Source organism: Tursiops truncatus, chromosome 7, assembly GCF_011762595.2.
Source record: "Tursiops truncatus isolate mTurTru1 chromosome 7, mTurTru1.mat.Y, whole genome shotgun sequence".
NCBI lineage: Eukaryota > Metazoa > Chordata > Mammalia > Artiodactyla > Delphinidae > Tursiops > Tursiops truncatus.
In genome coordinates this window covers 11603863-11735839 of record NC_047040.1, presented here as the reverse complement: position 1 = coordinate 11735839, position 131977 = coordinate 11603863, and the positions used below count along the sequence as shown (strand labels likewise).

The window sequence follows — 131977 nt, the reverse complement described above, 5'->3', positions numbered from 1 at the left end:
GTATTTCTAAAGATATTATACAGTGCCACCTTGCTGACTTAGACGAGGCAGTGACAAATTTAATGTTACTTCATCTCTGCGAGGGAGAATTTAAGACCCATCACCGTGTCCAGAACCCAAGTAGCATATTTGAATATTCTGAACTGCAAAACTGGTTGCATTAACTAGACTGGAATGGAAATGATGAAAAGAGACAAGCTGTGCAAGGAATTATCAGTTTATCTTCTGGAGAAGGTTATCTCAGAGGTCAAACATTTCTTTTGTCTAACAATGCTTGGAATAAAGAAACATCCCTACTTATAGTCAAGGCTAAGGGATGAATAATCTCTTAAACTGTGCCCCATATCCAAGATGCTGTTATTTACAGGGTGTGAGCACAAGATAGAAAACACAGGTCTAATGCCTTTTCCTGATCTCAATGTTTTTAAAAGGAAATTTGCATTTTGGTTCACTTTTCACTGAAGCAAAATGACAATTTACATTTCAATTGTGGTTTTCCCTAGGCACGGTGTAGTTCACTGAACATGTCAGTCTATCAGCATTTTCTACAGCTGATGTTTCGGTGTCTAAAATGGTGTGACAATACCACTTTTATGATACTATTTTTCTCCTGTGTAAGAGTGCATAATGAGTTATATACCCCTAATAATATGTTTGCCCCCTGAATGTAAAAGCAGGCAAGGTCAGAAGTTACATTAATCATTTGGCAATGGGCTCATTTGGTCAAATGTCATCAGATAATTTTCCTGAGAGCTAAAAATTAGTCAAATTATTGGCTTAACTAAAATGCCTAGTGGGTTAAAGTAAATGATTATTCAGTTCAGTCACAGACAGTTGATCTGGTAGGCCTAGTTGATGATGTTCTAATTAATGCATTATAATATCAATCAAAAATTACTTACTGGGCACCGATCAGGTACATTACACTGATATTCAGTAGGGAGCCACGAGGAAATAACCCACTAAGACATTAGCTAAATGAAGACATATACTGAGCAACCATAAACTGCAAGCTAATGGGGCAGACATGTGTCATTACGAAGTATCAACCTGTAACTATGGGATTGAACGACCTGAAAGCACAGATGTGCTCTGGATCACCCAACCAAGCAGGGATCCAAAGGATCCGAAACTTAACCCTCTTTAAATCACAGCTGTCTCTGCCTGGGAGAATAGAGAAGATACAGAAGTTAAGGCTGGCAGTAAAATGACCACATAGCCTGCAAATTCTCAAAGGGAGGAACTCCATTAACAACTATTAGAATCATCTGGGGATCGGGGTGTTTGTACAAAGTCGGACTGCTAGAAGCCACCTGAGACCTAATTAATGCAAATCCAGCATGCACATTTAAAATAAGTTCTTTAGTTAATTGTAAAGTAGGTGGTGTATAGTTCACATATTGAGAAATACACTTTACGGTTTCACATAGAACCCTAGGTCTATATCATCGTTCCCGTTTGTTTTGGGAAGGTACAACTTAAGTGTATTTTTAATGTATATAAAGTCTAGTATACGGGTATAAGAATTCAGACCCATGATAACATTTTCAGGTATTATTTCTATTACTATTTGTCTTATTTCCTTAAGTCCGAATTTGCGAACTGGTAGCCTACTGGCCAGATGTGGTCCATAGGTAGTTTTTTAAATTGACCCAAACAGCTTTTTTAAAATTAATTTTCAACATTATAGATTAGAAGATGATACATCAAAATTTGAAATTCTAATTTCTCTTTAAAAATCAGATGATCTGAGAGCATTGGCCCTCGATTCCCAAATGGCCTCAGTCAGCCAAAACTGAAGAGCAGCTGCCCCTTTTGATGGCCAGTCTGCCATAATCCCATGGCTCCAGATCACCTCCCTGACACCATGGCCAAGTGTCAGGTGCCATTTGTCACCACGATATTTCAGATGCTGTCTCCCACCCCGCCCACTTGACTCATTTATATCACCTGCCTACCTCCTCAAGGCACTGGAGTTTGTGACCCTGTCTTAAGGGTACTTCAAAACCAATTGCTTTTGAACAGTATTTGATGATGAAGACAGATATTCCATGTTCAGACTTGTTCGACTGTATCCCCCTGGGATGCCCGTACTATGCTCCTAGGCAGAATCTGGGCTAATTCGTTTAAAAAATGCCCATTAATCAAAAGAAGGTTCAATCTAACTCAGGCCTTTCTAAGAGGCTACACAATTTGCTATGTCTAATTGATGTGCATATTTTATTTTGTGAGTTTTCTTTCTTTCTTTTTTTTTTTTACAGCAAAAGGAAAGATACTGCTATAGAGACTGTCGTTTTACAGAAAACACAGTTGGTTACAGTATTTTACCAAAAATAAAAATAAATAATGTTTTTTAAAAAACACTCTAAAAACTCACCTTAAATCAATCACATGTGATCAATAGCCCAAGAATATTCATGTCCTATGTTTCCTTCATTCCATAAAAAAATATAGTTAAAATATTTTATATTATTTCTCAGCAGGACCTTGAAAATCAAACATGCTGCCTTTTCCCAAGACCAAATATAACCTGGCAATGGAAAAATAAGCATTTTCCTTCGTTATTTTTACACCCTTGATTATGTTCACTGAAAATAACTCTCAAGAAAATTCAAGGTAAGAATCTGTTAATGAAATATTGCCTGGGTTTAAGTTTGAAAACTACATGTCATGATATTATTTCTCTCCTGCAGTTCAGGTCTCCCTTTCACCTAGGGCAGCAGAAGCTCTGTGGATTAATTCATGGTGATTTAGGTTTGGGTTCCAAGTCTCTCATTTTTTGTCTCTGTGAACTTAATACTACTTATTTTGCTTCTGTAAAATGCGATAATAATCCTACTTCATAGACTCGTTAGGAGGATAAATGTACGTTGATTAATAAGGTACATGGCACAGGTTCAATAAGTGATAGCCTTAATCAGTGAGGGTGACTCTTTTTCTGAAACTGACTAAAGAATATTTTATAGGACCTAAGAAAAACTCCTGAAAAAGTAAGTAGTAAACCCTTGTTTCAATTTTCCTTTTAAAGAGATTTGTTCATCTAACAAAAGAAAAGGCAAATGAATGTTACTCATGACAAAGCACTGTTTAGGCTAATAGCTAGTCATCACTCCTACCTAAGACTCTTTCTCAGTCTCTAAAAATTAAAGTCTACAGAAAAGTAAATGTTTCTTTTAAAAATTAACTTTTATTTTTGAAAATAAGATCAGAAGAGCTATTAACACAGATCCAAAAGGGAGTTACCAGAAAGTCAGCTGGTCTTCCAAAGAATCGCGCTCAAGAAATGGGGCCTCTTAACTGGTCCAGGAAGGTGGGCAAGCAGCACCCCCAGAGCATCAGTCAGACCTTTTCTGCTCTTCCTCTAGACTTCTGGTACCCCCATCCTCTTTTATCCCTGCTACTCAAGCTCTTGTTTTTCCTCCTCAAAGCAGAAGATCGAATATGAATGATGGAAAGGTTGATATGACAGTTAACATCTTTTTGAACCCTTACTACGTGTCATTCACTAAGATATACATTTTATATGTATATATCAATCAATCCTGACAAGAAGCCACAGAGGAAGGAATTATTGCTCCATTTAAGACGTTGGCCAGATCACACAGTCTCTGGGTTGGCCTGGGACCCAAGCCTGGTTTGCCTGAATTCAAGCCAGTTATAAACGCAATAATGATTAGTAGTGTTTTCTATATGTTTTTTAAAGCAGTGAATTAATATTTATATTTTTTCTATTAAATTTAAAATAAGCGGCTTATTCTTTGCTTGAGTTTGTTCCAGAGTTGCTGACTTTGTTTAGTTATATTTTTTTCTTTGTTTTTTTCCTATGACTTACTGGCTCTCAGTAGATAGAAAGTTTTAAACTTAAGTTGTTTTTTGAGTCATGCATTATTTTATAATTTAGGAATTTTCTTTGTATAAAGCTGTAATTGTGTCTCATGGACATCACAGCACAAGACATATTTATTAAGTAACTGTCAGCTATATTTAGTTTATTGACTACTTCTTGATTCTATTTTCTTCATTCCAAAATATAACAAAACTGTATATTCTCTCCATTTTTCTATACCATCAAAGTTTTACTTCAACTTAAGTGAATTTTTAAATGTTAAAAATTATCGTGATTCTTTATATCTCAAAACTTTATCTTCCCTTTGGCTCAGCAACTCTTCTAGTCACATTTTAATATCTTATTGTCTTTGTTTTTTTTCTAATGTGCCATTTATTTTTTTCTTCTAGATCTTGGAATCTTAAAATGCTTAAGCTGAAGGAGACCTTGGAAATAATTTCATGTGATTCTCTCATCTTGCAGTTGAGAAAATTAAGTTTTGGAGGGTTTGAATGGCTTACTCAAGACCACATAGCTAGTGCTATAGCTGAAAATCACATTCTGTGCACTTTCCAAGTCTCCTATGCTTTCCTGCTCACTGTAAGTAAAAATCATTAGAAACTAAAACCTCTCTTAGCCTCCGCAAATAGCTTGAAAGTTCTGTGTAACAATAATTTCTACCATAGCCTGTTAGACCCATACTCCCATCCTGACCTTGCCTCCTTGATATCTTCTTCTTTTATAGCTTACATTATTTTATTCAATCAATTAATTTTAAGGTTCTGGGCTATTATTTAGTCAAATGAACTTAATTTCGTTGGGATGCTTGTTCTTTGGTGCACATGAAGAGAGAAATATTTAAGAGTGAGCAGTTCAGCTCAATGGGTCATTTGCATTTCATTTTTTTAAAACAAGTTTGTGCTCTACTTAATATTTGGATGTATGGTCTTGAATAGATGTCAACATTTTCTCACAGCTGAGCCCAATGGCACTTGGATGTCAGCAACTTAAAATGGGTAGAATAGTGTACTAGATTTACCCTGGAAATTGTGAAATAAAATTCATATTTTATGGCAAGACAAAAAAACTTAAACATAAACCATTTTCTCTGCCCTTTGGCCTCCTCTCTCCCCTCTACTGTGTATTATACATCTGCATTATGCGCCAACCAAACCTTCCCTATTGGGAGAAATACCTGCTCAGCCAAAAAGAGCAACGTTCTACTAGCACCAAGACAACTCTTTAAAAGATAACGTTCCTTCTCGACTTTGTAAGGGGTCACGATGGCCCATCACTTTGTACTTACAGATTTGGATTGTGCAAACTGTCTATGTCACTTAATGTACAGCTCTCTGTCTCAAAAACCTATGTAACTATGCTTTGATCTCTAACAGGCAGAATAGTTCTTGGAGCTTTCTGAGAGGCTATTCCTGGGTCATAATACGCAATTTGGCATGAATACAATTTTCCATTTCTTTCTTAGATTGACTGATTAATTTTTGGTGGACAAAATTTAAGGTTAATAACCTTTTTCTTAAAAAACATTTTTTTGTTCTTTTAGGAAATGCATACTGAAGCTCAACACCCACCAAGAGGCAACCCCAGTTTTTGGGTTACTAACACCATCCTCTTACCTCACCACTGACCAATCAGAGGAAGGTCACACACTCTACAGACCATCCCCCACTCCCCCTGAAATTTTGCCTATAAAAACGTTTCCCTGAAAATCATCAGGGAGTTGGAGTCTTTGGAGCATGAGCCACCTATTCTCTTTGCATGGCCCTTGCAATAAACTTTTCTCTGCTCCGAACTCTGATGTTTCGGTTTGTTTGGCCTCACTGTGCGTCAGGCACACAAACTTGGGTTTGACAACAATATGATTCAGAAAAATGGTGTGTGTATATATATAATATATATCAATTAATATATTAATATTAATATAACATACACATATAGAGAAAGGGAGAGAGAAACAAATGTTAACATTTAGGATATTTTGTGAATATGCAGAAATTCTCTGTACTATTTTTGCAACTTTTCAATAAGGTCTGCAATTATTTCAAAATTAATTAAAAACATAATTGGCAGCATGAAAACTTACATGATATGCCATTCACTTAAGACTGGCATTCTGATAACTTAAGAAAAATAAACAGTGAACTGTAAAAAACCTCTTTCACTTACATATACCTAACATTCTCAGATAAATGGCAGCCTTTACTTATATAGTTAGCTCTTGAATAACAAATCCCCTGGGAAAGGGATGCTGGTGTTAGAAGTCAGGTGTGTTAAATTAAATCAGAAAAAGAAACATCTAAATTATGTCAAGTGGAGCTATCTGTGATTATAGTTGATGTCAAAAATTCCCACCTCTTCTGCTCTGCCCATAGCTTCTATTTTTCCTAGTCCTATTGTAGTAAACTGGGCAAAACCTTAGCAACAATTCTGCAAATTTTTCTGCTGTGTCTTTTGTCCCAGTTTCTCTCCCTCCACTCAAGATCCCTCTGCCTCTGGTTCCCTCGAGTCAGGACTGTCACATGCTGGGAGACAGGTGGATTCATTGACCTTTAATAAATTCATTCTCTCCTAAGTGTTCCCTCAACAGCCCTACATTTTAAACAAGTTATGTCTAACTGTGGATGGAAGGGCATTTTTGAAGAGATTTTAACTATTAGCAAACAGCTGTGTGTATGTGTGTGTGGATATGCTCCCATGAGCCCCCAAAAAGTCTTAAAATCACCGTGGACCACTTGCAGACAGGAGAGATAGCCAGAATGCCTGCATCATCTACTGCTACTGTCATCACAGCCTCATTTCCCATATTTTGATGCAAGTTCCTTTTTGAATATTTTTTCCTAGCAAGAACATCCACAGATCTTCCTTTGCTAAGAATTCATGATCTGAATTGTTCTTTCATAAAAGACATATACAGTCTTCATGATGTATTCCGCCAGGTTTGAGGCGATATGGTTTAGGAAGGCTCCTATGAGGTCTCAAACGGCACATAGAAAATGTGACGTGGCAGTTTGGAGTGAAATTATTCATTGTAGTCATAGAAGCATCAGAATTTTAGCTGATATGAAAACAGAAATGGCAGTCACAGATGTAAAAGAAAAATGCTGTTAAAGGATGATTATTAAAATAAGCTGCTTATTTAGGATTTCTTATTTGAAAGAAAAAGCAACTCTCACATAATATTCTACTATTACCCTGTAAACATAAGAACAATGGGGTATCTGTAAACCCAATTTAATTTTTAGATAATAATCATGATGAGTCAAAATAAGATTAAGGAAGATATATCCAACACTCAACAGGAAAAAATACTTCCTAAAATAGAAAATTGAAAGACACGCAATCATTCAAAATAATTCTGAAATGGATAGTAAGTGGTCATTTTCACTTTTTACAGTTTAGATAATGAAACAATGAAAACTTTATGTAAACATGTACGTGAATAAAAACAAAATTACCTTTTATGTGGCCACTGATGCATCCAATGCCAAGCAGTGCTATAGACACTTAATATTCAGAATAGAAATGTGGGGACTTCCCTGGTGGTCCAGCTGTTGAGACTCTGTGCTTCTGATGCAGGGGGGCCGGGGTTTGATCCCTGGTCGGGGAACTAGGATCCCACATGCTGGGAGGCCAAAAACATAACAAAACAAAACCAAGAAGTAGAAATAGTGTATTAGAAAGTTTGAACCATTAATCCCTCTGTCCACTAGCTTTGTGAGCTTTGCTAAATTACTTAGACTCTCTGACCCCATTTCCTCATTTACAAAATGGAGGTGAAGTGCCTGGCACATAGTAGACACTCAACAAATGGTGGCTAATAGTAGTTATAGAAACAGATGATTTGTATTGAGTGTTTACTGTGTGCCAGGCACTTTGATAAGAGGTCTCAATGCGTTACCTTACTTATCAAGAAGAGGTCACAGTAGTGGTAATAGTGAGATCTTACAGGATGTTAGAGGACTGAGAAAACAATTTTAAAATTTACTAAAATGGGCTTCCCTGGTGGCGCAGTGGTTGACAGTCCGCCTGCCGATGCAGGGGACACGGGTTCGTGCCCCGGTCCAGGAAGATCCCACATGCTGCGGAGCGGCTGGGTCCGTGAGCCATGGCCGCTGAGCCTGTGCGTCCGGAGCCTGTGCTCCACAATGGGAGAGGCCACAAGAGTGAGAGGCCCGCATACCACAAAAAAAAAAAAAAAAAAAAAAAAACCAAAAACTAAAATGATAGTTGTAAGAAAATAAAATCTGTATCTGAAGGTCTTAGCGGTAGAGTCAAGGGTTGTGTTAAAGTTCAGGGAATCCTGAGATGGTCAAGCTAACACCCTTCCCTTCTATAAGAGCTTTGAGGGGTACTCAGCCTCCAGCTCTCCCACTGAAGCACCGTCATTTCTGATGCTGAGATGACTATGGTCTCACCTTCTCCACACCCTCCCAAGAATCCAAGTCCCAAGAGAGAGCCTGTGACTGACAGCTTCCTACTTATATTTCTGCTCCATTAGATTGACTGAGAGTTGATTAGTGACAATTGATATGCAATTATAGTAATGGCCATAATAATGTCAGGATAATTAACCATCACAGGTCTACTGCAAGTGCATTGCTCCTATTTGTAGTTTTAGTAATACCTTATTACTTCCAGGACTTCTATTGGCCGTAGAAGGAACTCAATCATGATAGATTCTTAATTCTATATTCTTCATTTAAACCAATGAAAAGCCACTGAAGTTCTAAACCACCCATTTCCATATAAAGACTCAAAGACAAGATCATTGTAAGAATTTCTAAAACATGTTCACTGATTGCATTTTTATTATTAATTTTTTTCAAGTGGTATTTAGTATTCTCTGTATTTTACATCCATAATCTACAGTTAAGCTTACCCACTATTCTTCCAAAACTTTTTCCCATTCCTTTTAGTCCAGTATGTATATTATAATGCTCATACACCAAGAATATTGGACATAATGGCATACCCTTTTCATTCCTTATTCTTTTTTTTTTGCGATACGTGGGCCTCTCACTGTTGAGACCTCTCCCATTGCGGAGCACAGGCTCCGGACGCGCAGGCTCAGCGGCCATGGCTCACAGGCCCAGCCGCTCCGCGGCATGTGGGATCTTCCCGGACCGGGGCACAAACCCGTGTCCCCTGCATCAGCAAGCGGACTCTCAACCACTGTGCCACCAGGGAAGCCCATTCACTCCTTATTCTTGATCAAAATAATAACTCTGTTCATATGCTACACAAAACATAAATCACCCCAATGATTGATTCCTCATAATACTGTTCTCACTTCACTATTTTTTTGGTTTTTGGTTTTTCTGGTCTGGAATTCTCTTCCATTCACCTCAGTAGGTCCAATCCCACTTATACCTCAAGGAAACTATTCAAATTTCAACTCCACAAAGCATTCACTCATGTCTCCAGTTCTGGTCAATATTATCTTCCTTTAAAGTCTCAAGTTAATTTAACTAAAACTCATTAGAGCAGTTAGCTCTTTCTATCCAGTTTCACTAAAATTTACGTAGATCCCTCCACTCCAAGACTAGAAGTTCCTAGAGTATGGCATCCATAAACAACTTTGAGGTAGAATCTACATACCATAAAGTTCACCCAATGTCTGTGTATAGTGTGTCTTTGTGATCTTTATAAATTTATAGAGCTGGGTAACCATCTTCACAAACCAGTTTTAAACATTTCTATCAGCCCCAAAAGTTTTCTCATGTCCATTTACAGTTAACTCGGCTTTCACCCCCAGTTCCAAGCAAACACTGATCTGTTTTCTGCCTCTACAGATGTGCGTTTCCTGGACGCTTCGTATGATTGGAATTATGCAACATGCAGTCTTTTGGGTCTGGTTTCTCTCAATTAGCATACTGGGTTTTTTTTGTTTTTTTTTTTTGCAGTACACGGGCCTCTCACTGCTGTGGCCTCTCCCGTTGCGGAGCACAGGCTCCGGACGCGCAGGCTCAGCGGCCATGGCTCACGGGCCCAGCCACTCCGCGGCATGTGGGATCCTCCCGGACCAGGGCACGAACCCGTGTCCCCCGCATTGGCAGGCGGACTCTCAACCACTGCGCCACCAGGGAAGCCCTAGCATACTGTTTTTGAGGTTCATCCATGTCGTAGGATTAATCAGTAGTTTGTGTCTTTCTTATTGATTTATCTATTCAACACTTGATAAGCATTTGGACTGTTTGCAGTTTGGGGCTATTATAAATAATACTGCTTTGAAATTGGCACACAAGTCTTTTATGGACATGTGTTTTATTTCTCTTGGGTAGATTCCTAAGAGTGGAATTGCTGGGTTGTATCATACGTTTAACTTTTTAAAAAAGCCACCTATTTTCCAAAGTGGCCACACCATTTTACATCTCCACCAGTAATTCCAGTTTCTCCACATTCTTGCCATTACTGTTTTTTATTATAGTCACTGGGTGGGGGGAAGGGTGTTGTGTATCTCATTTTGGTTTTAACTGGCACCTTCCTAGTGACTAATGATGTTGGTGATATTTTAAACATGTTTATTAGTTATTCATGTATCTTCTTTGGTGAAGTTTCTACTCAACTCTTTTGCCCACTTTTTAATTGAATAGTTTATCTTTTTCTTGAGTTGTAAGAGTACTTTAAATATCCAAGATACAAATCCTATATCAAACATAAAATTTGCAAATATTTTCTTCCAATCTGTGGCTTGATTTTCATTTCCTTAGTGATATTTCTAAAAAATCAAATGTTTTTTTAATTTTGAGAAGGTCCAATTTATCATTTTCCTTTTGTGCCAGAGCTAAGAAACCTTTGCCTAATCTAAGATGACAAAGATTTTCTCTTGTGTCTTCTCGAAGTTTTATAGCTTTAGCTGTTATATTTAGGCCTATGTTCCATTTGGAGTTAATTTTTGGGTATTGTGTGAAGTATGAGTCCAAATTAATAGTCTTTTTTCATACAGATGTCCAATTTTCCAAGCATTATTTGTTGAAAAGACTATCTTTTGCCTTGGCAATTTTGTTGAAAATCAACTGACCATATATAGGTTTATTTAAATTCCATTCCATTGATCTCTATGCCTACTCTCACACCAATAATAACCTGTCTTGATTTTTGTAACTTTATAGTACATTTTGAAATTGAGTAGTGTCATTCCTCCAATTTTATTCGTTTTCAAAATTGTTTTGGCTATTATAAACCTTTTATTCTAAGTTACAAAAATCAGCTTATCAATTTCTATCAAAAAAAAATCCTGCTAAGATTTTTAGATTGTGTTGAATCCATAGATCAATTTAGGAGAACTGCCATCTTAACAATATTGAGCCTTCCAGTCCATGAACATGGAGGGTCAATTTCTCTCAGCCATTTTAAGTAGTTTTCAGTGTATGAGTCTTGCACCTCTTTTATTACATTTATTTCCAAGCATTTTACTCTTTGTGATGCTATCTGGAATGAAATTATATTCTTAATGCTATGTTTGGAGTTTTCATTTGTAGTATATAGAGATACATTTTTAAAATTTTGATCTTGTACTCACAAGACTGTGCTACCTCATTTATTAATTCTAGTAGTGTTTGTGTGTGTGTGTGTTTTCTTCAAGATTTTTACACAGCATCAGGTGATCTGTGAATAAAAACCATCTTACTTCTTCATAGTCAATTTGATGCCTTTTACTTCTTTTGTTCCTTTACTGCACTGGCTAAAACTTTGAGTAACATTTTTATTGTTTTTTGTCTGAGTCGGGTCTTCATTGCTGTGCGTGGGCTTTCTCTGGTTGCGGCGAGCAGGGGCTACTCCTCATTCCAGTGCACAGGTTTCTCATTGCCGTGGCTTCTCTTGTTGCAGAGCATGGGCTCTGGGCGTGCGGGCTTCAGCAGTTGTGGCTCACGGGCTTAGTTGCTCCACGGCATGTCGGATCTTCCCACACCAGGTCTCGAATCCGTGTCCCCTGCATTGGCAGGCAGATACTTAACCATGGCGCCACCAAGGAGGTCCCATTTCTATAGTTTTTAATATATTCACAGAGTTATGCAACCATCACCACAATAAATTTTAGAATATAAGTGGTGAGAGCAGACATCCTTCTCTTGATCTTGATCTTAAGAGGCAAGCATTCACTGTTTTACCACTAAGTATGACGTCAGCTGTAGGTTTTTTACAGATGCCCTTTATTAGGAAGGAAGTTCTTTTTAAATCTTTTTTTGAGAGTTTTTAATCATAAATGTGTTTTATTTTATCAAATGCTTTTCTGTATCTACTGAGCTGCTATATGGTTTTTGTCCTTTAATCCAGAGGTCCCCAACCCCCGTGCTGGTACCAGTCCGCGGCCTGTCAGGAACCGGGCCGCACAGCAGGAGGTGAGCAGCAGGTGAGTGAAGCTTCATCTGCCTTTCCCCATCGCTTGCGTTACCGCCTGAACCATCCTCACCCCCTGCCCCCTGATGCCATCTGTGGAAAAATTTGTCTTCCACAAAACCGGTCCCTGGTGCCAAAAAGGCTGGGGATTGCTGCTCTAGTCTACTACTATGGTGTTTTACTTTTTTTCCCCCATGTTAAACCAACCTTGCATTCATGTTATATAGTCCCTCTTATGCACTGCTAGATTTGGTTTGCTAACCCTTTTTTAGAAATTTTTTTTACGTTCATGAAAGATACTAATCTTTAGCTTTCTTTTCTTGTAATGTCATCTGATTTAACATCTTCAGAGAATGAGTTGAGAAGTGTTCTCTATTTTATAAAGAGTTTGAGAATCATTTTATCATTTCTTCTTTAAATATTTGATTGAATTCACCAGTGAATCCATCTGGGCCTGGGCTTTTCTTTGTGGGAATATTTGAAAGTATTAACTTAATTTCTTTACTTGTTATAGGACTATTATGGGTTGAATAGTATCACCCAAAAAGATATGTTGAAGTCCTAACCCCCAGGACCTCAGACTGTGTTCTTTAGAAATAGGGTCATTGCAGATGTAATTAGTCAAGATGAGGTCATACTGGATTAGGCTGGGCTCTTAATCCTCTATGACTGGCATCCTAGTAAGAAGAGGCAGACACATGGGGGGAGAAGACCATATGATGACAAAGGCAGAGACTGAAGCTGATGCAGCTGCAAGCCAAAGGAGGATTAGCTGACAAACCACCAGAAGTTAGGAAAGGTTAAGGAAGGATCCTCCAGGTCCTGCCAACACCTTGATCTTGTACTTCTAGCCTGCAGAACTGTGAGATATAAATTTCTATTGTTTTAAGCCACTCAGTTTGTGGTACTTTGTTGTGGTTGCCCTAGGAAATGAATACAAACTCTTTTCAGATTTTCTGTTGTGTTGATTCAGTTTTGGCAATTTCTTTCTAGGAATTTGTCCAACTCATCTACATTGCCTAATCTGTTGGCATAAAGTTATTTGTAGCCCCTTTTAATTTTGGTAGGGTGGGTAGTGATATCCTGCTTTCCTGATTTTAGTAATTTGTGTCTTCCTTTTTGGTCAGCATAATAAAGGCTCGTCAACTTTACTGACCTTTTCAAAGAACCAACTTTTATTTTCATTGATTTTATTTTTCCTCTTATCTATTTCATTAGTTTCCAGTATGACTGCTATTTCCTCCCTTTTGCTTGCTTAGGTTTAAGTTGCTCTTATCTTTCTAGTTTTTAAAACTGGAAGCCTAGAATATTACAACCCTTTTTCTTTTCTAATGTAAGTGTTTAAAGCAGCAAATACCCTTCAGATCACTCTTTTAGTTGCAACCCATAAATTTCAGTGTTTTCACTTTCATGCAGTTCAAAATATCTTCTGATTTCCTTTGTTACTTCTCCTTCAGACCATGAGTAACTTAATTTGCAAATATTTGGGTGATTTCCCAAATTTCTTTCTATCATCTATTCCTAATGTAATTCCATTGTAACCAGAGGACATAATTTGCATGGTGCCAATACTCTTAAATTTACTGAGGCTTGTTTTATGGCCTAGCATATACACTATCCTGGAGAATGTACTTCTTAAAAAGAATATAAATTCTGCTGTCACTAAGGACAATGGTCTATACATATCTGTTAGGTTGATAGTGTTGTTCAAGCTTTCTATAGCCTTAGCAGTTTTCTGTCTAGTTGTTCTACCCATTATTGAGAATGTGAAATTAAAATATCAAATTATTGTCTATTTCTACATTCATATCTAACAATTTTTGCTTCATGTATTTAGGACTGTTTTGGGTGCATGTACATTTCTAATTATTATAGCTTCTTGACATACTGACCTTTTTATTACAAAATGTCTGTTTCTAGAAATATATGTCTTAAAGTCCGTTTTGTCTGACATCATTATTGCCACTGCAAATCCCTTATGTTTGCCATTTGCATGGTCTATCACTGTTAAGTACTATTAGTCTTTTCATCATCATAATACATAATGCAACTTTGTACTTACTTTTATAGTTATCCTTTTATTAATTTGCAAGCTTTTTCGTAACAATAAAGCATAAATTCTTTGATGAGTTTCATACATCTTTCTGTATAGTGTTGGGTATAATAAATACTTGCTCCATTACAAGGAATTAGATACTAAACAAACTCCTCTTTAAAATAATAATCCAGTTGTGTTATTTGCTCATGGTGTTGTTGACTCATGTTTTCCCACCTTCAGTCCAGGTTTTGAAAGCTGTGAATGATACTCACCTGCCTTTCTCCCAGTTCCAATCCTAGATTTATGAAATGTACAAAGATATTTTAACCACAACTCCTCTGTACTCAAGAATCACATTTTAGGAACACTCATTTAAATCAGATGGTTTAATCTCAGGTATCTTTGCTCTCCTGCAAAACTTTGATAAAAATAGAAAATTGTCCAGACAATTACACAGGTCTCAAATATCATATGTCATGTGCATAATCCTGTTTTTTCTCACAATAAAGAAACAAGAATACTTTTGAGCTTTTAGGAATCATTATCTTACAAGGTAATTTAATAATTGCATAACTTTTGTGTTAAAACGTCTTCAGGCATTGATCTTTTTGGTATTTTGAAGCCTTGCCTCAGTAAAAGGATCTTGCTGATTGCCACATATGTTAATGTTTAAGATATACAATTATTATCCAAGTGATCTGTTCGTCAGTTTAAATGGGGATTGAGTATGATACGTGTTGATTTCAACAGGCTTAAAAAAATTCTTGTCTGATCAACGAATCATGTAGGACAAAAAAGGTCATTTTTTAAAACCTAGACTTTTTCTTTCCTCTTAAATGGCTATGAAATTTTTCACTGATGTCTGAAATTGAATAAAATTGCCTAAGTATACTCTTTTTTTTTTTTTGCGGTACACGGGCCTCTCACTGTTGTGGCCTCTCCCATTGCGGAGCACAGGCTCCGGACGCGCAGGCTCAGTGGCCATGGCTCACGGGCCCAGCCGCTCTGTGGCATGTGGGATCTTCCTGGACTGGGGCACGAACCCATGTCCCCTGCATCGGCAGGCAGACTCTCAACCACTGCACCACCAGGGAAGCCCGAACCTAAGTATACTCTTAATCCCCATATATAAAGACATTTTTATGAGATTACTGTATTGAGACTTCTTGATTTGTGGCTCCCTTAAAATCACGTCTGTATTTGATATATTCATATAAGGACAGGAAGAATGATGCAATTATAGAAAGGTGTAAATGGTGTTAGAGAATGGAAGATAAGGATTAACATTAATTAAACTGATGCATAATATCATGGATCAGGATAAAAGGGAATCCCTTCTTTTTGAGAAATTACTTTTATTTTTTCTAGGGAAATACACAAAATACTTCTATTGGCAATTCACCTCCACCCTTCAGTTGAATTTCTATTTCCAGAAATGCAGTTTCTCATTGTCAGCCAAACTTTCTGATCAGCGTATTGTTTTCAGAAGAAACGGATAACTTGTAAGGCTCAAGGAACATAGTTGCAAATTGCTAAGATTCTTCTTTATCACTTGAACGTCTGTTATATACCCTGCACGTGAGCCAAATCTTCATTTAAATTCCAAACTCCATAATAAACATTTCCATGAAGAATTCTTGCAATACACAATAACAAAAGATAGTCAAAACTCTTCTGATTTAGGCAGTTTTTGTTTAAGTAGACTATCTAAACACAGCTGCCACAACTTCCAATAAATACAGAGCAGCATAAAACCACCTGCACTTGGTTTCGTCCTTGGAAAAGACGCATCTTCCCCCTAGTTGTTAGAAAATTCCGTACCAAATAAGATAGTTTTCTCATATCGCATGAAATACAGCATTTAACTTAACCTGACTCCTACAACCCAACATAAAACCTGTTTCAGAGCAGAAACAGACCCATAATTAAAATTGCATCAAATGATACGTTCACAGAAGTACTTAACACCTAAAGCCTTAAACAGACAGACAGACATAGAAATGCAGCCTCAGACTGAGACTTTGGGTTGTGAAATGTACACCCACGACCTTGTTTTGCTGGCCTGCTTTGTAACCGCGGGTTCCGCCCTGAGATGGGTGATGGGCCGCTCTAACTCATGAAGATTTCTGTCTCTTCCGCCATCCACTTCACAGGTAGTATGTGACTCCTCCACGCAACAGGTCCTGAGCCTGCGGCAGGGCTGGGGCCCGGTAGGGCAGTCTCTCAGTCGCCACGCGGCCCAGTCGCCGCATCTCCATCCCGCGTCCGGTCCCTCGAATGTAAGCCAGGCCGTTCGCTTGCTTTACCCGTGGTGGGCAGCCAATAGTTACTTATGGCAGAAGGAATATTATTATCTACGTGTCACTCGGAGCTTGGAGGACGAGTAGAAAGTACAAGCCCTCCACGCCGCGCTCGGCCGCGGTCCTTTCCCCGTCGAGCCTCCTCCAAGCCACCGCCACCGCACGCGGTCCTGGGTGCCAGCCCGCGGGGAAAAAAAGAGCGTGGTCGCGCGCAACTGAGCATGCGCCGCTGCCCGCCCGCCCCGCTTTACGGCCCTTCCCACCCTCCACGGGGGCCGTGGGAGCTGCGTCGCGAAATCAACCACGCTCTCTCCCCGCCCCTCAGGCCGCTGGGACCTGGAGCGTCCGGGAGCGGGCGTCCGTGCGTGATGACGCACGTGGTCGCGAAGACGTGGGGACGCAGGCGGCCGTATAGAGCGTGAGTTTTCGCGTCTGTTCGCCGCCGATGCAGTCGTCCGTTGCGCGCCGCGTCTCTCGACTGTTCCCAGGGCCGCGGGCGCTGGCGGCGGCGGCGGCGGCGCTGCGGGAGGCCGTAGGCTTCCCTGGGGCCAGGCGGGGGCGGGGTTGGAGGCGCAGCCTCCGCTCCGTGGGAGCTCTCAACAGGTCCGAGAACTGGGAGGGAGTTTCCCGGAGCGAGTCTAGCGGGGGTCTCTTCATTTTCACTCGCGTCTGTGCTTGAGGCCGATCGCACAGGGAACGACGTGCCCAGGCCCTGGGTGGATGGCGTTGGCTCTGGGAGGCGCGGGGCGTGGGGGGGGGGGTGTGGTTTAAAGGGACGTTGCATCAGCTACAGCTTGTAGTTTCAGTTTCTCTTGGAAGAGTAACTCTGTTTCTCAGAACAAGTGTGTGGCGAACAATCCTAATCCTAATCTAAGTAGTGGTATTTCTCCTAATACGGAACAGGAAATACACTAAGTGTATTTAATCCTTTTCTGTCCAGGCCTTAAAAACCTTTACAAAAACGGATCAATTGCTTATATGATTTTCCAAACCGAGCATAAACTCAGTGTTACTGTCAAAATAAATTATTGCATAGTCATGATTGAGTCATCGAGATGGGTTGGTCTCTTTGCAGTGACAGCTGGACTTGGCTCTTTTTTTTTCCCCCTTTGGAATTGCTCCTTAAAAATCTGTCTTATGTCTCACATTTATATGCCACTTTTTGCTGTCCTAATAACCTTTAAATCTAAAAACTTCTAATTTGCTGCTGGTGTGGCAGGGCTTGGGAAAGCAAATAATCTTAGAAGAAGGCAGTGCATTGGGTTCCCAAATTGTTCCAGGGCTACCAGCATCAACGTCAGCGGGGAACTTGTTGGAAATGCAAATTTAGGAGTCTTACCCCAGATTTAGTGAATCAAGACTTCGAATGGATCCCAAGGCACCTGTGTGCTAAAGCTTGCGAATTACTGGCCATAGTGATAAAGAACAGCCATTGTGAAGTCACAGAATGGAATTTGAATCCAGGTGAAACCTTTCTTAGGTGTAGGACCTGGGACAAATTAGTTAAAGGTTACTTCATAGGACTGAAAGTATTCAGTGTAAAAATGCAGGAAAAGAGTTTAACACAGGTGGAAAACAGAGATGAGATGTTATTAAGGAACTTGTTAGAACTGTCTAAAATAAGTACATAGACTGTGCTGAAAGGATTCTTCTTTGATTTAGATGTGGGTTGTAGTGCACAAATATTGTGCCTCTTCTGCTGCTTAGAGGGCAGTTTATTTTTATGGATTCTCATTATATTGTATACGATTGAGGCTGTCGAATGTAGGATATTCAGTTAATACCAATGCTGTAGTATTTTTAAGAACCGCATTAGTAATTGTGTTAAAGAGCAGTTTTTAATTCTTTGGCCTTTTGGTTTTTTCAGCTTCATTGTGCCTTCTTTTGACCCAGAATTTGGTAAAGAAAGTAGAGTGGATAACTGATCGGAGATCAGCCTTAGCCTTAGAGTTGAGAAGTATTATAGAGCAGTGACTTGGAAACGAGAGACAAAACTGAAGATGTTTCTGTCCTTTTTTCCCCATGTGTCGTACAGCTCCACGATAGCAAAGAAGTTCTCATCATATCTACTTACCTGTGTTTTCTGGAAGCATCACAGGAATTAAGTTAGATGTGCCCTCCATCTGCTGTTTTTACAGAATGTCAGCTGCAGTGTTACAGCTTTTTCCTTCCCCTTTTCAGGGGGTTGGTGTTGGGGGGTTAAAGAGAAATATTCGGGATTTGAAGCAGCTGACCTAAAGCCTAGACTCATTGTGATGTTGAGAAGAGTCTGTAGCACCATGGCCGAAACAACAGGTCACTTTGATTAGAGTCCACTGCTCCCGAGGCCACACCGTGGCTCCTGGGTATTGTGGGTGAGTTTTCAGATAACTGTGAGTCAGTTTAGATATTTATACCCAATAAATAATTTTGTTAATGCTAAATTAACACTGTCCCATCATGAAGTATTCACTTTTCAAAGGCCCCATTTTTCTTGTTCACTGTGTCAGAGAGGCTGATCTTTAGCGGTGGTTTGGGTCAGGCACACCCTGCTTTGAACCCCACCTCTGCTACATACTGATTGTGTCCAGTAGACAAGTTACATCCTCCCAGCCTGAATCTCCTTTCCTATAGAGTAGGACTCGTGGTGTGTGACCACCTCAGGACAGTGAATAAAATGAAATCAAGTGGAAAGCATGTCTGTTAACGCCGAGAGGCTCAGTAACTGGTGCATGTTGGACAGGGGAGAAAAGGTAGTTATTACCTGAAACCTAGCTTGATCTCATTCATTTCCTCGTAATGTTTTTATAAATGAGGTAATTTTATTAATTACTTGATTGCGCTGCTTTTCTTTTTAAGCAAAATGCTGAAGAGCTTTCACAGTATTGTGAATGAGAGAAAGCAAACACTTTGGAGAAAGTTAAAACTCTAAACCTGGTAGAAAGGCACCATTTTCAGTTCTGTCAGCATAACAGAGCAACTTTCATAAATTGTTTTGAGTGTTTACTGGAAGGTCAAGGTCAGCGGGTGATTACTGTTTAAGTATCTACAGTTAGTTAATGGGGACAGTCAGCCACAGAAGGGGGCACTTTGTTACAGGAGATGAGACTTCACTGAAGACATGCACCAAAGAATAAGAAAATGCTATTATAGCTCTGAAATCATTATTTTTCAATATGGATGCTTAATGATTGGAAAGTGAAGAGTTTTATGTTCCATTTTAAAAAATGATCAAAAAATCTCATATTTCTGTATATAGTGCATATGAATATGTGAGCATGGAAACGACTTGAAAGGTGTCATACTAGGTCATAATTTCGTTTACTTGGCAATGTATTATAATATGGAGGTAGGGACAAATAATCTATACATTTAAGTAAAATTAGGTAAATGCATGTGTATGTAAAAATTCTTTTTAAAAACCATTACAAAGATAGAAATGCCTTAGAAAGATAGATGGCCTTTTATGCTGTAGCTCTAGTCATCTAAGCAGGGGGCCTCAGATTTTTTAGCAGGGGACCCTCTTTAGCAGCATCTTACCTGTAAAGCTCAGGAACTGAGAGGTTTTAAGAGAAGAGGGGTTGAAGGGCATAGGACCTGCCTGCTGGGAGCCTCCTGCAGTGACACTTCAAGGAGTCCGTGTGACAGGGTGTGAAACCATCTGTGGGGTAGAAATCCTCAGGAGATGAGCTGTACCTAAAAAGTCAGGTGTTGAGAATTCCTGAGTGGGATCCACAAACTTGTTCTGAAGACAACTCCCAGGGTTATCAGCAATGTCAGACATATGTATAGTTTCTCATGTAGAGAGAAGTGAGATCATTTAAAAAAAAAAATCCAGCCTTCAATCCGACCCATATTATATAAAAATAGGGAGGAATCTATGCACATTTTTTGAGAAATCATCTAAGTTTTTGCGGTACGCGGGCCTCTCACTGTTGTGGCCTCTCCCGTTGCGGAGCACGGGCTCCAGGCCCGCAGGCTCAGCGGCCATGGCTCACAGGCCCGAACCCGTGTCCCCTGCACTGGCAGGCGGATTCTCAACCGCTGCACTACCAGGGAAGCCCAGTTTTGTTTGTTTTTAAATCCCTCTAAGCTGTGACAGCTGTTACCACGGTTAAAACTTTAATATTTTAACTGGCTGTTGTTTAGCATTACAAATGACTCAAGGAAAAAGAAACAAGGAGTCAGTGGAAATATATTACTTGTGTTTACTGTCCTTTATTTTGTTGTATGAAAGCAGCTGGTTTGCATTTATATGGTAAAGGGTTTTTCTTAAAGAGTTAATTTTTAGTTAATAGTGAGCTTTCATAAGGAAAACAATTTCAAATGCTAAGTATTTGCTAGATTGTTTTTAATAGCGATAATAGTAATATCACATTGTCCTTTTTCACACATTGAGGAGGGTTTCCTGGTGACAGCTGGAGCATGGGGGAGGGGGAGTCACTTTCAATCAACCAGCTGCTCTCTGCAACATCATGATGGTGATATTTCAAAGCCCGTGGATAATTCTGGCTGCATTCAGAAGAGATAATGTATCAAATTTCTGGGAAGCAATAGATAGTGTGCAAGAGCCCTTTGGGATCTAGCTGGTAGCCAACTAACAATGCGTACATTCAGGTTTGCATGTTGGTATTATTTACCATCTCGTTTCTTGGACATTGTTACATGAGCATCATAATTATAAAGCAATAAAGTCTAGTTCCATGGGGGCAAAAGGCTCATTAGTTTATGGAGAGGAAGGGAGAATGGAAAACAAACTTGGGGGATGTGCTGTGTGCTTTTACATAATATGCTGTTTCATTTCTTCTTCCTGATGACTCCAGGAAGTAAGTGGAGTTTTCATCATCCATGGATAAGGAAACCGAAGCTCAGCAGGACTGATTATGTGATTTGCCCAAGGCCACGTGCTAGTAAGTGATGGCATCCAGACTTGACCCCATATCTAGCTTCAGATCCAGGAATGTTGTCGTTACACCAACAGCTGTTTCTCCACAGTGTTCACTTGCTTATGCATTTTTAATCCAAAGTCACAATATCAGGATAGTATGAATGAAATTTAGATACATATTACAAGGACTTCAGTTTTATATAAATAATATATAAGGGTGTGTGTGTGTTGGCAGCCACTTCTAATTTTGGAATTGTTTCCCTTGAAAGTCCCTTGAGCAACACTGTTAAAGAAATTTTGCTGTGTTTTTTATATTACAGATACCAGAAATTTTCAAGGATGTGTATTTTAATGAGTCAGTTGTGATGCTGAGCTTGAACAGATGTAGGAATAAATATTGTGTGTGCTGCCCATGTAGTAGAAGTTCCTTCACATGGAAGTATTCAGGGCTTCCTCTTTCTCTTTCCAAGGAATGTGAATTTTGTATTAATAAGGGACCTTTTTGCTTTCTAGATGTTCAGCCTGTGGCAGACCTTTGAGATGCTGTTTGTATACCCTCCACGTTTTGGTTCTCCTGTTAGCTAGAGTGTTGTATGTACTCTGAAAAATGAGAGTTGATGATGCTTGAAATAAACTAGGATCTGCTGCCAGCCCTTGGCAAATTCCCTAGTATCTGTGTAGGGTTATTTGACTACAAACAACAGAAATTAAGTTAACTAAGTTATCCAGATAACTTATTCAAGAACAAGAGGTTTACTGGAAGTATATGGATGAGCTCAGAAAATCTACAGAAAAACCAAACCACAGGACTGCAGCCAGATGAGCTCTTGAGGCTTGGGTAGACTTTGATAGATCTGGAAAATTCTTTAAGTTAATGTTCTGAGTATCAGATCCAGAATTTGTTGGTCTTAGTGTCTCTGCAAAAGTGTTAGATTCCAGGAAGAGAGTTATTCTTCCATTCTTGGTCACTGTTACCCTTGAATCAGTGTAGGAAAGGCATCCTGGATTTCTGGTTCCCCCCCCCAGGACCACATCCAATGGGGGTGAGAGGCGTCTCTTACCTGTTACTGAAAGAATGAGGTGTTAATGCCGGGCAGAGAAAAAGAAAGGAAACAAAGCCCAAGCCGTCCCCACCACCTGGTAATTAGTGGACGTCCTGTGTGCTTGTGGAACGTGCACAGCTCTGTCGCCTGGCATGCTTCTCCCCTCTTGGCCAGTTCTTGTGTTGGGAGGATTTCAGTTACGTAAATAGTTCACTAACATTTCTTACATGAGTTAGTTTAAATGGGGTTATGGCTATCACTTTTTCATTGACTTTAGGTAGACAAACAAAGAAATCTGGTGTGGAGCGAACCTCAGAATAGAATTACTTAAATCTTCTTGAAGGGAGTGATGGTGGGATGCTGGCATTGCTGCTCCCTGTACGTCTCCTGGTTTAAGGACCTACGTCTGCAAGGCTGTCAGTTGGAGAACTTTAATGAGCCCTCGTTAAACTAAAACTTGTAGCCCGTGAGAGAGGGAACCAGCTTATGATTGATATTGGAAATCATAAGCGGTGATGGATCAGAATTGGAGTTGGCACTAATTCACCTCACTGTGGAGCAAAAGTCAAGATTATATACAAAATCCAGTATTCCATTTTTCACGTATAAAGATAATCTAATCATTTCTGTTAAGACTATAACCCTTTAAAAAGGAGGGAAAAATAAAAAATTTTGCCATCTGACATATAGAGGTTTTTTTAGTCCTAAAATGGAGGCTCATTAAATTCTCAAATGTAATGGTAATTTAAAGATAATGTTGACAAAAACTCTGATTTGAGATTTTATTACAAAATTTATCTTAGTTAAAAAAAATCGTTTCTATTTTCATGTGCCTTCCACACACCCCATCATACTGTTTTTTTAAAATGTATGTGTAATTGAATCACATGATGCAGTTTAAAAATGTAGGATCATAGCCCAGAAAAATGCTAATTGGTTACTAAGTTATAAAGACACTTTAAAGCTATTTAAAATTTTTAATCTTAAGCCTTATTTTATGTGTTGATATGCATTAAAAACAGTATCATTTCCCAATTTATGATTTTATATATATAATCTCATGTAATCCTCACAACACCGAATATGGCTGCATTATCTCCTTGTACAGGTGAGGAACCAGTAGTTAAATAACTTTCCTAAGGTCACATGGCTGGCGTATTGTGGAGCTCTTACCAAAGTCCATGACCTTAATTACTGACCTCTACTGCAAACGTTAATATTGCTAGCCCTGTGTATCATTTTGACAAAAAGCACTGTGATGTTTCTTTTTCCAGAATCTGTCTGTTTACCCCAAGTTCCCTGACAACTTCTTTATGTTTGGAAACTGTTCAGATGTGTTGTGTTATCCATCATCTTGTGCTTCTGTTTGCTGTGAGTATGGCAATAGCTCCTATATTGCACAGTGTGCCCTGGGAAGCCTTTTGTCATTTATGCCTTAAAGCAGTCTGACAGCTTCTCATGTTGAATTCAGCCAGGTTGCTTTTCATTTAACAAAGCTAAGTGTTGCTTTCTAGGTGAAAAATAATTAAATGCTTTTAAAGATGTATTTGATTAACAGGAGGCTGATCTGTGTAAATTAATTACAACTGTAATGATGTCATAGCCTTGTCTTTTGTTATTAACCAGGTAATTGACCAGAAGTTTGGAAGCTTATTGTAACTGACAGCGGTTTGACCTTGTATGCTGTCTAGAAGTGAAACATGCACAATGCATGTAAATGCAGTTGGTTTTTTGAGCTTCATGTGTTGTCAGAGCATCTGATCTTGGGTTCTTACTTCACTCTTCCCTTACTTCTCTGCTGAAATTGTTACACTCGAACTGAATATTGTACTGATATCTCTTACTAAAAGCATCTGACCAAACACAAATGTTGTCTGTGTCCTTGAATAACTATAATCAGACACGAAACCTTGGCACATTTAGGACATAAAGTCAAGTAAACAAATGCCAAAATTAAATGAACCTTGGTTTTAAATTCCATGTGAAGGAAGGTAAAACAACTTTTGGGAGAGAAGACATAAAGGGAAAAATAGTGGGCATATTTGCTAGGTTGAAGGAGAATTTTTCCCTTTTATTCTAATTTACCTAAGAAAGTTCAGAGAATGTGGTGTTTAAATATTTGAGTGATGAGAGCCTCTAACTTGGGTGATTTTGGTTAAAGAATGGGATGGTAGGAATAAAGCACAAAGTGGATGTGGGATAACAATGGCTAATGAGCAGCAGTCCCTGGGTGCAGGCTGTCCTCCCTCCCACATGCTTTAGACTAGAGGAAGAGTCAGCTCTGCCAGAAGGGACATAGGCATTCCTAAAACCACCATACTATGCGAAATCACGCAATAAAAACCATAGAGCTATGGTGCAAAGGGTGTTAGGAGCGAAACACTCAAAAAGGTTGTCAGTGGCACATTACAAAAGAAAAGATAGAAACCTAATAAAATGGCAGCACGGTTTTACACCTGTTAAATGATTAAGAAACGCAGAAGTACATAGAAAGATGGCACTCTACCTTCAAAAAGTCCTGACCTTTGCTTTCAGAAGCGATTGTCAGAAGGATTGCAGCTTGTGAATTATTGTCAAGTGGTGGAAGAAGGGTTATCCGGATTGGATGTCAAGTCATAATTGCAGATGTGGATGGGTGGAACTCATAAAATACTCAGCAAACTGAGGTAGCTTACTTCAGCCGGGTGCAGTTTCCTGCCTTCACCTGGGGCTTGTGCTGATGAAATTGTGCACAATCAGATGCAAAATTTGCATCGTGCTCCAGTTGTTCCTTGATATATATTGATTGCATTTGAACAAATTTGCTTGTTTCAAAACAAGCACTATAGCAGAACTGATCGGCCTAATGAACTTAAACTTCCCTAAGCATATTTCACATATTTCCTGTCTCTGTGCTAGCAGCACAGGCATGCTATTTCCTCTCCTTAAAAGACGTTTCCTCCTTTCAATTACTTTCTTTCAAAGTCTGGTGCAGGTGAGGAAGCTTCTCTGAGGTATTCTCTGAATTGAATTAACTTAACCTTTTTTATATTGGCACATATTTGTACATTATTTGCCCATTTCCAGGTAGTGTAGGTTCTAGAAATGACTTAAGACAGAAGTTAGTAGTAAAGGGGGAAAAATTAGCAACCAAATGGCTGAGTAGCTCTCAACAGAAGAAAGCATGCGTGTTTATTAGGTGAAATTAAGTTTTTCTAGCGCTGATGGGATTTTGCACAAGGAACAGTAAAGTCGGAACAGTGTTTTACAGCAATGTGAAAATGATTACTCTGTGGCTGTCCCTTGGGTGAGTGAGACCTATGTCAAGGCCTAATATGAAGGTGCATTTCTGCAAAAGTCATTCTTCAAAGGCAAAGTGACGTAGTCTGACCATGCAACATTTGGAGATTTGGCAAAACACAGGGCTAAAAGTTGGGAAAGTGTTCCTTTATACCCGTAATTCTTAAAAGGTAGAAAAGATGTTTTTGCCTCTCTGTGGCTTCCTTCTCAGATTAAACCTTACTTTGCAGGATAGGGCCTGGGGGTGAAAGCATGCCAAGCAGGGAACACTTCACATCCCCCCGCCACATCCCTTTCTTTCCAGAGTTCTTGCCAGGCAGATGCCTGGTCCTGGGGGGAAAAAGTCAGAGAAGGCACAGGGGCTTCTGTTCCTCAGCTTCTCTATTTGTGTAGAGTATAACCCCAGATGGGAAAAGTGACGTTTGGATTATTGTTACTTTTTTCGTTTTTAATTTGATTTTAAAAACAGATTTTTGTTGTTGTTTTTAAAGCTATGACCATGATAACAGTTACCAAAAGAAGCTGGGTATTTGAACATTGCTTTGTACTACTCTCTTAAATATAGATCTACAAGTTAAGTTGTATCAAGAAACAATTACATTTGGTAGAGTAAAAGTTTTATGTTCTGAGATTTTCTACATTTGAAATATTTCAAAATGCATATACATTTTGGTGTGTTTAATGGAAGTCACCAACTGCACTTTCTTAGGAAAGACAATTCTTTATGCTCAAATAATGTCTTTCCTAATTCTTCTGGTGGTTGAAGTGTCATATCTCTTATTAAAAGACCATAGGAGTGACTTCCTGTTTCACCTCTGACATGTAAAGAGCTTGGAGGTCATCACCCCTGTCCTCACAACAAGAAAAACCCTGAACAGACTGAAAATCAGTGACTTTTCTTAGATCCATCAGAGAATTGAGGTCACAGGGCAAACTATCACGCCCAAATCTGGAGATACAAGCTCATTTTGAGAATCACAGCCCAAGATCGTGCACACAGTGGCAGTGCCCAGTGATGAGTAACTCAAAGAGATGGTTAGAACTTGGGCTTATATAGCATCTTAACAAAAGAACAATACTTTTTTTTTGGGGGGGGCTGTGTTGGGTCTTCATTGCTGCACGCAGGCTTTCTCTAGTTGTGGTGAGCGGGGGCTGCTCTTCATTGCAGTGCGCAGGCTTCTCATTGCGGTGGCTTCTCGTTTCGGAGCACAGGCTCTAGGCGCACAGGCTTCAGCATTTGTGGCACACAGGCTCAGTAGTTGTGGCTTGTGGGCTCTAGAGCACGTGCTCTAGAGCGCAGACTCAGTAGTTGTGGTGCATGGGCTTAGCTGCTCCACGGCATGTGGGCTATTCCTGGACCAGGGCTCGAGCCCGTGTCCCCTGCATTGGCAGGCAGATTCTTAACCACTGCACCACCAGGGAAGCCCGAACAATACATTTTTAGAGAAGTGACAAGGCAAAGGAAAAGGACTTTGAGTTTCTAGGGCAGCAAATGGTAGGAAGGCAAATAGGTGGGGGAACTAATGGAAGATTAGGGCTAGTTAGTAAAGTTTGTTGTGTAGATTTTTTTGGAGCCAGTTGTAAGGTTGTCTCTGGTGATTAACTTTTGTCATACCTGGTGGGGGGGGGGACACCTTCACAAATTCATGTCCTGCTTTTAAGCAGATGGGGGGAAGCAGAGAGCTTTAGTTGTATCTGCTTTTTCTTAATTGCATTCAGCTCAAGATAATCCTTATGCCAAGTGGCATATTTGGTGTTGCACATTCTGCTGCCCTACAATCAGCTTAGCTGGAACTGAACCACTGATGGCAGTAACTCGTTGGAACACTTTAACAGTAGTTTTGACAAACTGCTGGAGTATGAGTGTAGGCTGTCTTGAGAGTTGAAAACTCGCAGCTTTTCTGCAGACAGACCTGACTCACAACTTCATTTTAAGAACAAGGACTCTGGAGCCAGATTATCTTGGTTAAAATCCCCACTCATCTGTAAAATGAGGAAATAATACCTGCCTCATAGAGTTCAGAGGGTTGAATGGGATATGCCAGATGACAAAACTAAAACGATTTAGTAATGAGTTTGATATCATTTATTCAAAGGAAAGCAGTCCATAGATTGGGGGAGTAGAGCGCCTCACAAACAGTGGAGCATTCTTCCCAGGGGATTTTGGGCCAGAGTGAGTTTTAAAGAATGTTAGAAAAGTCAACGAAAAAAACAGGATGTGGTTGGCTAGGGGGTGGGGGGTTTCCTTTTGAGGCCAGCAGGGCCTCCTTTCCAGGGTAAGCTGACCTGGAGGATGGTGATTGGCATTAGGTTTCCTGCACAGTGAGGCAGTTCCCATAAAGGCAGGCTGACTTAAGGTTAGACTTGTGACATGGGCTGGACCACTGGGACGGCCTTCATTTTGTGGGTCCCAATATATGAATTAACTTTGTCAGGTAATGGCACACGTGTAAAGTTTGAGAACAGTACTACCAAAGATGAATTAGTACTATATAAGTGTGTAACTTTAGCCAATGATTTGACTTTTTTATTTCACCAGTATTGAGGAAAACTTGAAATCAGTAGCAAATGGGTATTTCTGTTGCATTAAAACAATAGCTGAGATTTAATATGTTTACTGTGTGCTTGGCATTATTCTAAGCACTTGGTGTTTTCTGTTTGTTTGTTTGTTTTAAATTTATTTATTTATTTTTTGGCTGTGTTGGGTCTTCGTTGCTGTGTGTGGGCTTCCTCTAGTTGCAGCGAGTAGGGGCTACTCTTTGTTGTGGTGCACGGACTTCTCATTGCCGTGGCTTCTCTTGTTGCGGAGCACGGGCTCTAGGCACGCGGGCTTCAGTAGCTGTGGCTCGCAGGCTCTAGAGCACAGGCTCAGTAGTTGTGGCGCACAGGCCTAGTTGCTCCACGGCATGTGGGATCTTCCCGGACCAGGGCTCGAACCCGTGTCCCCTACATTGGCAGGTTGATTCCTAACCACTGCGCCACTAGGGAAGCCATTCACTTGGTGTTTTCAGTCATTTAATCCTTACAAGAATTCTAGGATCAGATTTAACTATTATTACTATTCCATTTTCATAGCAGGAAACTGAGGCTTAGGTTAAGTGACTTACACAAGTTAACACAGCTCTTAATGCTAAAGCCAGTCATTGGGACCAGTTTAGACTCCAGAGTATGTGCTCTCAAACCCCAAGGTACCCGGGAAACACAGTTTGGTAGAGATGATAAAAGGCCTCTGGTGACAGCCTGTTGGCACTGGTGGACAGTACATGTGGAAGGCATTGTGGAGGTCGGTGAGCAGTGACGTGGTCAGGGAGCCCGACATTAAGGATGCAAGTCTAGAGCTGGGCTTTGAAGGTTGGGGAGAAAGTAAATGGGTTGGGAGGACGAGGAGGGGGTATGTCGCTGGCGGTGCTGTCAGGACCCTGCCCGCATCCTCACGCCCTTAGTGTGCCCTGGTGGACTCCCAGCCTCCAGCCCCTGCGGTTCTTCACCTGAGTGTTTTCTCTGACCCCCTGATGCCCACTTTTCCTGCTGTAGCAAGTCACAGGTGACAGGGAGTTAGGGCAGACCCCTAGCCCTTTGGCAGTTAATACTGAGGCATATCTAGTCTGGCTCCTAGAGTTCCCAGTGAGATTAAGCCTGTCCCCCATAGAGATGGCTCACTTGATAACGCATGCATCTTAGTGGCTCTCATTATTGCCCAAAGCAATACCTGACTTAAAATGTGTGGCTCTACCTTCTCTCTTTGGTAAGATCTTATTTTTCATAGAAGGAAGCCTTTCTACATGAAAAGTGTTGAAATCATCACCCTTTTAATCACTTTTTTTCTCATGTTATTACTTAAAATAGTTCTAATTAAATTTTGCACCATATAAGTAGAAGTTGAACTAAAAATGAAACATTGTTTTAGTCTTTTCTTAGTACTTAAAAAAATTCTCTTAAACTTGAGTTTACCCACCAAGAAGCAGTTATGTGAAAGAAAACTAGGTGATACCTTGTTTAAGGGTTTCTACTGAGTTAAAAAGGATTGGCTGTGAAGCAGAAGTTTGAACTATTTCCTGGTCTGCCTCTAGATCACAGCCTAGAATTTCAAAAGATTTTTATTTAACCCCTTATAGACAATCAAGGAATTTGTTATGTGCTGTGGAAGTGTGGACGTTTGCTTCTTGAGTGATGGACAGGCAGGGCCATGGAGGCCTCTCAAAGGTATAGATAGGGGCTTCCCTGGTGGCACAGTGGTTGAGAGACCGCCTGCCGATGCAGGGGACACGGGTTCGCGCCCCGGTCCGGGAAGATCCCGCATGCCGCGGAGCGGCTGAGCCCGTGGGCCATGGCCGCTGGGCCTGCGCGTCCAGAGCCTGTGCTCCGTGGCGGGAGAGGCCACAACAGTGAGAGGCCCACGTACCGCAAAAAAAAAAAAAAAAAAAAAAAATGGTATAGACAGTAGCAGCAAGGCTTGCATTTGTGAGAGGCAGAAGACTGAAGGGCTTGCTAGAGAAGCAGCACCGTCTGGTGGGAAGAGCTGCATTTGAGTCCTGATAGTCCAGTTTAAGAGCATATTGTCACCTTGGGTTCTTTATATCAGAAAGAAATGGAATTTCTATCTGTCTTTGGCGGTTTCATGCCAAAATTGCTGAAAGGATTTCCATTAAATTGGGCACTTATGTTTGGAATGGTCAGGCTTAAAATAAAAGCTATGGGATGCATGTGAAATTCACTTTGGTGACCTCTGGTGGTGAGAGAGCCCCATGGGACTGCCCATCTGTGGAGATAGCCACACTTATTTAGCACCTTGGACAGAGAAATTTAACATCCCCAGAAAGTCTCAAGTCTTCACTGAGCTCCTTCTTACCTGGACAGTTCTACAGAGCAGGCTTCAGAGTGGCTAAAAGGACAGTAAAGTGATTTGTTTGGTAAGTGCTGGGTAGATCAGCTAGTAGGTGACATGGAACTAACTTTGTCTTCACCAGATTGTGAGAATTAAGTGAAATGAAGCAAGTATACTTAACTACTTTGTAAACTATAAATAATTGTATAAATATTAGTTATTATTGGGAAAGGTATATAAATATTACAAGACTAAAGTATAGGCTGAAATGCTTGAAGTTGATCAGATGATGACTTTATATCAGTTAATACCTATAAAGTCCTTATTATGTTTCAGGCATTTTTCTATGTGTTTTACATATACTAACTCATCAACAACTCTATGAGGCAGGTCTTAGTATTGTTAGTGTCTGTTTTATAAGTGGGGAAACTTAGGTAAGCTTACATTGATTAAGAAATTGCCCAAGGTCATACAATTCCAAGCAGTTGAGCCAGGATTTGAACCCAAGCCATTAGGCTTCGAAGTCTGTTCTGTTAACTGTGATACTGTTCAGTCTTACAACGATGAAGTACAGAAGGCTGATCTAGGTAAGAAAGCACGGTGGATTGAGGGTGGGGATAACATGATGAGATTGGATTTTAAGCAAACCAAGTCAGGTGTTATATAAGTAAGATTGGGGGAAATGTGTCAGGTGATAAGGGTCTGACCTTTGGTTAGGTCTGTCACCACATAACATGTGACCTTATTGATGGCTGCTTACTTGTCTGGAACATTCTTTAACTTCTTAGGTTGTTTTGGTGGTCTTAAATCCTAACTCCCTAGAGGTCAGGTCTTTTGCCTTCCACGTGGATGGCATTGATACTTAAGACAAGCCTTGTAAAAGACAGTTGGACATTGTTCCACAAAGGTATGGGAAATTTTGTATTTGTTTTCATTTTGAGAGATGGTATATGAGGGGAAAAAGGGAAGGAGGAGCTCCTGTGTGTTAAAAGCTAGGTCTTGTGTGTTTAAGCTAGGTCTGGTGGCTTAAAATCAGAAAGATTTAGCCCATTGGTCTTTGAGAGAGAATTTAGTGGTTGTCTCCAGCTGGGTAAGACAATTTCTTATATGGTTATGATGACGACGTCTGTGAGGTTGGAGAACCATCGTATAAATGGAGATCTCAGCAGCCTTCAAAAGGGGGAAGTGCTCTCAATTCCCAATTTCTTCTGGAACAGAGTCCAAGTTGTAGATATTTCCGTGAATAGATACTGGAATGTAATTACTGAGTGTCACAATATTCATGAGGACTAGATTCCCATTAGCTTCTTAATATAATTTGATTCCAGTTTTCATTTTTTATTCATGAAGTCAGTTTTCATTCGATTGACCTCATTTCTTTGTATCTCTCTGCCTTTAATGTGAAATAAGAAAACAGAATCCTACGCTGATTCTCTTTGATTTTTATCATTAATGTAACTCATGAAGCCATGTAACAGATTTCAATGGCCAGAAAAAATTTGTCATTTATGTGCAACTTGTCACTAAATGATGATGGTGCTCTGACACAGATTTCATACTGCGCCCCCAGAGCTCCCCATTTACTGATCAACTCAGGTAGATGATGCATTCCGGTGAATTGAACAGGGTGCAGTGGTGTGAAGCCAGACCATCTGCTATTACATTTAATATTTAAATACTAAGTTTTAAAAGTATAATTCACGTTATTGATATAACTGTGTATTGCATTTAACGACTGTGATCACATTGAAGCTATGTAGGCTCTTTGAAATGCATTCATATATTTGAAAAGAGGAACAGATTACTTCACTAGCATTCAGTTAATAAATTCTTGTTTTCCACTAAATGCAAATACATATTATACCGTACCATTTTCTTATTTTCAAAAATATCTTGAAAATCTGCATTTTGTAATTGGGTTTTCTTGAGGCCTAAGGAAGCTAATGCCTTTTAGGAAAAATAAAATTATGCTAAGATATGTTATTGGAAGAACAAAGGATTTTATTATTGTGCTAGACTCAAACGTTCTCATCTATTGGCCCTATAGTAACAGGTGGGGAAAACAGTCTCTTATGTTTGGATTAAAAAAGCCATGAATGAAAAGATTCCTGAGAGAGTTACGGGAGTGAGAAGAAATGATCCAGTTCATTTCATCCCTAAAGAAGGTAGACTGTACTAAAACAGTAAGAGAGAGAAAAAAATGCATCTAGTTGTTTTGTGAATATTTTGCCCAAGTCAATGTGGTATTTATGACGCTCTAATTTGTTGTTCAGCTCTTGTAATTTAAAAAGTTTTCATGTTTAGCATATCCAGTCTGCTTTTTCCATAGCTTTTTTGCTTTGTTTGAAGTGATAAGTCATACTAACCCTCTGCGTCTTTCAAAAAGATTTTACAGGGTTTAGAGTCAAATGTGTTGGCCTAAGCCCTGCCCCTGCTACTGAAGTGCATTCACATTCACTTTTAACCCATCACAGTGCGGGGGGATGGTAGTGCTAAAATCCTGGCAGTTTAACCAGGGTGATTTCTTCATGGTTTCATCTTTCTTTCTGAAGCGCTTGTTAAACTATTTCTTGGAGGGGGATGGCGTGGGGGGAGGTTGGGAGAAGGGACATGTTTTTCTGTATGGTTACGTGTACCTATGAACATGCATATTTATATTTTAAGCAATGAAAATTTAAGCATTTGCTCAACATCATTAGTCACTAGGGAAGTGCAAATCAGTACCGCTTCACACCCATTAAGATGTTTATAATAAGAAAGATGGATAAAAGCAAGTATTGTTGAGTATATATGAGTATGGAGAAATTGAAACCCTCATACACTGCTGGAGGGAATGAAAAATGGACAAAAATTTGGAAAACAGTTTAGTAGTTCCTTACAAAGTTAAGCATAGAGTTACCGTATGACCCAGCAATTCTATTCCTAGGTATATGTCCAAGAGAACTGAAAACATATGTTTCTACAAAGAAATTGTACATGAATGTTCATAGCAGCGTTATTCATTATAGCCAAAAAAGTGGGAACAACCCAAGTGTCTATCAACTGATAAATGGATAAAAACACAGTGTGGTATATCTATATAATAAAATATTATTGGACCATAAAAAGGAACTAAGTACGGATACTTCCTATGATGTGGATGAACCTTGAAAACAGTATTCAGTGAAAGAAGCCAGACACAAAAGGCCACATATTGTATGATTCCATTTAGATGAAATGTTCAGAATAGGCAAATTCGTTGACATGAAAGGTAGACTGGTGGTTGCCAGGCATTGGGCGGGATGGGGAGATAAGTGGGGAGAGTTTCATTTGGGGGTAATGAAGATGTTCTGGAATTAGATGGTGGTGCTGACTGTGCAGCCTTGTGAATATACAAAAACCACCGAATTGTATAGTTTAAGACAGTTTTATGGTGTGTGAATTATATCTCAATTTTAAAAAATCAATGCTTAAGCATCTGGAAAGTTAGGCATTAGCAAAATATTCAACCTGAGTGATAGCAGGCCTCTGATAAATACTTGCCACGTGACTTGAACAAACCTACATTCTCCTCTATGATTCTTATTTTTTAGAGAATATGCTTAAAATATATGGAACCTAAATGAAATTTTCCAAAGGCATGACAATAGTAATAATGACATATCATTAATCTACCTCATATAAGTATTGATAAACCTTTTCTTGATTCTTAACTAAAAATCTCACACAATTTTAAAAGATCTCAATGAATAATTTTAAGATTTGTTGCACTTTCAGTGACCTGGAAGGCTGTTTTCAGAAAAGCGTTCAATTACTCCTATTAAGACTGTAGTTTCTTTCTTTCGTGTGAAATTAATTTGGTTACTGTCAGATGCCAGACTGGGAATATAATTTATAACTGGTACATATTCTTGCAGTTTAATGGCCTGAGTTCTTCTTGAACATTTAAACTGAAAATTGATATATAATGTCATCCTGGTAAATGATAATGATGAAACATTTCCTGCTTTGTAAGTAGAGCTGAAAATCGTCATAGTAAGTTTCTTTTCCCTTTTGGTAAAATTCCTTTCTTTACCCCGTGAGACACGTTGGTTTCCCAAGTTATGAATTCAGTTTCTTTTGTTTGTTCTAGCCACTTAGTTTTTCTTATTACAACCTGTTTAATTTTTAATTTCTCATTAAAAGTAAATATGGCTTATTTTCCTATCCATATTTCAAGAGGTCTTCCATTTCTCTCTGTCACAACCTTGATATAGCACTGTCTGCTGTGTATTACTACATAATTAAAACGCCATGGTTTTTTTGTTTTTTGTTTTCCTCATAAGCAGAGCACTTCCAGGACAAGGTGACTGTTTAACAAACCACTACAGTATGAATTTAAAGAAGTTTGGTTTCTTTCTTCTTCTCCTCACCCTGCTCCTCCCTCTGTTTTATTTGCTCTCTCCACGTTTTCAGAAGAGCAGTCTTTGGTAAAGATTTTAACCGACAGCCAGATCTTCTAGGTAGTTCTAATCCTTGTGGCTCGCACTGCAGGTAGCACTGAAACTTGTAAATTGTCGTGAACCTTGTAGTGTTCATGGAACCTACTGACACCAGAGTGACAACCCTGTGGACGCTCTTATCAACAAAGCCCTTGTGGAAGTAGAAGTCAAACAGCCGTCTGGTCAGGGTTAAAATGCCATGTTTTTTTAATCAAATAGTTCTGGCAAAGCAACCTATTAATACGTTTTAAATGGATCAGAGGTTTATTCCTGTCTAGTTGAGATAAATGTTACAACACTCTTCTGGAAGTAAATGATAAGTGGAATAATATGTACAGTGCTCTGGGGAAGGTTGCTGCAATTGTAGGAAAAATACTTAGGGATGAATGTATCATAGACCTTTTCAGTCAGTCTTATTTATTTTATAATGTAGATATATTCAGCATGCTCATCTTGAGTCAATGGACAAACACCTATTAAGCACTGACTGTATACGAGTCACTATGCTAGGCTCTGGGTATTCAGTGGTGATCAAAATAGATAGTTCTGCCCTCAGCATTTATGCTATAATTGTGGAGCTCCCGGTGTGGGAGCACCTGGGTGGTTGGATCATAGTGACCAAGGCAGAGACTAGTGTGAGCTGAGACCAGAGGGGTAGGCAGGACAGTGGTAAGCACGAGCGTGTAGTTACGGTCAAGAGTTTGGACTTCATTCCAACTGTAACGATAAGCCATTAAAGGCTTACTGCAGGGGAATCCCACTTTAGTTTTATAAAAATTACCCTGAGCAGTAGTGAAAAATGGTTGTTGGGTAGAAGAGGAGAAGCAGAGTTTATGTTGTAATCCAGGCAAGTTATAATGGTGGCTTAGACTAGAGTAGTGGCTCTAGAGCTAGAAAGAGGTAGATGATACAAATAGTTTGGAAGAGTTAGCAAAGTGTGGTGGATGGGATTTGGGGGAAGCAGAGTGAAGAGGGAGAAGGATGTGTCGAGGATGTTGTCTGTATCTCCAACCTGAACACCTGGGTAGCTGGAGATTCTGTGTCCTGAGATCTGGCACATGGGAGGAGGGGTAGACTTGGAAGGGACTGTCCAGTGTTCAGTTTGGGGCGTGTTGAATGTGAGGGGGAGGATATGTTTACAAGGCGGGGGGTGGGGATGGAGTGCAAGGACCAGCCTACTCTTCCTCGCGCTGGTGTAACTGGTTATGGGCTGAGTACAGGTTAGAATAACAAGTCACTTTCAAAACCAAACACATTGCACTGGTTTCCAGCTTATGAATCATGCCTCTATGCTTTCTGCTACAGCTTAGCTCTCTAAAAATATCTATGTAATTATGGGCAGGATGAAACAATATTCATCTTACAGTAAGATGTGTGCCTGCCTGGCCCACAAAGTCAGGTTACAGATTTGATCTTCACAGGAACCAGTTAGATTTTCTGTTACCTTGTTACAAACAGGCTACATCCCTCACCTTGGATGGCTGACTTGATTACTTATTAGGAAGGAAACTGGGCCATAGAGCCGGTTTGAAATAGTGTCGATTTATCTTCGCTACTTAAAACTACGGTCTAGTGGCCTTTTGGAAAACAGAGCCCAACCTATATTATGCACTTCTCATGTTGGTTATGGTTCTATCTGCCTTTACGTTACGCATACCACATCATTTTATTCATCTTGTGATTTTCTGCAGCCAGTATTTTTATTTCCTTCAACAAATAGAAATGATAGAAATGGGCCATTTAGGGGCCGGGATTGCAAGTGTTTTGGTCTTTGCTGTACCTCTAATGCCTGGCACAGGGACTGGCATGCATTTGGCACTTGATATTTATTCTAAAAACTAAGTGACTGAGGAATGGCTGAATAGTCATTCTGTAAGAAGGAGGGCTAATTCAGTTTTGGGAAATCAAGAGATCAGGTGGACTGTATTCTTCCTACAAGGTTGTGTCCCTGAAATCTGCGAAGTCAAAGCTGTAAAATGTAAATTTGGGAGCCATCCTGATAAAAAGAATTACAGAACCCCTGAGAGTGGAATTCCATAAGTGTATGCAAAATAGCGTAGAATAAGAATAGAGCGAAACTGAGAAGCAGAGGAAGGGGAGTTGGGAGGAGGCAGGAACGTGCAGGAGAGCACAGCGTCCCAGGGAAGAAGGAGCAGCCAGCAGTGGGGAGATAGAGCTGAGGGTTAATGTGAGCCTGGGCGCACAGTGTGGGACAAGCTTGGGGAAATTCCACTGTCCTTTTGTTTATACTCTCCACCACTAACGATTCCAGTCGAGAGGGGACTTTTTCTTAAGCAAAGACATAATTATGTTTGATTTTCTGCTGTGCGTAGCCTGCCATCATAGGACACTGTACTGATATCGAAGGGCTTATTTTGTGATTTCTTATAAGCTGGTTACTTAATGATCAGGCCCATATCTTTCCATTGCTCCTGTTACAGGTAATGATGTTTGATATATATAATTATCTAGGGGAATTGGAAACATGTCACAGTAGTTGGAGATCTGAAAATCAACCTGAACGTCAAGGTGAAAAATATAGACTATTTCTCCAAAATTATCTGGGAGCGTTTCAGTTGAAATTTTATTAAATTCTCTAGTTCATGAGAATGCTACAAAGCTATAATAATAAGCCCTGGCAATAAAGAAACCTGGGGTTGTGCTAATAATGGGGGTACACCCATAACACATACGTATATATAATATTTTCTTGGGCGTTTCTTTTGGGTGTGAAGTTGGTAAGAATCCCTGTGTGGAGAGGGATGGGGAGTACATTTGAGTCTTATTATTCGAATGTTAACGTTGCAAAGACTTTTTCTCCTAAGTGAGATTACTTTATAGTAATGAAAAAAGTAGCTACCATTTATTCAGTACCTACTTTGTTCCAGACATGTTACAGTAATCCTGAGAAGGAGGTATTATTTCTAATTTAAAGTGAAGAAATTGAAGTTTAAGTAATTTACCATAGATCTCAGGGCTAGTAAGTAGGAATCTAGCTGTTTTTTACTCTAAAGCCCATGCACTTTCTAATGTGCTGTCTGAATGAGAACCTTTAGGGTATCAGAGTGCATTATATATTTGATTGGAGCCAAGATAGCTCCACAGGGAAATCAGAAAACCATTAGATGAGAACTTTTTCAGCATCCTGTCCCCTAATCTGCCTGTTTACCCATATCTGCACCTAAAATTCTTCTTCCTTCCTGTTATGATGGACAAGGCTATTCCCTCTAAGGACTTGATTCTTTTTCTCTTTTGCATCTTTAGTCTGTGTCTCTTTCTTTACTAGCTTTTCCCCATAAGCCTAACCTAGACCTTTTCCGAAGCAAATACCTTCTGTATTGGTTAGTAATTGCTGTATAACAAACCACTCCAAAATTTGGTGAAGTTAATTTAAAATATCATTTATTTAGCTCACTGTTCTGTGGGTCAACGAATTAGTCTGGGCTCAGCTGGATTTACTTATGCATTTGTGGTCAGCTGCTGGTCAGCTAGACCACTTTGCTTCTGAGGCATTAGCTGGTCAGTGGCCAGGGCCATCAGGGTGACTAGAGCATGTGTCTTCCATTGTCCAGTAGGCCAGCCCGGACTTGTCCACATGGTTGCCTAGGAGGGTTTCAAGAGAGAGCAGAAGTCTGCAAATCATCTTGAGGCCTAGATTCGGAACTAGTGTCGCTTGCTTTTCATTCTGTCAACCAAAGCAGGTCACAAGGCCAGCGCAGGGCATGGAGAAGTAGACCCGTGAATATGGCACTCTTCCTCGTGGGCAAATCCAATCTACCCTCCAAGACCACCTCAGCCTGAGTTGTGTGCCTTGGGTCTGGGCTTCCTCTGTCCCTGCACTGAGAACATTGTGTGGCAGTTGTTGGTTTACTTCTTAGTAGAAAGTGAGCTCCTTAAAGACAGCGACTGTGTTTTAATCCAGGATTTGGCTCATAGTAGGTAACTTTTAAAAGTGGAAATTTTTCTGAAAATAAAGCAGTCTAGCAGTTGACATCTGGTGATATGGCATAGAAGATAATATATGCTTGCATTTTAAGACTTGCTTGCTAATGTTGAAGAACTTTGGAGCAGACTCTATCTAATATATAAATATCGAATATTTCTTTAAAAAAGTGAAGGGGTGAAGAATTCTCTCCAGCATTCTGAGAAGAAGTAATTATTAAATATTTGTGCACTATCTTTGTATGTTTTTTTGTTAGGTTATAAGTTTGTTTATAAGGAAGACAAGTTACCTTTTCATGGCATATTTGTCAGCAAAAGCATACCCATCCATTAACTGGTCCACTGGGATCTGGGATGACATTTCTCCTTTAGGATGTAAAATGAGGAGGGACATCAGCCAGTGTCCTGGGCGTTACTCTGGAAGACACAGAAAATAATGCTTCTGTTAGATGGGAGATGAGATATACATAATGTAAGCCCATCTTTTAAGTGAGCACGTCTTGTCACTGTCCTAATTCTTAATTGACGGATTTTCATGTGCATTTTATTTTACATCTTAGGCTCAGCTGCCTCTGTATCTTCCCAGATTCTTCACGTCTGACCACATTTTCCCGTCACAGGCTTGATATCTAACCATGCAGCGGAGGTCAAGAGGAATTAGCACTGGGCTGCTCCTGCTCCTTTCTCAAATCTTCCGCGTTGGGATCAACAATATTCCACCTGTCACCCTAACAACTTTGGCTCTCAACATCTGGTTCTTCTTGAATCCTCTGAAGCCGCTGCTTAGCTCCTGCCTTAGCGTGGAGAAGTGTTACCAGCAAAAAGACTGGCAGCGCTTACTGCTTTCCCCGATTCACCACGTGGATGATTGGCACTTGTATTTCAATATGACATCCATGCTCTGGAAAGGAATTCATCTGGAAAGAAGACTAGGAAGTAAATGGTTTGCCTACGTCATCACCACATTCTCCCTACTCACTGGGGTGGTGTACCTGCTCCTGGAATTTGCTCTGGCAGAATTTATGGATGACCCTGACTTCAGAAGGGACTGTGCTGTAGGTTTCTCAGGTAAGGCAGATGCATTTCTAAGGTAGTCCGCATGAAAACAGTAAGGGAGGTGCAGCTGTTGTCATTTTTTGAAGCAGGGGTCCCAGTTGGTGAGGGAACTGAATTCTGAGTGGCTAAGCACTGCTGGGGCTTGGATTTTGGTGAATAGGCTGATTGGAGCACAGGAGAGACATAGATTTTGCTGTTTCCCATTATGCCGCATCATTCACTCTTGGACAGTTGAGACTAGGGTCTGCCCAAAGGTAGTTTTGTAGGAGACGTGGTCCTGGAGATATGCACTGGCTCCATTATGGTGGGATGAGGGAGAGAGGCACTGGTGTACTTGTGGGAGTTCTCTAAAAAGATGGGTATGCATCTCAATAACGCCATTAAAATAAATGCACCACACCCTACAATGGCATGCTCACTGTGTTTTCAGAGCCATGATAGTCTTTATACATAATTCATGCTGTTTAATTAATGTAACAGGTCCCTAGGGAGGTGGCCTTGTCTTGATTTTGTAGATGAGGAAGCTAAGGCCCAGAGAAGTTAGGTAACTTGCTCAAGGTTGCACACCTCATAAGTGACGGAGCTGGGATTTGAACCCAGTCTTCGTAGCTTTAAACACATATTACATTGCCTCTCACTGTTCCCCTCACTAGTTCTTTTTTTACATTTTTCTCGTAGGACTAAATTGCCATCAGGACTTAAAATAGGTATCGTGAAAATTAGCATGTGAAGGGTAGGAGGGAAATAGTCCCGAAACCAAAGGAGATCAAACCCTTCCCTCTGTTTTCCCTGCCGTCCTTACCCCTTCCTTCTAAGGTGCATCCTCATGCATCTGATTGTGTGAGAAGAAAGGAAATAAGCCCTGCCTTCAATATGTCTTTCCATAGGAGTTAGAAAACTACACGTTAATGATATTTTTTAAATTGAGTTAAAAATCACATAGAATGAACGATTTTGAAGTTTACAGTTCAGTGGCATTTAGTATTGCACCATTGCGGGTGTCTTATTCCCATTTTATGTGTTATATATTTAGTAGCATACTCAAAGTCAGTATGAACTTCCGTGTTAAGAAACCTCAAAGGAATGATTGCCTTGAAGACTGTTTTTCTACCAAATGCTGGGTTGACTTGTAAGGAATAGAGTATGTTTCGAAGCAAAAAGTTGGATGTAATGGAATAATCATTTTCACTTTCAGTTAGTTTTCTTTGTAAATGTTAATCATCTCCACATTTGGATTGTTGATATTTATATGCTCTTTATCCTCTTTTAGGAGTTTTGTTTGCTTTGAAAGTTCTTAACAACTGTTATTGCCCTGGAGGCTTTGTCAACGTTTTGGGCTTTCCAGTACCCAGCAAATTTGCTTGTTGGGCAGAACTTTTGGCTATTCATTTCGTCTCGACAGGGTAAGTGTTTACTCTTAGAGAATACAAATGAAGAACCTGATGTTCCATAGAGAAAGAATTATAGTCATAATGAGGTAATCAATTGTCTTTTACAGTGAAGTTTTTCTTTAACTATAAGGACAGAATCCAGCTTAATGGTTTTAATGTCAGATATTCCCGTGTTTGAATCTAGTCAGCTACTGACCTGAGTGATTTTGATGTATTTGTCTTATCTGAGTTTCCATTTCCTCACCTTTTAAGTTGAACCTGATACACAGATTTGGGGATTAATATTAACCAGCCTGTCAATTAATTAATTCTAATAACAATAATCTAAAGAGGCACATAGAAACCACGTAATTAGAAAGATACGAAATCAAAAGGTATGTTGGTCCAGTGCCTTTAAGCCATTTTAGTTGTGAATTTTCTTGGTGGTCGACTCTTTAAACAAAAGACTTTACTCACAATTTTGATATAGAAAATTGATCAACTCTGAACTGTTTTGGATGGAGAGGAAGCATAGGGCTCCACTCCCTTTGCCTTACCCCTGTGTCACTGACTGCCTTAAGAGGCACCTCCACAGAATCTTAGAGCTCCAGGGAACACATTTTGGGAATCACTGATGTCTGCGAATTTCCTTTACGGGTGAGGACAGGGAAATTCAGAAGGTTTAGGGACTCATCAAGCAGTGTCGTGGTAGACACTAGACTAGTTAGGATTCAGGCCTCTGGACTCCTGGTCTGGGTGTTCTCGGGGGGGAGACGGGGGTGAGGTGGGGCGTGCTTTTCCGCTTTGGTTCTTTTCTCTACTTTCTGTTCAGAAAAAAGAGAGTGAATTGTGTTATTTTCCCACCTCTTCCACCAGCTGCACTTCTCTTAATCTGTGTAATGCACCTGGAAGCCCATGGTTTGCTCATTTATTTTTACTTCGGGGACCTGGACGCTGTTTGGAGAAGGGGGAGATTCAGGAAGATTCAGAAAGAAGTAAGAAGGATATTTTTCTGCTGCTGTGCTTTTCAGACAGGAGCTTTTTTCCTCAGCTTTCCATTTGTGTGACTGCGTTGGGTGTCGTACTTTATTTGAGAGTATTCTCCTTGGGCTGTGTGTCAGCCCAGTAACCTTGAGTCCTTCTTTAATGCTAATTTCCCATCATGGGCAGCCATTGCCAGCTGGTCCGTAAAAGGCAGTGATGTGGCCACTGAACACCACTCATTTGCAACTGTATTGTTATCTTGTGACAGTTCCACGAAGAAAGCCTAACAAAATCTTCAAAGTTTTCTTTGAAAAAGGGTCCAGTAATGTCTGTCCCTTATCTGAACAGCCCTCTCTATACCTTGTCACTCACAGCTCCCTGACTTGCTTGATGTGACTCGGTTCTCTGTGGAGACCAGAGATTCTTGTGTGTGAGGGCAACACCCAACATTCATATGAAAATCACTCTCTCTGGTACTTGAACTTTTATTCTGTAATGAATCCATTGAACAGCAATGCCTTTAATAGTCTCATGCAACTATTTCTGAAGACTCCATCACGCATTTTATTTTTTTAGGGTTCCCCCCCCCTTTACATAGATAAGGGATGGTTGCATTTTTATGTAATATGCTTATTCTGCGTGGAGGGACCTGATATTCTGAGCTTGGGAATTAAATGGAATTTCCTTTGAAGTTTGAAAGACAAAATCTTTTGGTTTTTAAGATTTGACTGCTTTGAATGATAAACTTCTGATATCCAGGCATCTGCTTATGCATGTGTCCATTGAAGACGGAGCTGAACGCTGGTCCAGGAAACCTAAGAGGGGCATGCTTTTTGAGATGGATCTTGGAAGGATGGGGGAAACCAGAGCTCTCTGGGCTCTGCATTGTTATTCTCCTGGTGGTTGTCAATTAGAGTTTTCATTGGGAAAACACTGTAAATCTTTACAACAAAGCCTGCTTTATCGACGGACTTAATGAGCTGCCCTTTGGGAGAAAAAAAAACCTGCCAGGCAAACATTTGGTGGACCTCTGTGTTTTATGAAAGCCACAGAATTAGTAATTGCCCCAGTTAGGGAGTTTTATGGAGGGAAGCCACTCCAAACAGCCAGCCGTTGGTTCAGCACTGTGAGAGGTTATGGACTTGACCAGCAGAGTGACGTAATCGCACTCCTTTGCTGGAGCTTTTGCGTTTACAGTTCTCGTGTGTCCCTTGTTTCAGTGACATCTTTGCCTCACATGGTCTTTTACTTTCCCTGCATGTCCTGGGGCCCTGGTAGGTGGTTGTGTTTAAAGAAGTGACCCTCCTCCCAAGGTGGCACAGTGGGGAGGTGATTGCAAAATTCTAATTTTCACCTTAAAGCTCAAATTTTATCATTGACAATAAATATCACTAGTTGTTTTTTTTTTTTTTTTTTTTGGTGGTACGTGGGCCTCTCACCGTTGTGGCCTCTCCCGTTGCGGAGCACAGGCTCCGGACGCGCAGGCTCAGCGGCCATGGCTCACGGGCCCAGCCGCTCCAAGACATGTGGGATCTTCCCGGACCGGGGCACGAACCCGTGTCCTCTGCATCGGCAGACGGACTGTCAACCACTGCGCCACCAGGGAAGCCCTCTTTTTTCTTTTTAAATGTGCATGTGTGGCTGTGAAAAATACAGCGACTACTGGTACTGTTTGGAGTCACCGCCTTGATTCATTTGATTCAAGCGGCCAAGGCACAAGCAGTTGGACCCACCATTGCTTTTATACCACTAATGCAAACATCAACACGTGGAAAACGGCACATGATACCTCAGTATAATTATGAAAATAGTTCTGACTTCATGAACTGCTGGAAGGGCCTCTGGGACCTCCAGTGGCCCATGGAGCACACTTTGAGAATCGCTGCTCCCAGCTCTCATGCTGCCTCTCTAGCACTACTCTTGACCGTTTCTTAGCTTGTATGAAAGGAAAGATGGGGAGCTTCATGCAGTCAGGGATGGCAGAGAAAGGGAAGCAGTGAAGTATGTGAGAACGTATATTGTATACCACTGAAATTGCTAATTAACGGTTGCTAATTAGCATGAACTGTTAACACTGTCTGAAGGAGAATGGCCACTTGTCACTCTCATTACAGGGACTGACTATAAGATCTGCCTGTGTTCCACACAGGACAGAATTCCTTAGATGCAGGGAACTCCCGTCCTACTTTCAGTTCTCTCCTTGCGTCTGCTTACATTTTGTGCTAAGGTGCTTCTGGCATATTCATCTAAAATGCAACATGCAGTTCTTTCTTCCCCAGTAGTACTGAGATAGGGAATATAAAAGAAAAGTGCATTCGGCTGGCATATACTGTTTGAGTGTCAGTTGACACCCCTGTGGATCTAGCTACGTAGTAGTCTATTGGATTTTTGCCTTGGGAATTAGAACTGAGGTTGGGGAATAGCAATTTGGAAGATGACGGTAACACCATCTCCTGTCCCACATGTTCTTTTAGAACTGTGCCACTCTACCTAGAGGTGGGGTCCAGTGTACCTCCCCCTGAATTGGGTGGATTTGTGACGCAGTGTAATCAGTAGATGGCAGCAAAAGTGCCATGTTAATTCTGAGGCAAGAAGTTTCTTGCCTTGTGAGCTGAAACACTTGCCCATGGAGCCCATGTTCCCTGATTCCACCATGCTACGAGGAAGTGGCGCGTGACCTGTGAGTGAGTGGCCATTATATACAGCCATGAGTCCCCTCAGCCTCAACATTGTGGAGCAGAGACCTGTCACCCCCTGTGCTTTCTGAATTCCTGACCCACAGAATCTGTGAGTGGAAGAAAACAAGTGTTGTTTTATGTCACTACATTTGGGGAGATTTGTCCTACGTAATGTCAACGAGTTGAATGAAAAAAAAGGGAGGGAAACTAGAATGAAAAGCAAAGGAGTACAAAGGGCAGTGTTTGGGCAGTGGGGGAGAGAGTGGAGTGAAAGCAGAAGAGAGCCAAGGGTGGAGGCCTGGGGAGGAATCCATGCTGAGATGCTGTGGTACCACGAGTCATAACATCACCACTCATCAAATAGCAGGGCTTTAAAGCAGTGGTTGGCAACTGTGGGTTCTAATCATTTAAAACGTTCTGAAATCAATGTAGTGGGTCACAACCAGCATTTGAAAGAAAGAGAGAGAGAGGGAGGGAGGGAGGGAGGAGAGGAGAGAGGAAGGAAGGAAGGAAGGAAGGAAGGAAGGAAGAGAGGGGAGTGGGAGGGAGGGAAGGAAAGAGAAAGATGGGTTAGTGTTGAATGTGGTAAGGGTATTATTTCAAGGAACTTTTGTTTTAGCTATATGTATGTGTGTGCTATATTTCTAAAAATGTATTTTTATTGTGGGACACAGTACAAAGATTTTGGGAGGTGTTGCTTTAAAGCAGCTACTAGTTGCTTAAACTAGAGTTAAATACATTTATAGGATCAGAGACATTTATTGCCTTCAGCGAAAGAGGATTAGATTGCCAGGTCTTTGGTGGCGATGAGATGAACAGGCTGTGACTCCAGATTTCTACTAATTTATTGTCTTTCATTAGAATAAGTGCTAGTTTACAAGGCTTATCAATGACCGAGTGAGCTCTCAAGATAGCTGTCTGTATATGGAGATGTATGCTAACAGATTTAGACTTCACCTAAACCAGAAATGCTAGTAACGGTTGTTCAGTTATAAAGTTATTCGTAAAAATCCTTTGAGAATTCAAGAGAAAGGGGTTATCTAGAGCAAAGGAGACAATGAAGTGTAAAAGTTGCCACATTTTCCCAAAAAGTATAATATTCCTCTCCAAGCCTTTTAAATGTAGACGTATTCAATAACTTAGTAGAAAATAAAACAAAACCTGAATGGATATAGGGTTAAAATATACATTGGGAGTTTGTGTAAGCAAGCAAGTGGCAAATAGGTAAATCCAATGATACTTAATTGTGCTTTGGAGAGAATGCTCCTTTGACAAGAATGGCCTGATGGATGAGAGCTAAGCAGGAACTGTGGTCTTCTCAGGGCTGGGGCTGTGTTATGGCAGCCCATGGAGAGGAGAGAGGGCTGCTGTCTGAGATTCCTGTTCTTCAAGGGCGGATTAAGTTGTTTTTCAAGAAGTTATATTACACAATTGCATCTTTTGTTTTGTATCTACTGGGACGGTTGCATTTTTCTACTAAACTTGGATGACAAATGTTGCATATATAGAATTGATACTCACCCTCTGTTTTATTTCACTGAAACATGTTTTCACAGCCTGTTAAAGAGTTCAGTTTGAATCAACGTCCCAGGACTCTCCTGAGCAGATTTTTCTTCTGCATTCCTTGGATGTCCATTGATATATTTCCTCCCTTTTCCCTTTACAGACTCCTGTAAAGGAAGGTTATATAAGTTATATAAAGGAGTTAGTTAATTTGTCTGTCTCCAGGAGGGCTTCCAGTTGACCAGGACTCAAGGTGAGAGCAGTACTTAACCAAAGCAGTGATTCCCTTGAGTTAGGTTTTACGAGATGAGAATGAGAAATTTCGAGGCAGAGAACTTTCCCTCCCACTAGAATTGGAACTCTTCGAGGGAAAGGGAGTGTGTAAATCATCTCTCTAGCTCTGGAGTCCAAGTTTGTGGCAAGAGAGGAGACCCAGCCTTGTCCTGAGCCCATCCCTGACCACCATAGGAAGAGCTTCAAGCTAAATAGGAGGTGCATTAAGAACAGAAAAGAATTGTATCTGACTACTAAGTTTCTTCTTTCTTTTATAAGAGATTTAATGTAACAGTTTCTTTAAAAAACTGGTTATATTACGTAAAGAATTAAACTGAAAAGAAAGCAGTAGCTGAACGAGAGCGTAACCTAATTTCTCAGCTCCTAATTGAAAGAACAATATATTCATTGTAGAAAAGTTGACGATATATAAAGTATGATAAAGAAAACAAATTGCCCATAGTCTCCTTCCCAGAGAAAACTACTTTAAGCATTCTGCCATCACACACCTCTTCCCTTATACGCAATTATATTTCCTATTTTCTCATTTAACTTGTTATAAGCAACAGCTCTTCAAAAGCCTCAGTTTTAATGGTGTATAATGATTCCTGTTGTGGTTCCTTTATTTTCTCATTCACTAATTTTACATGCTAATTTTATTACCTAATCGTCCAAATTATAAGTGAGGATGTCTATCAAAGCATCATTTGCTAGTCTTGGCTCCCAGGTCTGAATATGTCCTCAGAGTAGATTTCCAGAATTAGAATAATGGATTTGAACTATTTTCATGGCACTTTTATACATTTTACCAACTTGCTTTCTATAAGTTTGTTCTAGTTTATAGCCTACCAACAGCATATGAGAGTGTCTGCTTCCCCACTTCTTGGCCAGCCTGAATATTTGCTGTAAGGTTTTTGGAAATCTGATATGTAACAAAAATTATTCTCTTGCTGTTATTTATACTTCTATTGTTAGTGAAATGGGACAACTTTTTATTTCCTTTTTAGTAAGTTATATTTCCTTGTCTGTGATTTGTCTTTGTGTCCTCTACATATTTTCAGGACGCTATAATTGTTCATTGTTAGAGTGATGATACTGAATTTCAAGGTGTTCTTATTAGATTATATATACTAAGAAATCTTAAGTACACAGTACAATTTTAAGTTCTATAAATAATAACTTAGCCAGTGTCTATGGGGATTTTTTTTTTGGCTGATATGAATGGATAAAGATTTATTCTAAACTATAGCTAAGAACAGAAAGTCTTTTACACTGAAAATCAAGAAATGATATGATAGGTTGTTTTGGGAGTAGATTGAAGACAGGATTTATTTATATGTTTTAAATAAATTTTATGTTTTAGAATGGCTTTATAGATTTACAGAAAAATTGTGAAGAGATACAGAAAGCTCCCACATAACCTGCACCCAGTTTCACCTAATTTTGACATCTTAACATTAGTATGGTATATTTGTTACAGTTGATAAGCCAATATGACACATTATTGTTAACTAAACTCCATGCTTTATTCAGATTTCCCCAGTTTTCATGTGATGTCCTTTTTCTGTTCTAAGTTCTTATCTGGAATACCACATGACATTTCATGTATCCTTAGGCTCCTGTGTTAGTCAGCTTGGGCTGTCATAACAAAATACTGTAGATTGGCTGGCTGAAACAACAGAATTTTATTTTCTCACAGTTCTAGAGGCTAGAAGTCCAAGATTAAGGTGCCAACATGGTTGGAGTCTGGCAAGGACTCTCTTCCTGGCTTGTATACGGATGCCTTCTTACTGTGTCTTCACATGACGGGGGAGGGACAGAGAGAGACAGAGAGAGAGAGAGAGAGAGTGCATGAGAGCATGCCATCATGAGAATCCCACCCTCATGACCTCATCTAAACCGAATTATCTCCCAAAGGCCCATCTCCAGATATCATCACATTGGGAGTTAGGGCTTCAACATATGAATTTGGGTAGAGACAAAATTCAGTCCATAGCAGCTCCTCTTGGCTGTGACAATTGGTTTTATTTTTAATGAAGAGTTGTGAGATATCACTCCTGAATGTCCGTGTATATAAGCATTAACTTCCTTTTATTTGCCCTCTTGTAACCCAGAAGTAGTGTTCAGTTAGCCATGTAGCATGGTTTCTAAGCAAGTTTTAATTTAGGTGTATGGACACCTCTTGTCTTCTGTTAAATGGAACTGCTGTGGCTCCACTGTCAAATGTGCATGTCATACACAGAGGTAGATATGAGAAATTTCCATCCCGACTAGAGCACACCAGCATGGAGGACTCCTGCTGTCTGTAAATTACTCAGACCTTGTTTCAGGCCTGCTTCACCCAATTGGCTGGCTCAGAACAGCAGAGAAGAACAGTAGGTAGAAATAAGGAAGCAGCTGTTTTTCCAGTTGAACACAGAGTTGTCTGGAATAAGGTTCACTACTCAGGTTGAAACTAATTGGCCATCATGCTGTGATGTAATTGTGGATGTGTGGATGATAGCACTTACCCAATCTGTACTTAACTAACTAGGCTTGTTAATGGTCAATTCTGGTGACTTAGTGACAGGTGCAAGACTTGGATTTACTGTATTGGATGTCTCAGGTAATGACAACTGGAGGCTATTTTTAAAAGATAGAATTTTTTAAAAATCAAAGAAAAGTCATATGCCCTAAGTTAAAAGGTGATATCAATAAGTACATCTTATTAAATTAAAGAGCTCTGTATAATGTGTGTTACAGGAAAAAGGGTGTTTTTTAATCTGAGAAGTTAATTACCAATTGTAGCAATTATTTTGAGTTGACTTTTTTTTTTACTAATATTTTTTTTAATGAAAAAAAAGAACCCTGTGAAGCACATTTATTTCCCTTTGGAGTATTTAGAATATGCACTTTGGTCTGTTTGGAATTTTTTTTTCAGGAGACACTATCGGAGATAAATGTTACAACTTTCACTCTCAATTAATAAGATGATAAATCACATCTCTGGAACTTCCTGATGTATTTTCTTAATTCTTCCCATTTCAGTATAAGGAGGAATGTTTTTAAATAGAAAGTTCTTTATATTTGTTAATTTCCCTCTTCCTCTTCTGCAGTATTAAGTGATTTTTTAGTTAAAAGTCTTGGGAGTTAAATAGTCAAGAGGACTGTTTTCCATTTACATTCAGGTTTGGTTCAAATTGTACAAAATGAAGACAGTCGGTGCTATGAATTGAAATCATTAGTACATCAATTATTCTGTGATAACCAGCTGAGAAGAGGCTGTAGACTACTTGAATGCTCCTTCCATTTAAACTTGGCTTCTCATTAGCTTATATGAGAGATGAAATAATTTGATTCTAATTTATCTCTCTTTAAATGAACATTGTTCCCCTCTGAATTCAAGAGTAGAACATTTTAATTTTGTAGTCATTTATAACACACAGGTCAAATAAATAACAAGTTTTATTTCTAGCAACATATCTCTTCTATTATTTATATTACTATATAGTTCCTTGATTCTAAGACACACTTTTTTTCCCCTACGTCTTTTTAGGGCAAAATAGGCCACAAACATAATAAAGATAACATCATAAATCAGTGGGGGAAAATAAGGGTTATTTAGCAAATGGTACTTGAAGAATAGTTTAACCATTTGGAAGAAATTAAACTTATAGCTTTAACTCACGGTACTCCAAAACAAATTTCATATAGATTATGTTTAGAAGATTTAAAAAACAACATCTGAAAAATGTCTAGGAGTGTGTGAGGGAAATTTTTCAGTTCTTGAATTGGGAGGAAATTTCTAAACCTAAAAACAATGAATATAACCTCAAATGAAGTCAAAAGCAAGACTTTTTTTTCCAGGTCCAAATACATTATACATTAAAACGAAAGGCAAAAAAGTTAGAAATATATGTGGAAAAAGAGGATCATATCTTTGCGATGAACAGTAATAACTGCAAGAAAGAAGTCCATCAATAGACAATGTACAGAAAAAAAATTAATCAGTGACTAATAAATGTAAAACATAAAAATCCATTGTTGACCAAATACAGAAAATTAACATAATAAGCTATTTTACTTATTAAACCAACAAGATTAGAAAATTATTACTGTTGTTAAGAGTTTGGTGAAATGGGAGTTTACATAAACTTCTGATGGGACTGTATCTTGCTACAGACTTTCTGAAAAGTAATTTGATGATCTGTATCAAGAGCTGTAAAAAGTTTATACCCTTTAGTTTGGTAATTACCTTTCTAGGAAATTGTCCAAATTATAACTGTAAATACAAAAAAAATTTTTTTGACGCGAGTATATTTATTGTCATGAAGTGTTGGAAAATTGGAAACCACTTAAATATCTAGTAGTAGGTAAGTGGTTTAATAAATCATGTTGTAATGGAATATTGTATAGCCATTAAAATGCTATTTTCAGAGATTATTTTAATGGAATTGGAAGATCATCAAGATAAGGATAGAGGGAGTTCCCTGGCGGTCCAGTGGTTAGGACTCCACGCTTTCACTGCCGTGGGCCTGAGTTCAATCCCTGGTCGAGGAACTAAGATCCTGCAAGCTGAGCACAGCAGGCCAAAAACACAAAACAAAAGATAAGGGTAGAAAGTAGAATACAAAATATTACATATGATGTGGTTTCAGTTTTTTTCCAAAGTAAAAATAGTCACCAAAAGGACTAAGAAAAGCACATAAACATATTATTACTTGTTAACGTTATGGAATTATTTATTGTTTTTATTCAACGTTTTTTGGCCAGATCCTCTATGGTGAGCATGCATTATTTACAGTGGAAAAATTGAGTTATTAAAATATTAACAGTAGCATATTTTCATGAGTCTTAACTTACCTGTGCCTCCTAAGTTCCAGGAGGGCAGAGCTATAGTCTGTTCTGTTCGCTGTGTATTCCCAGTGTCTAAAACAGTGCTTGGCCTATCACAGTTACTCAAAAGTGTATGTTTGTTGAATAAAGACAGTTTGGGGTGGCTGGCCCAACTAAAGATAATAGGCAAAGAGTAAATTGTTGAGTTACTGACCCGAGTTCAGAAGTCTAGAGAGGAAAGAAGTCAGATGCAAAACCTGAGTGCTGAGTTAGAAGGCAAAGTCAATTCAAATGGACAAAAAAGAAAACAACACTCAGGAGGCTTGAGAGGCAGCTCAGCAAGGGGGCTAGAATGCTTGAAGCGCCCCTCAGTGCCCAGCAGTGCCTGGGCCCGTCGGCCCAGCCTCATCTTACACAGAGACCACACATTCCTACATGAGATAATAAGATAAACAGGGACTGTGTACCAGGCTACAAAGGCAGCTTCAATCACCTCTAAAAATAGAGATTTTATAGGCCATATTCTCTGATCACAAAGTAATAATAAAGACTTTAAAAACTAAATATCAGTAAAAGGAAAAAAAAATTCCAATAATCATTCATAATCACTTGGAAATTTAAATAACTCCATGATTAAGAGGAAAGTTAAAAAAAAACCTTTAGAAATGAACAATGAGAGCACTCCATGTCAAACTCTTAAGTGCTTTTTATAATATAGCAAGGAAGTTTTAAAAGTAAATAAATGAAGTCCTCAACTTAAGCTAGAAAAGGAATAAATACAAGATTAGAGGATGAAGAAATTGATAATGATAAAAGCAAAATTTAATAAACTAAAAAGAAAAAATGATAGATAATTGGAGGGCCGTATCTTTAAAAAGACGAATCAAATGGACAAGTCTATGGCAGGTTTAATTAAGAAAATTAGAAGGAAAACTTGAAGCAGTAGATATGAAAAAGCAGATGTAAGTAGGTATGGAGGAAGCTAAATCAACTTTTAAAAGGGTGTATATTTTCATAAAAAATTTTTTTCTGGGGCTTCCCTGGTGGTGCAGTGGTTAAGAACCTGCCTGCCAATGCAAGGGACACGGGTTTGATCCCTGGTCCAGGAAGATCCCACATGCCGCGGAGCACCTAAGCCCGTGCACCACAACTACTGAGACTGCGCTCTAGAGCCCACGAGCCACAACTACTGAGCCCGCACGCCACAACTACTGAAGCCCACATGCCTAGAGCCTGTGCTCCGCAAGAAGAGAAGCCACTGCAATGAGAAGTTTGCGCCCCGCAGCAGAGTAGCCCCCGCTCGCCGCAACTAGAGAAAGCCCGCGCACAGCAACAAAGACCCAACGCAGCCAAAAGTAAATAAATAAATTTATTAAAAATTTTTTTTTTTCTGTTTTAAGAGATCACTTTTTTATTATTATTAAAGTTTTGGACTAATATTGTTAAACCCAAAAATTCTTTTTAAAAGAAAACATAGAGATTTTATGATCCAAACAATATTGATATATAATCCTTACAATGTCTTTGAGTTTCTAAGGTGTATTCCAACATCAGTATTGCATCCAAAGTTGTAGAATTTATTTGATGAGATCTTACTGAGTCAGTTTGTGAGGGCTTAGATCCTGTAACTTTTGAGGGAAGATGTCCCAGTGTAACTGACATTGTGCAGATTTTGGTGAAGCAGTTAATTTTACTTTGAGGGTGATATAAATTCATTGTATGATATAAACCAAGTAACTTGAACTCTGAACAAAGGCTCACATTACTTCCTATTCCTCTGAAGTGATTTTGTGAAGTGTGATGCACCAGTGGGTAAAAATACTTCAGGACTTGCTAATGAAAGACAGAGTATACAGAATCTGCTTTCCTAGCACATATTTTTATAGATGTTGAAAACGGTGTTGTCAAACGATATTTTAAAAGCTGTCAGGTGTGTGTGTTTTTCAAATGAGTTTTAAATAATTCAGTACCATGCAGGCGGCAGAAAAATGGCCTTATAAACTTGCAGTGCTCTTTTGTACTGAATATACTAGTGGAGTCTATGAATTAGAAATGAACACTATTCGATACATCTTTTTACTAATAACCAGTATGGTGTTGATGGAAATTCTCTGTTACTAATGTTTCTCTTTTTCTTTGTTTTTTTGTATTTTCCCATTAGAGAATTGCCTTAAAGTCGTTTCAGCACAGGTACCACATGTGTACTTATGGTAGGTTTCTAATAGGAGCCGTGATCACTGACTCATGGCAGCCTCCTCCCCTTTTCTTCCCTCTTGTGTGCTGCTGAGTGAGGGATGAGGGGAGAGTCCACGTGGAAGACAGTTCACTTTGAATAAGTGTGAGATTCCTAAGAGCTTGCCTACCCGGATAGGTGGTGGCCAAATAACCTTGTGGAATATTAAGTCTCCTCCTTAATTCAGGAGTCTAATTGGGAGTGAAAAAGTAAGGATCATAGGTTATGATGAGTCTTCGCCACATTTCTCATTGACTCATTGCTCCTCTCATATTTCTCCTGATCTTATCCAGGAAAACTTGTTTATGCGGAAAAGCTAAGTGGCATGTGTGGTCCTCTGTACAGTTCTTCCTCCTGCCAATAAAGAATTTTGGTTTTTCTGAAAGTGGAAGAATTTTCTCCTTCATCATGGTCATTATTATGGTTCGTATTTGGTTTTGTTTTCCTCAGGTATTTTACACTAATAATAGCGGTCTTAGTCATGTTCTGGAGTTATCAGATCTCTAATCTGAGAATCTCAGAGTTAGGCACTAAATGGCTTTCATGGCAAAAGATTTAAGGTGTGTTTGCAGGGACTGAGAAATGGCTCAAGTCACAACCACAGTGATTGGAGGGTTATAGCTAGACACAGGAAGGTTGAAAACACCTGTCTTTAAGCTTTTTGCATTGTAGCAGTAATTTTAAAGATCTGCCCTAAGAAACAGTAAAAGTTCATTTAAAATTCATAAATTCCACTCCCGTGTCTCTCTGAGTACACCACATATGGTTGCTATCAATGTCTTGAGCATACTGATCATATACTATTTAACGCACATTGTTTGCAACGATGTTTCAAATGATACAGGATTGGCTCATTCTGAGTACCGTAGGCCCCCCTTCTCCTCCGAGGATACGTTCCAAGACCCCCAACGGATGCCTGAAATCATGGATAGTGCTGAACCCTATATGTATGTTTTTCCTCTACATACATACCTATAATAAAGCTTAATTTATAAATTAGGTACAGAAAAAAATGAACAACAGCAATAATAAGATAGAACGATTATAACAATATACTGTAATAAAAGTTATGTGAATGTGGTCTCTCTCTTAAAATATCTTATTGTACAAATTTAATACCTTTTTCATCTTAACTAAGTGCTTGTCATACATTATGACAGCCAAACCTTTGCAGTTTGAGGTGTGACAGCAATACTAGCACAAATTTCTTTTTCCTTCTTCACAATTTCATGGACAGAAGATTCATTCTCATCGTAGATTTTAGCAACCTCATCGTACAGTTTTTCCTCTTTATTAAGTGGAGAACTGTCACCTTTTCACTTAAAGGAAGGACTTTATGGCTTCCCTTTGGCAGATCCAAATTGCCAGCATCCCTACCCTTGCGCTTTGGGGCCATTATTAAGTAAAATAAGGGTGATTTGAACACAAGCCCTGTGATAGCGTGACAGTCGATCTGACAACCCAGATGGCTACTCAGTGTCTAACAGGCATACATGCTGGACAAAGGGATGATTCACACCCCGGGCATGACAGAGCAGGACAGTGACAGGTTTCATCATGCTACTCAGAACAGCACACAATTTAAAACTTATGAATTGTTTATTTCTGGAATTTTCCATTTGACATTTTTGGACCACGGTTGACCTTGGGTAAATGAAACCTTGGAATGCAAAATCATGGACCAGGGAGCACTGCTGTATTCAGTCTGAAAAGACTCATGAGAGCTGTTGTTCCCTGTCAGGTAGAGGTGGACTGCCCAACTAATGAGAGAGGTGTTCTTCCTGTGGTCCATATTATTCTAAGATCCTCCTCAGAGGTCTTCGTTTTTAATGATGGCTTGATCTGGATTTCATAGATTTTTGCATGTCAGTTTCAGTTGAGTTTTCTTAAGGTTCAGCGCAGAACCGACAATAAAAAAAAAAAGATTGAATGGGGAACAGGCGGCAGAAGTTCTTAGAAAATAGTAAAGAAGATTAAAACCACCTGGTGAAACAAATTTTTCAGTAGATTTGAAAAAGGCACACATTGTTTCTTGAAAAAGTTTGTTGAGAGGTGCAAATTAGAAATCAGAGTAGATTAATTCATTTTTTGGAAGTGTTTTGTGGGTAAAACATGATCCATTATATTGTTAGACTTGTGTTACGTGAACAGTTATATGGCTCCTGGTTGTATATGTGGAGTCTTGTTCTCATGTTCCTCATGGCAGATTATACATCCTACTTATGCTCTCCTAGACACACAGAAGCTGAGCAAAGGCAGGCAGAGGTGTATCCATCAGTGAGTGGTACTGGGGATGGATCCATTACTCAGTTCTCCTTTCAACACACACTTATTGAGTGTCGCTTCTACTGTTCCTCATCAGTTAAATGGGGCCAGTAACAGTACCCGTCTCATGGATTTGTTGGGAGGACTAAAAATACAACACAGGAAGGTCCTGAAATCAGTGTCTGGCTCCTTGGAAGAGCTGCCACCACTTCACTGCCCCTGAGCTGTCTTCTGTGGGTACGAGAAGACGGGTGGATGAAGCTCACACAAGTCTGAGCACATCAGAGTCCCTGAGAATAACACCTTACTGGATAAAAGTATCTATGGATTTCAAAGAGCTCTTGAGTAGAGATAGTAAATGAGTAATTACAAATAGTGTTTTTCAGTTTAAAAAAGTGAGGTGGGTGGATTTTGACTCACAATTTTGTTTAATACCTACAATGTATTAGGCATTATATGAGACACTTTTATGTGTATCTTCTCTTTTAATCCTTGCAATTTTATTTTTATTTCTCCCACACGTGGCGAATGGAGCTGTATCTAGTTCAAGGGTGTAGGTTCTGGAAATTCATAGTGACTTGAACATCTGGGTTAATATTTCTTTAGTGTGGTAACATCCTTTCTGACAGTTTTAGTAGAATATTCAAGCCCTCCATTCCACCTGGAGTCTTGGCCAACACGGGAACTGAAATAGTGTAGAGCAGAATTCTCTCTGAGACTTAGAGATCTGTTGGTTCTACATTGCCTCTGTCATCTTTGGACACTTTAATTGAGGTTCTTTTAGTTACAGTTTAAAGAAACCCAGCTCAAACTAACTTGATCAAAGAAAAGGACCTCTGTTGGCTTACATAATTAAAATTTCCAGTGGTGCTTTTCAGGGTTTCAGAGACGTCAGATGTGCTGGGATTCAACTCAAGCAATGTTGTCAGGATTCTATCTCTATCTTCTGTCTCTGTTTTTTGTTTTTTCCTGTGTTGGCTTCTGTATTAGTTATCTATTGCCATGTAACAAGTTATAGTAAACATAGTGGCTTCAAACACACATTTATTATCTCATGGTGTGTGTGGGTCAGGAGGCTGGGCATGGCTTATCTGGGTCTTTTGCTCCAGGTTTTCTCGCGAGACTGCAACAGAGGTGTCAGCACTGAGGTCTCATCTGAAGGCTTGACTGAGGAAGGATCTGCTTCCAAGCTTATGTAGATTTTGAAAGAACTCAGTTCCTTGTGGGTTGTTGGACTGAGAGCCTTGCTGTCTGCTGTCAGCCAGAGTCTCAGTTCCTTGACACTTGAATCTCTCCATAGGGCAGCTTCCTTCATCAAAGCCAGCAAGGAAGAGTCTGCTAGCAAGGCAGAAATTACAGTCCTATGTAACATAATCATGGAAGTGGCATGCTCTGTTCTGTTGGTTAGAAGCAAGTTGTAGTCCCATCCATGCTCAGGGAGAAAGGATTTATGAAGGGCAAGAATACCAGGAATCAGGTATCACCAGGACCATCTTAGAATTTGTACACCACAGCTTCATTCTCAGGAAAGCTCTCTCCACATGCTGACGGAGTTGACCAACAGCTCCTGTCTTACATCAGCGTAAGGCCAGCAATTCTGGAGAAGATAGAGCCACATATCTCCTCAGCATCCATATATGTACCTGTTCCTTACCAGTCAGGATTCTTGACTGAAAACAGAAATTAACTCTGGCATATTTAACCACAAAAGACTTATTAGAAGGATACCAAGCAGCTTCTAGAATTGTTGAGAATTCTGAAGTTTTGGGCTGGAAAAAAACCTGTGAGAACTGGATGGACACTTGTGCCATTGCCACTGCTTCCTTGGACTCTCATCGCCATATTCTCAAGATTAGGAATGAGGTGTATCTCATTGGCCAAGTGTCAGTCCCACAGTTGTGCTCTAGCTGACAGGAAGGGAGATGAGGGAACACCTGCCCTGCTTGGGCCTCCATCAGAGGTGGAACTGTGTATCTTTAACTGTGACAGTGTTCCTCAGATGAGCCCACATGGGTCTCATGGCTTCACTGGGTTACTTTGTCTATAGATGTTCAGCCTAGCATGTTGTCTTGCATAAACAAATATGGGCTGTTTTCAGAACTTTGCAGGTGGTGGTTCTGTGCTCTTGTTCAACATTAACTGTGCCTTACAGGCATACCAGTAAAGCTGCTACAGGAGCAGTATGTGATATGCATGGCATGCCCAGGTCTCTTGAGTCATGTAATAGGTGGGGCATTCATAGTTAGAATTTTGATTCAGACCAGATTTAACCACAAGTAGTATTTACCTTTTCTGAAATTATAGGCTAGCTTTATGATCCAGTTTTGTTTCCCAGTCTTTCTGTTGGATTTAGGGATTGAGGGGTTACCTTAGCTCTTTACTGTCTTCATCTTTGACTGTGTGTATATGACTGTCTTGAATATGTGGGTACATTAGCTAAATTATCATATTTTTATAAGAACAAAGAACTTGTAAATCTTTTGAAGTAAGTTCATATGTTTCCTTGCATGTATTTTCAAAGCTATACCTACTTCTCTTGCAGCATTTCGGAATATATTAAGACCAACTTCCCAAGGAGGGAAACAGATGTCACTTCTGTGGGGTACTTTGTAGGGTGAAGAGTCTTGCCAATACTCAAAATGTTTTTCTTATTGGCCTACTATGCCAGCCGAAATCTCATTAGAATTTGAATTTTGGCTTAAGATCAATGGTCCTCAACCTCAACACATTAAAAACAACATAAATTGTTGTTATTAAAACAACATAATCAAAATTAAAATTAAATTAAAAACAACATAATCAAAAAGTAACCCAACAAACCCAACAGTGTCAGGGTCCCACTCGAGAGCAATTCTGCAGAATTTCTGGGAGTGGAGTCCAGGGGGCTGTAACTTTGAGAATCTCTTTAAGAGATTCTGTTTTGTAGCCAGGATTGAGAGCCAGTGGATTAAGATCACCACCTGGCAAGGGCTTCCTGTCCATTTGTGTCCTGGTGTACAAGCACAGTGTCGTAGTTACTGCCACAGTTCACAGTCGAGACTGTTCCTTGCCGTCCTCTCTTCCTTGTGTACCCCATGATGAACTCGCATTAATCAGGGTCACCTAAGCCAGTCTCTTCCTGCAACCTCAAAGAGCCCAGCTACCATAGGGCCATAGGATTTCCAGTTATGACACGGCTTCTGAAAATACCTCCAAAAGGCCAATTTGTGTCATAACAGTAGCATATGTTAAAATCAGGCTATAAACAATCCAACTTCTCTTTCATTTTACATTTACTTTCTGGAGGTGATGTGCACATAATCATTCATGTGGTATCCAGAAGTATTTTCGTCTGTAGTAATAGCAGATGGCAGAGTGGTTTCATGTGCCAAGCTGCATTTATTCTGCCACAGCGCAGCGTGGAAGTGATCACGGCCTCTTCCAAACAGTCTCGCTCCCCACGTGCGTGTCAGTTGTGGTGGGAAGTTTTCTTGCGTATCAGTTCAATATGTTGTAAATTTACTTGGAATCCTTGGAATTTGTGCATGATGTGGTCACATGAGATGTACTTCGAAAAGAAATATTTTTGAGGCCTAATGATTAAAGGTCATCAATTCCACAAACATTTAATAAGCATTTGCTGTGTGCTAAGCTAGTGGTTTTCCACTGGGATAGGTCACATGGTCCCCAGGAAGGATCTTGGACATTTACAGGACTGTGTGTAGGTGTCATGATGATTAGTGGAGGTGCTACTGGCATTTGGTGTGTGAGGACCAGAGGTACCGGCTGCCCTGCAGCACGCAGGACCGTCCCCTTCCACAACAATGTCCTGCACACCCCACACCCCAGTCTGTTGAAAGGACTTTTCTGTAGGTAAAAAACCTGTTCGTGATTATCCGAGCCTCAAACCTGATTGTGTTTTTCATATAAACACAAAGACTTTTTTTCTTTGGCATAGATTTAATATACAGTGACTTTTCCAGGAAAATTGTAAATTGAATTGTAAATGTAACTGAAGGGAAAATTGTATTATACTTTGCTTGATTTGGAGTCAAAAGTTAGTTACCCTCACGTAAGATCACGTGACCAGTGGAACCCTGCCTGTGGTGTTTGAGTCACAGAAAGCCCATCTGTACCTCCCTGCATTTTTTAACCTCACCTTCGTGCAGATTCCGTACATAGAGGGGCAAGCAAAGGATGACTTTATATGTCTTCTGGTGGTGTTCTGCCTCAACGTTTATAATTCATAGTATTTTACTATGTGAATTAAATTTTTCTTTCTTAATTTTTACAACTGGGGCATTGTGTTGAGTTGAGATTGCACGTGTTTGTTGTGTCTGTGTTTTTAAAAGTATGCGTGTAGGTAAGTTATTTATAAATTCCATTACAAGAAAATAGAAAGAGCATTAAAGAATATTTGGGTTTAAGGGGGCATTGGGTGTGATAGGGTTGGTAGCCAGTAGCTTAAGCAGCAGGGCAACGGCAGAAAAGTCAGCAGACAGGGAAGGTCCTTAAATGCTAGGGGAACTCAGACTATACTGCAGGAGCCCAGAAGCAGCCCCTGCCTTGTCCTGAGGGAAGGCAGACCAGGAAGGCTGTTTTGCTAGGGCTTAGCTGGGCAAAGGGAATGGTGCATACAAAGTTGAGAAGAGTGGAAGCATGGCTTTTGCAAATGGCTCAAGCTTGGGGTGGGGCAGGACTGGACGGGGGGCAGTGCAGAGCAGATGGAGAGATTTTGGGCAATTGGAATCTACTCAGCAGTGATATGGAAGATACAGGAAAGGGGACTCTAGGAGGTGTCTAGGAGGAGAAGAACACCGGCCTCACGTACGGAATTACACTGACTCTTTAACATCTGTCCTCCAATTAAGTGTACTGGGTTATTCCTTTATTTTGCATGTAATTTCACTTGTTTCTTTCATTTAATTGGGCACAACTTCTCATTTTGCTTTGAAGGAGATTAGAATAACAACACAGTTCCTAAAGAAACTTATTAATACCACAAAGCTAGTGATCATGATTTTCATCTGGAGTTCATTTTAAAAGCCCTAGCATGTGCCACATGGGGGAAAGCTTTCTTGACGATTTACCCCAACAGCAACGAAAATGTTTAGATTTATCCGCCACAACGATGAGAGAAATATTGTTTTTCAAATGGGAGCCTTGCTCAGTTACTGTTCCCTTTATATTTCAAAAAAAAAAAAATAATGAAATCACTAAAACACTATTATAAGAAATTTGGAACTAAAAAAGGGGGGATGACAGGCTTCCCTGGTGGCGCAGTGGTTGAGAGTCCGCCTGCCGATGCAGGAGACACGGGTTCATGCCCCGGTCCGGGAAGATCCCACATGCCGTGGAGCAGCTGGGCCCGTGAGCCACGGCCGCTGAGCACAAGTGAGAGGCCCGTGTACCGCAAAGAAAAAAAAAAGGGGGGGGGATGTATTTTCCCCATATTATCTGTTGCTGATTTTATGTATTTCTTTTAAATCTTGTTTTTAGATATTATACATATAATTGCATGTGTATAATGCATTATATGTCATATACTTAAAGATATAAGATCATGGTCCTATTGTATACAAATGGTCTAGGAGTCAAATAAAATGAAATATGTGAGCAATATTTTGAATCATTCTTCCTCTCAGTTTCCAACTTGGTATCTAGCTACCTACTGAACACTCCCCTAGATATTGCCATTTGATTGTCCTGCAGGCATCTCGGGGTAAACAACAAAACTGAGCACTTGGGCTCTCCCCGCACCCTCCCCCTTTTCTCCCATCTTCCCCATCTCAGCAAGTGGTTCCCTCGTGCATCTCCTTGCACAAGCCAAAAGCCTAGCTTTCTCCCTTTCCCTCACCCCCGACACTGAATCCATCAACAAGTCCTTTTATCTCCGCCACCAAAACAGACCCCAAGCCATTCACTGCTGCCCACTCTTACTGCTGCCAGCCTCTCCCAAGCTGCCACCGTTTCTCACCTGAGCTACATCGGCCTCCTTCCTGATCTGCTTACACTGGCCATTCTTGCCTCTCTAGAGTCTGTTCTCTCAGCAGACAGGATAGATCACTCTTAAGAATTCTCCTGTTTAAGCTTCTCCAGTGGCCTCCCAATGTACTTATCAAGCCACCCAAATTCCTCCGCATGGCACATAAGGCCTATAGGACCTGACTTTCACCTGTTTTTCTAAATTCTTCGCATGCTGTACCCCATGTCCTTACTGTGCTCACTGTCCTCACTGTGCTCAGCCACCTGATAGCCGCTCAGTGCTTTTAAAACACCAAGTTCTTCCCTGCCTCGCAGCTCTTCCATATGTGCTTTTCCCTGCCAGAAGCAGCCATCCTCACCTTGTGACCTGGCAGCTCCAAATCCTGTGGGTGTCACTTTAAATGCCACTTACAGAGCCATCCCAGACCACTCTAGGGAAAGGAGACTCACTTTCCTACACTTCCCACAATTTGCAGTTATTGTGTGTCTGTCTGTCTGTGTCTGTTACCCCCGCAAATTGTAAAATCTGTGAGGCAGTGACTGTGTTTGTCTTATTTAAGTAGTAGTCAGTCGGTGAATATTTGATGGATGGATGAATGAATGAATGAATGCTACTTCCTTGAACCAGCTCATGGAATTCTCTTCCTGCCCGGCTGAGAGACATGGGCTTGAGAGCCAAGGAATTGCTGGGCGTCGTCTATTATATTGGAAGCTCTTTTGTAAAAGAGGCTTCTCCCACCTTTGTAATGCTTGTTTTTGTCCAGGTCATGTTTGTCCGGGACTGAAGTAAATGTCAGCAGTCAGCTCCCAACCCTATGTCTGAGGTTGGAGCCATGTTTATTAAACCAGCAAGAGTAGTAGAGGTTGCATTGCCTTTGCGAGGATGTAATATTGGCAGGTGACTAGTTTTTACTTCTGAAGCCAAAGGTGGCTGGGTGGGGCGGGACGGGGGCGGAATGAGGGAGGTATGGTAAGAGAAACAAAGAGGACATACAGACCCAGTCTCTCCCAGATTGCCATTGCCAAAGACACAGGCTGGTGTGGCTGAAGACAGCATCACAGATAGAAACAGATGGCTTAAGAATAGTTTATCTTGGGAAGAAGCAATACGATCAAGATTTTTTGTAGTGGCATTCATTAAACCTGAAAAAATTCTTGCTTCATCTTGTTGCTCTAATGCCAGTCTGGGACCTTTTATTAAGATCCCCAAACCCCAGAGCTTCTGATCAGCTCAGTCCCTATCTGGTAATAGTAACTGCTTTTACAGGAGGAAATTCTGGAACGTACAGTACAAGAGGCCACTTCTAGCTGATTGCCTTTTACCTTGCCTTATTATCTTACCTTGTCCAACGCTGTGTCTCCATCAAGTTACGCCCTTAATGAGGTCATTTGCTCCGCATACACGGGAGATTATGTCATAGAGTAATTCATTTTCTGCTTTCTGACCTGTGCCTGAGAGGGCAGCCTCTTCATCTGTGGGAAGAAGTTGCCATTTAACAGAAGACCTGTATAGCTTATCCCAGATTTCAATCATAGCTTTAGTTTTTGAGTCTTCAGCAGTGCACATGACAGCAGGAACATTTGCATAAGCACGTAAGGTAGCTCAGCCTTACAAGTAGCCTGTTTAAGGAGTGAGGATCGGCCAATGCTGGCATCATAGGAAAGAACACTGTGTGCTGGTGTTAATAATATCCGCATATAGTTTGAGTAACTAAAGTCCACAGTAATATCTTTTTCTCAGCTTTATTGAGATATAACTGACATGTAATCCACAAGAGTATCTTAATCTTACTTTTGCTCCCAAATTATCTTTCCACCGTCACTGTCCCTTATAAGTAATATGTAGCAACACTGATTTGATATTTGCTTTTCATCTTTTTTTCTTTTTTCTTTATTTTTTTATAGTTTTTTCTATAAACATGAGCTCCCACTCTGAGTCAGGAAATACACAAGTGCTGTATATCTAGAGGTCCATAGGACAAAAAACAATGGCTGAAGATTTTTCAGAATTCCAGAAAGACATGAGACCTCTGATTGAAAAAACACAGCAAATCTCAAGGAGGGTAAATTAAACAAATCTACACCTGGAATGATTGTTCTATAATGATAGTAAATCCAACACAAAGGGAAAATCTCAAAGGCTGAGAGAAAAGACGTTACCTGCAGAAGAATGACTGTCCAATTGACAGTGCATTTCATAGCAGCAGTAGTAGGTCACTACACCTGTCAACAAAACAGGATGCAGAAATAAGGACCTTCTCGAACATACAAAGGCTAGCAGAAGTTTTTAGTCTCAGACTTTAACTGAAAGAATTACTGAAAGTTGGATTTTAGAAAGAAATAAATTGAACCCAGATGTAGGTTCCACCATTAGAGAGCAATGGGCCAATAAAGAAATTGGACATGTTCATAAACTTAAGTAATCTAAGTAAATGGCTGCCTCTGTGTTAGGATTTGAGTATAAACAAAATGTTTTTCCAATTGAGTATATAAGTGCTTAGACTTGGTGCTGATGTCCGAAATTCTTCTGTTTGTGATGAATTGCTTTCAGGCAAGGATTTTTAGTGAGAGGTCCATGGATAGGATGCAAGCCATCTATGAACTTCTTAAAATTATAAATGACATATTTTGTGTATGTGTAGTCTTTCTGCAGACAGGATTCATGGCTTTTATCAGATATTTAAAGGGGTTTAGAACCTGGACAAGTTTAAGAACTAATGGATTATGGTATTGTCCCCTATTAAGATGAAATTACATCAGTACTTAACTTGCTCTGACGTTGAGATAGAATGATATGAATTTGATTGCTGGATCTGTCAGTTACTTTGTGGAACTCTTGAGACCCTGGACAGATGATGTGCCTTCTCACAGTAGTGTGTGCAGTGTACGACCTGAGTAACCACACACAGCAACAGTGTATCTGGCTCTTGTGACCTCTTCGCACCATCACAGTCAGTGTTTGATTATAGCTGCTATGATTTTCTCAAGAGAGTCACTATTGAGCTATCAGAAGAAGTGAAGCTTCTCAGTGATGGATTTTAAGCTATAATAATAGGCTTAGTGCTGTTGTTATGTTAATTGAGCACATGTTTTGTGTAATACCTTGTCCAAGTGTGCACAGGGGAGGGAGGGGAGGAGGTGTTGTGTTCAATCATTAGCTCTCCCAGTGAAATTTGGTACAAAAACAGCTATTAACTGGTGGCCGGTGTGACTTGTGTTTTTAGAATACAGTTGTAATGTACATTAGATATGTGCATTTTATGTGTTATTTTAATTCCACTTCTCCTCTCATTCAGTAGTTGTTTACTGAGTGTTAGTGTCAGGCCATTTACTGTACCAGGTGTGATCATGGATGTAGCATTGAATATGGTGGTTCTGTTCCTGAGGAATTACCTTAACTTAACGATGTGAGGAGGCAGGTCATCACCAAATCCTCAGTCCCAGCCTAAGACCTGCTTAGGTCAAGAATAAGCTGTTCCTAAGAGCAGGGTTTTCCCAGCCTGCCCCTTGGGGTGTCAGCCTGAAGGTATAACTAAGAACAGAGGAGAGTGCACGCCTTCCAGGAGGGCTTCTGTGGAGCCACGGGCATACTCAGACACCACAAATGTTGAAACGTGTTTAGCATGTATAATTATGATCATAATAACACAGTCTGTTTCTAAAGCTGTTACATTTGAAGGTAGTTCCCAGCCACTGATCAGCACCCAGATGTGTCTTCTTCCCCCGAAGCCCAGGGCCTCCTTGTGGCCTCCCAGCACCCCCTGGGGGTGGGGATAAAGCACCCTAATCCTAGGACTGGGGTGCCCCATCCTGCTGGGGAGAAGGTGGTTCCCAGCTCCATTTCCTGTCTGCAAGTCTGTTTCCTCTCTCGGGACATGGGTATCTCTTAGAGGGCCAAGAGAGGTAGTTGGTCACATGGTTACCTACGGCATGGAGCAAGTTAACATACGTCTTGAAACAAGCATGTGATTCCTTTTTCATTGACGGTATCCTCCCCTTTCTGTGTGTAATGTTGAGAGGTTCTCAGTTTTGACTGAATAAGCTCATTACCTCTTCTTGTTTTTTATTTTAAAAGAAGCACACTAGTGTAGAACTTGAAGAAAATGATAAGGACAGCAGGAGTGTCGAGTTGGGACTTTTGTGGAAAATGCTGAATGTTGGCAGGTAATGCTGTGTGGTCTCTGGTCTGCCAGCCTCCCTTGCCTAGTTATTTGCAATTAGGTTATAACTCAGACTTCTACAAACCCATTTAGAGAGAGAAAAAATTCATTTAACTATATTAGACTCTAACTTGTAAATGAAATTCAAGGTTGATTGTTTAATAGGTTGGGATTTAAAATTGAAACTTTTCTTCCTTGTCATCTTATATCTATATGATTCACCATAAAGATTGGCTTAATAAGTTTCAAAAATATTGATGTATTTTATTCTTTTCAGTTAAATTGAGGTTACTGTTTTTAAAAAACTGATTCTGGCCTCTTCTTTGTTTCCCTCAAACTACCACTTTCTTTGCCATTCCTAGAACTAGTTGGAGAGTGTATTTAGCCTAAAAATAGAATAAAATAAGTACAATTTTGGGTTTTTTTGGAAAAGCTAAAGGAAAGCGCAGTTGATACTATTCTTCCCTGAAAATGGGAAAACTGAGTATCTGATCCCATGTTTTTATTATCAGGTTAAACATACTGTGAGGTAGATATATTTGATGAAAATAATAGCTGTCCTGAGGGATAATTGTGTGTGTGTGTGTGTGTGTGAGAGAGAGAGACTTTCGGTGTGTGTAGACGTACGCAGGACCTTGTTTGGGCAATAGTGTGATCGACTTGGCTGTTGGGAACAAGAGGCAGTGCCATCCTGTCTACAGAAAGCTTCCTTTAGTCTTTTTCTCTGAAGTGTTCCCTTGCCTGTTCCTTTCCTGAGAACCAGCAAGTCTTTCCCTGGCTCTGAGCTAATGACAGTCACTTGTGGCTGCCTTGCTTGTGGCATTTAGGGCCTCTTTACCCTGTCCTCTGTGGCCGTGGTCACAAGGTGTATTGGATTTGATTCTAGGTTTTGCGTGGGTGACAACGTCAGCGCCACGTTTCGGTCACTGCCGTGGCACAGCCAGCGCTCTGAGATTGAAGATGCAGCGGTTTTAACTTGCCTCCTGGTGCTCTTGGTTAAACCATCCTGGGTCACTGGAATCATGCATTCAACACATATTTGAGTGTCTGTCCTGTGCCAGGCACAGTCCTAGGTGTATGACATACATATATGAAAACCACAGAAGTCACTGTTCCCTTGGAGTTCACATCCAGCTCCTTGGTAACTTTCAGTTGCCAGGCAGCAGAAGGAAAGAGCAACTCTTCCACTGGGACGTGACTCTTTATGAGAGGCGCGCTGTTCCTCCTAGCCTTGTGGTCACCAGTGAGCACTTGGGGGGAGGGGGTCTGTGGGGATGGGTTTAGCAGGTGAGGGTGGAAGGAGGAGGTGGGCAGGGCCAGGCGTTGGGAGGCCTTGACTGCAGGCTAGAGCGTCCTGTCAACGGAGAAGACGGCGATCCCCACAGCATGGCAGTGACATACATGACCTCACCTCAGTTCTGGGAGAGTAACTGATGGCAGGGTATGGGCTGCATTGAGAGGAAGAGCTGGGGAGTGGCAGAGAGCCCCGTTGGGTGATCTTCTCTCATTTACTCTTTTACTCATTCAGCATATACTTAGCTGAGGCTTGCCTTGTATTTATATTTAGAAATGATTGCCAATCTTAGATGCTATTTTAAGAAGAGTGGAACCAATTTAATGCTCTATCTCATCTTTCAAGCTTGAAGTTTACATTTTTGGGTTTTCTTGGCTGAGCGACTGAAAGATGCATATTTGTAGCGGGGCTGGGGGGGCCCAGTGTGGACATCTCTTCTGCCGAGTTTCTCTTGCTCTCCGCCTCACTAGTCAGGGGTGCGTAAAAACGTAGCGGTCTGCTCTGTGGTGAACACAGATAGCTCCCATCCCTCACAGTGGCTAGCTAATTCAAGATTTAATTCAGAGAAAATGCGTTTCGTTTATGTTTTGTGATAAGAGCTACAGAGAAAACACTGGAAGAAGTGTAATGGGTTGTCTTAACAAAATGCCTCTGCTACTCCGAAGGAGCCAGCCCACTTTTCTCGGTCAAGGAGGGATATTGCCTTTTAAACATGTCATTGTTGTTATTCATTGTACTTTTTTTTGGTAAGATAGGAAATGTTGTTCTTGGGACTAAGTTAAATGCTGCTCAGTGTGAAACACGTGATGTGGAAGAGAGCCTGCAGACTGTGACTAATTGACGCGCCCTGGGCTGATGAGAAGGTGGTTGCTAGTCCGCAGCAGAGCAAACACTCACGAAGGCTTTCCTTCTCCCCTAGGACTTCCTTCGCCGGGCATCTGGCCGGGATCCTTGTTGGACTAATGTACACCTGCGGACCTCTGAAGAAGATCATGGAAATATGCTCAGGTACAGAACAGAACACTTCTGGCCTGACAGGTTGGAAGTTCATCTTCATTTTAACGGGAGCAGAAGCATCTTCATTTTAACGGGAATCTTCATTTAACGGGAACAGTTCCCTGTGGTTCAGCTTAGGAGCTTCCTAATAGGCTCTTTTTAAACCAAGAGGTAAACCAGCTGGTGCTGGTCCTCACACTGCTCCGAAGAAGAGGCTGCAAACCCCAATTTTAAACCTGAGGCTTTCTCAGGGGACAAATAGCGTTGCACACTTATACCCACAGCTTTATTGCTACTCACCAAAAACCATGATTTCCTTGAAATTTGGAGACTTAAAGCGGGTTTAAAATATGCTTTCTTCTGTAATATTCCATGAATTCAAAGTACAAGGAAAAGTTAAAAAAAGAAAGACAAATCTGTACTGAAGTGCAAGGCCAGTATTTTAAAGAATTCAGAATGACCACTAGGTCCTTGGCGGGTGAGACATATATTCATGCATGGCCAAACCAAGTCTGTTATTGCTTGAAGTGTGGCTTCTGCTTTTTAATTAAAATTTTTTTTTTCATCTAATTGATGCTCAATGAAAATACTTTATTTAGAAACCTATGAATTTTTTGGATCTCTTAATTGAAAATGCTATACTGGTCTTGACTTAGAAGGAAACTATTGATATTTTGCAAACACTTGTTCTATAGACCATATGAGTTCCAATATTTCATCTTTTTTTTTAATAAATAAATAAATTTATTTATTTATTTTTTGCTATGTTGGCTCTTCGTTGCTGCGCACAGGCTTACTCTAGTTGCAGAGAGCAGGGGCTACTCTTAGTTGTGGTGCGCGGGCTTCTCATTGCGGTGGCTTCTCTTGTTTTGGAGCACAGGCTCTAGGCGCGCGGGCTCGGCAGTTGTGGCTTGCGGGCTCAGTAGTTGTGGCACGTGGACCCTATAGAGTGCAGGCTCAGTAGTTGTGGCACGTGGGCTTCAGTAGTTGTGGCATGGAGGCTCAGTAGTTGTGACTCGCGGGCTCTCGAGTGCAGGCTCAGTAGTTGTGGTGAATAGGCTTAGTTGCTTCACAACATGTGGATCTTCCCGGACCAGGGCTCGAACCCATGTCCCCTGCATTGCAGGCGGATTCTTAACCACTGTGCCACCAGGGAAGTCCCCAGTATTTCATCTTTTATTCATGGGAAATCTTCTGAGACTATTTTACCTTTTCTTGAGCCATAAATAATTTATTTTCAGTTTGTGCCAGTGACTGGTATTCTTGAGAACCATATGATATTCATGATATTAGAAAGCTTTCCAAGCACTGTGCTGTTGCTTTTATTAGCTGGTTGTATTCACTTTCTGGTGATTTTTACAGATTGTGTTGCATCTACGCAGATTTTTATTTTCCTATGTTTGCCTATTACTGTGTTTCTAGTGTGTGTGCTTGGAAGAGGCAGCAGGAGCTTCCTTTATTGAAAATGTCCAGTTTTATTATATTTTTGATACAACTTAATTATGGAAATCTAGTAATGAGCTTTTTTGCCCAGATGCTCTCAGTGCTGACAAAGGAAAAGAAATGATTCTCGGGAGGCTAATGTTTTGTTTCCTTTTTCTTTGTGTGTCTGAGGATTAAGTGGTTAGTAAAGCTTTCTACAGACATATGAAATTTAGGCAAGTATTTTGGTTTTAAAGAGGATTTTCCCCCACAATTATAACATTTAAACTCTTAGTTTCCTTCTTAAAACCTTGTCTATTTTCTAAGGAGACTTACTTTTATATCATTCTATTTTCAGTGTAATACAGTAGAAAATTAAATGCTAAAAGTTGAAACATTCCGTGCTATTTACAAATGGTCTGCAATCTGTCCGCCGTTTTTTCTGGTGAAGCCGGAGAAAGATCTAGAGTGATCTAAGAATTGAGGTGACACGGGAGCCCTGTGGAAAATAATCAAGTACATGAAGGCGGCTGTCTGATAACTCCTGGGAGAGGAGCATCACACTGAAGGTGTCCCCTGTCACTCCTCCCTCTCTCCTTTCCTTCAGCAGTACTGAGTCGTCTGTCCTACTGCTTTCTTAGGGTTAAGAAACGGGAAAGTCCCTTAGGAAGGGTAAGAACGTGGCTCACCTAGCATCTTTGTTGTGGGGCAGCTTCTCTCAATAGCCAGAGCATCTCTACTTGTCAGAGGTCTCAAAGACCAAGCTTGGTCCCTTGGAAGGCAAAGTGCATCTTATGTCATTAGGAACCTTAAGGAACTTCAGAGAGTATGTTAGGGTTTCATTGTCCCCACCAAATTCTGTTCCCTGTAGGGCTAACCCCAAACAAAAGAGAGCTTATTTTAACAATTGTTTAGAAATCATTTATAATGGCTTTCAGCTTTGTTACAAAGAATCTCTTAATTGTTGGAAAGGTTAGTAGTTACAGCCTTATGGCTGTTGTGTTCTATCAGATGTGTCTGTTTTTATGCTACTACCATACTGTTTTGTTTACTATAGCTTTATAATATAGATGGCAATCAGGAAATGTTAAGATAGCTATTATCAAAAAGACAAGAGATAACAAGTATTGGTGAGGATGTTGGTGGGAATGTAAATTGGTGCAGCCACTATGGAAAACAGCATGGAAGTTCCTCAAGAAATAAAAAGAACTACCATATGGTCCAGCAATCCCACTTCTGTGTGTATATCCAAAGAAAATGAAATCAGTATCTCGAAGAGATATCTGCACCCCCATGTTCATTACAGCATTATTCACAATAGCCAAGATAGGGAAACAACCTAATGGATGAAGAAAATGTGGTATTGGGCTTCCCTGTTGGCGCAGTGATTGAGAATCTGCCTGCTAATGCAGGGGACACGGGTTCGAGCCCTGGTCTGGGAGGATCCCACATGCTGCGGAGCAGCTAGGCCCGTGCGCCACAACTACTGAGCCTGTGCGTCTGGAGCCTGTGCTCCACAACAAGAGAGCCCGCGATAGTGAGAGGCCCGCGCACCGCGATGGAGAGTGGCCCCCACTTGCCACAACTAGAGAAAGCCCTCGCACAGAAACAAAGACCCAACACAGCAAAAATAAATAAATTAATTAATAAACTCCTACCCCCAACATCTTCAAAAAAAAGGAAAAGAAAATGTGGTATTTATATGTATATAATGGAATATTATCAGCCATAAAAAAGAAAGAAATCCTGTTATTTTTGACAAAATGGGTGAACCGGAAGGACATTATGCTAAGTGAAATAAGCCAGAGAAAGATAAATACTGTATGATCTCACTTATTTGTGAAATCTAAAAAAGTTAAACTCATAGAACCAGAGAGTAGAACAGTGGTTTCCAGGGGTTGGCGTGGGGTGGTAAATGCAGAGATGTTGGTAAAAGGGTACAAACTTTTAAGTTGTAAGATGAGTAAGTTCTGGGGATGTAATATACAGCATGGTGACTATTGTTAATAATACTGTATTACATACTTGAAATTTACTAAGATAATAGATCTTACGTGTTCTCACGTATATACACCCACACAATGGTAAGTATATAAAGTGATGAACTTGAGTTAATGAACTTGATTCTGGAAATCATTTCATAACATATATGTATATTAAATCATCACATTGTACACCTTTAAAAAAATTGCGTTGCCCAACTTAAACATGTACAATTTTTATTTGTCAGTCACACCTCAGTAAAGCTGGCAGGGGTGGCGGGAGAAGCCTACCCCTGCAATTAAAATGTTTGTTTCCTTCATATTTAGGCGTTTTTCCCTCCAATATTGATTACCCAGGACAGCAGTACTACTTTAATAGTTTTGGTAAGTACTGTGTTTCATTTAATACATTTAAACTTATATTTTAAAATGATAGTGTTTGCTACTGTAGAGCTACTTTAAAATAATACTTTATGCCTTTGGAGAGTACTTCACACATTATATGCTTGTGCCTCTAACATGCATGGAAGCTAGATGGAGGGGTCACCCGGGGAGCACATGTGGGCGCGTTGTTAGGGAAGGCTAGGGAAGGAGGGAACTCTGGTGTGAAAATACTGTATGATTGGTTTGAGGTCTCTCAGACATGGTTAGAGTCATACTAGACCCAGGTCCCTTGATTCTCAGCCTAAGAGACCATTCTGCTGGCTAAGTGTTAGAAGTTAGTTTCAGATATACAGTTCTCCACGGTCCATGCCACCTACATATTCAGAAAGAATCATGCTTGCCCTAAGAGGCTAATATAGGCATTCCTCTAATAGTTAATACCATGTGACTTAAAGAGGAGAATGTATTTTTTCTAGATATCTTTGTAAATAGGTAGAAAGGACTTCCTGTTGAAGCATATGACCTGTTTTAGGCTAAAGTTCTTGCATTCCAGCCTGGGGAAGCTGCACTGCAATATCCTGGATCAATACCAGCAGATAGGTGTCAGAGAAGCCGTAGGCTCTGCAAGCAGTGGGTGGCTTTATTGTCCTGCGCATCGGGAATTGCTGCAGCTTAAATCTGGGGTCAGCAGCCTTTCCTGTAAAGGGCCAGATAGCTACTGTTTGAGGTTCTAAAGGCTTTGTTGACCATATGGTCTGTGTCTCAACTAGTCAACCTGTGTCGTAGCATGAAAGCAACCATAGACTATTCATAAGCAAATGTGCATATTTGTGTTCCAATAAGACCTGATTTACAAAAACAGGCAGTGGGTTGTATTTGGACTATAAGTTGTAGCTTTATATACACGGTGCTTTTGCTTTATTTTTCCGTACAGGTTCTTAGCCTCAGTCTGGTTTACTCAGTAGCACTTTGTAAGTGGTTCATTGTGCACGTGTCAGACTAACCACTGTGGGAGAGAAAGAAAGAGCTATAGTCCCTGTCTCAGTATTTAACCAGGAGTGAGAATGTAGGTGCCATACATTTAAAAAGGTGAAACAGTAGAAATGAAAAGGACTAACTAGGGTATAGAAAGTAGAATGGTGAACCGTGGAGTGGGGTGATACACAATAAGGCAATGATAGCTAATAATGACATTTGTTGAGTTTTTACTAAAATGTCTCCTTCCAGTAACTACCCCCTGCACTGTTCTGGTTTCATTTCTGTCACCATAGATTAATTTGCCTGAGCCTGAACGTCATATAAATCTACTCATTTACTAAGTACTCTTTTGTATCTGGCTTTTGTTATTCAACCTCATTTTTTATGATCCATATATGTTGTTGTATGTATCAGTAGTTATTCTTTTTTACTGCTGAATGGTATTTTATTGTTTCAATATGCCACAGATTTTCTGGATATCATTTTTTTAATAATTTCTAATTTATTTCTCTTGTTATTAGGGAACAGACTCAGTGTAGTTTAATCCTTTTACTTTAATGAGGCTTTCTTTTGGCCCAGTGTATGGTCTATCCTGGTGAATGTACCATATGCCCTTGAAAAGAATGTGTATTCTGCCATTGTTGAAAGTAGTACTCTACACATATCAATTAAGTTAAGGCGGTTTACAGTCTTGTTTATATTTTCTGGGTCTTTACTGGGTTTTGTATCTAATTTTTTATCATGTATTTTGTCTTTCACTAAATTTGGAAGGGTTTCAGATACAATTTCTATAAGTATTTTTTTCTCCACCAATCTGCTGCTCCTCTCAAGGCTTTAATGACATGAATTTTAGACATTTTAATAATGTCCCTCAAGCTCCTCAGGGTCTTATTTATTTCTTTCGATCTTTTTCCCTCTGTTCTTCATATTGGATAGCTTTTATTGATTTATCTTCAAGTTCACTGACTCCTTTCTCTGTCATCTCCATTCTGCTATTGAACCTAGCGAACCTATCCAGTGACTTTTTTTTTAATAATGTAATTTTAGTTCTAAAATTTCCATTTGGTTCTTTTTTTAGTTTCTGTGTCCCTGATGAAAACTCTGTCTGTGCATTTCAGGAGTGCACCTTTATCTTATAGAGCACAGTTATTGTCTGTCTTTAAAATCCGTCTGATAATCCCAACATCTGAGGCCTGTTTTGTGGCTGGCACCTGCTGATTGTCTTTTTCTCCTGAGAATTGGTCACATTCTTCTGTTTTGTTTTGGTTTTGTATGCCTGGTAAATTTCTCTTCTATCTGAACGGTTTGACCTTTATTGTGAGATTTTAGATTCTGTTAAAATCCTCTGCAGAATGTTGATTTTTGTTTGTTTGACCAAGCAGTCAACCTGGTTAGGTTCAGAGCACAAATTCTGTTTTTCTTTCTGTGGGTGGTTGGTTCCAATGTCAGTTCAGTTTTCAAATCCTTTATTGTACTATTTGGGCCTATCCCATTCAGGTACCACTCATGAGATGATCTGATACTTGTGTAGTTAAGTTATGTGGTAGTTCAGTTTTCCAAGTCTTTGCTTCTTTTATTCCCTTGTGTCTGTTCACTGCATGCATAGCTCAGGGATGGGCCCAGGGCTTATGTCAGTTGATCTGCAGAAATAGAAGGTTCTTCTGTGCAGATCCAAATTTCCAGGTAGTATCGTTTTTCTCCTGCCTCAAGAACTATCGTAACCATTTCCTCTAGTGCAGGTCTCTTGGTAATCAATTCTTCTAGCTTTTGTCTTACTAAAGAACTAAAGAATATCCTCTCCCATCTGATTTTCACCTACACCAATGTTAGACTGCTTCATGTTGTCCCACAAGTCTCTGAGGCTCTGTTTATGTTGTTTGGTGTGTGTGTGGGCTTCAGTTTGGATAGTGTTTGTGGCTGTGTGTTCAAGCTCTGTGATCTTTCTTCCATAATGTCGAATTTGCTGTCAATCCCATCTGGTGAATTTTTCCTCTCAGATACTCTCTTTTTTAGTTCTGGAAGTTCCATTTAGTTCCCTTTTATATCCTCCATTTCTCTTCTCATTAAATTCATGTTTTTATTTATTTAAATCATGGGCATAGTTATAATGGCTATCCTGAAGTCCTTGAGTGCTAATTCTGTCTTATCTATATATTTTTTGCATCTGCTTCATTAGACTGATTTTTTTCCTGGTCACAATCTTTTTTTTTTATCTTGTGATTTTGATTGGATGCTAGACATTGTGTATTTTGTGGTATTGAGTGCTAGAGTCTCTTTCCTTTTAAAGAAAACTGGACTTTGTTCTGGCACACAGTTAAGTTTCCTGATGATTAGTTTGATCCTTCTGGGGCTTATTCTTTAATTCTTGAGGGTGGGTCTAAAGTAACTTTTATTCTAGGGTTAATTCTGTGCTGTGGCTGAGATGTTATTTTTGTGGGATCTCTCCTGAATGCCCTTTGTTCAGCAGGGACTCTGCTCTGGCTGGTTGGAATGCAAAGGTCTCCCAGCCCTGCCTGAGCTCTGGGAATTGTTCAGTTTATAGCTCTCAGGCATCCTTTGCCTGGTCTCATGGAATTTCACACTCATGGCTTAATATTCAACAACATCTCCAGGCGACCCCATGAAGATTTCTGGAGGTTTTGCTATGCACGTAGTTTTCTCCTTTGCTGTACTCTGCCCTGCAAATTCCAGCTCAACTCAGGGAGCCTGCTGCATCTGATTGTGTTCACGCTCCCTGCACCACCTCTGGAAAGTGCCTCCAGGCTTCCTTTATTTCCTTTCTCTCAAGATTCAAAATCTTGTACTGCCAATTGTACAATGTCTAAAAACATTTGTTTCATATATTTTCTCCAGACTTCTACTTAAGATTAAGTAGAAGGGCTAGTCCAGTCCCAGTTACTCCTTCCTGGCAGAGGTAGAAGTTCAATTCAGCGATATTAATGTAGTGCAGTCGGGGTTCAGCCTGGAAGGAAGGAGCAGGGCTGTAGTCACTGGAGGTTTTACCCAGAAGAAGTGGGGTGCTGTGTCATGATGAGTAAGTAGAAGTTAAGGAAAGCCATGAAAGGAAAGGGCTCTTCAGTCCTTTATGAAAAAGCCTGTCTGGGATTATCCAGAATGGACTGGAGTGCCACTGAACAATGTATTCAGTAGAGTGACACTGTGGGAGTTATAGTGAAGATACGTTTTTGCTGTAGTTCTAAAGGCTCGGAGCATGGTCATCCATCCTGGCTGTTTGTATGAATCACCTGAGGCGCTTTTACAACATGTCCATGCCTTGAATTCAACCCACGCCAATTAGGTTAGAATAGGGATAGAGACAGGGACTTTGACTTTCTTTTTTAAAGCTTCCCAGGTGATTCTAATGGGTTCAGGAACGAAAACCATAGGCTTAGGTGATTGGCTTGGGGACTACCGAGATGAATGCTGTTGCTGCCCAGAGAGGCTTTACTCTGAGGCTTTTGCTGATGATGATCTGGATGCTTCGAATCCTAGAAGCGTGGTCTTGGTGTAGGAGAGGAACGGCTGCTGGACAATGCAGGCTCACCTGCTGCTATCTGTGGACTCACCCGAGGAGAGGAGGTGTGATGATCAGTTGTCAACAAAGCTGATGTAGTCATTTGGAAGAGCATTGGGTTCTTTTGGTTGTTTGTCATGGAGGCCAGTTTACACTGACTTAAGTATAAGAAGAGGTTTCTCGGCCTATGTGACTAGGAAGAGGTGAATTGTACAGGAAGACCATTTTGGTTCTGTCTCCCATTGTGATTTCTCTCTTCCTGTTGACCTTGTTCTCTCTAGTAGGCAGAGGACATGGCTCCTAATACCTCAGAGTTGCTAGAGGAAAAGGAGCTTGTCTCCTGGTTCATTTTTTAAATCTCCAAAAGAAACAAGAATGTTCCTCTAGATGAAAAGAGTAATAATAACATACTTGTGCACAGACATGACTTGAACTATCATAGATTACCTAGTCCTAATATCTTGTGTGACCGCTGGGAATTGAGGTTTAGAAATGTTAAGTAATTTGGCTAAAGTCATACCGGTAGTTAGTTATAGAACTAGGACTAAGAATGCAAGTCACTGATTCCTAGCTGCTGCTTTTTCTATTGTACAGGGATATGAGATGCACATTCTACTGATTTAACCTTACAAATTAGGGAAGTTTCCCGTATTGACTTTTCTTTCATCTTTTTTGAACTTATTTAAAAAAAAGGAAAAACGGAAACCTGCAAAAAGCCTCCTTCATATGAAAGAGGCATAAGCACAGCAGACACATAGGCCAGAGAATCAAAGGCAAAAATAAAAGCCCCTTTCACCTTTCTTTCTTATTCCCTGTAAGATTACCATATTTATATTTCTTCCACTGAAGTGATTGGATTTCTTCAAAGGCAGAGCTACATATGGCCCGGTGGCCATACTAATGGTCATCTAGGGAACTTTTATGAGAGCATATGTATCTCTTACAAGTAATGATTTATTCTTAATATGGCCATCCTTAGCTGGAAAAGTCTTTATAGGTCAGAGAACCTCATGAATGTTTAAAAAGCTGTTACCAATTTTTCTAATCTCGGTGGTGTTTCTTGATCTCTTTTGCTGTGAAATTCTGGTATGTGTATAAGGAACAGATGGAGTAGTTTATAGAATAATGATAACCAGAATTTCTTTTATTACGGAGCCAAAGTATATAACTACAAAAAAATATTAAACTAGTATTCATTGCAGGATATAATTTAAACTTTTTTATCTTAAGTGTTTGATTGTTAGGTTTTTCCAGCTATGTTTATTATGAAGATTTAAAAAAATCTGATTGGGCCAGTGGAACAGCTGTAGAAAATTTTTGGTCCTAGGAGACCTGTTCTCATTATAATAGATATTGATGGGATTTTCGGTCCTGTTGATGATTTATGACTGATGATATAGAACCTTTAACCACACTAGTCTTTTTGACTTAAGGCATTAAAACTTTCCCTTTCTCTCTCCCCATGTTTTGTCTCACAAGTACCAAATTAGATTTTATAATATTCAGATGTTTAGAGTTGTAGGCTTACATTTTGTTAAGGCACTGCTCGGTTGTATTTTAAAAGAAATACACGAGGAAAGATGTTTTTCTCTATCAAGAAAATGTTGCCTCAAATCGTAGCAAATTTACCTGTCAATTGAAACTCCATAGACGTATGTCTTATTTCCGGTATCTGCATAGATAGCTATTCAGAGCTTTGGGGTTACTTTGGATTTTGAACGAGCTGAATATTTTAGAGGGTAGAAATGCTGCTTAGACCTTCTGTAACAAAATGACTTTCCACAGGGATTTGAAAGTGGTAATGAGCCATATGGGAAAGTGCCCAATGTGCTTTTTGTGTTGCAATAAAATAATTGGCACTCTTAGGGAATTGGGCAGTCTCTCTATTCAGGCATTACTGAAGCATCCTGTGGTATTCAGCGACTTATCCATAAATATTCTATTATGTTTTGGAATGGTTGCCCCTTTCTTTTATTCTTTGTGAAGTAGATACATTTATTGTGTTTTGACCATTTGCCCTTATAGAAAAGTTTTTTTTTGGGGGGGTTATTTTTTATTTGTTGGCTTTTTTGGTGAGAAGCATAGAAAGCAAGATTTGTAGCAGTGCCACAGTCGTCTTTATCTCAGGATATGAACCTTGCTGGTGGGTGTTCCCCAACACAGTAGTGGGAGCTGAATTTTTCTGATTGTTCTATTGCGTAGAGACCAATTTGAGGAAGAGTGTCCTTATTAAAAATTGTGTCCAGATCCCATTTCAGTCCTAAATCATTCAGTATACTTATATCCTTATCCTGATTCAAATATCATAATGTTTATATTCTGACATGGGAAACATGTGAGAGAGAATATGGAAGTTGCGTTATAGGAGGTATTTAGTAAATGCCCATTAATTTTTACTACATTAGAAGAAAGGATTAGCCCCCGAAATCCTGAACAATTTTATTTAATGTTTGTTTAAATCATTCATGTCTGTGACTTTCAAGGACATTAAATAAAATAGTACCAACAGAGAAGATTTTGTAATAGATGATAAATAGAAGAGTATTGTAGTAATCAGTAAGAGTGAGCAAAGGCTCTGAATAGACTGTTCTCCAAAGCAGATATACAAATGGTTAATTAGCACATGAAGAGATGCTCAACATCATTAGTCATCAAAAACCACAGTGAGATACCACTTCACACCCATTAGGATGGCTATAATTAAAAAGACAGTTAATAACAAGTGTTGGTGAAGATGTGGAGAAATATGAACCCATACATGTTGCTTGTGTGAATATAAAATTGTGTAACTGCTTTGGAAAACATTCTGGTGGTTCCAAATGGTTAAATATAGAATTACCATATGACTCAGCAATTCCACTCTTAGGTATGTACCCAAGAGAAATGAAAACATATGTCCAAATAACAACTTGTATGCAGATGTTTATAGAAGCATTATTCACAATAGTCAAAAGGCAGAAATAACCCAAATGTCATCAGTTGATGAGTGAATAAACAAAATGTGATATATTTCTACAATGGAGTATTACTTGGCCATGAAAAAGAATGAAATACTGATTCATGCTGCAACATGGATGAACCATGAAAACATTATGCTGAATGAAACAAGCCATACACAGAACACCACATATTATATGATTCTGTTTATAAAATTGTCCAGAATGGGCATAGCTACAGAGATGGAAAGTAGATTAGTGGTTATTTAGGGCTAGGAAGGTCAGAGGGTGAGAGCTAAAAGGGTACAGATTTCTTTTGGGGGTGATAGGTATGTTCTAGAATTGATTATGGTATTGATGGCACAACTCTTATGAATATACTAAAAGCCGTTGAGTTACATGCTTTGAATTGATGGATTATATAGTATGTCAGTTATATCTCATGAAAGTTGTAAAAACATACCAATAGACACAAATACTTTATATGACAAATATTTATCTAAACACATATATTATCAGCTGAAACTAGTGTGTTTTATTGTCCTTTCACTTTTTATTTGAAAATAAAGACTTTTAGAGTGCCTGAAAGCTTTTTATGGGAAATTAACTGTTTTCATTTTAATCTCATATATTAGGAAAGCATTTTTTTCATAACCAACACAAAAGTAAATTTTAAAATAGCCTCAAGACCAATTATCAAAAATTCTGAATATGAAATTTCAATTAACCAGGTTCTGCCCTACAGTGTTCCCCTTGTTGGCTTGATATTTTTTTTTCTTTAGTCTTTTTAAAGCAATAAGAAGCTTAAACTCAGGCATGTGCTATGGTGGGTGATATGGAGACATATGACACAAGACTTATGAAGGGTAGGAATTTTCATCAATAATAAGCACATTAATTAAACATTTGAAACATCATCTTCAAAGGGTGTGATAATGGAAGGAGAGAAGGGAAAAAAAATCAAACATACTTCTCTCTCATTATACCAGAATTAGATTGGTAATCGTCTGTGGGGAAAAATAATATCTTCCAAACAAATTCCATAAAAGTGGTGATTAAAGAAAAATGTAAGGAATAAACTCAAACGGACTTGAAAAGGTCGATGGAAGTACCTTGCAAAAGTCAACTTTGCCCTTTATTAATGGTATGTCGAAGTTTGATTCTTAAAGCATTATTTAATGACCAGGTTGTCTCTTCTCTCATTTAATCTTGCAACCAGTTTCTCGGAAGTGCTAGTAATAGAAACTATGATCTCTGACTTAGGATTCTAATTAGAGACACACTGGCTTGTATTTCTCGATGTAGTTATCAGCCTCTGAAGTATCATACCTAGCACAGAAGCCTGGCAGAATGTGTTGTAAATATTGGTCTGCCTCTCATTGTTTGGAGCCACCAGACAGTAAGGCTTTATCAGCTATCAGTTCAACCATTCCCTTGGCTCCAGCCAGGACTTCACTGAAAATACTCCAAGTATTAAGTAGCTCTAAACTGAAAGAATCCACTCCATATGTCAATAGCCCATTTTCCAGTCCCCTCTCCAGTACTGCTCATGTCTTCTTATATATAAACTGCTCAATATCTTCTTATATAAAATAGGTAACTAATAAGAACCTACTGTACAGCACAGGGAACTCTACTCAATGCTCTGTAATAACCTAATGGAAAAAGAATCTAAAAAAGAGTGGATATGTGTATATGTACAACTGATTCACTTTGCTGTGCACCTGAAACTAACACAACATTGTAAATCAACTAGACTCCAGTAAAAATTGATTTAAAAAATAAACATCTTCTTCGTCTTCAGCACATAAGGACTCATTCATATCCAGTCCCGTGTTCGGCCTTGTGGCTACAACAGTGACGGGACAGTCATCGCCCACCTTCGTGGAGCCATTCTCCATCCATCGGTCATCTTTTCTAATTTTGAGGATTATCACTGTAGTCAAAAGAATGACATAAATTATTTTATTGTCTTTGCTAACAAAATAGGAAGTATGAAAAGAATAGTCCATGGCAGCATTCCATAACTTTTTCATTGTGCCTGTAGGCTACTCTGGATATCAGGATTATTACCCACGTGGCAGGCCAGGTTACCCTGAAGAAGTACCCAGGAACTTTGACGCGTATACAGCGGGACTGAGTGAAGAGGAACAGCTGGAGAGAGCGCTAAGAGCCAGCCTCCGGGACCAAGGTAGGAGTTTGGCGCCCTTCACTTTATTTTAAAGTACATACCTCACGTGGTGAGATGTCTGAAAAAGGACTATTTGTAGCAAATTAAACTTTAAATAGTTTATAAAAAGGATATGTAGATGAAAAAATGTGTGCAGATTGTGATTACAAAGAATGGGGTGGGATGCCGTATTCCTAGCAGCTTAAGCTAATAAGGTGCCAGACTATGTATGTATTGTTAAAGTGGTTCTTTTTATAGGTCTGCTGCACTCAGTGCTTTGTCATTAAAGTCAAGGAACCTAAAAAAAAATTCTTAGGTGCATGAAAGAAGGGGTTTACTTTGAAATTCATATCTGTAAAGTAGGCTATATATCGCTGTGTATCAAACTGTTGGCCACAAGCCTTCCTCAAAATCACATGAATAGCTTGTTAAGAATTCAAACTCAGGGTTCCACTGCAGGCCTGCTGAACCAGTCTTCCTGTGGGCAGAGACTAGGAATTTGTATTCTTAACCAACTTTCCAGAAGATCCTTTTACAAACTGATATATGAAAACCGCCGTATTTATTTTGCCATATTTGTTCCGGGGTTTGGGTATTACCGTTTTTAAAAAGCAGTAAAAATCGTCTATTCATTCAATAAACATTTATTAAGGTCTTACTGTGTTTCATGTACTGTGATAAAGAATACAGGAAGGTTAAAAAGTGGAATCTCCCCCCACCACCCAAAGTTCACAATCTCTGGTAGGGGAAATGCATGCTAGATGCCATAAGTAACCGTAATGTCAGGTACCTAGGAGAGGCTTAGGCCGATTGCTAGAGGCAGTGAGAAGGGGTGAGCTCTTCCTTAACTAGATCTACCAGAATTTCACAGAAGAGGCGGCATTCGAGTTGGACCTTCAAGAATGTGTAGGGTTTGCAGAGATGCGGAAGGTCCTTCCAGGCAGGAATCAGTATCTGCTCAGACACAGAAGCAAGCGGTGTGGTCATCCCACCTTCACTTTCGAATGGAGCATTAAGAGAAGAAGGGGAAGAAGAGTGAGCAGCGAGGCTAGGGCCTGATCACAGAGGTCCTAGAATTAAATAGGCCACGTGGAAAATGGATCTGGTCTATGATGTAAATGCCAGTAAGAGTTCTGCACAGGGGAGTGATGAGATCAGACCTGTGTATGTGAATCGGCAGCAGTCATTTCACGAACAAGGATTGAGCACCTCTGGCGGGGGGGTACCAGGCATCACACCAGATGATGGGAATACATAAATTGTGACTACTTGGTGTCTGAATTGAGGGAATACGGTCTTAGCAGCAGCAGTGTGCGTGGAGGGGGTGACCTAGGAAACGGGGAGGAAGAGATAAATTAGTACTTGTCGGGTGAAGAGTATCAGAACTGTGGTCTATCAGTTGTCTGTTACTGGTTAAAATCACCCTGCCACCCATGGCTTAAAACAATACACATTTCCTCTTGCTCCTGTGTGTACGGGTCCACTGGGCCAGGCTTCCGTGACCTCGGCTGGTGTGCTGAGGTGTCTGCAGTGGTCATCTGAGGCTGGCTGCTCTAGGGTGACGTCCTTCACATGCCTGACGGACTGTTGTCTGATGCGATGGTGGAGACTGGGCCGTACATGACTTATCATCCAGCAGGCCAGCCCAGGCTCATTCACAAGGCCTCAGCGCGAGGGTTCCAAGGGAGAGTGTGGAAACAAGTGAGACTTGGGCTGATGCATCGTCAGTTCCGCTGTATTTTGTTACTGAAGCAAAGTCATGAGACCAGACAAGATTCATGGGATAGGGAAATAGACTCCATCTCTTCATGGGAGGAGCTGCAGAGTCACATGGCAAAGGGGCTGCACAGAAGGAGAGGTGGATAATTGGGGCCATTCTTGTAATCACTAGGTTCAGTGGACTACTGGTATTACAATCACTGCAAGCATGCCTTAGCCTCGGAATCCTAACCTCTGGGGGCAGGGCCCCAGAGGCTGTATTTTAACAAATTCTCAAGGTTAGTCCTGTGCACACAGCTGCTTAATCACTCCCAGGTGAGACATGAAGTATTACTGGAGGTGAGGATATTATGTATTTAATTTAATCTGGAACAAGCCATAATCTTAACGGAACTGTGGTCCGATTTGTTATCTTGGATTGTCCATTGCACGTAAATACGATATGCTCTCTTGGATGTAAATCTTAGAAATACAGTAGGAATGTTATCATTGATAAAAATATTAATCCCAGTCTACCACACACACAAAAAAGTTAAGTAAGTCAGGGCAAGCCTACTAATCATGGACTTTGTACAAAACTTTATTTAGTACCACAAAGGGACAACAGGAGGGAATTTTTTGGAGTGATGGAATTATTCTGTATCTTGGTTGTTGTGATGGATACACAACTCTTTGCATTTGTCAAAACTCACCTAACTATATCCCACAAAGAGTACATTTTCCTAAAAAGGAATTTTAAAAGAAGTAAATAAAAATTAACAAGAGACCAATGAAATAACTGGTAGCCTTGCAAAGATCATCAAGCACCGTAAACCACTAGTTAAAAGGTTGTTTAGAAACCGGACGTTGTATAACTGGTTCACTTTGCTGTACACCTGAAGCTAACACAACATTGTACATCAGCTATACTCCAGTAAAAATTTAAAAAAGAAACGGGACATTCACATGGTGATAAAGTATCACCTCATAGAGGACATGCTAATAGGAGTGGCAAACAGAGATTTGACAGTCACCACCTGAATCCAGCGATCAAACGTAGCGGCATCGTTGGTGGGAGGGCGTGATATTGTGTGTCTCCTGATATGATGCCTTATGAGGAACACAGCACCGTCTATGACATATTCTTACTAAAAATGTTTAGCCTGACTCTAATGAAGTCTTCCAATGTAAGGGGTCCATATACAGGAAATACATGGAATAGAGGAATAAGTTGAGAAATCAGATAAAACGTGAGGTTTCTGCAATTCAGTGAGACTGGTCTCCTGCGGGGGATGTGGGAAGAGTATCATAAAAAAAAGCAGGATGTGATTTTATATTAAAAGGAAATAACAAGCAAATATAACATGAGAACCTTGAAAAACTGGTTCTTATAAAAGAAAAATTTTGAGGAAACAGGAGAATTTTGTATTTGGACTAGATATTAGATGTTATTTGGGAAATTAGCTTTCTTTGGTATTATGGACAAGTAGCAGAAGGTCCCTGATTCTTGGGAGATACCCACTGAAGTATTTAGAAGCAAAATAATATGTCTGCAACTTACTTTCAATTTTTAGCCGAAACAACTCTCTCTGCTCTCTCCTTTCCTGTCTCTCTCATTCTTTCACTCACTCACTTCCTCCCTGCATAAGTTCTACATTCAGATAAGTTTGGGAAACTGCAAACTATACCCCCTTGAAGATCCAGAATGGCACTATTATACTGACGATTCTAATTAGTTCTACAATTAAGAAACCAATTTATTAAATTAATGTTTTCCAAACTTATTTGACCACAGAATTTCATTTTCAGTGGATGTTTTAAGAGCATATGGAACTAGTTCCAATAAAACTGATCTGAAGAGACTCCTTGAAGTGCATTATACAGTAACAGGTGACAACAAAGGAAATAGCTTTGCAAATTGTTTATATTAATTTCAATTTTATTTTCCTTAAAACACTTCATGACTGTCTTATTAAGAGTGAGAAACCAAGGAGACATTTTTTTAAATGGCCTTTATTACTTTTTAGCCCTTTTTTCCCGGTGGAAAAATATTTGGTTTGAGTTTATTTTATAAAAGTTGGCCATATGATATGTACTATTTTGAACCTTACTTTTTTTCATTCAGTATTATGTTGTAATCATTTTTTCACACCACTAAAATTTTTTGAACATACAGTTCGTCCATATATTTATATATTTTCTTAAACTTATACCTAAGTCTGTCTTTCTTTCTTTCTTTCTTTCTTTCTTTTTTTCTTTCTTTCTGCAGGGAGAGGTATGCTATTAAAAATAGTATTTTTTATTCTATATTTGTAGAGATTATTATATACTTTTTCTTCTTTAGTCTATTGACATACTAAATCATTTTGATTTTCAAACTTGAAGCAGGTTTGTATTCTCAGGATAAATCTCACCTGGTTGTGATATTTTATGGCCCATCCTGGTGAAAATGCCATGTGCACCTAAAAAGAATGTGTGTTCTGCTCTAGTTGGGTGGAGTGTTTTACAAATGTTAGTTAGATTAATTGAGTTGATAGTGTTGCCCAGATCTCCTAATCCCTATGGATTATCTTGTCTACTGAGCACTGTGAGTATTGTGAATTATATAGAATTACTGTGAGTAATACTGAGTAGGTACTGTATGGTCCCCTCAGTGCATCAAAGACTTCGAATTCCTCTAATGTTACCTTGTTTTTAGGGTGGGGGCTGATTTGCCAGAGTGCCTCTCAATGTCTACTTGAACTTCAGTTGTAAGTCTTTGTGCTGCAGCTGGGATAGGTACTCCATCCCCTCCGTCGCCCCTCCCCCGGTGGCACACTGCTATTACTTGTTAGCCTGTGTTTTTTAGTTTGGTGGTGGAGACCAGTGCCGGGGGGTGCCCTGATTAAGCCTTAGTCCACGCAGTCACTGTGTCCCTCGGTTTGGAGGTGTGGCCTTCTCAGTATCCCTGCCCCTCTCCCCAGTTTAGAGGGTTTTTTTCTTTTTCTCCCCTTCCCTTCTCTAAGCTGCAGGAGGTTTTCACCATTTCCTTAAGGGAAACTTGGCTTTCGCCTTTCTCCCAGGCATTTAAGTCTTTTGTTCCTTAGGGACGATAGGGAAGAAGGATCTAGGCAGCCTTTCATGCAGACCTTTCCTGCAGTGGCTGCTGTTCTTTCCCTCAGGACTGTGCCAGGAATGACAGAGGACAAAGGACACTTTCTCTGGGCTCATATATGTCTTTTGCAAGGGCCACATGAGGTCCTGAGAAGAGCCTGAAAGTGGGTGTGAATTCCTTTGTACTGCATCTCCCAGTATGTTCCGTGTTATATATTCTATGAATAGAATCTTGCCAGCTCACACTCAGCCTTTAGCAGTTTAACAGTTTTGGCTGAATTCTTTTTGTTAGTGTCCAGCAGAGTCTGTCCTAGGTAAGCAAGTGTTCCTATGCTGTTTTAGACTTCTCTCTAGTTGGCTGCCCTACTGCCTCAGCTTTCTGTTGGGTTCAGGAAAAGGTATTGATTTGCAGATTGTCCAGCATTCATGTTTATTGTAAGGATAGTAGTGATGCTTTTTCCTGTTTTCTACATCCTTAGTTTGAATCTGTCATTTACTAGACATAATCTGTCTAGTAATTTATTTATTGGCTTTTTTTAAAAAGTGTGATCATTCCCTCATGAAGTAGGTAGAATCTATAGTCCTTTTTTTAAAAGGCTAGGTAAATGCTTAATTCTTTCTCTTTGATTCCCAGTTTTCAGAGTAAGAAGTTAGTGTAATAGTCATCAATAATACTGAGATTTGAAAGAGCCAACTAATAGAAATTCATTTGGTAGAATGCCAGTCCAGAAAGAGACATCCAGCACCAATTAGTTTCTTTAGTTCAATATATTGGAAGAGTAAATTAAAGAATCAAGGTAACAACTTTTTTAACCTCAGAATTTGCTGTTGTCATATTTCTTAATAGTACCTGGCCATAATTATAAGTCCTAAAGCTCATGCCAGGAATAATAATACCAAAGTAGCCTTTGTAGAAGAAATATCGAAATTCCTATTATTTCAAGAAGCTTGCACATTTACTACCATTAACAGAAATCTTGTCTTGTTCTGTTGGCAGTCTCAGTTCTTATAAACGAATCCAAGAGGCAGCTGATACCACAATAATAGAAAAATTTTGGACGAGAGCCATCTCCTTTCTTTGAGTCAAAAGGCAGATGCCAGCTAGGAACATTAGCTCATTGCATTTTCCTCTCCCCTCTCCCCCACGTCCTTCCATGTATAATTTGTGCCCTTTTTTTTTTTTTTTTTTTTAAATAGCCTGCCACCAAGTTCAGCGGGTGGCTGGGTACAAAGCTGTGTCCTTTTCAACTTCTATCTGCCAGTCTGGAGCATGTGTACTGGTTAAAACTGGAAATCCTCGTGACATGTGGAGTAACGTGTGCTTCTTTTCTTAGACTCTTCTGAAAGGCAAATGGCCACAATCACACTTTGGCTCTCTTGTGAAAATCAAGCAGAGTTGTCACCCACTCCCCACATTGTACAGTTGGGGTTGCTGGCTAGCCATATGTGAAGCTGTGGTGGGACATACAACAAAGGTCTTGGCTTCAGAATGAAACTGGTTGCTGCTTTGTCTCTAAGTCTTTACATGTAAAATTACCAGGAGAGCCATATTGGAAAAGAGTATCTGGGTTCCGAATTAATATCTAGGGCTTTTATTATTAAAAGATCACTTGACAATATCTTTGAATCCTGTTTATAGGCATATATGTTCATAGGGGCCAATTCAGATACATTTTAAATAAAAAGCAGAAAGAGAATTTATTTTAACTGTGTTGTATATTTTGCTTTTTATTGAGGCTACACCAAGGTAAATAAAAATGACATGTCTTGTTTATTGTTGTATGAAAAATTTTGAAAAAAATGGAATAAATTATGTACATGTTCTTTTAATCTTTCATCGTGTGGTACAAAGAGAAAAGGATGGGAATTCAGTGGTCTGAGCTTCAGTCCTGGAATATCAGTGAACTAACCTTACTTGAGGTGTGAGTCACTGGATCTGATCAGACCTTTGTTTTATTATTATTTTTTATAATAAGAGAGTTGAACTGGGTCCTCTTCAAAGCTTCTTCCTCTTCCATTCTGTGGTAATGGACTGAGCAGGACGGGCGTAGCTAGAAAGAGATGCGGGTATTGAAAAATGTCAGGAATATTGGCGAGTGTTTGTCATCTAGGTTTCAGGGCTGACGGATGAAAGATCTTTTCTGGAAGATAAATTCACACAGCTGTCTAAGGCAGATCTAAATTGATAAATACATGCATTTGATGGTGGTATCTGCGTCAGTTGCATGATTATTTGAGCCTTCACTGGCCCAGTGCAGGCATAATGCAGTTGGCGATTTTTAACATATGCAAATGATCACGGCCGGCCTGCCTGGCTTTGCAGGCGTGTTGCAGGCCAGGACAGAAGAGGTACAGCTCATTCCATGTGACCACTTCTTTTTTTTAAGTAATTTGGTGTGTTTTCCCCCAGGAAAACGTTCTCTGTAATGAAAAAGCGCCATCTGCCAGATTCCCTAAAAGCAGTTTCATTGCAGAACACTTCCTTTGGATTATAGGTTCTTACTCCCTTCTCTCTACGTTGGAGATATTCATTTCAGTGAGTAAAGTTTGATATTTGAGACTGTATCTAGATGTGAAATTGTGCATATAAAGAAATGTAAATACATGATGTTTCAAACCTGCGAAAGAACATGTGAATATATCCCAGTCAGGAAAAGAAATAATAAAATAAGTGGACCAGAGTTCTGTTTAGGTCCCTATTGGGAAGGAGCAGGCTTCTGTGGAGGTTTTATACCTAAAAAGATTAACTGTAGCTCAGCCGCTGCTAAAATAATAAAGATAATGATACATGAAATTGAAACATATTTGAGAAATTAACATTAATAGTTCTATGTGAATTTATAATTTTTCCTCCGGCTACCTAACCCCACAATCACCATTTATTGAAAGGGATCATTCAGATGCTAATGAGTAGATTTAGCAATAAAAGTATACACAAACCTCTAATGAATTAATTCCACCTACCCATGTCCCCTTCATCTTCCCCACACGTGGACCCTGTTTTGTGGACTACCAAGTCTTGATGGTTTCGGAAATATTACCTTGCACACTCATCATGTTGCCCTGGATCATTATTCATTCTGTTCCTCAGGAAATCCCAGTTGGAGCCTCTTGTTTGTGTATGGTACTGTTAAGCACTGCAGGGTACGGAAATGAGTAAATCTTGTTCTTTGCTATCAAACCAAAAACATTGTTCTTTCTGCTGAACGACAGGAGGTTTTAGTGACTGACTGACTTCACTTCAGCTACCCAATATATTAGATTTAGGAAAGAGATACAGTAACTTTTGAAATGAGCTGATCACTTTACTTACCCATCTATGAAATTCTCTGCTTCAGCAACTATGATTCCCTAAGTTATGTAAGAATTTTAGAGAATATCAAGTTTACTAATATGATGATTTGGATACTCAAGTCATCTATACAATTTTTAATCTCGAAGTTATTGAGGTGTATATTCAGTGTTTCATAAGATCAAACTTAATTGGAGAAAACTATTAATATAGGTGTGATTAAGAAACTCCATTTCATAAAATGTTTTAATTAGGAAGAGAGATGTCAAATAGTGCGTTAAAATTATAGTGGATTTTACATTCTTATTAATCAAACAATTGAGGGTGTGAAGAGGTTTCTAATTCTCTGTGTCTGTACTAAAATATGAAACCAAACAAAACAGTATCTATTTTTTTATTTTTGAGCTGAAGGCCCAGACTTTGAGACGTTATTTCATAGACTCAGTAGTTGATATTTTCAGTGAATAAAATTTTATTCTTTTTTATTTGAACCTTTCTAATTCCTTTCTAAGCATTGTAAGTACAGATAACGTATACCACCTAACTTTAGCATATAATTTTAAGCACATAACTGCAGTCTTGGGGAGGGACCTATTGTTTGGATCCTTTGCTTAATTTACTTAAATTACTTTTTAAAGTAGATAATGGAGAATGAGACAAGGCTGAACCATTTTCAAACATAACTGGCACTGAGAGTGACCTTAGAGGTCAGCATATCTGACACCTGATCTTACTCAATGAGGAAACAGACTCGGAGAAGTCAAGAGACTTAATATCCCATCATTTATATCTATGGCCCAATTACTGTGGATGGTGTCCTGCCCTGGGGATGCTGTTGTGATGTAGGTTGGGTTCCCCAGGCATGAAGAGCCTGGGGGTCAGGACCTTCCTGGAAGGTGCTAGATTGGATCCACATTTCCTTGGGCTCCTGTGTGTCCACCCTAGAGCAGAGTTGAACCCCTGAATTAGCTCCCACATCCGCCTTCCAGGCTGGCTGCAAATGGACTCTCAGCTTTCTCCTACCGCAGGGACAGAGTCCTCTGGTCTTCAGAAGGGAGAGAGGCAGGTGATGACGTGTGTGAGACTGCTCTGATGTGTGTGTGCTAACACCTGTTAGATGAGTGCTGTGGTTGCCGTGCGATTCTGCTTTTGTTTTGCCATGGGAATAAGCAGCACTCAGCTCCTTTTCAGGAAGTCCTCCCTGAATTCCAGATGTCCCGGGGTGGACAGTGCTGAGGGCCTGAGACAGGTGATGATGGGTCCCTGAACTCGGTTATTATGGTCTTTCAGAATTTGGACAAGCATTTGTCCTGCTGGTTATAAAAGCAGAACATATTCACGGTGGAAAATAATCAATACACATCACCAAAAAGAAGACAAAAAGTGATCCATAACCCCACCAGCCGGAGAAAAACCACATCACATTTGAGGTGTATCCTTGCAGCTACCCATAATACAGGCACCCAGAAGAAACCACTGTAACTAAATGTTCTGGTGAATTCTTTCCAGGTCAACAAGCAGTACCTCTTCCCTCGTGGTTACTGTGCTAGGAAGGTTCACATCCCCACACAGAACCCTACGAAATAAGCATTTGTAATTATAGCCATTGTTTTAGATTGGGAAATAGAAGCACAGAGAAATGAAATGGCTGGCCCGGGGTCACGTTCTGAGTGGTAAACACCAGGCAAGAAGGCCAGACTTCTCTATTCCTAGTCGGGGCCTCTTCAGAAAAAGTGCTTCTAGGCTGTCGTGAATTGTCAGTTATGGAAGAGACCAGCATGATCCTGTCTGTAGCCTTCCACATAGTCAGCCCGCATGGCCGAGCTGGAGTTATGTTTGTGTTTTGGGAGGTGGATTGGCCATTACGATCATCCTGAAATCAGAACACTGAAAACTCTTTGGTAGGTGTGGTCACTATAGAACAGTCTTAGCTACGTTTAAAAAGACAGTATTACTTGTAGAATGACAATGACATTTCTCTTACTGTTGTCCTCACATGATTGGCTAAGTTCTTTTGTTTGGTTGGATTGTCTTTTTTTTTAAGCAAAAATTCCTGACATTAATTAAAAATTGTGAAATAAATAGTTTGTTTAGGGAAAGAATGCCCTTCTTACACAAGAAACTGGCATCTCAGGTACCTAATAGAACACACACCAAAAAAATGCTTCCTATAGACAATCATAAATAATCTGCTGGGCAGTGATTTGTTTCTACCAAAAATCATAGCATATGAGTTTGAAAATACTGTTTTTACTCTGGACAAGTAGTGACATTTGAATTAGGGATATTTGCGTTGTTCATTTAAATAGGACTCAATTTTTCTTCAGTGGCTTCCTTTTTTTTTTTTTTTTTTTTTTTTGCGGTACACGGGCCTCTCACTGTTGTGGCCTCTCCCGTTGCGGAGCACAGGCTCCGGACGCGCAGGCTCAGCGGCCATGGCTCACGGGCCCAGCCGCTCCCCGGCATGCGGGATCTTCCCGGACCGGGGCACAAACCCATGTCCCCTGCATCGGCAGGCGGACTCTCAACCACTGCGCCACCAGGGAAGCCCAGTGGCTTTCTTTTTAGAAAAGAAAAGATTCATAACAAAAAAGAATAAATGTGCTTGCCCTAAGTGCGCTTTAAGACAGAATTTTATGTGGAGCCACCTATCAATACTACACGTGAATCATTCACGTGAGAATTTTTACTGTCGTTTACTCAGCCTCTTGAGTCTCACTCAGAGGTGCACGTGTTCATCCGTTTTGTTGTGTTGTTTTGCTAGTGAGAAAAATCAAGTCATATGTTGGTTTCCATTTATTATAGAATCACAAATAGCTTTCAAAGTGGTCTAGTTTCATCACATGGCAGTTCTCCAGGGATTCAAAACTATTTATAATTCTGTTGAACTTCTTATGGAGAGCCAGATGTGAGAGTCATGCATAATATATATTTATATATCTTCAAGCATCTCAATTAGGGACCAGCAATCTTCCTGTGTCACATCTGTGTTTTTTAAATCTACTTTTGTTGCAAGACAGGACCAAAATTGCACAGCGTTATTAAGATTACTATAAATATTAAGCTGATTAAAATTACATTGTAATCATCTGCTTTGGAAACTCGCAAATGGCCTAATCATGCCCCAATAGGAAATAGGTGAAATAAATCATGATCTAGAATAATACTTAGCCACTAAAAATAGAAGCAGGTTCACAGTGAGTCAAATGAGCAGGATATAGCAGTAGTCTTAGTAGAAACTCATTTATTTTTGTAAGACCTAGTAAATGTACTATAAAAAAGATTGGAATAATATTTAGCAAAATGCCACTCATCCTTATTTCTCAGAAATAAGATTATGGTGACTTACTTTCTTGTTTTGGCTTGACTCCATTTTCTAAAATGTCTGCAAAATCATGGAGAACCTTTATTAAGAAAAAATATGAAAACCTATGCATTGCTAAAAATATTTAATATTGACCTTCCTCTTCTTTGATATTCTCCACAGTGCCATCCCATCAAAGGCATCAGGTCATTTTTTGTAGAGAAATGCAGAGAAAACTACACCTCACACCTTCACCTCCAGCTTCTGTGGGCTACTTATGGTCTGTCAGTGTGTTGAGGGAGATTGCGCAGAGCCGAGCATCCAGACTAGGACCTCGACGTCCTGTCTCCACTTTTCCTGTTTGCTCGTTGCCTTCTTTCCCTTCTCATCTCTACTCCAACCTTCCAGGCTAAAGGTATCCATACACTTTGGGCAAGAAGACCAGTGGTTCCTGTTACTGGTAGCTAGCTCTCCCCTGGCTGCTACAATGATTTCTTTCTTAAGGGTTCCAGAACACACTGGATCCTGTCTTAGTTTGAGGCTGCTTTAGTGCCATGGCACTAGGCATTTCCATTTGACTTTACAGTTTACGAAAGTTAAAGCAGCATACATTTTGTCGAGTGCAGTCCTTTCAGATCGGTTCTGCTTCGTGTCACTGGAAGGTGTGAGGTGATTGGCACTCAGAGGTTTGGGTCGCCAAGGAAAGCGGGGGAGTCTGGCATACTTTCTGGGGAGTCTGGCATTGCTTTCATTGTCACCAGAAAACAATGGGAGTTGACTCTGGAATCATCGCGTTCAGGATTCCCTGCAAATCAACCAAAACAACCCAAAACCCAGTCGTTTTTAATTTTCAGCTCAGTGAGGCTAAAGGGAAACAGTTTGCTTTTGGCTCAGGTGATGCTGAAATAAAACGCAGCTGAGCCCACCGCGGTTAAGGGAGAATAAAGTGTTTCAAATAGGTGTCTTCTAAAAGGAGAGACATCTGTATGGAACACCTGCTGCCTTCATTATAACTTTAAATAAGCTGCGTCTCTGGGGGTTAGAAGGGCCCTTCTTTTGGCACACTGTGCTGTGACAAAGATAAACTTTAAGCCCCAAGTAGTTTACCATTGTGTAGAGGATGCTTTTTGGCGAGACACATGGGGGTGAGGAGGGAAATGAGCCCCTGGCTTAGATAACTCAGGGCCAGCAAGGCCCGTTTTGAGCACAGCTTTTGACACTATGACACTTGTCAGGTTATGACAGTGTTTCCTTACCCCTTGGCAGCCCTAATTATTTGCTAATTATTATCGTCTTAATGTTTTATATATCAGGGAAGCATGGAGACAGTGCTTCTTGCTAAGTGGGCATAGCTGTTTCCTGGACTTCTGGCTTTCTTTGTATGCTTTGAGGAAGGGATCTGAACAGTCACTGTGCAGGCCTGTGTTGATGGCTTGTGTCTCTTATGCTTTTGCTTATTATCACAGGACCAGATGGTCTTGCACGTAGGGACACGGGTGGGTAGAGGGAAAGAGCACCAAGGAATGCCTTTCTCGGAGAGCCTTTCAAACTAGTTGGCATTTGGGCAGTTTCCAGTCCAACCAAGAATGATTTCCATAAGCGGTAGCCGTGAAAACAACCTTGTGGCCCCAGAAGATAATATTTAATCAGCGATGTGGTTCATCTTATTAGCCTGAGGGGGAAATAACTCACCACCAAATTCTACCATGTAATAGATGGGATTGTTTGAAACCCATATCAGAACATCTGCTGTTTTTTAACTGTGCAAACCTAATGCTTTGTCCCCCTAAAGCAGCAGCAGTTGTACAGCTGCTGTGTACCCTGTATCTCTTAGACCTTGACACCAGACAAGGGGACATCTTCAGAGTTAATGAGCAATTAGGATGTTCTTTCCTGTCAATTAACTGGCAGAATAATGAGATCAAATGAGCACTGTCCTTAAAAACACCCAGACTTGTGTTTTCTAAAAAGGGTGTCTTTCTCTGCTGTTTTAGTTACATGAATAGACAAACAACTATTTAACATGGAAATAATTTAAATATTGCACCTACAGCAAACAGAAGAGAGAGGTATACAGACAGGATACTCTTTATTCGAAACTCAGAATTCACAGGTTTTCCTCGAGTGACTGTAATGACGTCATAACATCTGCTATCACCTTAATTATCTTAAAGATTGGCAGGCAAATATTTAGGGAGTGAGCATCCTTTCTCATATGAATGAATGTATCATATCTAAGTTTGGGGCAATCGAGGTATTGATCCTAAATTTGAATTAGTGGGCTCCAGACCATGCGCCATCTAAGGATTTTGGTCTTTCCCTGAATGTGATGAGAAGTTAGTGAAGGGTGTGAACAAAGGGGCAAGGGAAGCAGAGAAAATGGGCAAAGGCCCTGAGATGAGAGGGTGGCCCATTGTAGGTACTGCGATAGTTGTGGCTGCAATATATTTTTCATTGTCGGACCAGAGTGGCAAGATGGGTGGGAATCAGGTTGTGAAAGGCCCGGTATGTTGTTTTTAAGGGTTTTGTACTTGACCCTGGAAACAGGGGAAACCATTGAGACTTTTAAGTAGGGAGGGCAATAAGATGAAATCTGGCTTTTAAGCTCACTCTGCTGTGTGTGGGGATTGGGTTGCAGGGAGAGAGATGGAATTTGAGTGAGTTCCAGCACACCAGGCACCATTATAAGTGACATGTATGCATGTTTAGTGTGTGTGCATGTGTATGCACATGAGTGTGTATGTGCGTGTGTGTTCACTCAATCCAACAACCACCAATGCAGTGTTACTGTTTACCCATTTCAGAGAAGAGACTAAACCGAAGGAAGGCAAACTGTGGTCCCATAGCTAATAAGTGACAGAGCTGAGATTTGAGCACAAGGAGTCTTGGTTCCAGAGTCTATATACTTATTACCCATGACGTCATTTTGCCTTTCATATTGTATTGGTATGGTCATCATCATCATAATTTAATTAATAATTAATATAATTAATCTAAATGCTACTAGTATTTTACTAGCTTAGTGAACTTTTTTTTTGTATTCATACTCATTCCTATTGGAATGAAATTAGAAATTTTAGTGAGTTAGAGTTTTCTGTAAAATATTCATCAGAAAGTTTCAAATTAAGTTTTTCAAGTAGAGGTTATTAATGACTTCTTGGTCAACTTTAAACTTCCTATGGGAATTTCTACTGCAGATTTCATGGTTGAGTGTTTTCAGGGCCTTCAGTGGAGACCTGTGAAAGTCTAGGGAACATGAAATCCCCAGCTGTTTTCCAGCCCCCAGGTAACACTCAGCTAACTATAGATAGAATACTCCAATTCAATGGAAAGTTAGAAAAGACCATATTAAATGAAGGAGAATGGACATTTATGAAAGCTACAGCTCACTGACATCAAGGAGAATTAAATTTATTCGAGCAGTGACCTCACTTGATTTCTGAAAAAAGAATAACCATTGATGTGCAGTGTGTTTCAGTAAATGAATGGTGGGTGCATCCAAGGCCTGTAGGACAATGAAAGGCCAAGCATATAGTTAACCAGCATTTGTTAAGTAACTAGAGGAGGGGTTTCAGAGATTTTGGTAGTTCTCAGTCCTGGCTTCCTGTTACAGTCACCTGGGGAGCTTTTAAAAACGATCAGTGCCGGGGCTTCCCTGGTGGCGCAGTGGTTGAGAGTCCGCCTGCTGATGCAGGGGATGCGGGTTCGTGCCCCGGTCCGGGAGGATCTCACATTACGCGGAGCGGCTGGGCCCGTGAGCCATGGCCGCTGAGCCTGCGCGTCCGGAGCCAGTGCTCCGCAACGGGAGAGGCCACAACAGTGAGAGGCCCGCGTACCGCAAAAAAAAAAAAAAAAAAAAAAATTATCAGTGCCGCTTTTTCCCTCTGAGAAGGCAGCGGAGGCTGACTCTACAGTCATGGCCAAGATTAAGGCTCGAGACCTTCGCGGCAAGAAGAAGGAGCTGCTGAAACAGCTGGAGGACCTGAAAGTGGAGCTGTCCCAGCTACGCGTGGCTAAAGTACCAGGCGGCGCGGCTTCCAAACTCTCCAAGATCCAAGTTGTTTGCAAATCCATCGCCCGTGTACTCACCATCATTAACCAGACTCAGAATGAGAACCTCAGGAAATTCTGTAAGGGCAAGAAGTACAAGCCCCTGCATCTGTGGTCCAAGAAAACGCGTGTCACGTGCCACGTGCCGCCGGCTCAACAAACACGAAGAGAACCTGAAGACCAAGAAGCAGCAGTGGAATGAGCGGCTGTACCCGCTCCGGAAGTACGCGGTCAAGGCCCGAGCATCCAGGTGTCAATAAAACAAACAAACTGGCAAAAAAAAAAAAATTGTCAGTGCCTTGGCCCCCAGTAAATCAGAATATACAGCTGGTGGGGCAGGGGTGAGGGCAGGTGCACAAAGGCGGCAGCGTGGGCCCAGGTACTGGGACTGCTTCATAAGGTCCCCTGGTGATTCTCGCAGGGCTTCAGGTCTATAGGTGGGGAGTTCCTTGAGGGCCACGGAGGGAGGTTCCCATTTCTCTCTGCGCCGCTCTTAAGAAGCTCTAGCAGAAGACAATGGGTACTTTTTTTTTAATTGAAGGTACAGATAGTACCATCCATTTTAGTAGTTACCTAGATTTCTAAATTCTTTCTATGTAATTTTTAGAATATTTGGAAAACCCATATTGTGCCACGTATGAGCAAGGTAGCCATCTCTCTTCCCCCCAAATGAAGATAAACAAAAACCAAATTCTCTGCCTTCAGGGAACTTAGTCAAGTGGAAGAGAGAGTGAGGAAAGGTGGAGGGAGGGAACTAGGAAGGCATCAACAAAAATAGCTATTATCTGGGTGAAACTGTTGCTAATCAAAGAGAAGTGTGACTGATGGTTGGGAATATTTAGGAACGGGATGGATGGATGGAAAGAAGGAAGGAAAAGCTGTGGATGGTTTCCTAATATGTTTCGATGACAAGAAAAGAAACCATTAAGACCGACATATTTCACATACGAATTCTTATTGGAAATCATGCTATTAAGAAATCGTAAAATAGCATGTTTGTTTTTTGTCTATTCTGTTCTCTAGGCTTGTCTTTACTGATGAGGAATGTTAACATAAACATAAAGCAGTGAGTTTTTTGTTTTTTTGCGGTACGCGGGCCTCTCACTGTTGTGGCCTCTCCCGTTGCGGAGCACAGGCTCTGGATGCGCAGGCTCAGCGGCCATGTATCACGGGCCCAGCCGCTGCGTGGCACGTGGGATCCTCCCGGACCGGGGCACGAACCCGTGTCCCCTGCATTGGCAGGCGGACTCTCAACCACTGCGCCACCAGAGAAACCCAAGCAGTAAGTTTTAATGATTATTGCTCAGAGTGTGCTTTCTTTTTTAATTATTTTGCCTTTTAACATGTTTCTTATTACAGAGGAATGAGATTCTTTTTCAGGCCTTCTAGTGGTTAGGAAGTTTGCAATTCACGAAAGCACCAATTACAGACGATTATAACCTGACAGCACAACTGCCATTTGAGGAGAGCTCAGTTGACACTTTCAGCAACTGTGCAAACAACCTTAGCCTAAGAGCCCTGTGGCAGCGGTTTGGCCTTATAAGAATTACAGATTTCTTGTTAATATAGTTATTCTTAGATTATAACTCTGTAAGAGCCTTAGAAACGGCCTGGTCCTGACCACCTTGGCACACTGCACCCTAGAAAGAGAGGGTGTTGGCTAGAGCCACACGGCTTAAGCGTCCCTTAGCTAGTGCTGGAGTCTGCATCATTGTACTCCCCATTCGGAGCTGTTTTTACCATATCCCCCAAGTTCATTTTTAAGCATCATATGCAATCAAAAAAATAAACGGGGTTATTCGCAGAGTAACAGTGCACATTCTGACCATTACTACCACACATCCCCCACTACCTGTCAGTAAGATCCTTTGGTACCTGCATTTGCTTCGAGAACTGTCTAGTGAGCAACTAGAGTAGAGGGGGTAAGCTCTACCCTTTAAAGTAAGTTTTCAGGGACTCCAGGGAGCAGCTGGGAGCCGCTTGCTGTCTAACATGACATTGGGAACTCTAGCAGATTTACCAGCGTCTTGCATTTAACCGAGCTTTCTTGTGAATGGATCCAGAACATCCTACAACTAGGTCTTCTTTTTATGCACTGATTATTTTGATGCTGTGGAGTTTTGGCCAGATTGATCTTTAAGGTATCACATAATTTTTAAGACAAAAGTAGGAGTCATCAACTTACATTTTATTAGTCTAGTTTTATAACATTTGTACAGAAATGGGTTTTTAATTGAAATCAAGTTTAGCATCGACATCTTGCTGCATGCAGAAACATTAGCTTTTTGAATTGGGAGGGACCCTAGGAGATGCTTCTCATTCATTCCCCAAATGCTCCCTGCAGCCTCCATGAGTCGGGCCATCTTCACACTGTCAGAAATGTGTGTCTCTGGAAGACAAAGCATAAAACGAGAATAATTTTCTCTTTTGTGGACCGTTGCCAAGTTGGTACTTAACAGGATTAAAAAATTGATTAACCGGCTTTAATTTAAAATTGTCTTATGGTAGTTATTTTATGGTAGTTATCAGGTAAAGTTTACCTAGCCAGCCGGAACAAGCTTTGCCTATCAAGAATTTGATGACTGTGTTTTTAAATATATGTAAAGGTGGGGGGAAGGAAAAAAGGTAGGAAGAGCTTAGAGTCTGTTTCCCCCGCAGTCTGTGATGAAGCCCTTTGCAGCCTGGCGTTCACGCCTTGACACAGTGTGGGCTTCGCAGCCATTCAGGCCCCAGTTGGAATCCCAGCTGTCTTTCCTTCACCAGTGAACAAGGTAATTAGGGGATTTATGGGGATTCTGTGGCTGGGGAGTTAAACCCTCCTCTTGGGGCTGTGGTGACGGCCGCTTGAGACAGGGCATGAGGACACCCTTCCCAGAGAAGGCCCTCGATAGATCCTCTTCATTTCCCTTTCTCCTCTTTCACATGTGCTCTCTCCACTCATCTTAGGTCACTTACTAAAATTTTTCTTTTGGCATTTATTTCCATGTCTCAGAGATTCCTCCAAAAAGATAATAATGGTAATGAATGCTTAAGCACTAATATTTAGCAAGCCTCTTTTATGTACCAGGCACAGCAAGTGCCTTTCATGCATTTTTTAAAATTTACTTTTTACAAGGACTCATGAGGTAGGGCACAATTGAAGCTTAAAAATTAAATGTAATAGGCCTGGATTCATACCTCGACTCTATCTGACTCCAAAGCACTGCGTCCTGTTCCAAGGATCTCGTTCTTGGAGCTCGAAATTCTGTTTCTGCTGCCATCCCAGGTGATGATTATGAAAACAGTAACAGCCAGCACGTAGCTTGTGCTGGGCACCGCTCTAAGCCCTTTATATATGTTGACATTTAAGGCTCACCACAGCCCTCTACAAGTTCTATTGCTGTCCCCATTTTTCAGATGAGCAAACCAAGGCACAGAGAGGCTTAGTAACTTGTCCATTTACCCAAGGTCACACAGAGTTAAAACTGGGTCTCAAACTCTAGTTTTTAATCCCCCAGCTGTCCTTCCCGTTTCACTTAAGCAGTTCTCAAAACTTGTTTTACACTAGATCTCAGACTAATCAAAGACGAGACAGGAACTCTCTCTTGCTCAACTTAACCATCCCTGCTACTCTACTTTTCCAGTAACTTGCAGAATTTTTTCCTTATTCTTGCTACAGTCCTTCTAAAGTAGTGATATATTGAATATTTCGTCCAAACGCTAAACCAAGAATAATGCCTAAGCAAGGAAGAACAAATTCATTAACTAGGAATCCATTTACAGTCAATCCCCAGGGCTCATTGTGCAGTCAGTGCTTCTGCATCATTTAGAGTTGCTAATAAATGAAGGCCTTTGCATCTTTCCAAGTGTCTTCATATTTACCAGTCTCGTATTTTACCATAGGAAGCGGCTTCAACAAGCATATTAATGTGTTGACAGTTCTAATTAATACAAGTAATTAGTCCTGACAGTAGAACTGTGAAAAGAAGACCCATTCATAAATTTGCTAATTATGTCACTCTGCTCAGAATTTAATCGCAGTCTAGTCTTTAATCATTTCTGTATATGGGCAAAAGGCCAGCTCACTAAATTCTTCAGACTTTCACATTTACTTCTGATAAAGGAATTTTATCAAAGTTAATTTATCTTTGGAACTTAATATTCCAGTATGCAGGAATTGGTGAGGAACAGAGCTCCTTCTGGAGAGAAATAAACAGGAGAATGGGAAAAACCAGGCAAGGAAGGAAGGAGGTAGGAAGAAGTCATCGAGGGCGTCCATATGCTTTCTTACATATCTAAGTCTACAAGGTTTTGTGCACTAATATATTGATGTTTTTCTAAAAACTAAGGTAGTTTTATTTAGGCTGTTGGTATATTTGTGGTACAGAAAATTTGAAGACAGTTTGTTACTTGGATCCCAAGTTGAGCCCTCCTCTCTCTGATGTAAATAGTGTACATTTGCAGGCATGTTTGTTCTGGAGCAGGGTTTTTCAACCTGAGCAGTATTGACATTTGGGGCTGAATAATTCCTTGTTGGGGTGGAGCTGTCCTGTGCATTGTGGGATGTTGAATAGCATTCGGCCTCTACCCACCAGATGCTCGTGCACCCTTCCTCCCAGTTGTGACGGCCAAAAGTATCTACAGACATTGCCAGTTCTCCCTTAGGGGGCAAAATCTGTTGAGAACCACCACACCAGAGGGTAAGTTTAGATGATAAAGAATCAGGTAAACTTGTGTATAGGACACTTACATAGAATCAGTTATAGCAAAATCAATAAAATCAAGCACATTACTTGGAAGTGATTTAGTGGCAGGAAATCCAGATTTGGAATGATATTCCTTGAATTTCAGTACCTCCTTCTTACCTTTTCAATGTAAAGGTCCCTCTGGTTCTCTCTGATAGCAAGTAGGGTAGCACTTGGTACCCTGGTAGTAGAGTGGTTGTATCTAAAACTCCTTTGCTTCTTGTGTTAAATACACTGGGCTCTTAGCTTTCATGGACTTAGTATGTAGTGTTTCGACCACTTTTAGGTGACCTTAAAGTTCTGGGTACTCAGCTGCAGGTGTTCTTTGTTCCCCTTTCCAGTCCATTAATTCCTTCCCTTCTTGTCTTACTTGCCTCCATCCAGTGCTTAGATTTCCAGTCCTTTGTTTCAGTTACTCTCTTACAAATACCTTCCGTGCCCTTGTTGCTCAGTCCTTCGTCCACCTATATGGAAAAATTCCACAGACTTAGATGAGCCCAGCCCCTAGGCTTCTCGGACCCTGCACCTGGCAGCTGAGCCCAATTGGAGACTGTGCCCCAACAGAGTAAACTGAGTCTATTACAAATGATATCAACATCTCACCTGTCCTCGACTTCCCCCCAAAAATAGAATCCACCTGTAGGTAATGCCCTCAACGTCCCATGATGAAAACTACAAACTTACCTGTCTCCACCCCCATACTGAACTTGTCCCTCCTAATAGCTGGGCAGGGAAGTCTCTTTCCTCTTACCGAAAGCTAATCCTTTCCCTGTCCTAACTTCTCAGGAAAAGCTCTTGTTACTGATTATCCCCCTTTCCCTCTGTCTTCAGCTTCTGAATGTTTACCAGATCCTTCCTGTCAATATTGAAACCTACTCGAGTCTCTTTCCACACTCATCCCCAAAGAGAGAGAGACCAACAGCACAACTGCCTTTCATTCACCACCTTTCCTTTCCACTTACGGTCTGCAGAGTCTCCACTTCTTCAGTCGTGCTGCTGACCCCCGTTACTCTCATGAAACCGTTCTAGCCAAGTTCCCCAGCGGCCTCAATGTTGCTAAGGCCCGGAGACACTTCTCTTCCCCAGGTTTACTTAACATAACTATCCACTCCTTGAAACCCTCCTTTTTTCTACCCTCCTGGCTTTCCCACTACTGCTCTGACCTCTTTCCTTGGTCTCCTTTGCAGGCTCACCTGCCTCTACTCTACCTTGGAATATCAGTTTTCCTAATGACTTCATTCTTGGACCTCTTTTCTTAAGGCTTTAGTTACGATTTATACTTCAAATTTATCTTCCCAGCCCAGATCTCTTTCTGAAATTATATCAATATATAAATGAACTCAAGGACATCTCAAATGCAGCATGTACTTACCTTTTCCACCTCCCCAACTTGTTCCTCGTCAGGTGTTACCTCCTGGGTGTTGTCAGTAACCAGGTGATCTTGATGCTAAGTCAAAACATGTCTCAAATCCACATCCGCTAGTCTGGGCCACTGTTACGACTGGACGGTGGGAGGTGAGGACAGAGAGGTTTAAGAGCCAGCTCACACAGGGCCTTTCAGGCCGGCAGAAGGACTTTGGTTTTTCTCTAAGTGAGATGGGAGCCTTTAGAGGGTTTTGAGCACAGAGTATCATAATTTAACTTAATTTCTTAAAGGCTCACTGGGGCTACTGTGTTGAGAATAGTCTGTGGGGCAGCATAGTGGGGTGAATGCTGACCCCCAAAAGAGCTGTGCCCCCAGAGCCTTAGAATGCAACTGTATTTGGAGTAAGAGTCTTTGCAGATGTAATGAAAATGACACTGGCAAGGTGAGGTCATCCTGATGAGGGTAGGCCCTAAACCCAATGATAGGTGTGCTGATGAGAGAGGGCAAAGGAGAAGATAGACACAGAGGGATAGGCCATGTGAAGACAGAGGCAGAGGGCAGCAGCAGGAAGACCAGTTAGGAGCCTGTTGCAGTAACCCAGGCAAGGGAGGACCACAGCTCCCACCCGACGGCAGCCGTGGAGGAGGTGCGTGGCAGTTAGCTTCTGGGTACATTTCAGAGGTAGAGCAGAAGGATTCTTTGACAGAATGGTGGGGATTGTGAGAGAAAGAGAAGTGAAGGGGGAATAAAGTTTTGGGCTGAGGGCACTGGAAAGTTGGAGTTTCCATTAATCTGAACATGCAGATAGAGCAGGTTTGCAGGGAAAAAAATGGAGTTCAGTCTTGGACCTGGAGAGAGTGACAGGTTTATGAGAGTTCCATGTGGGGATGGAGTAGGTAGTTCTGTATGAGAGCAGATGACAGGTATGGTCTGGAAATAAAAATCTGGTAGTCATCGGCATGATATAAATGGTATTTAAATTCATGAAAGTGGGTGGAATCGCCAAGGGAGTGAGTAAAGATGGAGAAGAGGGTCAAAGCCTGAGCACTGGGGTCTCCAACATAAAGAGGTCAGAGAGAAAAAGAGGTACCAGCGAAGGAGAGGGAGAAGAAGGAACCAGTGAAGCAGGGTGGAAAACCGGAGAAAAAGAGAGCAGGTGGTCCTAGAAGACAAGAATCTTTTTCTAGGAGGAAAGAGTGTCCATCTGTGCCAAATGCCCCAGTGGTCCCAGGCAGATGAGGACTTGAGAAATGATCCGTGGATTTAGCAACACGGAGGTTAGCAATAGCCTTGCCAGGAGCTGTTTCAGGAAGTGAACAGTTGATGGTGCAATATAGACCCTACTTTTGTCCTTTGTTCCACCAGAGTTAAAACAGAGGCCCTGAGCTTCTAAAGGCTTTGAGCTTCTTAATCCCCACCCCCACCCCTGTGAAAGAATAAAAAGAAGGATTCTGGGCTTCCCTGGTGGCGCAGTGGTTAAGAGTCTGCCTGCCGATGCAGGGGACACATGTTCGTGCCCCGGTCCGGGAAGATCCCACGTGCCGCGGAGCGGCTGGGCCCGTGAGCCATGGCCGCTGAGCCTGCACGTCCGGAGCCTGTGCTCCGCAACGGGAGAGGCCCGCGTACCGCAAAAAAAAAAAAAGGATTCTGATGACTCCTGTAGCCTGCGCTACTGCTGCTGGGTTCCCCAGCCTTAGTTTAACTAGTGTTAAATAAATAAGTCCCTGATGCTGCTCATCCTAAGCTACAGAGAATCGCCCACGTGAGAAGCAACGTAATCACAAAGGAACATTTGCCTTTGATTTGGACCATCTGGCCTTGTGCTTTTTCAGTGTAAGGCTAATAATGGAAATTATTTTCCCTGCCTGTAGTACCTGACGTGTGTTGGAGGGGTTTCTCCTAGGGGTCCCTCTCAGCGGCTCCAGAGCATCACTGTCCTATAGAACTCTCTGCAGTGATGGGCATGGTCTTTATCTTCAGTGTCCGACATGGTAGCCACTAGCCACATGTGCTAAGCACTTGGAATGTAGTTAGTACAACTGAGGCACTGCTTTTTTAGTTTTTTTAATTCATTTACATGTAAATAGCCATGTGTCCTAGGTGAGACCCAACAGTCTAGTTCAACGAGCTCTGCAGGTAATTCTCTTACACACTAAACAGAATGGTTTCCTGTGTTTAGAGCTGGGCCCCACCCCCAGAGTTCCTGACTTAATGGGTTTGGGGATGGGGTGTGAGAACTTGACTGGTTAACAGGCTCCCAGGTGACGCTCTGATGCTGGTCTGGGAATCACTTTGAGAACCTGATGTAGAAAATGGACCACCTCTTTGTGAGGCGACCCCAGATCCCCAAGAGTGAATTCCATAAATGCCACAGAACAGATACTTTAAGTCAGGATATCCCAAATGTGCCCTATGAACTTCATGAAAATCTTGCTGTTTTCTCATGATCCAGTAACAAGCAGTGCCTGACTCACTGAGGAGCTCACAACTGGCAGCTGAACCAGCAAGTCTGAAGTCTGTGGGGCGGGCCTTCGGGAAGGGCTGGCTGGGACTCTGGGACGTGTGCTGAAGTTGCAGTTCATCAGTGGAATTTCTTCTTTGTTGAGGAAGCTTCAGCTTTGCTCTTAGGGGGTTTTCAGCTAATTAATTAATTTCAGCTAATTAATTAATTTCAGCTACCTAGATTAACTAGGATAATCTCCCTTGAAGTCAACTGATTAGATACTCAATCACATCTACCACATACTTTCAGAGCAACACCCCAATTAGTGTTTGACTGAATAATTGGTAACTGTAGCCTAGCCCAATTGATACATAAGAAAGATCATCCTGCTTGGAGAGTTAGTGTTCAGGGATCACATCTTGAAAGGTGTGGTATATGTTCTGGTCCTTGAAGAATGGGAGATTCTAGTCAGTGGGGATGAAGGGAATAGGTATTCTAGAGAACATGACTATTAAAAATTATCAAAATAAACAATAGAAGATGCCAAGACAGGAAAGTACAATTGGTATTTGAAGAATGGCTAGTTGTTGCTATATGACCTTTCTCTGAACCTCAGTTTCCTCATCTAAAAATGGGTTAAATACTTGTCATGACTATCCCCCAGAATGGAATGAGGTGATGTTTGAGGGTGCCTTTTGGAAACAGTAAACGCTGTGAATGCTAAGGTTATTTTATAGCCATGTTGGTGGTGGTAGTATTCGTGTGTGAACTTTGTGTGGTGAAAGAAACCAAAAAGTTTGGGCAGGTAAAACAGAGCCTGACTGTTGTGGGCTCTGTCTAAAATGTGTGTCTTTAATTTGGGGGGAAAAAGTATTTAGTTTCAAATGGATTAATAGGAAATAAAGGCATCCCTATATATGCAGTCATACCTGATGGCCGCAAAGATGCGGCAGCCATTTGCTCTCTGCCTAAGATGGCTCAACACTTTTTACAGAAGTGGGCCTTAGACCACGATTTTTGATGCTTGAGATAGTCGAGGTGAAGGAGAGTCATTTATTATAAAGTTATTGAATACTTTGCCTAAATAGGGAAAGAGAGTTAAACGATTTCCAAGAAAGTTGTTCCTAGGCAATGGCCACTGTAGCCAGTTGACTTGGTCATCAAAGAATGCACCAGAGAAGGGATGCCAAAGCGAGTGCCGTCTGACAAACTTCTTTTCTTTTTTTCCCCAGAGCTCTGCTCTGCAAACTAATTTTGCCAAGCAAGTTTCTGCTTGATTTTTAAAGCCCTGTGCGTTCTGAAGGAAATTTAAGCCATATGCTCCTGAGTCACTTATGCCCAAGTCATGAAAATGTTATTTGTAAATGTGATTTCATGTTTGAAGCCATTGTAAAGTATTTTTAGTAGATTTTCATTCTTCATCATGCATAATTTTTCTTGGTTTGTTTTCTTGTTTTATTTAAACCCGTTGTATATCAATCATCCTAACACACATCCCGTGGTGAGACACAAAGGAAATCTTGAAGCCAGGAGGGTCTAGTCGTACACATTTGAAGCGGCCAGGTTCTATCTGCAGAAGCTTATAACTGCTATCCCGCTTCCGTTTATGATGTTGTGTCCTGGGCTGCTTTTAACCTGGTCATACCCTGCCCCAGCCCCATCCCAGCCGGCTCCGTAAAAGGGAGCCCATGAAGAAGAATAGGAAAAAGGACAAATAATAGACCCAGACTGCCTCCTAGGATATATTTCTGTGTTATACCACATGATCCTTTCTTTCCAAAAGTGAGTTCATTTTCCTCTTTTACCTACTAATGTTGCCTGCTGGGAAGATTAAGATATTTCATGAAATGTCTACAAAAGAGAGAAGTAAAATTGACTTTAGGAGCAGTCCACAGCTTTTCATTCTTAGGGCAAAATAGATGATGGTGTCTGCTTAGGGCTGAGCTAATTGAAAAATGGTTTCATTTTTACCAGTGTAAGTGGGGGGGCGGTTTTTTGATTTTTTTGTTTTTCCTTTTTTTTTTAACCTCTGTCTCTTTGGAATCTCACGATACAGGCCAACTTTTATCTTTACATGAAGCGTCCTGGTTTACGTGTGTCTGTCCATCAGAGACATCTGTGGGCTGCAGAAGGGCACCAGAGCAGCCTTATGTTTAGGGTATGGTAGAGATTTGTCTCTGGTCTGAGCACCAGTTCCCAGGTAGGCGGCAGGTGTAGCATCCGACATGGTAAGAGGCATTTACTACCAGGAGGGGCAAAGACCAAAGGGGTTAAAAGTTTACTTCTCATCACTCTGAGCTTATGAAATACTTTCCCATCTTTTTTTTTTTTTAACTTGGACCTCAGAACTGCCCCAAAGGCCATGGTTTCTGGTTTTCAGTAGGTTATTTTTTCATGAAGAAAATGAGGCTCAGAGGGGTACTTTCTTAGATATTTCACAAGGTGATTGTGGCTACTGGCGTGTGCCTCTGTCTCCACTACACTATAAACTCCGGGAGAGCACAGATGTCCTGTCCATCCTGTGGGGACTTTTGAGGACTTATGTGGGCTTTTATTTTTAGAAACCCCACCTCGACCCTGTGTCATTTCACGTGTTGAAACATGTGACAGCCCATCCGTAGTATATAAATATATATTTAAGTAAACGACTATAAATATATATGTCATATTTATGAGTTGAGATATAAATGATTGATATGGTACGTTTCATAGGCATTTAATCAAATACTTATTACTTTTCAGTTTTATAGATTTTTTTTTTTCACTGAGGGAGCCACTTAATTGCTTTGAGATCTCAGACGTTTTCACAGGCTTAGTCCCTGAGCACTGTTTCTACAGTGGATAAAGCCATGCCCCTGCTCTTATTCACTTCTGTGCACCCCACACCTATCACAGACCCCCCGGGAAAGTGCTTAATAAATGTCTGTTGGATGAATGATCACCTAATAAGAGAAAGAGTGAAAGAATGAACAAGCGAATGAATAATAAGTGGTGAAGTCTGGCATTATATTAAAGCCCATGTCAGCCCTGGATGGCTATTTCTTTTACACGGCCGTCATGGTGGACGTCCCCCAAGCTGTGCATTCAAAACGTAGTCCTTGTCTTTCTCTCGTTGTTCTTTTCCAAGCCAGTTTCCTCCTCTGTTACAGCTAAGGCACAAGAAAGAACAGGCTACAAGTTATTTGCGTTTTGGTAGCTCTTAGGAAGGAGTAGCTACTTTAGGGTGATAATTCTTTTCTCTGTTTAATTGCTATAGTTTATTTGCTTTGCCTTACAAGTGTGGGATAAATGTGGTTATTATTAATATTCAAATACTCAAGTAAGTTTCTTGACAAAACCAAAGAAGTGTTTTTTTGCCTGTCTTTTTTGTTTTGTTTTGTTTCGAATTCTAAGTGTTTTCTCTCAGGTATTTCTCATTGTGATACCTGTGTTTTCACGAGACGTGACTTTTTTTTAATCCAAGGGTGAATCTTCGTGGTCTGTCTTCAGAGTTCTTGGATTTGGTAGCTATTGAACATGTTGGAAAGCTAGAGAGCCCCCTTCTTATGAAAGAAAGAAATACAAAGGGACTACATGAGAGGGGAGAGAGAGATGAAGATTGTGTAAGAGCCATCCTTTTCTGCCTCAGCCCTGATTTCACCCCTAGAAAAGTGGATCCTCATTTTTCTTATGTAAATGGACACCAGGAGCAATTTCTCCTGTCAGCTCATCTGGATCCCCAGGGTCTCTAGATGGATCTCGCTGGATGGCTCCAGGGCAGACTAGGGCTAAACCAAAAACCTGCAGCGCCCCAGGATGGCTGAGTCTGTGGGTCAAGGCAGGAGCTGGAAATGGTGGAACTTAACCCTCCATCCATGAAAACTCTTTGGGGTTCAGTCATTCAACAGATTCTGATTGGCCACCTGCCTTGGGAATACCGCCATGACCAGGCAGACTTGTCTCTGGAGTCCAGACGCTCGATCAAGCTCTTGCTTGAGGTATATTTGAAATGGCTTTGGTTTTTATTTCTCTTTTTTTGGTTGGATTTGGTTGTGTGCACAAGTGTCCTTGTGTATTCAAAAGACTGAAGCCTTCAGTTTATAAACTGAAGTTAGAGGGGGGAAGGAAGCCTATAACATAAAAATTGGAAATGTAAAACTTCAGTTTCTCCACTGCTATATTCTTTTTATGTATTTCTTTTAAGATCTCTTGATGGACCTGGGCTTCAAAATAGAGGGATACAGAACCCTTCTTGAGTTTGTGCTGCCTCCCTGGCACTACCCTTCCTCATGGGGTTCCTACCTGGACCTCCAACCTAGGCACTCTCGTTCACGTTTGTTATTTTCTTTTTCCAGTGTGTGTGTATGTGTGTGTGTGTATATGTGTGTGTGTGTGTGTGTGTGTGTGTATAATTTTTTTGATTGTCCTTAAATGATCTTTCTCTAAACTCATCTAGACCATTTAACTTGTGGCAGGAATCCCAAAGTATATTCTCCCCAGAGAAGGAACAAGATTTTCCTGGCATCAATTTAGGGAAATAATTACTCAAGAAAATTGTGTGAGATGTTTTCTTGCACTGGAGATGCTCGTGACTACGAAGTGGTTGCCTGACGGGGGGGACCTCAGGCCTAGTTTTGTCTAAAGAAGTTGGGAAAGTGGTGTTTTCTTTTTTTTTAAATTGAAGTATAGTTGATTTACAGTGTTGTGTTAATTACTGCTGTACAGCAAAGTGATTCAGTTATACATAGATATATATATATATACATTTTTAATATTCTTTCCCATTGTGGTTTATCACAGGATATTGGATATAGTTCTCTGTGCTACACAGTAGGACCTTGTTGTTTATCCATTCTACATATAATAGCTTACATCTGCTGACCCCAGCCTCCCACTCCATCCCTCCCCCAACCCCCTCCCCCTTGGCAACCACCAGTCTGTTCTCTGTGTCTGTGATTCTGTTTCAAAGATAGGTTCATTTGTGTCATATTTTAGATTCCACATCTAACTGATATCATATGGTATTTGTTGGGAAGGTAGTATTTTCATATTCCCTTTGCTACTCAGCTTCCTCATGATTTGCCATTTACCCAAAACTATCCCCCTTTGAAGATTGGTATTTCTTTATTTAGAGCAAAGTCCATTGCCTTGGGAGTGTTTCCAAAAACAATTCCTAGATATGGCCTCTCACTTTCCCTGCCCAGTCCCCCTTTTTTTTTTTTTTTTCTTCCCGGCCGCGCCGCCTGGCTTGTGGGATCTTAGTTCCTTGACCAGGGATCAAACCCAGGCCCTCAGCAGTGAGAGTGCAGAATCCTAACCACTGGACCGCCAGGGAATTCCCTATTGTCTCTTAAGGAGTGATAACCAGAGAAAAACCTTGATGTGCTTCATTCACTGACAAAATCACAGCTGATCATACCTCCCTGGGAACATGTCTGTGAGCCTTAGCACAACTCTAGGGCCAATAAGTAAGAGTATTCTGTCCTAAAACTGCAATCCTGACTGTTGCCCCCCTAGCTGCCCACTCCGGAGCATCCCCTTTTGTTCACATGAACTAGTTGGTAGCACAACGGCTACGTCGCCCACAGTAGACGTGAGGGTTTGGGGGAGGAGGCCCACACTGCCTCACAGGCTTTCCACAATCTTGACAGATGGACAGCCGGTGTGTTTCTCATCCAGGATGCCTTTTATGCAGCGCTGGGTGTCATAATTTAAGTAAATAGTTAGAATTCTGACCCTCCTATGCCAAACACTCAAAGTTCTAAGCATACTTCGTTGTCAAATTTAAGTCTTAAATTCGGTTTGCAATTAACTGGGCCATTTGCTTGCTGTTGAACCAGGTGGGAGGAGAAGTCGGTCAAGGGACAGAATTCTTTGGCAGGAGGTTAACAGCCTACCAACTGCACGTTGGATTGTCTGTGGCCTGGCTTCAAAGAGAAGCCACGGTTCTAACACAGTCCAGTTATGTGTTACCTGTGTGGCCGGCTGAGCTGCCAGGCGACCCCTTGTGCTTGAAATCTTGCTGGAGCACCTCTGGCTCCTCTAGGACATTCATTTCCCTGAATTCATATATCAGGTTGCTGTCCCGGGGCAGGGAGAGAGGAGAAGGGAGGGTTAAGAGGGGACCCCCTGGTGCCTTGGTGTTGCTTCCAAATCTGCAGCGGGTCCTGTGACCGCGGCCCGCTGTGGGCATCTAGAGTGATCACTGTACTGTGCTTGTGATTTTTTTTTTTTTGCACTTGATCATATTGCATATACAAAACTTGTGCTTTATTTATTCTGCCCCTTGCCCTTTCAAGAGGCATCATCTTTTTATAAGAGGCCCCAAACCAACAGGGCAGTGGTGAGAAGCTGTGTGTTTGGTACAAGACACAGGTTTCTAGTGCTGACAAATCAGACTTGGAAAACAGGTCACTGCCCCCCTGAGGCTCCTGTCTTCATGGAAAAGGGACCTTTGTGGTCATTTTGTTCTGTGCCTTTGTTTTCAAAAGGAGGAACTTGAGGCCCAGGGAGACGAAGGGCCATCACTAGACCTTGCCTCTTTGATTTCCCAGTTTGGACTTTTGTCTGCCCTTCAGCTCCTACTCCGTTTTGTTTTGCATTCCCTATGGCCTTGCCTTCGTGACTGCCTCCTCTTTTTCTCTGTAAACATTCATGTGAAGTACATTTGATTTGCTTTTCAGCCTCGCCCGCCCTGTGTGTGTCCAAAATAGCCACCGGAATTCATGAGAACGTTGTGTCTTCAGATGTTTATAATCCAAAAGAATCCCTCTCGGTTTTTTATAATAAAACTACTTGGATGTCGGTATTTTATGTTGGGAAGGCGAGCCAAGTTCACAATGCAGCAATTACAACGCAATGCATTATGTATAATTTGTCGTGCGCCCCAGGAGCAATGGTAAACCGTGAAATGCCGTCCTGGCTCCACGGCACAATTAGCAGGATCAAACGCTGCCCAGAGAGGAGCACAATAGTTGTCATCCGAGGTCAATAAAAGTAAGGAAAAGTTCCGATAAAAGCGGTACACCCCAAATTGTATAAAAAGCAGCCCCTATACCAGGCTGCAAATATGTCAAAACCTTCATTGCTAATTGAGGAAACCTTTTGAGGTTTAACAGCTCATAAATTTGCGCTGGGAATGCCCCCATTGTTCTGAGGCTATAAGTCTTGTCTTTGAAATTTAGCAGTTGTACTTTTATATTATTCCTCCAAGAGTACCATTGTAAACATGAAGGGTTTGCATTTTAACATAAATTTGAACAATGTGGTTTGAAAAGAGCTCGCCACATTAAAGGGAGACTGTTTGGGCATGTTTCATAAATTCTTTTTTCTATAGTATTTAAAGCTACAAATGACTCATGGAAGTGTGTTCCATTTAGATCAGTCATACTGGTGTAGCAACCTTGCTGGGGCTTTTACCGCCCTTGTTTTTCCTTCCCTAAGAGTACCTGTGTCGGAAAACAGGTCTAAGCCTTTGGCCAAGTCACTTGCCCTTAATCTAGAATCTTCAGATCCATAGAGACAATTCTGGAAATGTTGTTCCATTTGGTCTAAATAGCAACAAATCTTGTAGCTTTGGATGGTCTTTTTTTTTTTTTAAACTCAAAATCTCCCCGTTATTAACTTGCAATTTCTTCCTTTTTCCATGTGACAATTATAGTCCCCGCCCCCCCATGCCCTCAGAGCCTCCTATGTTTTTTTTTTTAAAGAACCCACTAATTTTTTGCTGAGCCACTGGCTACTGTGAAGAAAGGTTGGATGGTAAAGGAGAAATGTGGGAGCTGGTTTCTGAAGCAGCGTGGTGGGCGGTGTGTGAGGACCACTGCGCTTCCATGCAGTTCCTGGGGGCCCCGACCTCGGGAAGTCACACGCCTTCCTCGAGCCTCAGTCTGGCCATCTGTGAAATGAGGACAGTAGTTACTCCTCCACATCTCCCTCCTGCCCATTCCTGCTGCTTTGTTCATTTATTCATCCATGGGGAGGTGAACACAAACCCGCCGTGTTCTCACTCCACAGAGCTCACCACCTAACGAGGATGCACTCGGCTGGGATCATCAGAGTCCCATGTAACTACTAACTGTGGCATCATGTGCTTTGGAGAAAGGGGACATGATCCTGGGAGAACTTAGGGCAAAGGGGGATGCGGCCACTCTCCTGAGAGCTTGGGGAGGCGGGGAGGGGTCCCTGGGAGTTGGAGCTGTGGGAGGGCAGGCTTACTGGGCTGCGTACGAAGTTTGATATTTGTCCTTGAATGAAAGGAAACTCCTGGAGGGCTTTAGGCAGAGGATGAAGTGGATGAGATGCGTGTTCTGGCAAAGCTCTCCAGCTCCCCTGTGGAGGGTGGTTGGTTGGAAGACCAGAGCAAGGGCAGGACATCATCTAGGGGCTCAGGCACCAGTGTAGGCTCACGAAGCAGGTGGCTCAGGCAGGGCTGGTGACATGGCAGGTGCAGGGAAGGGGGAACGAGTTAGGGGAAGGTTCAGGTTACAATGACAAGATTTGGTGGCAGGTTGAAGGGGGCACATGAGGAAGGGGAAGCTGTCTAGGATGACTGGGGTCTGGGTGTGTGTGACTAACTGGATGGATGGTGGGGACATTCCCGGGGTGGGGAAGCCTGGAAGGGGTTATTAGCGTAATAGCAGGAACCACTGACCCTCTGTTGCTTTGAGCCAGGTGCTGGCGTCCTTTAGTTCCTTCCATTCAGAGCAATCCAGGGGTAGGTTCCTGCATCCACACAGATAAGAAAAGTGAGGGTTGGTGAGGAAAGTGACTTGTCCAGGAGCACAGAGGAAGGGGCAGAACCCGTATTCAGGCTCAGCTCTGTCTGGCACCAGAGCGCGTTCCCTTCCCGTGCTGCCCACAGAGCCGGGTAGCAGAAGGCACTTGTATAAAACACCGATGTCCACTCCAGACTTGAAAGGGAGGTTTGGATTCTTCAGGATGAAATGGCTAAAAGGGAAAACGATGAAGTCTGGTGACATGACCAGAGCACTGAGAGACCTGGGTTCTGATTCTGCCCCCATCAGCTGTGCAAAACGGGAGACCCATTTACCCACTCTGGGCTTCCGTTTCTGGGCTCTGAACTGAGCAGATTGGATTCCATCATCCCAAGTCCTCCCCCACCCCACTCTGAAAATCCATGATTTTTTTTTTTTGGCTGCACCGTGAGGCATGTGGAACTTCCCTGATCAGGGATCGAACCCGTGCCCCCTGCAGTGGAAGCGCAGCATCTTAACCACTGGACCGCCAGGGAAGTCCTGAAAATCCATGATTTTAAGATGCGCTGGATGCATCTCACACAGAATCTCCTTTCCACACTTGACATGGTATCTTTAAAGCTTCTTTCTTAAAACTACAGGTAGGCCTAGGATGGACATATATACGCTACCTTGCATCAAATAGATAGCTAGTGGGAACCTGCTATAAAGCACAGGAAGCTCAGCTCAGTGCTCTGTGACCACCTAGATGGGTGGCATGGGGGGCTGGGAGGGAGACCTAAGAGGGAGGGGGTATATGTATACATATAGCTGATTCGCTTCGTTGTACGGCAGAAACTAACACAACACTGTAAAGCAATTATACTCCAATAAAGAAAAAAAAAACCTGTAGGTAGGCCTTGTAGTACTCGCTTTTTCTCTGGCTACAGCAAACACTTAGATGAAACATCTGTTTCCAAAGATGCTCAGAGAACAACATATTCCTCCCCACTTATCTAAATCATCAGTTATCCAAGGTAAGCCTCGCTCTAGATTCCTAACTTGGAATTTAAAGTTCAAAAAATTTCATTCTGTGGTCTCCCTTTCTGTTCATAAAGTAAGTTTTGTTTTACTAGAAATTATTTAACAGACATGTAAGAATAAGCCATTTTTGTTACCGAGTCTCTCTCCCCAGCACAGCCCACTTTAGAATCACTTCTGAGCCATTCTAGGTTAGTTAGAGGCAGGCTGTTTCACGACTGTGTGCCAGCGGTCTGAGAAAGCCCCCGGCTCTTCCTGAGGCTGGGAGGGCTTGTTTATGGGAGAAGTTTCAGTCACAAGGCGTGTCTGTAACACACGTACTCGAGCCCACACGCAAGGATGCACGCACACACACAAACACACATACTGTCTCTCATTAGTGGATCAGAACTTGGTGTGGGTGGGAGTGGGTTAATCAGACCTAAAAGCACAAAAAGTGGCAGTTCAGCTCAGGGTTACGTTACATACCATCAGAGCAATATTTTTTTGCGGTTTTTTTTTTGGTTTAGTTTAGTTTTGTTTTGTTTTCTCGGCCGCTCCACAGGGCTTGTGGGATCTTAGTTCCCTGACCAGGGATCGAACCCAGGCCCTTGGCAGTGAAAGCGTGGAGTCCTAACCACTGGACCGCCAGGTAACTGGTTAAATACCACCAAATACAAAAACAAGCGTGTTTTTAAGATGACCGTCCAACTTCCGGGATAGTTTATCGCATCCCAGAACTTCACAGCCATCCCGCTTCTAGGCCAACTCTGACCCACAGGAAGCATTTCTCAGCTTCTGGTGCAGAGAGCAAGGCTCCTGCCTGTTGGCGTTCTGTGCAGATGCTCTCACCCTGCCGCTTATCTCAGTCAGAGCTGCTCCGCTCTGAAGGGATACGCTTGTGTCGTCCTTACCTCCCAGCTTATCTAGGCCTTTGCCGAGGAGCCCACCCTGGTTTTCTAAACCACCAACCATTCAAAATTCGTGGGGCTCGGACCGCTGACAAGGATGTCATTCTTCTTCCAGTTACTTTCCCTCTTGGCTCTCCCGCCCCCTCCCTCTCCTGCCTTTTTTTTTTTTTTTTAACCCAGCAAGTGCATCTGCCGGGGCCCTTGCATTGCTGTTTCCTTGTGGGGTTGAGCCGGTGGTTCTCGGGGTGCCCGCCCCACCTTCACCCTGACATTCATGCACCTTTGAGACCAGCTGTGACGCACTCATTGCAGGCTTTTCCCAGAATAGTTCATCTTCCTCTGTTTCCACCTGAGAGAGGAGCATGCCGGCAGCTTCTAGCTTTTGTGAGAGCTTCGAACCATGGTGTTCTCCTTGGCTTCTCAACAGCTCAGGGACAGTTTCCTAGGTCAGGGATTGTTTTCATAATTCTGCGTTGATATCAGTATCTCTTGATGTGTACTTATGCACCAGTCAGGCTTATGATATCTGAAAAATAGAAATAATTTGAATGTTTACAGCATTCAACATGGATGTACGTAGTACATCTCATATCTTGGCCTACTTCTGGATACTGAAGTTCTCTAATGTAACGGAACCCCAGAGCCCAGACCAACTTCATGCACTTGTTAGAGGAAACAAATAGACTGATTTGTATTCTGAAGCCTCCTGTCACCTGTTCTCACCCACTTATGTCTCAGGGTTTGAAAGCTGGTTGTTGGCTGAGGCCAGAAACCAAGACTCTTGGGCCTTGAAATTCCCTACCTGCCACCATTTACCCACATCTCTCTCACGGTCCTCTAGCCCCGTTGGTCTGGCCTGGGCCCCTGGTTCCTGGCCCCCTCTCTGCTCAGCCCTGATAGCATATTAGTTGGTTTTTTGTTCATTCACCAAACATTTATGACGTGCCCACCAGGTCCCAGGCACCTGGGATCCAGAGGTGAGTGGCTTTGCTCCTACGACTGGGTGAGTGGCCAGTTTCGTCCACTCTCATGTTATAACTAATAGAATCTTCAGGAAAGCTGGGTTGCGTTGGTGTCTTACTTTTAAAATTCACATCATCCAGGATTGAGCACGGCACAACCTGGGAAACCACCAGAGCTTCTGGCTCAGGGAGGATGTAACAAAAGACCTGTGTGTACAAAACCAGATGCCGTGTTGGTGCTCATCGTTAGTTACAACCAAACAAAACCCCAGAATGTAGTACGGCATCCCTCGGATCCCAGTTTCTCAGAGTGGGGCTGGTAGCATCAGACTCACACGAGGTGCTTCTGAAAAATGCAGATTCCTGGGTCTCACCACAGCCGTTGATCTGGGATCTCCCAAGTTAGAACCTAGAATCTGCCTCTTACCGTGCTCACCCACATGAAAGTTTGGAAATTACTCTTCTAGATCCAGTGTCTAGTCTCTAGAGCGTTGACGTGCTGCTGCGTGTTTCACAGGACTGTGACATGGGAGCAGTGGGAAGGTGTAGGGCCTGTCGCATGGCTTATTTTATTTGCTGCCAGTCAGTCCGGCCACCAAGCCTAGGGTCAGCTGTCCCAAACCCCTTCCCTCCCAGGCTCCACGTCCTTGTTTCTCCTGACAAACAGTCACTGGCAACAGTTGTCCAGTGTGACCTGGACGTTACCCCTCAGTGGTTGGTCTTGGCAGAAGTTCCCGATCTAAGTTTCTTTGTCCCTTTCCAGAGTTCTCCTCCTGACTCTCCATCTTTTCTCTTTCTTATTCTTTGATTTCTTGGGATGATATTTACTTATATTTTTCTATGCCCAAAGGTTAAAAGGTATTTTCAGAAGATTGAGGTTTCTGTGGGAAATATGGGCTAATTCCAAATGGGCTATGATTTTAAAAGTCAATGAAAACATTACCTTGGGCTGTTGCTTAAAAAGCTGGCCATTGGGCTGTCTCTGATTTGAAACTCAAGTTGAAGGGAGTGAGAAAAAAATGAAACAGGTCTAAATGTCATCAACAGTGCTTCTCTCTGCCTCCGTCTGAGAATCTGGGCAAAGAGCAAGCACGTTGGGGATTTTGTTGTTTCTGAGCGGGGGACCTGCCCCTGTTCATGAAAAGGGGGGGGGGGCACCATCAACTGACGTTTTATCCCTTGGAGGGAGGGAGCCGCTGTGCCAGGCAGTTACGAACCCACTGCTTACAGCAGGGCCTTATCCACCAGGAAGCACGTCTGTGCGCCCCTCAGGTGACTGAGGGTCTGTCCAGCACAGAGACAGCAGAACCTGCTGAACCACCCGTCCCCAAGCTGCCAACCTCAGAGACGCCTTCACGGCCTCTCTGATCCCGGGCTGACCAGCACAGCAGCAGCTGAGTGCCTGGGATCCCAGGCTAAGGAACTGAAAACATTCTCTACGGAGGAACCGTTGGCGCTTGGAGGCCATTGTAGATTTCCAGGACTCACAGAACACTCCATTTGTAAGCCCTGGTCCTGCCCACTGTGGACCAGTGCATCAGGCACAGTCAAGTGCGTGCTAGCTGGCCTTCCTTGCCCTTGCTTCCTCCCTGCTAATGCCAGCTGGGGTAGCACAGGAGAGGGGCAGAAGGAAAGAGGATGGGGGCAAGTGTAAGTGGGCGTGTGGGTAAAAATGTAAGCCAGGAAACAGACCACTTTGATTAGGCTTAAGTAAAGCAGTTTTAGAATTACTGCATCCGGGATTTGGTGTCTTATCGTCACAGATTGTACCTATTTGTATCTATTTGTATCTATTGTATCCAAATGTATCTATTGTATCTACTCTTCTGATGTGGAGTTAGAGGGATCCTGATCGTTCCAGGAAGATGCACTCAGCCATGCAAGGCAGTATGCACCGTAGCAGGAGTAAATCCCGAGTTCAGAGCTGGTTAAAATACTGTATCCACATCCGTACCCATAACCACATCTGTCTCCCAGGGTCTTGTCAGTCTCCTCTGCGCTGGAAGAAACCTGATATGACACAGAAACTGCTAGATGCTGGCGAATAGTCCCCGGGTTTCAGACCATCTAGACAATAAACAACTGCATAATATTCAGTGCAACGGCTTCTGTAGAGCCCATCTGTTTCAAAATAACCCTAATTCTGCTTACAGTGCGGAATGCTTTGTTGACTGGAATTTGTCCTAGTTTTCTTCAGCAGATTGAGTCATGAGCCTCTGGCTCCACCTGCCGGCAAGTGTAAATACTGGCGTGAAACCCAGGGTGGATATTTTCAGTTGAAAAAAAAAAAAAAAATCCGAGCTGATTCTAAAAAGCTAGTGTAGCTCCGAATCACCTGGGAACTCATTAAAATACGGTAGCCTGGGCTCCATGCCAAGCCTGCCAGATCGGAAACTCTCAAAGCGCTGTCCTGGTGATGCACGCGCTCACCTCTGTGCTGGAGAACCTGAATTCAGTGACGGTCAGGGGTGACCCCCCTGTACCTGCTCATCGTCAAGCAGGGAGAGTGACAGAGGCTGCGTGAGGGACCCACTTCTACCTATTCCAGTTTATCCAGGTAACTCTTGGTGATGAGAGTTAAAGCTTCATTGCCTTGGAGCTCATCAAAAAATTTTAAAAGTGGAAGAACCTGGCAAACACTCCTTAACCCAGTGCTCAAGGTTACATCACCAGTTCATACGATCGGATGGGAAGGGCACTTCTCCTCCGCGGTCTTCTTCCCAAAACCCTAACCCCAGAGTAATGATGAGGAAAAGCATCAGACAAACCAAACTGAGGGACGTTCTGCTGTAGGCTGGCGCTGCGCAGGACTGTCAAGGTCACAGGAAATAAGAAAAGACTGAGACGGTACCACAGACCTGAAGAGACTAAGGAGACCTGACAACTAAATGGACTGTTGGCTTTAGTTGGGAAATTAGTGGCAAAACTGGTGAAACAGAGAAGGGAACAGAGAAGGGAAATTAGTGGAAAAACGGGTGAAATCCAAGTGGAGTCTGGAATTTCATTAATAGTAGCGCACCCATCCCTGTAAGTGGTTGATTTTGACAACTAGATCATGATAATGTAAGATGTTTGGCTGTATTGCCTTTGTAACTTTCTTTAAATCTAAAATTATTCCAAAATAAAGAGTTTAGGGCTTCCCTGGTGGCGCAGTGGTTGAGAGTCCGCCTGCCGATGGAGGGGACACGGGTTCGTGCCCCGGTCCGGGAAGATCCCACATGCCGCGGAGCGGCTGGGCCCGTGAGCCATGGCCGCTGAGCCTGCAGGTCCGGAGCCTGTGCTCTGCAACAGGAGAGGCCACAACAGTGAGAGGCCCGCGTACCGCAAAACAAAAAACAAAAAAACAAAAGTTTATTAAAAATTAAAACGTTGGGGCATGGGGAGGGACACTGAATTAGACCAAATTAGTTGGAGGAAGTTGCCAAGAAGCACAGCATGGCCAGTTCTCGGCCCAGCTGTCAGAAGTCATGACCAGGCTGGCTGATGGGGCAGGCAGAGTAGCTGCCCGGACTGCAGGCAGTGGAGGACGCAGGCTGCTGGTGTGGCCCATCTGCACCCTGCCTTCTTAGGCCAGCCAACCCTGATGGCTCACTGAGAAGCGAACAGCCGCGGATGTTGCACCTCTGTGCGGAGGTCTAAAATGTCCAATCCAGCACCTGTCATTGCACAGATGAGGAGCCCGAGGCCCAGGGAGAAGTGCCTCGTCCAGGGTCCTCGTGGAGCCAGATGCAGACCCACATCCAGCGAAGTGTGTTCTTTTCCCCCAGTGATTCTCAGTGATCTGATACACTGTCTGCAGCAGAAACGCCGCCAGGGTGGGTTTTCATTAAAATGCACCTTCCTGCTCTCCAACCAGTTGATGCGTAAGAATCTCTGGCTGTAGGATCTAGTAAATCTGCGTTTTTAACAAGTTCTCCATTATTGTGCACATGAAAGTTTAGGAATCACAGCAGCAAACCAGACAGCTGTCCCGTTCATAGAGTCTCCAAGACTGCCTGGCTTTGCCCAAACCTCTTGCATTTGAGCTACTGAAAACTGGGAGCCTAGCTCTGACTCCTGCCTTCACCGGCCAGTTGGTTGCTGTTCTATGGAAACTGTGCTCATGGGACGGGGCCGCTAAAGGCCAGCAAGGGGAGAATTCAGCCGCAGCCACTCTTTTACGATGATGCCATAGCAAGTGGCAGGCAGCAGGGCTGGAACCCAGTGGGTCTCGGGAAGACGCAATTTTACATCTCTTTGAGCTCAATTTATTATAGTTTAAATAATCTCTTACCCACTTCCCTCTCCTAAAAAAAAAAAAATTAAAACTTAAAGATAATTAAATTTAGAAAATACTTAAATTAAAACTTACTCAAAGATAACCCCATGATCAAGAAGCAAGAGGAGGGGTGGTATCCAGGCTCTGAGGAAAAGGCTAGAAGTTCCATCCTGCTTGTCCTTCCCCTGCCCCCGCCACCGTGGCCCCATCTTAACATCATCAGGAAATCCAGCCATAAAAAGGCAGTGGAAGGCCTCCTCTGTCTAAGAGATGACGATCAGAGGGTCAGAGCTGATAAAGGGCCAGGAGCCGGAGAGGTCAGAGATTTGAGCAGGTAGACATTTGGACCTCGGGAATCCTTTAAGGTTGGAGGGTCCAAGTCCAACAACGATGCAGGCCAGGCGGGAGGTACAGGGCAGCGGCCCTCTCTGGGGGTGTCCTGCTAGGGCCCTGTTTGCGGGCAGGTATGGGACCTCTATCAGAAACATCAGGAGAGGCCCCAGGCCGCAGTTGCCTGTCCTGGGCAAGTCAGGCACATTGGCCCTGGAGCTTCAGAGAGGAGTGTGGGATTTTAATAGTCCAAAGGGTCTTCATCTTTTTTCTAGCTTTGTCCGTACTTATGTGTGTGTTTGTGTGTGTGTGTGTGTGTATGTATATATATATATACATATATTTTTTTTTTTTTTTTTTTTCCATCAGAACTCCCTGCCCACAAAAGACTTCCTCATTCTACTTTCAGTTTTCTCTTTTCTGTTGTAAAATATGTTCTCAAATCTCTCCCTCCAGGCAGGGCCCTTGTCTGGTTTCTCTCTGCTGTCCGAGCCAGGCACGTAGGCCCTCGTGGGTACTAGGCAATGAGAATATGGAAGCAAAGGGAGCCCTGCATCTAGTTTTCCAAGAATTTTCTTATATCTGTCCAGTAGATATCAGTAGGTGATTTTGAATTTAAAGAAAAAAAGAAAAAAGGTACAGCCCCAAATTATATGGAACTGGGAAGGCTGTTCCTCCAGAGGAGATAGTCAACCTCTTCTCAGTTTCCAGAATCAGCTGATGTGATTGGGTAAACTCCATCTGAGGCACCTTCAGATTGCTGGCCAAAAGGCAAGCTGTTTTACATCAAAGAAAATTTGAAACATCCTAAAGCCATTAAATGTATATAAAAGGTGCTTGAAAATCATTCCTAATCTCATTTAAATCCCTCTTGATAAAGTGTTAAGGTGGTGACAGAATTGTGAAGGGATTTAAGACAGATTGATTTTTAAAAATGGAAAATCCCTTTAGTATTAAAATTTGCATCTGGGCTTCCCTGATGGCTCAGTGGTTAAGAATCCACCTGCCAATGCAGGGGACACGGGTTCGATCCCTGCTCGGGAAGATCCCACATGCCGTGGAGCAACTAAGCCCGTGTGCCACAACTACTGAGCCCACGTGCTGCAACTATTGAAGCCTGTGTACCTAGTGCCTGTGGTCTGCAACCAGAGAAGCCACCACAAAGAGAAGCCCACACGCAGCAACAAAGACCCAACACAGCCATAGATAGATAGATAAAATCTGCATCCATTTGTTTAAAGAAATATGTGCTTCATGTTACAGTGGTTCCTAATGGAAGACCCTCTTCTCCTCAGCCTCTCTTTTTGCTGCCCCTCCAGCCCATCGAGAGTTATTTCTGTAAGAATTTATAAGCTGTTCTCTGTTTAGAAAATACATGATATAGTTAATCACCAAGGCTGACTTTTGCAACTGGGCCTCTTGCTAAAACCTTGTCAAGGGAGATCCTAATTCTAGATACTTTGTTATCCAGAAGATCTTACTGTTTGCAGTGAACCTTATCTAAAGCAGAAGGTAAAATTTCCTGCTGTTTTTTAAACAGATCCTGCTTCCAAATCAAGTTGAAAGGAATAGTATTGTTCGGGTTTACAGATTCTGGTTTTGGGGTTAAGGAAGACAACTAACACACCTCATGTCTGGAGCAGAGTAGAAAGGGATCTAGGTGTGACTCTTGCCTCAGTCCCTGACCAGCTGTGTGGCCTTGGTAAGTTCCTTGAAATCTTTAAGCCTCCATTCTTCTTTCTATAAAACAGACAAGGAAATTCTACTCAGAAGGATAAGTAGAATAGAAACCACATACAGCGATATGGTGAGTCTCACAAACATAATGTAAAATGAAACAACCCACAAAAGGTACATATTATATGAATCCATTTATGGACAAAAGTAGACAAAATGAATCTCTGCTGTAAGAAGTCAGTGGACCGCTTCTGGAAGGGAGCCCATGGAGGCTTGTGAGTGCTGGAAATACTGTATTTTGATGTTGGTCCCATGTGTTCAGTGCATGGAAATTAATAAAGTTGTACACTTTTTAAAAGGAAGGGAGAGTAAAGTAGAGTGAGCATGTAGCAATTGCCCAGCAAACATTTATTGTCTCCTCTCGGACTTTCACTTTTTGTTCTAGAGGTCATACCATGTGTTCTCGATATTGCAAAAAAAACTCTAGATCTGACAGAGTGGACCCAATATTTTAGGTTACTCGAATTGCTAACTGGGTTATTAAGTTGATTATAATTATCAACTTAACTTGATTTTGAAGCCTGTTGATTTGAAGTCAGTTGTGTCCATTAATGGTCCCCCAAATTAACCAACTAGAACAGAGAGAAAAGTACAACAGGGAAAGTAGCAACTGAGTTGATTTCCATTCAGAGCTTCTCATTTGGGGATTCCAGATACTGTTTCAGAACTAAGAAATCCCACCACTGTTGATTTGATCAGTTGAGGAGTGGAAATGTGAATTTTTCTCTCTCAAATCACATCTAAATGTTACCTTTATTGTAAACCATAATCTAACTTCCACCTGTATGAAAGTTACGAGATTTTTAGGTGAATTTCAAACTTTTTTTTTTTTTTTTTTTTTTTTGCGGTACGCAGTCCTGTCACTGCTGTGGCCTTTCCCGTTGCGGAGCACAGGCTCCGGACGCACAGGCTCAGAGGCCATGGCTCACGGGCCCAGCCGCTCCGCGGCATGTGGGATCTTCCCGGACCAGGGCACGAACCCGTGTCCCCTGCATCGGCAGGCGGACTCTCAACCACTGCGCCACCAGGGAAGCCCTCAAACTCTTTTTAAAGCAATGGACGGATGGATAGATGATAGATCATTATAATTAGTGCCTCAAAAAGGAAAGTGCTCGTATTGTCCTTGGGCACCTCCTACTTTAAAAGAATATCTTGCTAATTGTTGGGCTTGGGGGTTCCTTCCAGGCCTTTTTGGTCATAGTAAATGACTTAGCAACTGTCCTGTCAAAAGACATTTTGGAAGCTTTAGAATTCATGGAATTCTAATAAAGTAACATTTTTGAAAGAGAGAATATGGGTCCCATGCTGTTGCCCTCATTTGACAAAAGCAATCCCAGAGAGTACAGGAATATTTAGAGGTTTCTTGGTTTAAAAAAAAAAATTTTTTAAGTGATTGCCTCCATAGGTCCCCAATTTAAGGGAAAGATAAGCCATCTTGAGGCTTCACTTTAGTATAATTTCACTGAATGGCATAGAGGGCTCGTCAGATCACGGGCAGGACCTATGAATACAGCAAATTAAACATCTCTATTTACAGGGCTGGCGAACAGTAGGGGAAATGGCCATCAACTCATGGCATTCTTTTTAGCAATTCTTATGTGGATGAAATTGCTTCTCCTCCCTTAGATGTAAAATGCAGAGGTTACTGCATTATACATAAGGGTAGAGAACTGAAAATTTTTCCATCAAGAACCACAAATCAATAAATCTTATGATCTCACTACTGGTGCTATAATTGAGCTAAATCTTCTTAAACTAGGCACTGCTCCTGAGGTCCTTTGAAGCATGCTCACTGTTTCTTTGAGTAAAATTGAGGGCTGACCTCCATTTACAGGACCATAGAAGCAAGGCTCATAAATACTAATGTTCTGTACCAAGTTCATCAGAGCAAGGCTGTTTCACCCAGACCTGTAAATGTTCAATGCATGATTTAACTCAGTGGAGAAAAGAGGTCTCAGCTGGGCTCTCCAGTTTTCGCAGTGCCCGAAAGTCACAAAAGTGTGCTGGCATGTGGAGGTTGTGAATTACCTTTTTCGTATCTGTCTCTTAGAGGACAAGTATTTAGTAAGTAGTGACTCCACACTTTGTACAAAACACTGCCAACTGGTCCTCAAACAGAATTGGGCTCTATCTTTTAAGAAGTCTTTGGTCATTTTATTTGGTATCTGTCTTTTAGCCAGTGATATGAACAGGTAGCCATTTAACCCATATGGTTCTCAGTGATGTTAGAGGTTAGAAGTCCTGACATCCAGTGCTCATCAGGCATTAACTGCACTGCTGGCACTCAGCTAAGCATTTTATATGCATCCTCTCTTATTCTCTCAACAGTCCAGCAAAGGAGCTACTGTTACTATTTGCATTTTATAGGTAAGGAAACTAAGGCCGCGTGAAGGTAACCTACTTGCTCAAGGATGTGTAGCTGTAAGTGGAAGAGTCAGGATTTTATCCCAGTCATCAGACTCCAGAGTCACGGCAAGGACCCTGGCAGCCACCTTGTTCTGCACCCTCTCCCCTGACAAGTGAACCAACCAGAGCCTGCCGGAATGAAGACTTGCCTGGGGTGTCCTCTCTAGTTCCAGGCAGGGCCGGAAGCATCTCCCATTTTCCTAGCAACACTTTTTCCAATATACCCATGGGGACCTCTTCTCCTTTTGCCGTCTAGCTGAGGCCCATCCAGATCCTTTTCTGTGTGCTTAATAAATATAGGTAGATGTGGAAAGCGCATTTCTTAGACCCTTTGAGAAATGCCTGCAGAGGGTCCTGGAGGCTAAGGAGAGAAATAATAGGTCATGTGACACAAGCAGAAAATATAGAAATGGTTTAAAAATAAATGACAAGGTGGAGAATTGGAAGACAGAGCTTAGCTGAGGCGGAGGGGAGGAGCTGGAGGCCTGGTCCCCAGTGTGGCACTGACCCAGAGCGCAGATGTGACGAACAGGGTCGGGGGGTTGGCTGACTGACATCAAATACATAACTGCCGTCAACATATCACAGGTTAATTTAGTCTTGAAAACTTGCCAAGAAAACTAACTACCAGCAAGAAGAATGCAGTTCAAAGGCTGAAATGAAGCAGTTAAATCATTCTGCAGACAGTCAGGTGGCTTTGATGTTAACAGAAACACTGAGTTTGAAGGATTTAAAATACCCATAAAACATCCACATCAGGCGTTGTCATTATTGTTGTTTTGTTGCTATACACAAGGCCTTTCCAGGGGTCCTAAAAACCCAAACCACTCTAGTAGTCAGTAGAATTTAAGGGGACCCAGTGCGGGAACTTTGTAGTCACATCTGTGATGACAGCACAGCCCAGTCGATTTGAGAGCTTAGGCTGGATCTTCTTCTTTTTCTATTTTCAGATAACGGTGAGCTCCCTGCATATCCTTGAAGGAAAGGGACCCTCTGGGTTCTGGCAGGAGGATGAGGCACAGCGAAGGGATGTGATAACATACTCGGCATGTTAGTAGGATTGGCAGTGTGGGGCTGTGGAAGAGGAGGAGAGCTAGAACTGCAGCCGGAAGACCGATAGGTGCAAGTTTTTGCTTGCCTTCACGCTAGCTTTGTGACCTTAGGTGTGTCCCTAACACTCCCTGAGCCTCAGTTTTTTTCATCTGTAAAATTGGCATCATGAAATTGGGAGTAAAAGCTAATTCAAATTGGATACCTTAAAAGGCTCTTGTGGGGCTTCCCTGGTGGCGTGGTGGTTGGGAGTCAGCCTGCCGATGCAGGGGACGCGGGTTCGTGCCCCGGTCCGGGAAGATCCCACATTGCCGCGGAGCGGCTGGGCCCGTGAGCCATGGCCTCTGAGCCTGCGCGTCCGGAGCCTGTGCTCCGCAACGGGAGAGGCCACAGCAGTGAGAGGCCCGCGTACCGCAAAAAAAAAAAAAAGAAAAAAAAAGGCTCTTCTGAAAGAGTGATTATTGTTCCTCTCTTAATGTGAGTTTTCTACTTCAGCACGTGGCATTTCTTCTGTTGGCCCAGCCGTGGTTCTCCTTAAATGCCCCGAGCATGGGTCTAGAGAGCATTTGTGCCGGCTGGCCATTTTGAGAGCTGAACCCCCAGAACCTTCACAGTCTGCCCCCTCTGATTCCTCCCTGCATTTCCATTTATGGAACAGGCTTTTCTTCTTGGACACTGTGATTCCCTTTGGGAGTCTGAGCATCTTTCAGCATCTATGGGCTCGTGCCCTGTGGCCTGGAGTCAAGATGCCACGTTGAGCTTGCTTCTAACTCCGCCCACAGCCAGGCCTCCCAGTTCCCTGCCCAGCTGGAATGGGCTGTCACACACTGGCCCGCGCTCATAAGTACAATTAAGAATGGACTTGTTAAAAACAACCGTTAAAAGGAAAGCAGGAGTTGGAGCTCATTGTATAAAGCACTTTTAAGCAATAAACTAATGGTAATTGGATTCATGAGTTTCTCTGTAATTTCAAAGTGTTTACCACTTTGAACAGAGAGAAATTCCTTTACAAATGTATGTGGTGAAAACCATATCCAGTAAAACTTTGAATCTTATAGTATTCATAAAATCTTTATGGTAAAAGTCTTACACGTTTGAACAGCATCTTTAGTGAAAGTTGGTAAAATGACATATACTTCACTTATCAAAAAACCTCCAAGTGGAGTTTACCCAGCGAGAGTGAGTGCCGGGCTTGGCCCACCAGGATCACTTCTGGGTGGACTAGTCAGGAAATGTTACAAGGGGTCCAGCAGGGGTAATTCCCTCACATCTCAAAAGGAAAGGACAATCAGACATGGGTAAGTGTTGGGGTCTCTATCACTGTGGGGGAAAAAATGTAAAAAGGGGTTGCTTTTGACTGCCTTTTTAGAAAGTTCTCATTGTCTGACAACTGAAATTCTAGTGGTGGCTTAGCAAACTGACTCTTAGTTTCACACTTTCTCTAACATCTTTTCATCATTGTCTTAACAACCACCATGTCAATATATTACCTGTCAGCGTCTCCGACAAGGTACCACGCTTGGAGCGAGAGCGGGTGGGGTCAACTGTTCACTTGTTTTCCCTCCTGGCTCTGACCCTCTTGCCCATCCACCCTTCCCAGCTAGGCCAGGGCTTCCAGAGTCAGTTGTGTCAGAACCTCAGAGGGCAACGTTGAATGTGGTGGTCTGGCCGTAACATATACCTTTGGAAGTCATAGGCATGTGCCGCTGAGTCAGGCCCTTATTTTTCTTGAACAGCTTCTGTGTGTGCGGGGCTGTACCGGGCACTGGGGAGCAGAGAGAAGCATCAGAAATGTTCCCTGCCATTTGAGAGCTTGTGATTCCAGTAGGAGAGAGCAGCGGTATGCATAGTGGCTGCCCTGTCTTGTGGGATGTGGTGACTGTTGTATGCGGACCACTGAGAGGAAGGTGCTGGAAGCTGAGGAACTTGAATTGGGAGAGAGCTCTTCCATTGGGGGTGGCCAGAGGGCAGTGCGATTTGGATGGGGCGTTGGAAAACGAGTAGGACTTTCGACGGAGGGAGGTGATGGGAGTGGGCCTCTCAGAGTGAGTTTACAAGGTTAGCAGAGGCTCAGAAGGGGAAAGGTGCAATCTTTCTGGTCCGCATGCTTAGACGTGAACCTACTGTTTGCATGTATCCATCAGTGACGCCCTGCATGGCTGCCTCATGGAGGATATTGAAGCTCTTTCATTAGATTTAGGTTTCTGGGTCCTTGAGGTCAAGGACTGTCTATTGTTATTCCTTTATTATCCCCTTACAGTGCCTGGAAGAGTGTTTTTTTAATGCAGTGATTGAAATGCTTATATCACTGCAAATTATATGTTCTGTTTGTAGCCCCGAGAAACCCTTTTCAGTGATGATTTCCATGGCCCATATGATCTTCAAATATTATGCCTGCATTTTTGTCTGCCTGCCCAGATATTGGTCATTATGGTAACACAGCCCCTGCTCTATGGGCCATGATGCCCTGTGGGGGCTTGTGAGTTTCAGGCAGGCGTGATTCCCACCAGCTGGGGAAGTACAGGAGGCAGCAGGTTAGAGGGAGGAAAAGGGCCCAATAGGAGAACCCTACGAGCACACTGGGTGAGGATATTACAGACAGTGACAGTTATTTCTGGGCATTAAAAGAAATAAAGTAAGCCCTTGAGACATTTTGGAAATTAAATGATGCAAATTGTGGAACATGATGGAAAAGAACATAGAAATGGGAGGATTGTCAAGAAGTTTCAAAATGAGTCAAATTAGTTTCATGGACTGGACCTCGCTAAAAATGTTTACTTTTTGTTGAAATGTAGTATTGACCTCTGAAATATGTTTGTTACATTTCTGTTTCATGCTAATATAAAGATGACACCCAAGCCATCTTTTTTTCCCCCTTGGGAATCCTAGGATGCGGTGCCCTGTAAATGTCAGGACAGTGGATGGGCAACGCTTGATTCTCCCTTGTGCTTTCTCTCTACAGGAAATCGCAGAAATAGCCCCCCGGCCTATCGGTTCCATCTCACACCAGAAGAAGAAATGAGGAGAAAGCGGCTTCACAGATTCGACGGCCAGTGAGGTGACCCAGCCATGTGAACAAATGTGATCCAGCTGTGTTACCATTGCCCCCAAGCCCCCACTTAGTTTTGAACAAAAGCAGAGGGCACTATGACCGTCCCAATTGCTCACATCTGCCGTGGCCCTTCGTCCTATGGCCTCTGTGAGTCTAATTTGCAAGCAGATTGACATCTTGAGACCAGGCTTGTTGGATGCAGCTCACAGCCCTCTGGGAGTGGCCCACCTCCTGGCCTTGTCTTCTTGCAGACAGAAAGTCAGCGTCTCCACCTAGGGTCCAGTTTCCACACTCATTTCTCTCACTGCTGACTCAGCCTTGTTTTGTCTTTGAAGACCGTGACCTTCGCCAAGAGGTTTGTGTTCACCAGCCCAGAAGATCAGGCCCTCATTCTGCTCAGTGCTCGACTTGGAAGGAAGCAGGGAGCCATCCCTCATCCTCCTGGCATGTTGCCATGGTGACTTTCCAGGAACAGGACGTGGCTACCATCGCAGGCTGTCGTTCCGGTCTCCCTTGCCCAAGCGCCTTGGCTCCTTGGGCCCCCCATATCTGGATGGTGGTTGCAGTGAACCTGCTTTGCTATGCTATCACTCTGCCTTCACGGGATGTGTAATTGGAAAAGCTTAAGTAAGACCTCAGATGGGAAACCACTTACACACTCCATGACACAGCAGGCGGCATCCACAGTTGGGCTCCCAGCAGCCTCTCCAGTGGCGATGTACCATCCCGGAGATGCAACTTGTATTGAACTAACCAGCAAAGCAGCCAGAGTAGTGACCAGTGGGTTGGTCACTGAGAAATCCCTCGTGACGAAGTATTTTTTTCTCATAAAAGTGCCTTTTAATTGACCACTGTTAACAGCCGCTTGTCCTACTCACCCGTCCAAGACACTCCCCAAACCCACAGACTGCAAGTCACTTAAGGTGTTTCCTGGTGCTTGTGTTTCATGAATAAAAGGAAAAAGTCACATATCACTGATGTCTTATTTCACTGAGATATTTACGTTTAAAGGGAGTTAGAAGCAGAAAAGGATCTTCCTGTTTTGCTTTATCTGGCATTTATATAGTTTTCTGATTATGAAAGTAATATATATACCTTGTATATGTATAAAGCGAACATCTGGCAGGAAATGTACCCACATGTTCACAGAGGTTATTTTGGAAGGTGGAGTGCATAGGAGTTTGCTTTCTGTTTTTTACGATTTTGTATTGCTGTCTTTTAAAAATGTGTGTATACGTATGTTACGTGTACTACTTTTGCGGTAGGAAAACTGATTTATATAATAATAAATCAAGAAATATATAATCAGGAAAATGGACTCTATAATAAGTATTGTGGATCCGTTGATAAAATTTACAATATAAACAGAAATACAAAAAAATACATGTGCGATTTAAAAAATCACCGGTATCCCCACCACTCAGAGGTACCCAGGGTTAACATTTTGGGGATATTGCTTTCTCAGTCTTTGTATACATTTGACAGATTTGGAGCATACCAACTACGCAGTTTTGTATCCGGTTCCTAATCTGAATTGACCTGGGAGAGGCTTTGCCACTTGCATGTACATGAGCTAAGAAAATCACCACGTGGGACCTGGGAGCACCTTGACCTGCCAGCTGGCACGTGTTACCTGAGCTCCTTGGGTTAATTTTTGATTGATATAAAGCTACGTACAGCATGTTTAGAGT

General features: G+C 41.4%; 1 protein-coding gene and 1 pseudogene across 11 annotated transcripts; both read left to right on the top strand.

Moving 5' to 3' along the window:
* Positions 1-16146: 16146 nt before the first annotated feature.
* RHBDD1 (rhomboid domain containing 1) lies at positions 16147-131255 on the top strand. 11 transcript variants are annotated; one of them, XM_073807192.1, is made up of 9 exons: positions 16148-16940; positions 21325-21411; positions 23707-23803; positions 39499-40006; positions 41265-41397; positions 68453-68541; positions 72261-72317; positions 81793-81936; positions 130197-131255. In XM_073807192.1, the coding sequence occupies exons 4-9, from the start codon at positions 39574-39576 to the stop codon at positions 130289-130291; spliced, it is 951 nt and encodes a 316-aa protein (XP_073663293.1). In that variant the 5' UTR covers positions 16148-16940; positions 21325-21411; positions 23707-23803; positions 39499-39573; the 3' UTR covers positions 130292-131255. The 11 variants fall into 11 exon arrangements, with proteins under 11 accessions (XP_073663296.1, XP_073663297.1, XP_073663293.1 ...); XM_073807191.1 differs by lacking the exon at positions 16148-16940 and adding an exon at positions 16968-17125; XM_073807195.1 differs by lacking the exon at positions 23707-23803 and having other exon boundaries at positions 16147-16940; positions 39559-40006.
* LOC101339511 (large ribosomal subunit protein uL29 pseudogene) lies at positions 97169-97640 on the top strand (annotated as a pseudogene).
* Positions 131256-131977: the final 722 nt, after the last annotated feature.

Coding starts and splice junctions, on each gene's coding strand:
- RHBDD1 (XM_073807196.1), top strand. CDS start 39,574: ATGCAGCGGAGGTCAAGAGGAATTAGCACTGGGCTGCTCCTGCTCCTT. Junction 41,398..68,452: donor ATTCATTTCGTCTCGACAGG/GTAAGTGTTTAC, acceptor CTTCTCCCCTAG/GACTTCCTTCGCCGGGCATC. Junction 72,318..81,792: donor GTACTACTTTAATAGTTTTG/GTAAGTACTGTG, acceptor TTGTGCCTGTAG/GCTACTCTGGATATCAGGAT.